Source organism: Amblyomma mixtum, chromosome 10 (genome assembly GCF_055824585.1).
Source record: "Amblyomma mixtum isolate Tamu chromosome 10, ASM5582458v1, whole genome shotgun sequence".
NCBI lineage: Eukaryota > Metazoa > Arthropoda > Arachnida > Ixodida > Ixodidae > Amblyomma > Amblyomma mixtum.
Window position 1 is genome coordinate 116833076 of NC_143021.1, and position 144179 is coordinate 116977254.

Sequence of the window (144179 nt, forward strand, 5' to 3'; positions counted from 1 at the left end):
TCCCATGGCTCCAGCTGATCGCCCAAAGACCGCTTTCATCACTCCAGATGGGCTTTACGAATTCAACGTAATGCCATTCGGCCTTTGTAACGCCCCAGCAACATTTGAGCGAATGATGGACAACGTGCTGCGTGGCCTCAAATGGAAGACCTGTCTTTGTTATCTGGACGACATCGTGGTTTTCTCTCCTGATTTTCCCACCCATCTCCATCGTCTCCGCCAGGTGCTGACCTGCCTTGCTCGCGCCGGCCTTCAACTGAACCTTAAAAAATGTCACTTCGGCGCCCGCCAACTCACCATCCTCGGCCACGTCGTGTGTAAAGATGGGGTCCTCCCTGATCCTGAGAAGCTACGCGCCGTTGCTGACTTCCCGAAACCGGCCTCTCTCAAAGAGCTGCGCAGCTTCGTAGGCCTATGTTCCTACTTTCGTCGTTTTGTACGTAATTTTGCTACAATCATCGCCCCACTAACAAAGCTCATGAATGGACCCGCTAACTTGTCCTCTTGGACACCAGCCTGCGACGAGGCCTTCGCGAAGCTCCGCAAAGTTTTGACATCACCGCCCATACTTCGTCATTACGATCCCGATGCTCCAACGGAACTCCACACTGATGCCAGTGGTGTCGGCCTCGGTGCGGTACTCGCCCAGCGCAAGCATGGTTTTTCTGAATACGTCGTCGCTTATGCCAGCCGCGCCCTCACGACAGCAGAGTCAAACTACTCCGTTACCGAAAAAGAGTGTTTGGCGATCATCTGGGCGATCACCAAGTTCCGTCCTTACCTGTACGGACGCAGGTTCGACGTTGTAACAGACCACCACGCCCTCTGTTGGCTCGCTACGCTCAAAGATCCGTCGGGCCGTCTCGGACGCTGGGCCTTGCGCCTTCAGGAATATGATATCCGTGTTGTATACCGCTCGGGCCGCAAGCATTCTGACGCCGACGCTCTCTCTCGGTCGCCGGTGTCCCTGCCTGCCGTTCCCACACCAGACCCTCCCCTGACCGCTCTCACAGCCTCAGATATGCCTTCCGAGCAGCGCCGAGATCCTTGGATTTCTGCCCTGTTCAACGTCATCAATGCCCCTACCATGGCTGCATATCCGCGATCTCTCCGCAGCCAAGCTTCTCATTTCTCCGTCCGGGATGGTCTCCTTTATCGCCGAAACTACAACTCTGACGGCAGAAAATGGTTACTGGTTATCCCACGCCATCTCCGCTCCGACGTTTGTGCCCATCATCACACTGACCCGCAAAGTGCTCACGCTGGTGTCCTCAAAACATATCACCGACTTCGTCAGCGCTACTACTGGCGTGGAGTGTACAATTTTGTCCGCCGCTACATTCGATCGTGTGATGCCTGTCAGCAACGAAAGGATTCACCTTGTCGCTCGGCCGGACCCCTGCAGCCTTTACCATGCCCTGCTCGCCCCTTTGACCGCATCGGCATCGACCTTTATGGCCCACTTCCCTGCACTCCGGAAGGTAACCGATGGATAATCGTCGCCGTCGATCACCTGACCCGTTATGCCGAGACAGCCGCCCTTCCCACGGCCACAGCTCGTGACGTCGCTTATTTGATTCTGCACCACTTCGTCCTCCGTCACGGCGCACCTCGGGAGCTGCTCAGTGACAGGGGCCGCGTATTTTTGTCCGAGGTAGTTCAAGAGCTCCTCTCAGCATGTCAAATCATACACCGTGCGACTACTGCCTACCATCCGCAAACAAACGGCCTCACGGAGCGTTTCAATCGCACTCTGGGCGACATGCTCGCAATGTACGTTTCGTCTGACCATTCCAACTGGGATCAGGTACTTCCGTTTGTGACTTTTGCCTATAATACCGCCCATCAAGCGACGACCGGTTTCTCCCCTTTCTTCCTCTTATACGGCCGTGAACCATCCTGTACCATCGACACCATTTTACCCTACCGACCAGATCCGTCTGAATACACAACTATCTCCGACCTTGCTGACAAGGCTGAAGAGTGCCGTCAGCTGGCCCGCACCTTTACTTCCGACACACAAGGATACCGCAAAGACGTGCACGACAATGCCAGGCCTGCTCCGACGTTCTCCACTGACTGTCTCGTTTGGCTTTGGGTTCCTGCCGACACCAAGTTCTCCATCAAGTACCATGGCCCTTATCGCGTCATTCAACGCACGTCTCCTGTCAACTACCTCATTGAGCCAGTTACACCTTCCTCGGACCACCGCCGCCGTGGTCGCGAGGTCGTCCACGTTAGTCGCCTCAAACCATATTACAACCCGCCTGTCGTTTCTTCGCCGTAAGTCGCCAGGATGGCTATTCCTTCTCGCCGGGGCCATTGTAAGAAGAAGAAGAGGACGTCTCCGCGGTGCCGCACTTCGTCGTCATCGCTGGTGGTTCCGGCGCGAGGCTCGTGCTGGAGCTGCTTCCTTCGGCTGGTTCTGCCGTCTTGCTACGACCTGACCGCTGCGTTCGTTGGTCGCCGTGACCTACTAATAAATCCACTGTTCAAACGTCGTGCCGTAGAAAAGCAGTTTCGCTGAAAAGAAAAAAAAATGGTGGTCAAGCGGAATCGAACCGCTTTCCTTTGGGCCTAGAGCCGGGCATGTTGCCTGTCCACACTAGCACTCCGGAACTTGAGTGGGTGGGTGAGACGTCGAGTGTATTTTGTTACCTAATTAACAGGTGTTTTACTTATATAAAAATTTTATACTTCTTGGTTATATTTGTCTTCTTTTCCACAGTTCAAACATGCATTTAGTGTATTATTATGGCATATAAAACTTGAATTGAAATGGGCCGCTTTATAAAGACGTAAAAACGAGAAGTGATCGTTTCTATCTAAAAAAGTTTGCGCGTAGTCTGGTTGAATTCTGCTAATCATGCTCATCAACACGAGTCACGCAATCAACGAGTGCTGATGGGACATGATTGGTTTAGTTTATATCAACGACATGCTTTACGATTGTCTACTCGACTGGCTACTCGCTCACCTCCATTGTGCTTCACATTATTACCGTCCAGAAATCGAAGCGTTGTCAGAAATCTGATCTGAGTGCAACCAGTTCAAGACTGGGGCGCGGTGGGTGACCGCTCCTTTTGCTTTCTTGAGCCGGGGTCTCTGCTCTACACCACTGAGGAGTGCTCGTTCAGTGGAATAAATAAAGACCTTCTGCGAGCACCTCACATCGCAAAGTAAGTGATTCACTGTAGAGGTACACCAAGTTGATTGTGGTCAGTAATTTTGAAAGAAAGAAAGAAAGAAAGAAAGAAAGAAAGTATTTATTTAGCATAAAACATGAAATACAAACACACAATTTCAGGGACCCAACAAAATTTGTTTAAGGGTCCCGACCACTATAAGCTATTACATATGACGTAGACGACAGCAACAAATAACGCAACTATATGACAATAAGCATGTTACAGCAGTAGGCACTGGATTCTAGTGACAATATCAAATAAACATGTTATAATTAGAAAAGAAAAACACAAACCACAGCACTAAAGAATGTAGACTAGGTTGAATTTAGTAGAAAATGTTTTAATTGTTTCTGAAAGGCATGAAGTGTAGGTGAAATTTGAACGTTATATTCAAGACTATTCCACAGATAAGGACCCGTAAATTGCAACGTTTGTCGACCATAATTTGTATGTATTGTAGGAAGCAAGAGCCGATGTCTTGTAGTAGAAGTGTTCGTGCGTAGTGAGTGACGAAGACATACTGTAGTTAAATTGAGTGTGTTGTGAATTATCTGATAAATTAAGGAAGCGGTATTATAAGTTACTAGGTCATATACATTTAGGATACCAAGAACGGCAAATAATTCATCCGGATGAGTATGCTGAATGTTTTGCGCGACAATTCGAAGAGCTCTTTTTTGAAAAGCATATAAGGGGGCGATGTGAGATGAATATGTGCATCCCCAAACAGACACACAGTAATTAATATGTGAATGGACAAAGGCGTAATAAAGGTTAACAAGCACATCAACGGGGAAAAAATTTCGGCATTTGCAAAGTGCATGCAGGCCGTATGAGGCTTTTTAATTACTGAACGGATGTGTAAATCAAACTTGAGATAACTATCTATCACAATATCCAAAAATTTTGTGTTGGTAGCATGCTGAATAGGCCGGTTATTGTAAATTACATCTGTATGCTGAGAAACAATTCTTCTGCCAGAGTGAAAAAGGATAAAAACGGTTTGATTAGGATTAAGGCTGACTGCATTCGCCATGCACCATTTATGTACATTTTGTAATTCTTTATTTACTTTTCTAATCAGGGCACTTTCATCGCGATCTGATAATACTAGAGTCGTATCATCGGCATATAATACAGTTTGGGCATAAGTTAATTGGGAAGGCAAGTCATTGATGATGTGGGGATACACATGAATCCCCTGCCCCATTGTAACGGCCGCGCGTAATTATCACGCGATGCTATGCGCGCGCCGTTCGGAAGGTTTGCGAGGGAGGGCACTCACGCCGCCCCCGCTTCCTTTCTCGCCCCGCCGCGACGTCGCTGCAGGGACTTTCCCTCTTTCCCCTTTCACAACGGAGAGACCTCCTCTCCACAGCCCGGGAAGGAGACGCGTTTCTCCCGAGGCTCGCTTGTCTTCTGGCGGGAGCCGTGCACACGCACGGATCGGAGATCTGCCACGGAGACCGCTGCCCTTATCGCCCGGCCACCGTGTGTGACTTGACCGCCGCGGGCCGTGAGCGAGGAACCACGCGAGGTGAGCGGAACCTACTTCCCCCACATTTTTGCGTGCGTTCTGCCCTTTGTGTTTTCCACCCCCGTACGCGAGCGGAACATCCTCGCTCGTTACGGCGGTTGTATTGTTGCTGCTGCACTGTATTGCTCGGGAGCAATAAACGCTCATCCGAGTAGCATACTCGTGTTTGTCCCCTCTGGCCCGAACCCGCCGTGGTTGCGACTCACCGCACCGCGGGTTGGGGGTCACAGCTCTGACTGCTAGGGCTGGCACGCTGGTGCTAGAGAGCGACAACTGCTTCTAGCCCTTTGAGCGTTACTACAAGAATAGACCCCCATATTCTTGGCGCCCAACGTGGGGCGCCAAGAATATGGGGGTCTATTCTTGTGATAACGCTCAAAGGGCTAGAAGCAGTTGTCGCTCTCTAGCACCAGCGTGCCAGCCCTAGCAGTCAGAGCTGTGACCCCCAACCCGCGGTGCGGTGAGTCGCAACCACGGCGGGTTCGGGCCAGAGGGGACAAACACGAGTATGCTACTCGGAGGAGCGTTTATTGCTCCCGAGCAATACAATGCAGCAGCAACAATACAACCGCCGTAACGAGGGCGAGTGTTCCGCTCGCGTACGGGGGTGGAAAACACAAAGGGCAGAACGCACGCAAAAATGTGGGGGAAGAAGGTTCCGCTCACCTCGCGTGGTTCCTCGCTCACGGCCCGCGGCGGTCAAGTCACACACGGTGGCCGGGCGATAAGGGCAGCGGTCTCCGTGGCAGATCTCTGATCCGTGCGTGTGCACGGCTCCCGCCAGAAGACAAGCGAGCCTCGGGAGAAACGCGTCTCCTCCCGGGCTGTGGAGAGGAGGTCTCTCCGTTGTAAGAGGGGAAAGAGGGAAAGTCTCAGCGGCGGTGTCGCGGCGGGGAGCGAAAGGAAGCGGGGGTGGCGAGAGTGCCCTCCCTCGCAAAACCTCCCGAACGGCGCGCGCATAGCATCGCGTGATAATTACGCGCGGCGTTACAATGGGGCAGGGGATTCATGTGTATCCCCACAATATAAAGCAAAAAAAAAACAAAGGTCCCAACACGGAGCCTTGGGGAACCCCGATATTAATCACCTTTGCAGTCGACTGTGAATATCCGAAGAAAACAACTTGATGGCGGTCCTTTAGGTAACTTTCAATGAGTGTTAGGGGTGTGCCGTTGACGCCGTAACCAATTAACTTTTCTTTAAGAATGCTGTGGTTTAGAGAATCAAAGGCTTTGGCGAAGTCGATAAATATGCCTGCTGCTAGGGAACCCGAATCAATAAACTTCCTAACTATGTCAACAAAGGTCGAAACGGCAGTAGTTGTGGAATATCCTTTTCTGAACCCAAATTGGTAGGGTGACAGAATACTGTGTTTTTCTAGGTAGCTGTTAATTCTTGCTGCTAACAGTTTTTCAGCGACCTTGCTGAAAAACGGTAATATTGATATCGGCCTGTAATTTTGGATGTTATCTTTTTCTTTTGACTTGTATAATGGAAGAACTTTTGCTACTTTCATTTTTGCCGGAAGAACGCCTGTCAAGAAAATTAAATTGACAATATGGGCTAGCACTGGAGATATTATTTCTATCACCAGTTTAGCACTTCGGGCTGAAATGTTATCAATGCCACAAGAAGCATTACGCATGCCGGTTATTGCTGACTTTACCTCATCACCATCTGTAGGAAAAAGATAAAATGAGCCAGTTGGTCGAACGAAGCATGTGGCACAGGGTTCGGTTGGATTTATATTTTCTATTGACGAAAAGTAATCGCTAAAAGCTGCACAGATATCCTCTGGTGACGTATGTGTTGTGCCATTATATGCTACTTTATCAGGCAATTGTTGCTTTCTTTCTCTGCCAAGGTATTTGTTCACGATACTCCAGTTTTTCTTTGAATCCTTTCCATTAAAACGGACCTGATCACTGAAGTAGGCTTTTTTTGCAGCAAAGAGCACATTGTTTAAAATTCTTGAGTACTCTGAATACCGGCGTCTTAATGATGCATTAAAGGGTTGTTTTTTTAGTTTTCTATACATATTGTATTTCTTTTTAATGCAAAGTAAGACCGAGTTCGATACCCAAGGATTTCGTGGGGTTTTGTGCTTAGCAGTAACAGAGTAAGAGGTGGTCGCAGACGTCATTGCTTCTGTGTAAAGTTGAACAAATTGGTTATAGCTGTCATTAGCGCAGCTAGATGAATATACAGACGACCAGTCAATAGCACATACATTATTTACAAACCGCGAGTGATTAAAAAATCTCCGATTATAATGCTTATTAGAAATTTTCAAATAGTTTGACATTGTAAACAGCACAGGATAATGATAAGTAATGTCGGCCTCTATAACGAAAGAACTACAAACACGGACATTAGTTAACAAATGGTCAATAATTGTAGCACTGTGTTCTGTTACTCTCGTGGGTAAGTCAACAAGACACGTATAACCGTAACTAGTATAACAAGAAACACATTCATAACATGACGGGCAATTGTTGTTTGATACATCAATATTAAAATCACCCATAATGATTACAGCAGCATTATCATTTAAAAAAAAAGAACAAAGTATGCGGTCAAAATCAGAACAAAACTCTTGGTATAGTGCTGAAGGCGATCGGTAGACCACTCCAATGATAAGATTCTTAGCCATCTGTAAATGTGATTTTTCTATGCATACCCAAACACTTTCACAATTTTCTGTTAAGAAATCAACATGATTCAGGCGTTTATAGCTTATATTTTCATCGATATACAACGCAACACCACCATGGGGAAAATTTGAATTAAGTTTGTTTTTGCGACATTGTGCTTCTAGGTTGTAACCGGTTTTGTTAAAAAAGTTGCAATTCCTCTGGACTTAGCCAACTTTCAGATATGCCCAAAAAGGCAAAATGAGAATCGAATAAGTTTGTGAAGTTGAATATAGAATCTACATTTTTTCTCAGGCTTCTGCCGCCGCGGTGGCTCAGTGGCTATGGTGCTCGGCTGCTGACCCAAAAGACGCGGGTTCGATCCCGGCCGCGGCGGCTAGATTTTCTTTGGAGGAGAAATTCTTGAGGCCCGTGTACTGTGCGATGTCAGTGCACGTTAAAGAACCCCAGGTGGTCGAAATTTCCGGAGCCCTCCACTACGGCGTCTCTCATAGCCTTAGTCGCTTTGGGACGTTAAACCCCATAAACCAACCAACCATCTCAGGCTTCTGGCATTGAAATGCGCACCCAACAGCACATCTTGCGATGCTATTATCTGATTGATAACGTCAACAGTCGGATAAGTCGCCTGGATGCCCATTGAGATTATCTAGTTGATACTAGCCAGATCATCATCGCAAGTCACACGAACAATGGGGCTGTCTGTTGTCTTTCGCGCCTTTACTTGTCCTTGATCTGTCCATACGAACTTCCACCCTTTTTCCTTTTTCCTTTTGACCACTTCTGCCAAGAGCCTTTTGTTTTCTGGAGTAAGGTGCTCATTCACAAACACCAGTTTGTTATCGCCTGAGAAGCCCAAGCTCTCAGTGTCAAGTCGCGCTTTCTTCCCTTTTTGATAAAATTCGTTACGTAGCTTCCGAGACACAAAGCGTACAATCAGGTTCTTTTCGTCTGAGCTGTGTCTGAGGGAAACTCGGTGGCAGACGTCGATATCATCGGAAGTGACAGAGCATCCAACTTTTTTTCCAATTTCTTGTATAATCAGCTCGCAGTTCTCGTTTGTAGTCACAGGTATGCCTTTCAATTCAACATTATTAGCTCTTGAATACTGTTCCAGTGAATTGACGCGGTTTGTCAACTCTCGGTTTTGTTTCTGAAGAAGTTCATTGCTAGCTCTGAGGGATGCGTTCTCGCAAATTACTTCTTCACATTTAGACAAGAGGGATTCAAACTTAGAGTTCATAAAGTTCATGCTTTCTTCTACAGCGTCTACCTTTTCCGGCAGCCGCCGGAGTGCCTCTAGTTGAAGAACAATGTGGTTTAATTTTGAGTCTACTGAGGGCATATTTTGAAGCCTAGAAGGTGATTCCACTGCAGTATCTTCTTTCTGTAGCAGCTCGTCTACCACCTTGCACGTACTACCTGAACCGCTTCTCAGCCTAGCAGAATAACAAGTAGGGCATTTCCACTTATTCAACTCTTCTTCACTTTTAGTCTTGAAAGCAGCTTCAGAAATGCCGGAACATTTTCCTAAATGATATAAGTATTCACACTCACAGCACTTCATCTTGTTACCAACATCAGGCACAGCCTTCTTGCAAGCAATGCACGTTTCACGGGTCATGGTCCCCTCCCTTTCAATCACAATGCACAAAAGCTGGCAGCAGCAGCGGCGAAAAATGGTAAGTAGAACACAATAGCAAGAACCAACCTGCAAAGATGCGTTGACACAGTTAGGCCTGCGTCCGGTCCCCACCGCTGCTGCCGCCAAAATGGCTCAAACGAAGTGGGCGAGGCAAGGCTTGTAGCTTCCGAAATTGCAGACGGGTGACGCTGCAGTCAGCTCAGCAGGTAATCCAACAAGAGCCACCAGCAGAAGCCTCTCCGAAGAATCCTCAGCGAAGTACTGGGCTGGTAGCCATCCAGGTGTTCTGTGACAAGTTACTGGTTCGTGGAACACAGCGTCCGGGTAGTCGACAACGGTCTCTGCAAATATGCGTTGACACAGTTAGGCCTGCGTCCGGTCCCCACCGCTGCTGCCGCCAACATCAATTAATAGTGACGATGATGCTCAATAAAGCAGTATGTGATGGCAACAAGTGTGCCAGTGTCTGCGAAAGGGTGCCATGGTCGGGATCCCCCCGCGGCCGTCATCATCATCATCGTCATCACCGGACTGACTACGCCCGCTGCAGGGCAAAGGTCTCTCCCATGTCTCTCCAATTATCCCTGTCCTTCGCTAGTTGTGGCCACCGTATTCCCGGAAATTTCTTAATCTCATCCGCCCACCTAACTTTCTGCCGTCCCCTGCTATGCTTGCCTTCTCTTGGAATCCACTCCGTTAACCTTAAGGACCGGCCGTAGGACCAGTTAACTCCATCGCGTCATAATCATACGGTGAATTGTCGCATAAGTTCTTACTCATTCTTCTGAAAAGAAGCGCGTAGGAAAAGAAAGATTCTGACTGTACGATGTCAGCAAGCTTTAAAAAACCTCTGGTGGTCGAAATTATTGCAGAGCCCATCAATGCTGCATCTTTCATAGATCATGGATCGCTTTCGGGCGTTAAACGCGCATCCACATTCCATTCATTCCATCCACATTCCATATCAATGAGAACTTCCAGTCCATCGATATACGACACCAATCAACATGAGGTGATGAGTTCCTCCATTAGCCTTTTCTCATGCGCCCATATGCAAACCACGCAGGTCTGAATCCCACAGTAAGCGACTCATCCCACTGAAGTGACATGACTGCTAGCCTGAAGATAGTCTCGAAGATTTGAAGAATGGCAGTCCGAGACAAATTCACAGCATCAATTTTTATTTTACCATCGTTTGCAACTGCCCTGCATTCTCGTCTGTACACGTCGTGTTCAGCCCATGAACCTCATCATGCGCATCCTCGCTCCCATCAGGCCGAGACCGCCGCCGAAGGGCATCATTCCGGGCATCATCATTCCGGGGAACATGCCTGGTCGGAATCCCATGCCCATGAAGGGCATCTGCGCACCGACCAGGCAGTACAGGGTGGCCAGCATCAGCAGCGTCCTCAGAAGTGCCGCGGTCGTTTTCGTCGTTGCGCCCATGATGCGCTTGTCTGCGGAGAATGTCGAGTATAATAGATCCGGTTGCATCCCCATCATCAGCATTAGTTATCGGACTCTTAACTGCCTTTAACAGGTACACAAGAGGGAGGTCATCATAGCAAAGACATGTCACATGTGGTGAAGCATGTTCTTTGAAGCGTTAAAGGGACACTGAGAACCAATTTGAAGTCGGCCTTTGTAGATAGTTTGTGACGTTCAGACAATGTAACTATAATGACTATGACTGTCTGATGTCATGTCATTGTAGTTACACAGTTACAATGTAGTTATTGTAGATGCAATGGCTATGAAACTACAATGACATCAAGAGCGATGGTAATACGCGAACCCGTGAAGCCAGGCTACGCAGCCATTCACTTTCAAGTAAGGAGCATGGAGTCCTGTTCGGTCTGGACACCACAGGTTTGAAGCACTTGGCGAGCAAATTTTAGAAACAAAATTTCGACAATAAATGCGATTCGTTGTCTGGAGCAAAGAACGTCATAGCTAGATTGCGCCGTAAAATCACCTTTTACTAAAAAGAAAAATTGGCTCTACTCTCTTCAGTGTCACTTCAACGAACTTAAAGGCGCCGCTTTTGCCAAAAAGTTACCTGGAAACGGGGGCAAGTTATGATAGCACTTATCTACAAAGCTGTGTGTGGTAAGGAGAACCCCTGTCGTCACAGTCCGAGATCTTTTGGTCTTCAAGGATGCTGTAAGAGCTCCCTTATACAACAAAGAAAGAAGCCCCTCTGCCTGTTTACTTTTCGCAAAGACGATACGTTTCAGCGATCGCCTGAGAAGCCAGCTGTCGTTTCTGCATTCCAAGTCGTAGGTGAAGCGACATCTGTCACCTAACGGTCGAATGCGCACTCATTTCAATAACTGTACGCGTTGAGTCCAATAACCACATAACATACAAAAACCTGCCCATTCAGGGCAGCTCAAGGAAGATACCTCAAATGAAGGTTTCCTGCCATGCCTCCACATTCAAACCTTCGCGAATGCACAAAATAGTTAGTACTTCAGAAGTTCACCAAATTGTTCTGGATTCATACATGTGCTTCAAACCTCGGAAATTATGCTTTTTGTGCAGTCTGTTTCTTGTTGTTCGGAAACGTAACTGCACTATCAATTTGGCTCTCGCCGCTACAGCATTTATGATAAAACTGGGTAGAATCGAAAGTACTGTCGAGCCGATTTGACGATGAGGAAATAAAAGGAGAGAAGAATGAAAGGCTTTCTCCAGAACACCATTTAAACACTGGCTTCCTGTACCCACGTTCAAACAAATAGAAGTACTAGCTCCGTCTTTCAGGCGTCCAGTTCTCAACCGCCACCTTTTCTGCATTTACATGACGACCAGTGAAGAGCCGGGCTTTTTAGTGGGCGAAAAAGGCTAAAAATTCGTCCGCGCAGAACGACAGTGGGGCGCAGGATATCAATCCAAGCGGACGCCAGGAAACGCACTCAGCGGCCGAGAGAGTAGTGCCAGGGGCTGCAACTGAGACGGTTGGTTCTGAGTCAAACATTTTATAACGGCCGAAAAGAAGACGAGAAGAGAAAAGCGAAGCACAAGGCAGAACTAACAATAGATTCTTTGGCAGAAGAAAAATGTTTAAACCGCCAAGAAAGCCATGGGGACGCTTAGGTCACCATAATAGTGGAATGCTATAGCATCAGATTTCGTATTTGTCGCAGCTTCTGTCGCAACTTCTGTGTGGTTTGCGTCAGTTTATTTGCAGTCCTCCTTTCATAAACCGCCATATTCGAACTGTTAGCTGCAGCAGGTATCGGCTATTGCTGTGGCGGTGCTGACATATGCATATAATACATTTTTATCGTGATTTTTTTTTTAATTTTGAATCTATACCTAGGTTACAGTCTGGAAACTAGGTTGCTGAAAGCCTGGCGGACAGGTTGCGAGGACGTCACAAGATCCCGTGATCTCTCTCGATCATCAGTAATTGCCGCCTCCACGATGGGCACGTTCTGATGACATCGCAAGGTAATGTGACCTCTCCCGACGCCATCGCATTAACAGAGGTGCTTGGTAAAATGAACAGACGAAAAACAAGAGTAGAAAGAAGGCACGTGGTGACGGTGAATATATTAGAGGCCGGGTGGTACACGGGACTTGCTTTTCCTCGTCGGCAAGACTCATAGATGGGACGCTCACGTAGTCGCTACCGTTGTTACGTATAGCTGACGGCACGATGGCTTTGCAAACAAGCTGGCCTTTTTTCCCGCATCATCATCATCAGCCTGACTACTCCCACTGCAGGGCAAAGGCCTCTCCCATGTCTCTCCAGTTAACCCTGTCCTTCGCCAGCTGCGGCCACCGTATCCCCGTTAATTTCTTAATCTCATCCGCCCACCTAACTTTTTGCCACCCCCCGCTATCCTTGCCTTCTCTTGGAATACACTCCGTTACCCTTAAGGACCAGCGGTTATCTTGCCTCCGCATAACGTAAGATGGCCTCATAAGATGGCGATTTTGCGAAGCTGCTCGCTGTACCAGCGTTATTTGCAATGTGGCGAAATTTTTCAAAGACGCTGTGTGTTTCTTTGCACGGTAGCTGACTCATTTTAATTGTTTGTGCATATGTGTTTCGTCTTTAAATACGCTTGCATTCAGTCCATTCTGTGTAGTCGGGCCCTTCCCTATAGTGACTCTGTTAGTTCTTTTACCACCTGGTTTCATTGAGATTTCGCACAAATTAAAACTCAAATACTGCTTTCTTGGACATCACTTTCATTATTGGGGAAACTGTGGAATATTCTAAGATACTGTTATAAACATGATAATGGGAATGGTCTAACGTACCGATGCGTATCGAAAAACATTCAGGGGGGCAGTTTGTTGACCTAAAGTGGGATGAGGCGAAAGCCTCAAGCGCGGTGTTGCTGCTTCTGTCACTGATGTGTGGTTAAGATGTTAATTAGGCACACAATTCTTTTTGAATATTAAATACTGGAGACACTGGAGCGCTTTTGGGAGGCATCCGTCTGATTCGGCGCCCTTCTGCAAACACTCTCCAGCGTCCTAGACAAGGACAACTACATAGGTGTTGGCAGAAAGTAGCGTAGCCATTAGAACGCTCGGCTGCGGAAGGGAAGGATGGTGGTTCGAATCCCATCGTGCACAAAGATTTTTTTCTGGTCTGACTAGAAAAGCGTGACACCTCTGCTGACAACCTTCTGTCGACAACGATGAGGCATTAAAGGCTTTCGCCTTAATATGACTTTCAAAGTTTGTCCAGCGCTCGAACCGAGTAACTAGGCTGCCATAGAAAATCAATAGGGTGCGTTTTTCGCTGTAAATTTGACACATATCTGGAATACTTCGCATACTGTTATGAACATGTTGATGGAATGCTGGATTCTTTAATGCAACAACTTCCCGTTGAAAAAAAAATTACCGACGATTACGTTACTTCCTAATGCGAAATTTGAGCGCAGCAAATAAGCTGTTTCACCTTTTCGATAGTGAGTCAACCCCAGCTGCGGAGTTGGTTTCAGGGACAACGCCGCCGATGCCGACACAAACAATATGATACCCTCGCTTCCGCAGCGCTAAGAACCAGGTCTAGCCGTGGGAAGGTGGTCACGTATTCGTCGACGTGCCGGGGCCTACGTGAAATAACCGGCGCGTCGGCAACTGAAGAGCACCCTATCCACCACACAAGAACAGGGGGGGGGGGGGGGGGACCCTTTCCTTCTCTTTCTGCATGGCGGCGACGGTGTTCTATGCAGTCACGTTATCTGGACTCTCTAGCGGCGTCAGCGGCATCCAGCGGTATCAGTCGGTCGCTGCTAGCGCTGGGGGGATGAAAGGGGGGCGGAGCTGGTTACGAGGCCGACGACGACGCGAAACCCAGGAACGGACGCCAAAGAGCTGCGCTCTAAAAATACCCTTGTGAAGAATATCTGGGCATGGCCTTCCCTTGCTCACCACTATGCTCAACTATGCGAAGAACATGCACCCCCTCCCTTCGGTTCAATGTGGAGCACTTTCGCTGTTTTGTTGTGATGCTTTTGTTTCCATTTTATTATAAGCCTTCTATATCTGCTTCTGGAAATGAACCACAATTTGAATGCAAATGTATTTTCTGTGCCCCTGCCTTACAATACAGTGAAATAGCGTTGTGACCAAAGCAGAATAATCATAAAACAGCCCTACGTAGGCTCTCAATGTATGATACAATGAGCGCAGTCATGTGACCGCCCGATAACTTATCCAACACAGAGGAGGCGGTTGTTTTCACCCATATCCTTGTAATTCAATATAACGGACTCCCCCGCACAACATATTCACTACCTCACAAAAAACTCTGACGAGAGGAGGCGGCCTCCGGGAGCCAAATCCACACTAGCACTTTCCCGACATCTTGCGTTTCGCAGTTCCGAGGACCCCCCATGTAAGCATATGCTAACTGGGTTAGCCCCAAGATCAGAACAGAGTAGTGAACTATATTTAATCTGCAATGCATGCAGACACGTACAAGCGCAAAAAAACACGGACAGAGAAACAGACTTGAACAACACGTGTCAAGTCCGTGTTTTTCTGCGCTTGTACGTGTCTGCTATGAATAAACTAGCCCAAAGGTCTGTGCTTTTGTGAACTGCATGGTCGGCACATGCAAATATCCCGCAAAACAAAAATTCTTAATTTTTAAACATCGACAAAATACTGAATTTTTCGGTGCAAGCAAATTGCAGGCAGCCATTCCAACGCTCTTACCTGAGCACTCACACTCCGTCTATTGGCTGGAGGGCGTGGTAGGTCGACCTTGTTGCCGACGAGGTAAGTGCAGCAGCGGGCAATGCCTGCAGCAAGGAACGAGCGAAACGCAGAGTGAGTGTATAGCGCGTCCACGTCTACTGGCAAGGAGGCGCCACAAACGTACCACAGGAAGCTTGCACCGATCGGCCCACGACCTCGTCGAGGAAGCCACCGGAGCGGCTCGTTTTTAAGCGGCCCAGTGCTCAGATGCGACGCCTCGTAAAACACTACCGGCTGTGTAGACGGAGCTCCTGCGCTCGCCTGACGCGACTCCTTCTGCTGAAATGAAATATTCTCCGCGGTCCGGCTTTCGTGTGTCCTGTCGGAACCGAGCTGGCTGGGCGACCCTAATTAGCCAGACCGAAGCGCCCGTAAATTTCCGACGCCATCGCCGGCGCAAATGCGACGTATAAAGAAGCGCTGCATAGCTTTGAGCCGGGGAAAAGTTTTCTCTCTGCATTCCGCGGTAATCAGCCTCCTTTTTTTTTTTTTTTGGCGTCAGTTGCTCCTTTTTCAGTCTTTTCGATGAGCATGGGTGCCAAGAGGCTGAGAAGAAACTGCACGGCTGCGACTGCTCCCTGAACAGTTCGACTTTCTTGTTGGCAGTCGGAGAAAACGCACAACTCCGCGCTTGCTAGTCTTTGCTCTTGTTACTACAACGACTCGAGCAGCGCGCTTTAACGCTGAATTAGCTTTTTTTTTCATGGCGGGAGTTTAAGGGGAAAACTGCGTATTTTTTGTTTGAAGTTGCAGTGCTTACGTTTTCGGTATATAGTGTTTTCTACACAAAATATTTTCGCAACCACAGCTCTTCATTAAAGCTTTGTAAGGGCATAATTGCTGTTTGAAATCTAAGGTTAAAGGCCCAACTAAAGGGCTTCATGGGAGAAAGTGATTTATGCAATTTGCAGGTTTTTTTTTTCTCTATGGTCTCTGTGAGCCAGTCGCAGCCCTCTCTTTCTCTGGCGGAATGGCAGAAGCCTCCCGCACTGCACTGGCGGACAAGTTTGCTATTCAGTTAGGCTGACGAGCACGCCCTGTGGTTATCGCCGCTGAGGAGACCGCGGCGCCAGAAGCGAAGGCACCGAGGCGTTGAAGTTATCAGAGGAGCGCGAACGTACGCCGCTGGTCGCATTCAGTGATCGCTGCGTCATCTGCTGGAGGCTGCTGCTTCTTCATTTATTTATTTATAGATACTGCTATCTAGTACAGATCATAGCAGGGTGGGACAAGACAAAAAGATACGAGCATATAACACATCATCATCATCATCATCATCATCATCAGCCTGACTACACCCAGTGCAGGGCAAAGGCCTCTCCCATGTCTCTCCCATTAACCCTGTCCTTCTTTGCCAGTTGCCGCCACTGTATCCCCGCAAACTTCTTAATCTCATCCGCCCACCTAACTTTCTGCCGTCCCCTGCAACGTTTGCTTTCTCTTGAAATCCACTCCGTATACCCTTAAGGACCAGTGGTTATCTTGCCTTCGCATTACATGCCCTGCCCAAGCCCATTTCTTCCTCTTGATTTCCATATAACACACAATAACACACATATAACACAATCAAATTCAAAAAATTTGCAGGCACTTTTCAAACCAGTAAAAAATTATGATTAACAGTCTCGCTTTTCATATTGTTTCACTAAGAAACTGTCCTCTGAAAAAAAAAAGAATATTTAACTCAGTCTAGAGCGAGACCAGCGCTGCTTTGTGTTTACTGTGTGAATGAGGCGGTCAATTCCGTGCTGATTAAACGAAGACTTTCTTGATGCTGCTGTCACGGTAGAATGACTATTCGGCGGTATTCGCCACATTTTTCAGAGTGTTTTAAGACGAGAGCTGTTCATAGAACCTGTTAGCACCCGATTACACATCTCCCCATCCAGTTTAGTCTACTTGGTAGTAGAAAGGGCGGAAAGTCTGCTTAAATAAATTGGCAGTTGAACTTAGAGGACGGCCGTCGAAGGAGTAGAGAGCTGCCAAAAGGGCTGCGTTGGGGCAGGAAAAAATGAACCGAAAATGTTATACGTACTGACAACGCACATATTATGTGCAGGTGGAACTCGAAGACGCGAAATTTAAAGCAGTAAGTGATCGTTTCGTGATGGAGGTCGAGAAAAAAATATGGACGGAGCAAGAAAATTTCCATAATTAGGATGAATCGCTTATAGAGGAAGACCGGAAGCATACTTTATTCTAAAGGGCAGCTAAATTGAAAGTTTTATACAGGACGGGGGAGGAAGTAACCTAAAGGGGAATGTGGCGTTTCACTACAGCGCTGTGAAATTTAGCGAGGAGTTCAAAGAAAATAGAGGGGCGGTTTTTAAGCTACTGGTGCCGGAACGTGGCGGATAGTAGGTGAAAAGGTGATGCTTGCGGCACCACATTCCATACTCTTCCAACACTGATACAGCACAATTTACAATTGCAGTTTATTTCATGTTTTTGTTTTACAAAACATGGGGAGGTGAGAGAGAAAAAAGCTGCTGAACAGCAGCTTGACAAGCTCTCACCCCGCGTAGTTACATTGAGAAGAGCAGAGCGCACAGAATGCTTAGCTATACAATTCATCATGTACCACAACTTTCATGAAACGTTGTTACATACAATGTTGCTCAGACAGTTCTGTTCAACATGGCATGAAAGATTGATTATACAGAACATTGACGATGAAAATATAAACGTAGAATGGATGATTTTAAGGAAAAAATTACCTTATTAGAATAAGATGTTTCATAAAAGGTGTTTAACACATTACATCAGTATTAGTGCGAAATCGCTAATACGCTCACCAGTACGGACAAAAACTTGTCGCCGTACGTATACGTACGTACGATATTGTGCCATTGCCTAGCAACCCGAGTTATTACCCGAGCTTAGCTGTGTTACTCTGGTAAGCTTGGGTAGTAACTCGGGTAAGCTCGGGTGAGTTTGAAGGAGCTTCGCGCCAGAGGAGCGCGAGAGGTTGCTCGGGAAGAGAAACAGGGGCTGCACGTTCCCTACCGGTGGCTCTGACAAAGACAGCCAGTGCAGTGGCGCATTTCTTGACCGCTCCGTCACTGCGCTGGTAGTGGTATGCGGAGTCGCAGCCATCTATGAATGTTAAGTATGGAATGACCAATTCTTCATCTGTGTGCATTAACGCACTGAAGATATGACGTCATACCCTCAAGGCGGAACTTAAGTGTCCCCTCCAACTGAACAATGAGCACTCGCTTCCGCACGCCTACTCGGTTCAACTACGTTAAAACCCTGCCATCTTTTCATCACAATCATCATCATCATCATCAGCCTGACTACGCCCACTGCAGGGCAAAGGCCTCCTCCTCCATGTCTCTCCAATTAACCCTGTCCTTCGCCAGTTGCGGCCACCGTATCCGCGCAAACTTCTTAAGCTGCGTTATCCTGCGGAAGTTATCAGTGAATTGTTATGAAGTACTGCGGATGTTGCCATCTTGGTCAAAAATAAGCCGAATAAAAATAAATCCTGCCAAGTCAAAAGCGATCGTATTACGAGCCAGAAATAAAGTCGTGCAAATGACTGCTAGTCTGAGCTTGGGATGCAACCAGACACAAATTGTAAATGAACATAGGATACTTGGGGTGTACTTCTCTTCTCACATAAATTCAGACGCTTATGTTCATTATCTGTGTAAAAAACTTTCATCATTTCTCATCAGCGGCATCAGCGTTTTCTCTCGATGCCGGTTCTTCCTACCCTTGAAAGCTTAAATGCAAATATATTCCGCTCTTTTCATTTCGCAGTTAACATATTTAACTTAGTCTGTACTGCCACCAAGAGCAACGTAAACAGTAATCTTGTCTTACAGAAGAAAATGGTCTCTTACATCGCCAATCTTCAACGTACGTGAATAACACAGGATGAGTTTGTGATGTATGGCTTCATTAGAACAGATCGTCTCTATGAGTTTCGTCTATTGAACACAGTGCATTTTAATCACCTGAAATACATAGACTTTCAAAATCTCTTGCCTCACAGGAATAGAGCATGCAGGAGTAACAATGTTCCTACACGAAACATCGATATATGGGCAGTGCCACGCTTTTGCACAAACTACAAGCTAGTCTTTAGAGCACAACGTCTCCGGCACTTTGAAAAAATATAAAAACACTTTCGTTTATGGTTTAAAACAAGTGCAAAACTATTTTCTAAAATTACACAGACCTTTGATTGACTGTAAAACATTTTATTCGCCGGAAAGAGCTTGGCAAGACGTCGCTTTAAGTGGTCGAGAGTACGCAGCCCTCGACGACTTTGTCAGCCCACTCCACCGCCTTGCGTTCTGGGGTTAGAGCTAGCCAGCACGGTCTCCCACTGCTCGAGAGAAGGAGCAGTAACTAGATCACCCGGAGGTGGCTCTACTTTGCCGTCCCACAGGATGTGATCATAGGTGGGTCGTTGGCCACAGTGTTTACAATTTGGGTTGTAAAGATCTGGATACATGTGCGTGAGGAGTGATGGGGTGCGTATCGATCTCGTCTGTAGACGACGCCACGTAACCTCTTGTTCTTTAGTCAGGCTTTTGTCCGGAGGGGGGAAAATTCTCCTCTCTAGTTTAAAATGATTGGTGAGATCATGATATGTGATCATGGAGTCTTTCGTGAAATTCAGGGAGCCAGACTCATCCACTGCCCGGTCGACGAAACCTCGGGCTTTATTGTGGGCTGCCTCGTTCCCCGGATTCCCCGAATGGGCTGGTACCCATATCAATTCGGAATAATTTGGAGAGAATTTGGTTGCGTTAAGGATTCTAAGGGAGGTGTTTGTAATTCGCACTTTTGCGAAATTATTGATACCTATTTTGGAATCGCTGAGGATGATGCTCTCTTGGGTATGCGCTAGGGCGAGTGCTATAGCCGCCTCTTCTGCCGTTTCAGAGGATTTCGTTTTGATTGTTGCCGAGACGATGTGGTCACCATTCTCGTTCACAGCCACAATTGCAAAGGCATTGGTATGTTTGTATTCTGCCGCATCTACATAAAGTGTTCCAGCGCACTGTCTGTATTTATTATGTAAGGCTTTGGCTCGTGCTTGTCTTCTACCCTCATGGTGTAAGGGGTGTATGTTTTTGGGGAGTGGTTTGATTAGTAGGGCCGTCCTATAGTGGCGGGGTAGACTTACCCCGCGACAAGTCTACTTTAGCATCTTTATTCGTAGGTTAAAAGTTAATTCTGAGCCTGGTAAGAATACTCCTGCCAGTTCTGGAATTGGCTAATCGCGCTGTTTGAGCCATTAAATGGGCTTCTTCCAGTTGATTGTAGGTGTTATGTATTCCTAACCTCATAAGCCTTCCGGTTGAAGCATTTAGTGGGAGTCCTAACGCATCCTGATAGGCCTGCAGTATCATGCTATCCAATTTGTGCCTTTCTGCTTTCGAAAATTTGAGATAAGGGGTGGCATAGAGTATCCTGCTTAGCGCAAAGGCCTGCACTAGTCGGCATAAATCTCTTTCTCTCACCCCTTGTCTGCGGTTAGCTATGCGGCAGATTAATCGCGCCGTCGCTTCTACCGCGCGTTTTAGCTTAGTGAGTGTGTCAGTATTCTTTCCATTTGTTTGTAAATACAACCCCAGTATTCTCATGGTTTGTACCTCTTTGACAGGTCGTCCATTAACATAGACGTTTATTTGCGGGGGGAAGTCGTGGTACGCCTACCTCTTTGTTTACGACGGATCACGAAGAGTTCAGATTTTTGCTCAGAACAAGTGAGGCCGGATTCCCATGCGCATGACTCAATGATCTCCACTGCTGCTTAGAGTGTGTCTTCTATGTAGCCTTCGCATCCTTTGGTTACCCAAAGTGTGATGTCATCTGCATAGAACGTCTGATGTAGGTCTGGTATTTGTGCTAGTTTGGAGGGAATTTTGATGAGGGAGAGATTAAAAAGGAAAGGGGACAAGACGGAGCCCTGTGGTTCCTTTAGTTCCTAGTGTGATTGGGGCAGACTCTATTGTTCCGACTGTTATCACTGCTGTTCTGTTAGTGAGGAAGGATTGGATGTAGTTGTACGTCCTTTCGCCGGGGTTGATTTCTGACAAGTTTGTCAAAATGGTTTTGTGGGTGACGTTGTCGAAAGCTTTAACAAGGTCTAAACCGAATATTGCTTTCGTTCCTGTTCCCTCGTCAGCTTCAATTACGTCCTTGTTAAGCTGCAAGAGTATGTCCTGGGTAGATAGTTAGGCCCTGAATCCTAACATTGTTTCAGGTAGGAGGTTCATGTCCTCCGCATAGTTTTGGAGCCGACTGAGGATGACATGCTCCATGAGTTTGCCTAGGCATGATGTTAATGAAATCGGGCGTAGATTCTCAGTGCTGAGTTTCTTACCCGCTTTAGGAATAAAAGTGATTTGCTTTGGTGTATATAAATTCAATTCAAACTGCCGCAGCCTTAAAGATTATCGGATGTTTGCTTTGTACTTTTTATTTACAATATCTGTTGCGAATGTTTTTGTATGCAAATATGTGCTTTGTGTATTGTTTTCGCTAAGAAATATTTGCTCTATTTTCTTTTTCTTTATTTTCTTTTGTTTAGGTGCAACCAGTTCTGTCTGCTACCATGTAAATGGTTCCTGGGCCTTTATGAAGCCACATATCCTGCTGTTAGACCAGGTCTCCATGCAGTGATTGATTACTAGAAAGTCAAACCTCATTCTGATTCTAACCAGCCACGTTATAACAGCGATACACAGTGACAGAATAGGCTTGGGCAGGTTGGTAATTCATTGCAACAGCGTAATCATAGCGCGGGAAACAACAGAGGACAAAGTCGAGACGGGACAAGCGCTTGCCCCGTCTCGTCTAATTTCCCGTCTTGTCCCGTCTCGTCCAATCAACCAATTTCCTTACGTACATACTTTTAACTGCGCAGAAAAACCCGGACACAAAGGTAGAAGGCACGACACTAAATTTTTATTTCAGGAAACAGGTGCTTATGAAAGCTCGAAAAAACCAAGGGCACAGACGCATAGAAACAAACGCAACACAATCACAAACTTTGGCGCGTGCACTGTCCATTCATTCATACAAAACAAAACTCAGTTGCGCAGTTAAAAGTATGAATCCCCACCAACTCGCCCACTTTTCCGTCTTCATTTCTTTACGTACTTAAGCCCGAACGGTTGCGAACTCTTGAAAACTAATGCAGACACGACGCCATCTCAACGTCTTCCACACATCAACCTCTCCTCTCACGCACTATATGTGCGAATGCAACCGCGGTCGGCAGTGTTTCGATGAAGGCGAAACGCATTGGTGCCCGTTTGTTGTGCGACATCAGTAGACGTTAAAGATCCCTACTTGGTCGGCACCTCTTTCTCTCTTTCTTCTGTGATTCCCACTTTCCGTTCTTCCCTCACGGAGCGGTTAAGGTGTCCACCGAGGAGTGAGATATATACATAATGCCCTTTTGTAGTCTTAAAATCGTTTATTTGGCGCAGTGCGAACGAATCAAAGATAACAAAGCAAAGAGAAAATAATCAGCGAGAGCTGGTTGGGTCCCCAAATGTAGGGTGTCATTTTAAAACTCTAATTTTACTATACGTATACTTTGCCGCGCACGAACTTACAGCCAGTTCGGAATCTCGCCGTTGTTATCACACTTACTGCAAGGTAACTATTGCATCTACACCTACACCTGCACATCTGTACCCACTACATCTACATGTGAGGCGGGTGTTTTACCTTTTATCAACAAACGCAACGGATTAAGCGAGCACCAATACGGATTTGTTCTGAAGTCAGGAACCCAGGTGCTATTGGAAAACCTGTCGGCTGCTCTTAATTTCAGCACGGAGAACAACGAGGTGACCATGTGCGACACAGAAGTGCGCAGCCAACCTTGGTTCAGACGTCAACGGGGCCGACGGCGCTGATGGGAGCAGCGAGGACAAGGCAAATTCTTCCAAAAATTTGAGGACACGCAGACGGGGCCCAGGTGTGCGATGATGTCACCAGAGCGATCTTCTTCATCACAGAACGCAGCCAGGAGATGGATTCATGTTTACAAACCCTGGCCTTATTAAGAGCTCTCGGTAAAATAAATTAGTAGTATTGGCTGTGCCATTCTAGACTGACCATGCCATGACCTGATTTATCCATTCTTTCCCCAATGTTGGGCCCATGTTAGCTCTGACGTCCGCTAAACGTTGGATCGGGTGCTGGTTCTGTCAATTCACGGTTGACGTATAGCACTATAGATTATTCCAGCGTTAGGGGTGAATGGTAAGAGTTTTGGCGTGCTGCTCGGGAAGGATTCATCGCTATTAGTGAAGAACGGCCGTCAGTGTTACGCGTAGGCATACTAGACATAATTCTTAAAATCTTATCGCATCAAAGGCAGTTGCTGCTCCCTTTTTTTTTCCAGGCTTCAAAAACGTTGACGGATATGTATTGTTGCTCCCCTCGTTCCATCAAATTGATATGTGGAGCTCGCGATTGAGTGCAATTTCCGTTCTTCCTTTCAAAACTTTTCGTGTGTGCAATGGTGGTTCGCGGTCATCTCTGAAGGAAAGAAGGAACCAGGGGGTCGGGCGGTACCACCCCGGGGCTGAACTCCGGACCGATTGGTGTTGTTTGTTTTGTAACGCTATTTAATCATGTGTTTTCGGGAACCTGGGGATTTTACTTTTGATTGAGATGACGTGGACGAATAAATTTTTAACCTGTGACCCCTATACTCGTCTGGGCAGCTTCTTCCACGTTCCGGCAGATAGGTAGATCCTTGGGGAATTATAGCTCGTACGATTCTGCGTGATAAATTGTACTCATGCGGACTTGGTGACGTTTCTCGCCGTTAAACCAAAACTACATTTGTAATCGCTCCCAAGTGGTAGTGTTCGGATTTCTCTGCAGTGCAGCTGCAAGTCTTTTCTGCGGCGTCCCTTAAGGGCCAATATGTAGTTATATAGGTCTTCAAATGTAGTTCACTGTGCGCAAACCTCTCGTGAGGCTTATGAAGTTTCTGAAGAAAAAGAAAAATTTGCAGACAGCAAGGTTTACTGGGATATGTTTACTAATGCTCTTTGCGTTCGTTTCATTCTCTGTCCGTCGCAACCGAATGCAGACAATTTTGAAATAGGTGTTGACCAGTTTATCTTCCTATGTTGACAATTTACTTTCCTTAAAACAAAATAGTTGAAGGTGAAACATGAAAAATTCAATCCTATCACAGCAGACACCTTTTTGTTTGGTTTGGTTTATAGGGGTTTAATGTCCCAAAGCGACTCAGGCTGTACCGTAGTGAAGGAATCCGGAAATTTCGACCACCTGGGGATCTGAGTCTTTGTAAAGGGGCTCTGGGGTTTCTGTTACAGCTAGCGTCTTCGCTTCGGCGGATTCGGCTGTTGCGACGCGCGGCTGTTTTTACACCATTTCCTCTCATATCTTCCAACCCTCCTCTATCTGCACGTGGCCGCGGTTGTGGCTCAGCTCGAGCCAGTCGGCAGGCCCATCCAATTTCCTTTTCATCCTTCTTTCAGCCGCAACAACAACAACAACAACAACCTTGGGATCTTTAATGTGCATTTACATCGCCCAGTACACGGGCCTCTAGAATTATGGAAATTAAATTGGTTTTTGAGGGAAGGATATTGCGCAGTATCTATCTCACATATCTCGGTGGACAACTGAACCGTGCCGTAGGGAAAGGGAGGAATGTGGGAGTGAAAGAAGAAAGAGAGGAAGAGGTGCCATAGTGGAGGCCTCCGGTGTAATTTCGGCCACCTGACATCGCACAGCACACGGGCGCCTTTTGCGTTCCGCCTGCATCGAAACGCGGCCGCCGCGGTCGGGTTTGAACCTGGGTACTCCGGCTCGGTAGACGAACGCTTTAACCACTCAGCCACCGCGGCGGGTAAACCTCAAGAATTTCGCCTTCATCGAAATTCGACTGTCGCGGCCGGGATCGAACCCGCGTCTTTCGAGTCAGCAGCCGAGCGCCATAACCACTGAGCCAGGGCGGCGGCGGTACATCCTTTTGTGTTGGTGTTTGAAGGCTGGCCCTATTTCGTAGGTTAGTAACGCTAGATTATAGTCAGTAAGATGAGATTATGAAACTTAGAACTGAATTCCGAATAGGCTCTATCATGTTAGCAAGATATTTCTGATGATGACTACAGATGAAGTCAGCATATTCTAATGTTGGCCTAAAACTTGTTAGGCCAACATTAGAATATGCTTGTCCATTTTTTGTAAGATTACCTATACCAAAAACGGGACTTCTCCCATTTAAGTGCTTAAGCAGCAGCCCTCAGCGGCGCTAGCTAGAAACTAGGAGAAATTTCTGATAATGTGAATGCTATATGTTTCCCCTTCCTTCATGCAATGCTCTATGGAGTCCTTAAAATAAAAAACCAACAAGGAACAAATAAATACAAAGACCTGTATTAGCTCTTAGCGGTTATCAAATACGCACATCTGAGCTCCGTTAGGCAAGAGCAACATAGTGCATCTAGCGTTCACGTCAAAAGTTCATATCAGAGCTTATATCGCCCACCTTATCAGCTGGTCCCAAAGCAATCTCAATTGGTACACCGGAACAATGGAGACGGATATATCGACGCTACGGACGTATCAAGATTCTAATGCTGCAGGAGGACACATGCCACAGCCCGGCGAACCTGCCTGACTACAGTCTCGGTGAGCATTCACTTCGACTTTTTTTTATTCTCATATTTCACAGAAAAGATGCAGTTTCTCAACGTCGCCCGAGAATGGTTGAATTGGAATTAGCGCTAACAGAAGTAACGAATATTCTGTAAAAATGAAAGCGATCAAAGCGAAGGCCAAAAGGCCAAGAAAAAAAGAAAAAAGCTGGGGACGCTTAAGTCCCGTTAAGTGTGGAACGCGACGGCATTAGGTTATAGATTTGACGTAGCTTCTGCAGGAACTTCTGTGTCCCGTTGGCCTGGGTTTCGTTACAAATGTCGGTCCATCCACCACGTTCGGGCTGCTAGCAGCACTAGCAGGTATCCGGTATGCTTTGACAGTGGCAACAATTTGCATTTATATGTAATTTATATGTAATTTTTGATTTCGATTACCTATGTAGGTTGCTGTCAAAAAACTAGGTTGCTTATAACCCGATGAACAGGTTGTGATGACGTCAAAAGGTCACGTAAACTCTTTCGAGCGATCAGCGAATTTCGTCTGAGATATCGGATAGGTTTTGGCGTGAGGGCAGCTTAAATGCTATGGCAGAAAAAATAAATAAGATCACCTTTAACTTCGGTGAAAGTTCTAGACCGCGACAATTATTGGGTAATCAGAGAGTTCGCTTTCCACGCGATTCTCACGTCTTTGCTCAATTTTAGAATAATTCCCTGATCGAAATTATTACCTAATAAATACACTCAACCCTTTATGCCCTAAAACGAGGAGTGCTTTTCATTTAGCGCCTGCTGGGCACAAGGCAGGTATTTTGTCGTTTCCGCAAAGAGATCATGAATGAAAGATTAACAGGTCCGAGATGCAAGGTAGGCATGAGGAAAAACTGCGAAGAGGTCATAAATAACTTGCCACCGGATGAGGAAAAAGATCAAGGTGCCGAGAAAAACGCATTGCACAACACAAGCTCTTGCTTGCCCTGTGTATGCTTCCTTTGATGATCTGTCCAGTGCTTTCTTTAGGAAAGCTGGCACCTGTGTAAGCTCCTTAGGAGAAGTAGCTCACCTGAGTCAAAGTGAGCTGTCAGTCTCTAGTCTTTTTTTTAATCCTCGGTCGCCGCCTTTTCGGCTCCTTTTACACATTTTTCCATTAACGTGTGTAGCTAACGACAAACAACAATGTGATTAAAGTATTTCCCTGAATTGTGTTGCAGGAACGGTATTCTCCAATACTGATTTCATGATTCATTATTTGTTGGTTCCTTCCGTTAGTCAGCTCTGCATAAGAGTTCAGAGGCAGGGAGTGACAATGCTATCAATGGCAGGAGAGCAGAAGAATCAAAATAATTTATTTATTTATTTATTTATTTATAGATACTGCGATCTTGTACAGATCATAGCAGGATGGGACAAAACAAAATACAAGCATATAAACACACACAAATTCACAACATTTACAGGCACTTTTCAAACAGAAGTAAAGAATTTTGATTAACAGTCTCGCTATTAAGTTTGTTCCAATCAGTAATTGTCCTCGGAAAAAAAGAATATTTAAAGCAGTTATTTCACGCGTTCAAAGGGGTGATTGTTAGTGCATGCCTTTGTCTCGTGTTATAACCTGAGGAGTAAGAAAAATAATTAGAGGTATCAACTTTATAATGTCCTTTTATAAGCTGGAAAAAAAAACTTTAATCGACAAACACGATTGCTCTCAGTGACGGGGGGTAACCCACTTCGCCTCACGAGCTCACTTACAGATGCACGGCCATATGAGTTAAAAACAAATCTAGCTACTTTATGCTGTATTCGCTATAATTTCTGAATGTTTGTTAACGTGAAAGGGTCCCAAATGATTACGGCATATTCTAGTAACGGACGGATGAGGGAATTGTACGCCAATAGACGAACACTAGGTGGGGATGACTTTAGGGAGCGCCTGAAGAAAAATAGTTTCCGCATTGAGTTTGCTACTACAGCGTCTATGTGTTTTGACCACGAAAGGTTGTTAGTAATCCATAGGCCCTAATATTTATACTCTGTCACTTCTAATAATGATATGCTGTTAGTACCGTACACAAAATGAAGACGCATTTTCTTGTTTGTAATTTTCATGAACACGGTTTTTTCAAAATTAATGCACATCTGCCATTTGTTGCACCACGCAACCACCTTCGCTAGGTCATTATTTAGACGCACCTGGTCGTCAACTGAAGACACCATTTGATACAGGATACAGTCATCCGCGTACAGCCTCACGCGAACTGAAAGATCTGCCACAATGTCATTAATAAACAAAAGAAATAAGAGTGGTCCCAAAACAGATCCCTGGGGGACGCCAGACATAACCCGGACACTGCTAGAAGAAATATTGTTCAGAGTGACGAACTGACATCTGTTCGAGAGGTAAGCTTTAATCCATGCAAGTATCCTGTCGTTTTTAATGTAATAACTTAATTTATGAATTAGTTTGTTATGTGACACCTTATCGAATGCTTTACAGAAATCCATGAATATTGCGTCTGTTTGTTTTCCCTGGTTAATCGACTGAGCAAAGTCATGCACAGTTTCAACTAACTGTGTACTTGTGGAAAACCCACGCCTGAAACCATGCTGAAAATCGGTAAGTACTTTGTGCTGTTCCAAGAAACCTAATATATGTTTATGAATTATATGTTCTAAAATTTTACATGATGTGGAAGTTAGAGATATGGGTCGGTAATTCTCGATGTGTGCTTTTTTTCCGGTTTTGTGCAGAGGTTTAATCGCGGCTGTCCTCCAGTCATCCGGTAAAGATCCGTCATGTAAAGATCTGGTGAATATTACTGTCATGTATTTTGCGCACCACTCCGCATAGCGCTTCAAAAAAGTGTTTGGTATGTTATCGGGACCTGCTGATTTTTTGACATCAAGGTTCAAAAGCAAGTTACAAACACCAGTCTCTGAAATTACAACATCAGATATGGCAGGGAGTGCTGCAGAAAAGTTGGGCAGGCATCCATTATCCTCTGTGAATACTGACTGAAAAAATTTGTTGAACGCAGAACAAACAACAGCCTCATCACGCACACATTTGCCGTCCACTATGAATTCGTTCGTGGAAGAAGATTTGGGCGTGATTTGGCGCCAGAATCTCTCGGGAGATGTTTTAATGAACGAGGGCAGGAGCGTTCCGTAATACTTTTCTTTGTCGCAAATTATTTTCTGCTTAAGTTCCTCTGAAATTGCTTCCACAATTGGTTTTAATGATGAATTCCTGCTTGATTTCTTTTTTAACCTTTTAAGCCTTCGCTGCAAGCGTAATGTCTCCCGAGAAATCCAAGGATTGCGGTACACAGACTTTTTTGCAATTTTGGGAACAAAACGGGCAATACAATGGGAAACGATCATTTTAAAAGTAAGCCATAGGTCATTCGCACTATCAGTGCTATTCCTAAAATTCTCATAACATGAATCAAGCATGTCCAGAATAGATTCGTCTTCCGCACGAGAAAAATTGGGAAAAAATTGCACGCTAGTTTGACGATCTGGGTACACATTTGACAAGCTCAGCAGCACAGCTTTGTGATCGGATATTCCGTTTGTGACTTCACAGGCTACGAAATTGCGGATGGCACCGCTGACAAAAAATAGATCTAGAATTGATCCCGCGGCTCCTTGCATTCTCGTAAAATTATTTACTACTTGCAGCAGGTCAAATGTGAACACAATGTCGAGCATTACAGTATCAGCATTATGGGCAGAGAATGATGAAAAGGTGTGCCAGTCAATATTAGGCCAGTTGAAATCACCAGCCAGTATTAGTCTATCGTCTCTTTTTACATGGCATTGTAAATATGCTCTTAAGTTGTCCAAGACCGCAACAGAAGAGTTAGGAGGCCTGTAAAAAAACACCAAGAACAAAGCGAACCCTGTTGATGTATGTTTTGCAAAATATGGCTTCAATGCCTTGGGCATCAGGCATCCTGAAAAGTTGCAATGATGATTTCATTAAAATTGCCACTCCTCCACCTCTTCTGTCACGGTCACTACGAAAAACCTTATAATCTTTAGGTACAAATTCACTGTCAAATATTTCATTGCTTAGCCAGGTCTCGGTAAGCATGGCAACGTCCGCGTCATGTGAGAACAGCATGCCTTCGAGTTCTGCAGCTTTGTTTACGACGCTGCGACAGTTTATGTTAAGAATTTTGAAAACCAGACTGTTCCATGTTGGTGTCACTTTTGGTTCCTCGGGATTTTATACCGAGTGTTTCTTGCATTATCCCATCCGAACATGTTACCGTCGATGTTAAGCTTGTGAAACACCAGCTTAACCTTGGCACCATTGCTCTTTTCCCGAGATGCGCTTTCCCATAACTTTTTTCTGACGTCACGAATTCTTTTTGAGAAGTCTTCACTAACCGAAAAATCTGTGCCTTTCAACTTCGGGCATGCCTTCATTATTGAAGCCTTTTCTCGGTAGTCACTCAATTTTATGATGACAGGGCGATTTTTTGTTGATTTCATACCTATTCTGTGGCACCTTTCTATACTGTTTATTGCCACTCCTAACTTCTCGTCAAAAATTTCCCTTGTTATTTTTTCCCTAAGCTCTGCTTCTGATTCTTCATTCTCTTCTTTTATTCCGAAAATAAGTAGGTTGTTCCTACGGCTCCTGTTTTTCAGGTCGTCTGTTTTATTTAACAGGTATGTAATGGTGCCTTGCATTTTAGTTACAGTCGACTTCAGGTCCTGCAATTCCGTTTTTAAAGTATTGATCGTTGCTACCTCATTTTCAAGACTTTTAATCCTATCTGTCAAGCCATCTATCTTTTCTTCAAAAGAACCCTGTTTTGCCAGAACGTCGTTCAAAGACGACGCCAGGGTGATTTGGCCCAAGAGTAGCTGCTGCAGCATTTCCTTTTCTGTCATATCTGGGCCTGGATTTGATTCTATGTCACCACATTTTAACAGATCGTCTTGGAAAGAATAAACGTACGACAAAGCATTTTTTATACACAGTGGGCAGGGCAGCAGCAACAGAAAGCGGTTATCGCTACGATAGCAACTGGCAGATAAATAGTTACCAACCTGCGCAATGAAGCAAAATGGGTTCCTGAGCATTGTGCTCGATGTGCTGCTGCCGAGCCCACTGGATGCCGGCGGCGATGAGGAGCTTCTTATATAGGCGTCGATACCCTCGTGATGTGACGTTCCCAGTGATGGCGCAGTCGCAGAAACGGTGGTGATAGGCACGCTGGGGTGGTTAATCAAGCAAAGGGTGGCACGTGCTGGAGTCTCGAAGCAAACGACACTTGCTTGATATGAAGGCACTTCGAAGAAATAACCGAGGCATGATGGTTGTACGGGCAGCAAGACGGCCAAAACCTGCGCAATGAAGCAAAATGGGTTCCTGAGCATTGTGCTCGATGTGCTGCTGCCGAGCCCACACTGAAAATCATTTCAAGATAATTCTTGACATGTAGTAGTGTTGTGTCCAGTTATTTATTTCACTGGGAGCGTTCTCAGTCAGCATCATAATTATCATCATCATTAACACCCGAAGCCTGACTCTACCGACTGGAGGGCAAAAGCCTCTCCCATGTCTCTCCAATTAACCCTGTCCTTCGCCAGTTGCGGCCACCCTATCCCCGCAGACTTGTTAATCTCATCCGCCCACCTAACTTTCTCCCACCCCTTGCTACGCTTGCCTTTCTCTTGGGATCCACTCCGTTGCCCTTAAGGACCAGCGGTAATCTTGCCTTCATATTACATGCCCTGCCCAAGCCCCCACTTCTTCCTCTTGATTTCGACAAGGATGTCATTAACTCGCATTTGTTCCCTCACCCACTCTGCCCTCTTCCGATCTCTTAACGTTACACCTATCATTTTTCTTTCCATAGCGCGCTGCGTTGTCCTTAACTTAATCTGAACGTTTCCGCCCCATAGGTGAGCACCGGTAAGATACAGCTGTTGTCTATTTTTCTCTACGGGGATATTGATTAACTGCATTTCATGATCTTAGAAAACCTGCCATACGCACCCCATTCTTATTCTTCTAGTTATTTCCCTCTCATGATCCGGACCAGCGGTCACCACATGCCCTAAGTAGACGTATTCCTTTGTCATTTCCGGCACTTCTCTACTAATTGTGAACTGCTGTTCCCTTGGGAGACTGTTGCACAAAATACCACGCAGTTCGCCTTTTACTTCTGTTCATTAGTGAGTGGGTGATATTAATTACCGCACTATATTTGCACGAAGGAAGGTACTTTTTTATTCTAAAAAATTATGAGCGCTTGCGCAAACCTGACGACACAAGAAAGAATACGAGACGAGCGCCGTCGTTCTCCTAATTTAATCGAAAACCGCAATCCATCCGAACGACGTGTTATTCTAAAATTCACCGTAGTGATCGGCTTCTGCAACACTTCTGCCAGAATGAGAAGGGCCAATGCGGAAGAAAAACCTAGGTATTCCGGCCACTTCGTGACTTCAGAAAACAAAAATCAGAAAGCATTGAAGATCCTCAACTTTCTTACGTCGCGATATTTTGACCTATTTCCAGTTAATAGGGTCACTTCGTTCCCAACCTATTTTCGCTTCATACACTCGAGAATAATGTAACTGCACACAGCAATGCGGACGCAGCAACGGCGTTTGCAAAAAGAGTGTTTACTACGCGAAGCGTAAGAGTATTTTAAGTAGACAGTGTGGCTTTCAACGAGAGGGCTGAGTCGTGCTGGTTGGTTCATGTTGAATGGTACGGCAAAACAGCGCTGACGGACGGGACATGTCATGTGCGCATAAAACCCAAGCCAGCTTTGACGCGCAGGTTACTAGGCTTACCGCTGCTGGCTACCCGACGAAGGTCTTATCTAGCATAGCAGAGTCGATATTAAAAGAATGCAGAATTCAGAAGGAGACGCGCAAACTGGACAATAAGAACATAACATGTATTCCGTATGTTCATCAAGTATCGCACAACCTGAAAAAGATTGTGAACAAAGCCGGCGTGAAGCTCCTTTTCTCTGCCAGGAACAAGTTGGGAGGCCTGTGCAAGAGAGTGAATCAGGAAAGTGGAAAGAAGGCATGTCAGAAGAAACACAGAAACAAATTTGTCAGCTGTTGCTGTGGTGTGATCTACAAGGTTCCACTGTCACGCGGCCGATTTTACATCGGAGAGACCGGACGGTGCGTCAATGATCGGCTACGCGAACACGCGAAAGGCATAGAAAACAAGTCACACCGAAATAACATGGTCATTCATTTCGCAGATTGCGACAAATGTGAGGCGTTCTTAGACCAAACCACTATCATCGCCAAGTATAGAGATCACACCTCACGCCTGATATCGGAGGCCTTTCACATTCACACATTAGGCAACTCATGTGTAAGCCAACCATCGGTGGCTCTATTCCCACAGGAGATCGCTTTTCTTAATCATTGATGATATCCGGAATGTATGCCTTGTCATGTTTACACCCCAGTTTTTTCCCTTCTATGCTTTATATTGCACCCCTCTTTCGCATTAAACCATTTGGTTGTTAGTTCAGCGCATGTGTTTGTCTCATCTTCTTCCGTCCCGTCCGTCAGCGCTGTTTTGCCGTACCATTCAGTGTGGCTTTGCCTGCCGGCTCACGCGATGAGCAGCGAAAAATTCAGGGGGCACTTTGACCGTCTAAAGTGCGTAGAGGCGAAAGCGTTTTCCGCATCACTTTCGCTGCTTCTGTGGCACTGGTGGCGTCACATATTTATTTATTTATTTATTTATTTATTTATTTATTTATTTATTTATTTATTTATTTATTTATTTATTTATTTATTTATTTATTTACCATCAGGGCCGTTAGGCGTTACAGAGGGGAGTGGGAATAACATGCAAGTGCAAAAAACAAAACAGCAGCTAGAAAAATTGAATATAGTTACAGCACACACTGGTATAAAATCAATAACAGAATTAACAAAAGGCAGCATTACACAAAACAAAACACAAAAGAAAGCAGCAGCTAATAAATTAACAAAGTTATAGACACATACTTATATAAAATTAATAACAGCGTTACGAAATGCAGCAGTATCCGTAATTGCAGCAATATTGTGGGGAAGGTGATTCCAGCTGACACAAGTTCTGGGTATGAATGAATCATGAAAACATCTTGTACGACAAGGAGGGATCCAAACTTTGTGACGGTGATCAATGCGTGCGGAAATATAGGGTGGTCTTTTTAGTAGTTTCTCTTTAAGATAAAGATTATGATAAATTTTGTGAAAAGTACATAATGAAGCTATTGACCTGCGATGGGAAAGAAGCTGTAGGGAAAGGTTAGTTTTCATGGCAGTTACACTACTAGTACGATGATAGTTGGAAAGAATGAAGCGACAACCGTGGTTTTGAATTGATTCTAAGTCAGAAATGAGAGATTCGACCCCAGGGTTCCGCACCGATGAAGCGTATTCCAATTTAGAGCGGATCAATGTTTTGTAAAGTAATAGTTTTAATGAACTCGGTGCACATGAAAAATTTCTGCGAAGGTATCCAAGCATGCGATTGGCGTTATTTGTAATGTAGTCAACATGAGTTTTCCAAGACAGGTTAGAAGAGACGTGAACACCCAGATATTTATAAGACGACACAGTCTCAAGAGTGATGCCATTGATGCAGTAGGTAGAGGGTGTATTAGATAGACGAGAAATGGGCAAATGCTTGCATTTAGTAATGTTTAGCTTCATATTCCACAGGTTACACCAATCCAGTACCTTGTTAATATCTGACTGAAGAACACATACATCATTATCATCATTAATTTCGCGGTAAATAACACAGTCATCGGCAAAAAGACAAATGGAAGACGATATAGTCGATCCCGGATATATCGAACTCGAAGGGGATCGCGAAAAAGTTCGATATATCAATAATTCGAAATATAAAATATGCCTATTAGACGCTTATTTTAAAACTGCGCAAATCACGGACAATTTCCCGGGATCGTAGCAAGTGGGAACTTACCGATTTACTCCTCTCAAGTCCACAAAAACGAAAGCACAACTCCACGATCAGCGCGCTTTATTTCGCAAGAAAAAAGTCAGTGAGCTTTGCTTGCCTCTTCCTCTGCACCATGCAGTTCATTAAGCTGTCCTCAAGCTTGTTGATAGTATCCAAATGAGAAAGTCCAGTGCCCTCCATTGCGCCACAACAGCGACGAATGACGCTGAATGCGGATGCAAGTTCAGCCGCAGTGCATGGCGGCTGGGCCTCTTCGCACAATCTTCGTCACTGCTCGGGTCCGCTTCCTCGGTATCGATGATGTCAGCCACGATGTGAGCATCAGAAATTAGGTGTCTGCGGGCATGCGGCCAGCAGGGTTTCCCTCTTCCCAGCTCCTTATGGCCATTCCCATTTCCTTTCACACCCCCCACAAAGTTCCCATCAGTGACTAAGAGCGCAGCTGTCCAAGGCCAGCGCCGCGTGAATTCTTATTAGGAGAAGCCCATTTGCAGGAGCGCGCGCTAGTGAAAGAAGCCCACTTCCAGGGTGACGCATACTGGGAGAAGCGCACTTGCGGGGGCTCGGCATGGCACGGAGTTCGATATATCAAATATAGGGTGCACAGGAGTTCGATAAACGTAAACAAATTTCCTATACTTTTGCATGAGATTCCCAAGGGGATTCTACATCTGTTCGATATAGGCAATAATTCGATATATCCGGGTTCTATATATCCGGGATTGACTATTAGTTGGTAAGTCGTTTATATAAATGAGAAAGAGGAGGGGCCCAAGAACGGACCCCTGAGGCACGCCAGAGCAAACAGGAGAGGAATCTGAATTGACGTTATTTGCTGTTACGAACTGACTTCGGTTTGAAAGAAAACAATGCAACCATGCAAGCAATGTGGAATCAATGTTAAGGCTGTTTAGTTTAAGAAAAAGAAGCTCATGTGAAACCTTGTCAAATGCTTTAGAAAAATCCATAAATACAGAATCAGCATGGGACCCACGATCCAGAATGCAATGCAGGTCATTTGTGAAACATATGAGTTGCGTTTCGCATGAAAATGATTTACGGAAGCCGTGTTGGGCATTAGTGAAAAAGCAATTGGATTCTAAAAAGTTGACAAGATGAGTGTAGATGACATGTTCCATGATTTTACATGGAATGCTGGTGAGCGACACAGGGCGAAAGTTATCAGGGCAATGTTTATCGCCAGACTTATGCAGCGGAATCACCCTCCCAACCTTCCAGTCATTGGGAATACAGCCTGTTTCCAGAGACTGGTCAAGCAGTTTGGTGAGGATCATGGAACTGTACATCTTTGTGTTAACCAGAAATTTCGAATTAATGTTATCGACGCCACAGGAGGAAGAAATCTTAAGGTTTTCAATTATCCTCAGGATGCCAGTTGTGTCAAAAAGAATTGGATCCATGGGAAAAGCATCCAAGACCGGACACTCCTGATTGGTAAGGGAAACATTGCCAGAAAAAGCAGCAACAAAAACACTGTTAAGAACACTAGCGCATTCATGAGGTGAAAATGCAACGCCGTCAGAAGATGGTAAGTAGTAGTGACGAACTATCTTTCTTGTTCACAGTGTTCCAAAACTGTCTAGGGTTATTAATCAGCAAGCTGGCAAAGTACTGTTAAAGAAGGTGTCCTTAGCATTTTTCAGAGCTAATTTGTACTCAGCGGCCGCAGAAAGGTAACAGTCCCATCGTTGTTGCGAATTCGACGATTTCGCCGAGCGAAACATACAAACAAAAAAAATAATTGAGTACTAATCACTAAGTGATGACAAATCACTAATTAAAGGTTAATTACTGATTAACTGCTAATTAATGACGCTTAAGCTTCGCCTTTAGGAGTGGAACGCGACAGCGTGTTGTAGCGCTGCCAGGGAGTCCACGGAACGCCACTACCTGTTCGGCGCAATGCCTTGCCCTTTGAACGTAACGCGTTTTGAGGAAAGAAAATGGCGCAGTAATTCTGTGTCATCTCGGTCTACACCGGAACCGCACCGTAGGGGAAGGGAGGTAGTGGTAGTGAAAGAAGACAAAGAGGGCCCGTAATGAAGGAAATGAAAATTGTATTTGAGGAAAGGAAATCACGCAGTAACTGTCTCACATATCTCGGTGGACACCCTTCAAAATTCAGGGGGGCACCTTTTTGACCTAAAGTGTGGTCAATGATGTGTGGTTAAGATGTTAAGCTTCGCCTCTAAGAGTGGCGACAGCGTCTTGCAACGCTGCCAGGGAGTCCATAGAACGCCATCGCCCATTCGGTTCTACGCCTCGCTCGTCGGTAAATTGGTCTTTGAGGAAAGGAAATGTATCTGTCTCTCATATCTCTGTGGACACCTAAGCCTCGCCGGAAGGGAAGGGAGGAGGATGAGAGTGAGCGAAGACACCGTATTCACTAGACGCGCCTTTGTTTATTCCAAACCATCGAGCTGGCATGGCGGAGTGCTGGCCTATGCAGATGACGTTGCAGTAATTACGGTTGATCAGGGGAGCATAAGTGAAGCTGTCAGGTGTGTACGCACGTTCAGCGAAGTCACAGGTAGCGGGGTTAACTGGTCCAAGTGCCTTGGGCTCTGGCATGGATGGTGGCCATCCCACCCGGACCATTTCGCTAACGTACCGTGGGCGACGACCCCGGGCAAGTATTTGGGCGTTCCGCTCGATGCTTATCGCGATAGCGAGGAGTATTGGAAAGAGCAAACTAAAGACGCACGTGACCGAGCTGGGAAATGGAAAGGCACCAGCCTTTCAATTTTCGCCAGAGCTAATGTCTGCAATCTTTGTTTTATTAGCAAACTCTGGTATGTGATGCAGGTTTTGCATTGCTCGCGTGTGAACGTTCAGAAGCTACACAGGATTTTTGCAGTTTTCATATGGGCGTCCGAATGGGAACGTTGTAGCAGAACGAACCTGTTCCGGCGAGTAAAAGACGGGGGGCTAGGGCTAGGGCACCTCTTTTTAAGGCAGCTGGTGAACCGTTTTTTGTTTTTTCGCGACGTCACAGACCCGTTCTTGCGCACCGTGTGCCAAGTGAAGCTGCGACGATTGCTGCCGGAGTTTGTAGTATCCACAGACGAGCTCTCTGGTGGAACTTTTGGTTACTACAAAGAGATTGTAGCAAGCGTTCGGTTTCTTTCGGCACGTTTTTCCACCGATTATTTGTGGAAAAGTAAAAGGAAAAAGTTGTACAATGATCTTTGTGATATTGTTTTCCCAGAGCCCATGTACAGGGCCTTGTACAGTGGAAGCCCGGGAGGGGATGTTTTAAAAAAGGTGAAGAAAATGCAGGTGCCACCAGGAGTAAAGACTTTCTTTATTAAGTTACAAACCGGGACGTTACCAGTGAAAAAGTTTCTAGAGGGAAAGGATTTCTTTTTACCGTGGGGATCGAACTGCTTAATTTGTAAACAGCGTGAAACAATAGACCATGTTTTTTTGCATTGCTGGGAAGGGGTTTATTTGTGGAACGTGTTACAAATGACTATAAAGAAAGAGCTACCACTTGACGCGCACGGAATTCGCTATTTAAGCACTGATAATGAGGATGGGGCACCTTTTGATCTCATAATGCTCTTGGGCCTCTACTGTATATGGCGCTCCAGAATGGCAGGCTACCATTGTGACAAAGACGCACGACCGGCCCGAATTTATTTTCGGGAAAGCATGGACTGGTTTCTTGCAATCCAAAAAGCAGCTGCGGAGCCTCCCGAGTGGCTCTCAAGACTAGAGCCGTTGTGTATGTTGCGGGAATTTTAAGCTGACGAAGCCAGTCTCGTGCTGGCTGACCACGACAGTGTCGTATGTATATAACGTTATGTGTATTTTTGTTGTGCAATGTCATGAGCCAAAGGCAGGCAATAAAGAAAAAAAAAAGCTGGCATGGCGGAGTGGATAGCATGCTCGTCTCGCACGCCGGAGACCGGGGTTCGATTCCCGAGCTGGACCAATTTACTACTCGGTTTTATTTCTGTATACGGCCTGACTAGAAAAGTTAATTAGGGTAATTGGGCAATGAAGCAATTAACTAAGCTCAGCCCCACTTACTTGGAGCATCACTATACCTTCAATTGGTTGCATGGTACAATTGTCAAAGTACAATTGGCCCCGTTTGATATTCGCGCACTGTGACGTCAGGACCGTTTCGACCAATTGAAAAGCGTGACATTTCTGTTGACAACTGCTGCTTACAGCGATGAGACATTAAAGGCTTCCGCCTTAATATAGTCGAGATAGTAATGTGTCCCCGCTGCATATACCAGCGTGGTGGCGCTACGATCACTGGACGGGCAGAGAGAGAATTGGCTGCTGTGCTAACTCGTATTGCTACTTACCGCGCCCTATTTTTCCCTCATGATCTTGTACCGTTGTCACCAGTGAACAGTGCCATGCGATCAAGTCACCACCACCGATCGGTCTGTAATTATTCAAGTCCTTGACGTCCCCTTTGTTATGAATTAAGATAATGTTAGCGTTCTTCCAAGCTTCCGGTACGCTCGAGGTCACAAGGCATTGCGTACACAGGGTGACTAGTTTTTCGGGCACTATCTCTCCTTCCGCCTTAATTTGTAAACAAATTTGCTGTTATTTGATCCTCACCAGCTGCTTTCCTCCTTTGCATTGCTCCTAAGGCTTTCTTTACTTCCTCCTTCGTTACTGGTGGGATGTCCCATTGCTGTGCTCTACTGCCTCTCTCAGTAACATTCTGATTGCAATCACTACTGGTTTGGTTTATGGGGTTTAACGTCCCAATGCGACTAAGGCTATGAGAGACGCCGTAGTGGAGGGCTCCGGAAATTTCGACCACCTGGGGTTCTTTAACGTGCACTGACATCGCACAGTACACGGGCCTCTAGAATTTCTCCTCCAAAGAAATTCTAGCCGCCGCGGCCGGGATCGAAGCCGCGTCTTTTGGGTCAGCAGCCGAGCACCATAATCACTGAGCCACCGCGGCGGCTTCTGCAATCACTACTGTATAGATTTGTGTAAAACTCTCCGGCTACTTTAAATATCTTACCCATATTGCTAATGACATTGCCATCTTTGTCTCTTATCGACAAGGATGTCATTAACCTGCGTTTGTTCCCTCACCCACTCCGCCCGCTTCCGACCTCTTAACGTTACACCTATCATTTTTCTTTCCATAGCTTGCTGCGTTGTCCTTAACTTAAGCTTACATTGAGGCGAACTGTTGACGAGGTGAAGTGGCGGTTCCTGCCTAGCGTGAGGTCTGTAGGTTTCGGGATGTGGCGAAGGGGACGTTTGAACAAGAAACGAAAGTTCACGTGCGACAGTGTCCTGGCTTTGTATCTGCAGTGCCCACCACAACTCGCGAACTATGCGCTACGTTCTTCCTCTCCTTGGGAGGGGCGCAGTTAAACATAAAACTGATGTCATTTAATTTTAATAGCGGTCGCATTTCTCTCCCTGCAGAAACAGCGATTGACGTCAAATGTGGGAGTTTGTGTGACTTCGATATTTTGCGATGCTTATCAACAACCACGTACGACTGAAGGGATGGGTCAAATTCAAGTTCAGCTCAGTTCTGTCGCACAGTAAGGATGGCAGCAAAATAGACGCCTTATACTAAAACACGAATAGGTTGTGCGCAAAAATTACATTATTTTTGAAAAAGGATGGATAACTTGGAGAGTTGGTAAAAGTCCATTGTGAACGGCACAGCTCGAAACAGACGAAAACACAAAAGAAAGCAACACCACAGACGAGCGCCGATTTCCTACTAAAGTTTTTGTCGGAAAGATTACAGAATTGATGCTTGAAAGTCATGTGACATTACAGAGCCGAGAGGACTTGCACAAGCACTTCCAAGGGGTGATCATTAGCTAATCATTGACACGCGGTAAAGTAAAATCAAAACAAAATTTCCCCCTGCTTAGTTTACCGCAAGTTGAGGCCATAAATTATTTAGAAACAACCTCCTTGTCAACCAGCTACAAGGACGGCTGGCTTATACATTGTGGATGATTTTTTGCGGATAGAATATGCTTGCTTGGGTTCTCGGATTGCCTTATAACACTGGCGCAACAAAATCTTTGTGTCAGTGACTAGAGCGTGCCATTTTTAAGCATGAAATGCTTTTAGCCCCCGTTGTCGGCAGTGTGGTGACGTCACGCCGAGACCGAGAGCCATCATGCGGGCACTGAAATCCACTCATCCGGGCACTAAAATCCACTCATCCCGGCATTGAAACCCACTCATCCGGGCACTGAATTCCAGTCATCCGGGCTCTGAAACGAGAACATCCGGGCACCGAACGAGACTTAACGAGATTTAACGAGACTCTGTAAGCCCTCCTACGCGACCGGCATGCAAGCGCCGGTTGGTCTCCAAAGGAGTCACAAAAAATAAATGCTGCCAGTGCCTTCTCAATGTTTATCAAGATATCAGTCGCTGTGCGTTTGATAATGCACGGAATTATAATTTCCGATTTCTAATAACGCGTGCAAAAAGCACATAAATGCCACGATACACTTCGTTGTCATACGTGATCTCTTAGGGGCTTCGCGCATCGAAACAAATCCGCGCAGGCGCACAGGGGCCCGGGGGAGAAGCGCTGCGTTCAAAGGGCAAGGCATCGCGCCGAACAGGTGGTGGTGTTCCACCGAGATGGCAGAGAATTACTGCGCCATTTCCTTTCCTCAAAAAACCTTGCGTTCAAATGGCAAGGCATCGCGCTGAACGGGTGGTGGCGTTCCTCCCTTCCTGTACGGGGCGGTTCGGGTGTCCACCGAGATGACATTAGGCCCGTAAACATTTCATGCTTACTCTACTCTCGGTTGATGATGATGATGATGACCTCGTACTCTCGGTTACAGGAGAGGCAGAGATTTTTATTACCTCTTCTTCTTTGCCTCAATCGCGGCAGTGGTCTCTTATTTTCTTGTTTAACATTTTGTACACCTATCAGTTGCCGCCTGTGTCTTGGCCAATCATCCGCAGTGGGTATGCGCCATTTTCTAGAGGACAACAACAACAACAACAAATGGGGATACCTAGAATCTCGCTGTGAATTGAGATGCTCTCCTAAACGAATGTTAAAACAGCGACTGGTCTGACCTGTATGAACTTCCTTGCAACACATAGGGAGCACAACCTACTGCGCAGACGCGGTCTACTAACCTTGACCTATGTGAAACCTGGCATTTAAACGGGCTGGTGTTAATCACCTTCTCATGGCGATCCCTAATGGCATGGCAGAGCCCGCTCACCTAATACGGAGCCGAAAAAGCGATGTCCACCTAAAAACCGTCCAGCCACATTCTTCGAATTGTGTGCAATCTTATGTATTTATGAAATTATAGCCACTTTTCGATGTGCTTTTTCACACTATGGCACACTATGGATTGACAAACCCGGCCCTCACCACTCACAAGAGCTTTCCACAAGCTGCCGAGATAACATAAGCTTGAAATCCTGCGGTTTCGAGCCTAAAAATCTCTAGTCGCACACTATCACGAATACAGTAATGGTAAGAGTTCATTAGGCTCGAGCGTATGCAAGACAAAGCAAATTCGTTTTAAGCATGAAATGCTTTTAGCCCCCGTTGTCGGCAGTGTGGTGACGTCACGCCGAGACCGAGAGCCATCATCCGGGCACTGAAATCCACTCATCCGGGCACTGAATTCCAGTCATCCGGGCTCTGAAACGAGAACATCCGGGCACCGTACGAGACTTGACGAGATTTCACGAGACTCTTTAAGCCCTCCTACGCGACCGGCATGCAAGCGCCGGTTGGTCTCCAAAGGAGTCACAAAAAATAACTGCTGCCAGTGCCTTCTCAATGTTTATCAAGATATCAGTCGCTGTGCGTTTGATAATGCACGGAATTATAATTTCCGATTTCAATAACGCGTGCAAAAAGCACATAAATGTCACGATACACTTCGTTGTCATACATGAACTCTTAGGGGCTTCGCGCATCGAAGCAAAGCTGCGCAGGCGCACAGGGGCCCGGGGGAGAAGCGCTGCGTTCAAAGGGCAAGGCATCGCGCCGAACGGGTGGTGGCGTTCCTCCCTTCCATTACGGTGTGGTTCGGGTGTCCACCGAGATGGCAGAGAATTACTGCGCCATTTCCTTTCCTCAAAAAACCTTGCGTTCAAATGGCAAGGCATCGCGCTGAACGGGTGGTGACGTTCCTCCCTTCCTGTACGGTGCGGTTCGGGTGTCCACCGAGATGACATTAGGCCCGTAAACATTTCATGCTTACTCTACTCTCGGTTACGGGAGAGGCAGAGATTTTTTTACAATCTTCGATTGCCCAGATGAATAGTTTAGCACCGGTTTCTGGCACCTTGGTAAATACATTCAGCATACGTGGTCGCTTTTGAAAAACCGCTTCAGACCTAAAAACTGGAGACCATCATACAATGGCGCCTCAAAAATGAAGGACAGTCCCCTTGCACACTCGCGGAAGGCTCTTTGCCTACGGGTGTTCAACTTCACTGCGGGCCTTTGCAACCTTCAACGGACCTTCTAGAAGGATCTGCCTCATTACGGGTTCCGAGTTTTGGCGACACGCTCGTTACTTCAAGAAACGCTTGTGAGTGGTGTGTGTATGGTATGGCAATGAATGTCAACTAGTCAAGATGTATAAATATTGGTTCATCACCTCACAGCGCACTACGGAATTTTTGTGGGCATTCGCCCTTCCACATCTTCATAGGAAGGAGACAGAAGTACCAGCTGGCAAAGTGTAGCTGCTTGCCGATGCGCACCTACCACCGCAACATCGAAAGACGTCTGAACAGGAACCAAAATGCTCTCACGAGCCTCTTCTCTAGCCAGTGGAAATATTGGCCTTGTGGAGGAACATCTGCAGGAAGGTCGTTGAGGCAGTACTCCCGAGGTTCTTACAAGAGAGGGTCAACGCCCTGTTTGCTTCACCAGGGGTCCACGACGAATTAATGACTTGGGTTCCGTGCTAGACTATTTCGAATCTAACAAATTGTGACTTCTTGTATCAGATAAAGAAGGTCATTTTGTTGCAACTCTCGAAGGTGTTTTTGCTGAAAAGGCTTTAGATGCCGTCAGAAAATGCATTTAACAAGTCGGCGTGGATTGCACGGTAGTAAAACAGCAGGCCATTTCGATATTGAACGATTGTAATCTTGTGCCGATGGCGAAGGTGTTTCTGAAGGCATAAGGCGATGAGTTGGATTTATTTTCCTCCGCAAAGACACATAAAGTGAACATACCCTTCAGATCCATCAGTTTGGAAGCCGGCACTTCGAGGTGCGCAATATCTAGTTACCTGCAGAAGCATCTTTCAACGTTGGTTGAAAGATGCTTCATAAAGATACTTCAAAGATGCTTCACTCGGCACAAAATAAAACACAACAATATTGAATAATGTGCTCACCGAACGTAGGAACAATGAGTAAAATAGCGCGATTAAGGCAAACACGGAAACATGGCAGGCAAACATAACTAAGAAAACATCCAAATGGCACGACAGTAGCAACAAAGTAAAGAACAAGAAATTAGAAATACCAAAAGACTTGAACGGAGGTGTGCTAAATGACGGTTTAAGAAATTAAGAATTAAGAAACTCTATGCCGGATGACGACCACGAGATCTCATGTAGATGATACTTGTCGATGCAGTGTTATACACTAAGGTACGCCAAAATGGAACGGCCTGAAGCTACGGCTACTTCAGCTGGTGTTGTTTCGCATTGCACTTTGCAGGAACGCAGCGTATGCCATTTTCCGGTTGGCCAGATGAAGAGGGACTTGTGTCTTCTGCTCGGCTGCGCACTGGCTTTGACGCATGCGGCATGGGCGGCCAGCAAGCAACGCCTCGTTGCCGTCTCGTGGGACGCACGAGGAAAACGACTCACAGCTCACAACAACACGCGCGTCGGGGACATCATCGCCGTATGCGTGTTGGGTGATAGCCGCTTGGACTATGGGTGAGTGCGGCGAGCAGTTTTATCTTTGCTATAAACACCGCAGTCAGGCCTTGCTTCTAACCCATAACATCTCATGTTCTTCCTGAGCACCTAAACCGTTGTTGTCAAATCCCCATCAACGTCACTTTCTGTGTTTGTGAGATCGCAACTTTGTGAACTTTGGCACGTTCAAAGTGCCTCTCCAGATCATTGAGGGTAGCTGCCAATGTACCGCTTATGACTGGCACCACAGCTGCTGGCTTGCGTCAAACTGCGTACAGCTCAATTTTTAGATCCTTGCAGCTTTTGACCTTCTGAAGTTTCTTTTTTAAGGCAAAAACCTTTAATGCCTCATCGTTGTCGACAGAAGGTTGTCAGCAGAGGTGTCACGTTTTTCGTTTGGTCGAAATGGTTATGACGTCAGAGTGCGCGGATTCGAAGTAATGAGGTCACCCACGGATGCCTGACGCCCCCATTTGTAGCACACGGCAAGTAATAAAATAGTTGTCGTCCGCCCCGACAGGGCGAGTAAGGCGTTCGTGGGTGACTACATTACATACCTCATTACTGCGAACAGAGCCATGGATACAACTGAACTCATCGAAGCAGAGTTAGAGAGTCGCATAGAGAAGCACTCAGAGTCGGCAGTCAAAGTGTGTAGTTGTAATTGAGGTCAAATGAAGCACTAGTACAGCACAAACAGTGCGCCAGGAAAGGCTTTCTTCGCCTTGCAGCACTTCAGAGAGCCAAAGTGGCCCCATAAATTTTTGTTGTTCGCAACCCGGTTTACACCAGGCATGGCGATGCCTGCAACTCCCATCCGCTTTTTGTCTACCACGGTTAAGTAAGTATGAAGGGAGCCAAGAGTCACTGCAACCAAGAAAAACAGGAGAGCGATTGTTTTAATTTGTGGTGTTGATTAAATGGGAGATTAACAGTGTAATTATTTTGTGCCTTAAAGGTAACTGATTATAAAGCAGAAGAAAAAAACAGACACAAGCAGCAGGTGAGATCTGAACTCACGACCTCCGAATGTCGCTGACTGTTTTGTTGAGCACTTTCCCTCCGTGTACGGATCTCCTCGTTGCGATTCCGTATGCCTTCCAGCTGGTGCACCCAATTCCGTTCTTTGTGACGACGAGTTGACGAGTGAGAGTCGCAAACGTTTGAAACCATCTTTGTCCCCTGTATCTGACGGCATTCCAGCCGCCATAATAAAGCCTTCAGTAGAATCTTCGTCCTTGTTTTAAGCGCGATATTTAATAGCTGATTGAACAATTCTGCACATGTTTTTCGGAACATGTTTTTCTTCTCTTCAAATACGGAAAGAAATCTGATGCCTCGAACTACCACCCCATTTCATTTCTGTGTGCAGCCTTCAAGGTTTTCTAATTAGCTTTCCATAAAGTAGTGTCATTCCACCTCAAACATGCAATCATACCTAATCAGAATGGTTTCATGACGGGTCATTGTACTACAACTAACCTTGTCACATTTATGACGTATGCCTCAGCTGAAGTCCTTCCGAGAGGTCAGGTCGAAGCTGTTTACAGTGATTTGATTAAAGCTTTCGATGTTGCCACTCCTTCACTACTTCTCCGTTCGGCTGCTGACCCGAAAGACGCGTGGTCGCTCCAGGCCACGGCGGTGGAATTTCGATGGAGGCGAAATTCTAGAGGCCCGTGTACTGTGCGATGTCTGTGCACGTTAAAGAACCCCCGGTGGCTGAAATTTCCGAAGTCCTCCACTACGGCGTCTCTCATAGGCTGAGTCGCTTTGGGACGTTAAACCCCATAAACTAACAAACTCATTATTTCTCCAAAAGCTTTTGCTGAAGTTTCAGTTAAGCCCTCCTACGCATCTGTCTTGATCGGTTCTGCTTTGTCAGTTTCAATGGAGAAACTTCATTTGTTTAAACTACAACCAGCGGAGTTACTCAAGGCTTTGTATTATGACCGCTTCTCTTCTACGTTTTTATTAATGAAGTTTTCTCCGTTGTCAAAAACTCCTCGTTTCTCCTCTATGCTGACGATATAAAAATATTCAAGGCAACACATTCTTTTGAAGATTTTCCGTCATTGCAATCGGACATATCTGACTTCTTTAATTGGTGCTCGAAGAATGGTCTCACTCTCAATTCTTCCAAAACCAAGGTTGTCTCATTTGCGCGTAAAACACACAGCCTTCTCTACTCTTATTCTTTGAATTGTATGCCATTATCCAGGGTTGATGAAATCAATGACCTCGTGTACTTTTCTACTGTGACTCATACTAAACGCATTGCTCTACGCGCTATGCGCACACTCGGTTACATCTGCTGGCTTTCCAGAGAGTTCCGAGCCCCACTTCTTTTCTTAAAGGTTAGCATATCCATATGCTTGTCGCTTATGGAGCACGCGTCTGTTCTTTGGAATCACAGTTGCAAGTTGAAATGTGGTAAAACAGACGGAACTCAGCTAAAGTTTTTACGCATATTTCAAAATCGGTTTTCTGGCTCCACTTCCAGCTCTCGTTTAAGACGGAGTAACTTATCGCAGCTTCCCTCTCTTAACTGTCTTAGTGTGAGGGCAGATATAATTTTCTTGCATAACCTTCTTTACGGTCACATTCTATGCCCTCAGCTCCTGGCGCGTATCCTTTTGCGGGTACCGCGAAAGAGCAGAAGAGAATTCAGGCCATAACTAGTTTCTACGTTTCTACGCCTATGGACAGAATGCAAAATCTGCCCAATTCTCTTTGTCCTCACCTTGATATTTTCGAAAACTCTCTCTCTCTCTTCGTTGATATTTGATGTCCGTAACGTCCCACTTTGAGCATGTCCTTATTTCTAATGTAACTTCCCTTTTCAAGCATTTTTGTTTTTAGCTTTCCTGTGCATTTCCACCAGTATAATTATTGTTTGTTTTTCATCATTAATTGTTCGTCATTTCTACTTGTTTTCATTATTATTTTGTATTTCAAGCCAGGTACTCACGTCTGATTTTAACACGCTCACTAATTACATTTATTTATTATGTTTGATTGTATTCCTAGCTTTTTATTTAGAGGTTTTATATTCGTCCATATTTGGATTGGTTTATTTTTATTGTATTTTGCTGCATGCCGTATTTTGCTTTGAATGGGCATTCATTGTTTTCAATCCAGTTGTTTGTTTTTTATTTGTTATTTATATGTCTCTTGCCTGTTGTAGCTGTTTTCATTTTGCGCTGCTCTCGCTTTCTTCATACTTCGGTTTTTTGTTATGCTCTCTGTTCGCTGCCGCGCCTTTGTCTAAAGCAGAGGCCTAGTTGATTCTTTTTTTTTATCGCCTTGACTGCTGCCATACTTTACTTGTTTTTATCTTTTGTGGGGAAACGAATGCACATTTTTCTTTGTGTGTGTATGGTGTACAAGCAGAAAGACCTTAGGGTTGTTCCTGGGCACTGAAAATAAGGATTGATAGATAGATTGATGGATTAATTGATTGATTGATTGATTTTTATTGTTGCCGTTGTGTGCCATCTTCTTAAAATTGCTATTATTACATTTATAATCAATTCATCCTGCATTCTTTGATTGGATGGTTTGCCAATGACATTCATCAATGTTCTTATTCTTTTCTGTAACTGTAAAGCGAGTTTTCGTTGCCATTCTGTGTGCTAGAGGTAACACTACAGGATCAGTCTCAAGTGACTTCCTGCGCGCAGTTTGAGCAGCTAGGGCGTACATCGACTGAGCTTTCATTAGCGGGTCACATCATGGCTAACGCAACCACACATTTATGTCAATGTCACCTGCGTGCTTTACTCGGTTGCACTCTTCTAAGCACGGCAGTACCCGCGACCGTCGACCATTTTGGGTTCTGTGTTTCTTCTAAGTGGGCGTTCCACGTACGTTTAACTCGGAAGTGCATAAAGCTTTAACTGAGCGTTTCACATTTTCAATGTTAATCCCACTTCCAGCGCGTGTGTGTGCTCTGCCGTGTCAGCCATGTTGTTTACACGTTTATAGAATACTTGGTTGATTTTATACTTGGCTTAGCTTTTGAAGGCGAACGGGCTGCATCATGACAGAAAATAATATTTGAAGCGTACAATATTGAAAAGAAATATTTTTACCCGCGTTAAAAATACAACACAACCATTTCAAACTCGTTTAGTGCGCACTGATGTCCCTTAATTGTAGTAGTCTCTTTTCACTCATCATCACTGCTATCGTTTACGAATTACGTTATATTTTACTATGTAGCACCGAAAGAGACCGAATGACATCCTATGCATCCAATGCGATTATATTCGAATGAGTCTAAATCTTTCAGTTTCACATGGGCAAGTCAGAAATTAGGAACTGTGAATGTCGTTTCCTGCTCTGTTGCCAAGTGAGGACACGGTGCGGATCTATGGGAAGCAGCTAGAAAGTTGAATATTTCTCTTTCAAAAATTGTTGTTATGCTATGATATGGTGTGCTATGGGGGTTTTAGCGTCCATTGATTGCACATGAGCTCTGATAGACGCCGTAGTGGAGGGCTTCGGATTAAGTTCGATCAGCTATGGTTCATTAATGGGCACTGATTTTGCACAGCAAACGGACGTTTGCGCATTTCGCTTTCATGGTAATGTGGATGCCACAGCCACGAATTTACCCCGTATTAGTTCGATGTAGGGCTGGAAACCCCCAGAGGTCGCTTGAATTTTAAGCAAAGGATAAGAATCAGACCTATCTAATAAATAAAGTGGAATCTTCAAAACAAAGCTGCCCGGTTCATCGTAAAGAACTACTCACGCACAGCAAGCGTATCTGAAATAAAAAGGTCTCTTAACTTATCACTGCTCGAGAAACGCAGGTTGCTTCAACTCATGTCTTTCTTTCACAAACTTTACCATAGTCGTTCACCCTTTTCTGCGCTACACGTAGTACCAGCTAATCAAGTATTTCTGCTACTGGATCACCAACACAAAGTACAGCCCATTTTCGCCCGCACATATCAGTTTTTTTCAGTTTCCGCTTCTTCTTGCCATTCGCGACTGGAATCTGCTCCCGGAAAACGTGGCGTCCATCATTGACCACGTCACATTTGTCGACAGTCTGAAGTGCTTCCTGAGGCTGTGAATGTTGTATGAGCCGCATATATCTAACCTCAATGACATATTTGCTTCATGTTCCAATTTTGCGTGCACTCGCCTGTTTGTGTATTTTCTCCGCGTTAGAAACTTTCATTGTAACCCCCCCCCCCCCCCCCCCCCCTATGTAATGCCCACACGGGCCTTTAGGGTAACTGAATAAATAAGTAAATAAATAAATAAATACTGTTGACCAGATGTTCAGGGGAATCCCCCTTTGGTCACCACATTTGGTCAACACTGTTCCCACTTCGAGTTATGATCAATTCGCTCTCGCCCTACCATAAGCTTGCCGTCCCGGTTAGCTCAGTTGGTAGAGCGACTGCTCCGGGGAAGCGGTGGTTCCGGCTTCGAACCCCTGACCAGGACGAATTTTCTTTAACTACGAAGTTTCTGAGAAAGCTGTTTAGCTTTCCTTTGTAGCCATATGGCTGCGCTCGGGTGGAAGACAAAGAGTAATTACTCCCTTTTATGAATAAATAAATAAATTCCAGACCGCTTTAGCGGATTTCCAACATACGTGCTGCCCATGCGAATTCGTCGTTCCCCATCCACCCCGTCGCCAGGTGGGCCTCGCTGTACGTGAGGACGGACGGCCGCTTCAGGGACTCGCAGCAGGCGTACGCTGCGGGCTTCGCCGAGGGCGTCGCCACCCGGGGCATGACAGACCAGCACTACGCGAACGTGTACGCCCGCTACTGCGACCCCGACCCGGAGTACTGCGCGAGGCTCTTCGCCTTCTACAGGGCCAACCTGCGCTGGCTGCTCGAGATGGGGGTTGCGCACGGAGACCAGGACCCCTTCTGGCACCAGGCGAGCACCGCGCCAGATGGCGTTTGGTTTGATTTGGTTTATCATTTATTGACCCTTAAAGACCCCTGGTTTGATTTGGTTTATGGGGTTTAATGTCCCAAAGCGACTCAGGCCATGAGAGACGCCGTAGTGAAGGGCTCCGGAAATTTCCACCACATGGGGTTCTTTTAAAGTGCACTGACATCGCAGAGTACACTGGCTTCTAGAATTTCGCCTCCATCGAAATTTGACCGCTGAGGCTGGGATCGAACCCGCGTCTTTCGGCTTAATATGTCGGCTCCGTTCGAGAGTAGGGAGGGCACAGGGCAAAGCAGAACCTTCGCAGCGGGGCGCACTGCTTTATGCACTGCGCTGAATGCACGAGTCGCGCGACACTTCGGCGCCACTTTGTTTACCGAGAAGCCTGAGCGGGAGTGATACGCCGAGGCTGAGCACGGTTCCTGATCTATATCCAGAAATTTTGAGTATCAGTGAGCGCTGATATCTAACAGCGTTACGTTTGTCTTCGCCTGCCTCCAGGCGCATTACTGCTTTCTTTCCTGAGTGGCAAACATGCGCTCGCTAAAGAAAGCCTCACTTTGCCATTGAGCGGTGCCTCGGAATGCCAACAAAAATTATTTGTATCCTTTACGCATTTAATTAAACTTTCGTGGATGGGCGAATAATTCTTCTGACCCTCACCCCTTTCACGGCCAAAAGCAATGTTTGCAAAGAGGAAAGAAGGGAGAAAGCTACCATTTGAGTCCAATACATATACCCACCATTCAGTCGGTGCTAGGTAACGCTGATAAATATAAAAAAAAATGAAAGCGAGCCACGTCTTCATGCGGAACCGTTGTACGCATAGACATAAGTTTTACAGCCGCTGTCGATCGGTTGCATTTGTATCAGACACGTACAAGCGCAAAAAAAACGTGGACGGAGAAAGAGACTTGGACAACACGAGCGCTTTGTGTCGTCCAAGTCTCTTTCTCTGTCCGTGTTTTTTTGCGCTTGTACGTGTCTGCTATGAACCAACTAGCCGAAAGGTCTGTGCTCTTGAGCTGCATTTGTATCTCTGGCGCGATAGCATTTATGCTGTCGTCGCACAGAGAATTTCTGGCTTCTCTCACGACATTCTCTCTTTATTAAAGAGTGTCGTGACGTCATGAACACTACGTCACCACCAGTGGACCAATATAGAGCACCGCCAAATTTTAAATTCTGAGGACCCCCAAAACTTTGACCTCGGTATACTTCAAAACATTCAAAGGACTCCGAAAATTTTAGATGTAGGCTCATGCAGGAAAGTAGAATGAAGTGGAATAGTACGGATTGGTTGATTGGTTTAGTATAACACCACATTCTAATCTAAAGGAAGGTACTCGAACATTCTAGTAAAACGGCGAGTTTGACGAGTCGGTACATTCTTATAGAAAACAGCGCAGCAACAGGGACAAGAGAAGAAGACGACGAGACAGGCGCAGGCGCTAGAAACGGATCGCCTATTGCCAAATAACACAGGTTTCTTTGCAAAAAGCTTGACACCTCATATTGGCAGGTATCGCGCTCCGTGACAATACAGCGGAATGGAATGTTGGGTTTGTGAGTTTTCGCTGAAAAAAATAGTTCCAGAGAGTCCTTTTCGGCATTCTTAACCAAGGAGTGAAGGCGCTCTAAATTCATTTCCTCCAGTAGGCGCAATGCTTCGCGCATTTGCCTTTTCACACCAGTGCGCACAGGTTTAAAGTTTTTTGTGCCAGACTTCCAGGCTTTTTCATTATATAGCTTTTCCGGGAGTACAACAACATAGCCTTCTTTATCGGAAACCATCACACGCAGCTTTCCAGACTTCATAAAATTAACCAACGGCGAAAGGCTCCACTTCTTCACTGACCCACCTTCACTTATTTTCATAGCCTCGACACATTCGACAACGCACCCAGGCCTGTTGTCCCTGTGGCTGCGCTGTTTTCTTCTCGAACATTCTAAAACGCGACGACTCAGACTTACCATGCTAGGGCAATGGAATCGGTTCCAACCGAAGTTTGGCGCGGAAATCGCAAGATGAATAGACAGTCGTTGTAGACACCGTAGCAGGCGATGTGAAAGCTATCACATTTTCATCTTTAGGAGTGCAGTAAAGAAGGCCCCGAAGCTCAGTGCTGGATTATAGCGCGCTTTCATTTGAGCCGAAGCGTGCAAAAAAAGATATTCCTTTCTTGCACAAAGACGATATCAATAAATTATGAATATGTAAACAGGCATGCCGTTTTCAACCTCGGTCCTTTGGCATCAGATTATGTAAAACGTTCTCTTCCAGTAACTGCTATCAATGTGCACAAGTAAAACACTTGCTCGGGCTAGTTTGTTCATGCTTGAAAATGTAATGAAAACGGCGCTACGAACGAGGACAAGAGTATAGAACACACGGGACAGGACCAGCGCCACTCACAGCTGGTTTTATTTTCGCACCAAATATGCCTTTTGTAGGACGGCGAAGGCGCTTCACAAAAGGAGCAGAAGTAAAATACTACAATCTATCGCCAACTCATGGAATCACTCAGGGAATCAGGCAATGAGCGCTATCAATTGGTAACAGGCCTTTCAAGGGACACTCATTGTACATCCAACATATGCGCCTTCCCTTTATTCAAGAACAGGAGTTCGGCAATAGTAGGAATTTGCTTAAACTTAAGCATCCTCCAACTTTTTTTACATCTCTGTACCTTCAATCCCCAAAGGCATTTTCAGGTAGCAGTGGTCACAGGAAGAAACGCAGAGATATTCAGATACAGACAGTTACAGATTACACGCAGCGAGCTTGTTTTTCTGCGGTGGACCTGAAAGCAGCTGCGGCTGTGGTGCTGGCGATAGAGGTGGGCCAGTGGTTTATAAAATGGCGTCTTTCGCACTTGTTATGCATTATACTCTGGCGCAGTTGGTGTAATCGATGATGTGGAAGAGATTGCCTTCAGTATGACGAAGATTCCTGGCCCAGCGATACAATATTATAGTTCGGTAATGCGAGGAAGTCAACTCAACTCAAAAGGCTTTAAAATGACAACAAAGTGAACGAGGGAGAGGAGGAAAGACTCAGGTTGCTGGCCAACGTTTCGACCAAGGCAAGTCCTTTTGCCGAAACCTTGGCAAACAGCTTGAGGATTTTTCTTCCTTTCTTCGCTTTGAGTTTGTCAAGAAACCATCTGCCGTCCCCCTCTGCCAATCTTCAAAATGGCAAGCGTAGCAGCGGGCGGCGAGTTAAGTAAACGGACAGGATAACGCGGCCGCGGCTGGCACAGGACTTTATTAATAGGAGAGGCATAATCATCATCATCAGCCCGACTACGCCCACTGCAGGGCGTAGTCCCATGTTCACCATGTCCTTCTTTGCCAGTTGCGGCCACTGTATCCCCGCAAACTCCTTAATCTCATCCACCCACCTAACTCTCTGCCGCCCCCTGCTACGCTTGCCTTCTCTTGGAATCCACTCCGTTACCTTTAAGGACCAGCGGTTATCTTGCCTTCGCATGAGATGTACGGGAGAGGCCTTTTCCCATGCTCTCGATGGAGTCAGTCTGATGGTGATGACGATTTCAAAGCAGAATGCCGTTTAGAAAAATATAAAAACCGACCTCACCTTCAATGTTGACGGCCGTAATTTTTCCAATGTATCCTTGCCCCAGAAGGTCAAGAATAGAAAAGTTCAGTAGTTAATTTATGTTAATTAACAACCTAATAATTGACCCACATGAGGTACATAATGCCCTCCTTGCTTTATAGTCCAGTTAACAGACCGCATCGACGTGTCTCTTACAGTTTTTAAAGTAATAACCTGTAAAGGGTAAACAAATATCATCTTGTATGTATATTGTTAATTATTGTGGAATGGTTTGGGAGAGACAAGTCACTTTTACCAAGTGTGAGCACAACGGCTCTATGTTCCTTAGAAATGCATTCCATTTTTATTTCTGCCTTTGTCTGGGGTACAGCAACACTGAGAGCGCGTCGTTCTATACCAAGTCTCGTCGCTTCGTGCGGGCGTATACCAGTGGCAGTGGTTACGGGATGGCCGTCGACATCGTACGTCATGTCTCCAGGAACGTCGTTTCATACGGTTGGCGCTTAACTTGAGGCATGATGAGCCATAAAAACGATACTAATTACTAAATCTTTAAAGCCAAATGTCGTGAATTGGTTAAATATTGTTCGGATGGCGTGTACTCGTTACAACGCAGAGCTTGGCCAAATGTTTACCCCGGACCCCGGATGTGACCCCGGACCAGGGCGAATTTTTCTTTAACTACGAAGTTTCTGAGAAAGCTGTATAGCTTTCTTTTGTAGCCGTATGGCTGCGCTCGGGTGGATGTCAATGAGTAATTACTCCCTTAATAACTTAGAGCTTGCATAGAAAATTTAATGTCAAGTTCTCAGCAGCAACCCTTCTTTCATCAAAGCATTTCGTGTGCTGTGAAGAAGATTTATGAACAAAAAAGTACCACGAGTGTGTGGCTTCCAGCCAGCGTGGAACAATTGTACGGGTTCCGTATTGTAACACTATCTTTTAACAGGTTTCAGTGCGAACACACTCGCGCGCACGCGCATGCACGCACAAACGCTAGTGTGTGTGTCGTCTTTCTCGTGCCCTGTGTCTGTTTGCGCTAAGGCTTTTTGCAAGATCAATATGCCCCAACTTGCCAAAAAGAAGTTTAAATGAAGTTCATGTTGTGACAACTTCGCAGGAAAAATAGGAAAACACCTGTTAGGTAAAAGTTGTATCCATCAAGTTGTATCCTAGGCCTTGGAGCAGGTTCATGGCCTTCTATTTGTTCTTCAACTGGACTTAGACTAGCTGCACAAAATGAAACAAGTGGCCATTGTTTCGATATCGCGGCATACCGACGGCTCAAATTTTACTCGTGGTAACAAATTCTTTATAGATTTTTAACGTTGATACGATCGCTAGTATAGTACACATGTAATGATTTTTTCTGAATCCCTCATAATTTCGCCAATAAAGCCAATAAGAAAAAGCATACCCTAAAATTTTGTACTGCGTCTGATCGGCGAATGAGGGAGCTTATCAAAAAAATCATAACTAAAAGCCGAAATAGTGCTTAAAGGGCAACTGCAGCACCTTTTGAGAAATTCGCCATATTAAAGAATTCAAATATATATAGGCTGTAGCTAAAGCCTGCCAAGTGTTTTTGCACTAGCATTTAAAATAGTGATGTAATCGACGATTGAATCTTGCGCTTCTCCTCAATGCACCGGAGGAGTGCAGGGAAATTCAGTGTGACGTCACGGAAGGTATGATTTCAAATTACCGCTGTCGTCCGCCACGCCCTGCCCTGACTCGTTAGACGCTGCCAAACAACTCTCGGCAGGGATCGCCTTCGGTGGCGTTCGTTTTTTTCCTCCAAAGCAGGCGTTTGTGCGTTGGAAATGTACCGATACCTTCGATGACGTCATCATGCGCTTCCCACTTGGCGTTGTGCGCAGCGGAGAAGCTTGAAGGGCGTCCGGATTTTAATCGGCGATTACTTCACTATTTCAACTGCTACCCCAAGAGGACTTCGCATGCTTTACCTGCAAGTTTCACACATTCGACCCTCTTAAGCTCGTTGAGTTCTAAAACCTATGCAGTTTCACTTTAAGGTAAGGCCATCCTGATGTCGCAGGTCGAATTGGCAGTGCTGCAGATATCAGGCTTGCAGCGTGGACTGACTGGAGCGACGGATATTCTTTACGAGCCGCACGAGTTGCCAGCGGACTTTGAGAGACTTGTGTGAGTACAGGGACGAGCCCGCTTCATCTCCCGGGTGAACAGTTCGGCTGGTTGGTGCATGACGTTCCGCCTTTGCCATAGGTTTTTGCATCTCAACCGTACAGTGGAGCCTTTACGGCGCACCTGAAGACCGAAATGTGTCAGAACGTCAGGACGAGACTCGCCTTACTTTGCACAGGTTCAGAGTTTAAGGGCTACCGTAAGGGCTCCACCACGTGGCAAAGAAAAAAACCAGTGTTGCCCGATTACTTTTGGCAAAGACGGTACAGGTGACAACAACGCTTCCACATGAAGTAGAACGAGGGGGCACAACACGACGCTGACAAAACAACCCCGTTTTGTTGGTTGGTCGCGACTTGAATGAACGGCATTTGCGGAAGAAAACTGCTGAAAAAAAAAGAAAAATACGGAAAGCAGAGCTCTGAAGCCATCATCCAAAATTACATAATTTCTTTGTCAAGAAGACCGATGGACGAATTGAACAATGACGCATGAGCTGTACTTGTGCTTAATGTTGATGACTTCAGGTGTGCTGCCAAACTCTACGCCAGCGTCGATTTTGGTCTGTAGTAGCTCACTCAACGCAACAGAAAAATCAGCGAAGCCATCAGTATTATGCCATGCCTCGATGTTCCCATCCATCGATCGCTCTTAGTGACAGATAAATTGAATATCTATCTAGTGTGGGATGGTCACTTACGAACTCGCTTTATTTTTTCTATATTTGGGCATTTTTTTTCTTGCAGAACCAATATGAATTAAGACACGACCCGCATAAAACACGGTTGTTGATCCTTGTAACATCCGGTCTTGGGTGCCCTCGTGCCTGAACGCTGTTTTCACTTGTATATAGCATTTGTATTTGCATATTTTTAATTCGCGAGCACTAGCATCACTCTTGCCCACTTCACCCCACGGAGTGATTTTCATTGCGAACAAGTTGAATGACTTGGAAAAGAAAGCGGCGGCGAGGCGTTCTTTAAACTTTCGCTGATGTGAAGTTTTTGCTAATTCAAAAGACTAACGCAATAAAACTAGGACAAAGACAGAGAAGGAGACAGGACGAGCGCTAAACATCAACTGAAGGTTTACTAGAACAAACAGGTACTTAAAAACACTTCAGTGGCACATGCGCACACTGGGTTACAAAGAGCTCAAACTAATCAAGAAGTGGCAAACTGTTTCGAAGATACATGGTTTCTTTCCTAGTCAGGGCAAGTGACGTCGTGCTGACACACTTGTCACCTTCCCTGTTAATGTGATAAGCCTCACAAATCTCACGACCTAACCTTGTGCCTCCCCTACCAAGCACACACATGGCATCAAACGCCGGCACGCATCCGCACCGCTTACAATGCGTAGCCAAATGGCTGCCCCCCGCCAATGAATCCACCAGCGTGCGATTCTCTCGTAGCCGTTCATTTAGGCAGCGTCCAGACTGTCCCACGTAGCATCTACCGCAGGAGAGGGGTATGCGGTATACAATGCCATGCAAGTTGCCGTGCAACTTCGTTCCGTGCACTGCTGGCATTGTATACCGCATACCCCTCTCCTGCGGTAGATGTTAGGTGGGAAAGTCTGGACGCTGCCTAAATGAACGGCTACGAGAGAATCGCACGCTGGTGGATTCATTGGCGGGGGGCAGCCATTTGGCTACGCATTGTAAGCGGTGCGGATGCGTGCCGGCGTTTGATGCCACGTGTGTGCTTGGTAGGGGAGGCACAAGGTTAGGTCGTGAGATTTGTGAGGCTTATCACATTAACAGGGAAGGTGACAAGTGTGTCAGCACGACGTCACTTGCCCTGACTAGGAAAGAAACCATGTATCTTCGAAACTGTTTGCCACTTCTTGATTAGTTCGAGCTCTTTGTAACCCAGTGTGCGCATGTGCCACTGAAGTGTTTTAGAGCGCAGCTCTTTGGCGTCCGTTCCTGGGTTTCGCGTCGTCGTCGGCCTCGTAACCAGCTCCGCCCCCAGCTTTTCAATTGGTCGAAATGCTCGTGACGTCACAGTGCGCGAATTTCAAATGGGGCCAATTGTACTTTGGCTAGTAACCATGCAACCAATCAAAGGGATCGTATAGTGATGCTGCAACTAAGTTGGACTGAGTTTAGTTAATTGCTTAATTAATCAATTAGTCTAATTAATATAGAGGAGAATGAAGAGGTCAGAAAAAAAGAAAGACGCGCGCCGCAGCGACAACAGCGTCCGCGGAAGGAGACGCTGCTGAAAAAAAACCAGATAAGAACGAAGCCGCGTTCCCTCCACCACAACGCACTTCCCCACTCAGTAAGACGTTGCTCGTTTCATATACGTTGTGTCGAACATCCCAGACAGTTCCAACAATTGACAGGTTAATGACAGAACACGATGGATAGAAATACAATAATATAAATATGAAATAGCCTAATTAACCTTTCTAGTTAGACCGCATAAATCAATAAAACCGAGAGCGAAATTGGTCGAGTTGGGGAATCGAACCAGGGTCTCCGGAGTGCGATACGAGCACGCTAGCCACTCCGTAATGCCAGCTGAATGGTTTGGAATGAACAAAGGCGCGTCTAGCTAATACGGCGTCTTCGTTCACTCCCATCTTCCCCCTTTCCCTTACGGCGAGGTGCAGGTGTCCACCCAGATATGCGAGACAGATACATTTCCTTTCCTCAAAAAATAAATTTACTGTCCAGCAAGGCGTACAGCCGAATTGGCGATGGCGTTCTGTGGACTCCCTGGCAGCGTTGCAAGACGCTGTCGCGTTCCACTCTTACAGGCGAAGCTTAACATGTTAACCACACATCAGTAACACACGCAGACAGCCAATTGACGCGTCATTCGCTGGCAGCACTTCATTCATCATTCACAACCACATTCTTAACGTACGCTCCCTTGCCGCACATGCCAAGGACGTACACCACGATCACATTCTGCGCCATTCCTCTGTACTTTGCTTTGCTGAAACCTGGATGGATCCCGAAGAGCCTCTCGAAATCATAGATTTCCTATACTGCTGTGGTGCTCGCAGAGACCACAACAGAGCGGCGGGAGTCGCTATCTACTTGCGCACAGGTCTCTCTGCAATACCAGTCGAAATGTTTGGCACGTCACATGAAGTTGGCGAACTGTTCGCCGCAAAGTTGCCCAACGGCTTGCTGGTAGTAGCTGCCTACTTCGCCCCTACCGCACTCACGAAAGACGTCGTGCACTTCCTGCAACTCGCATTAACCGTCCATCGATCCACACCGGTGTCAGTAGTGGGGGACTTTAATGTTGACATAAAGACAAACAGCAATTTCCTAACACTTATGCGGGAGAACATCCCGTTCCTCTCGCTCGTAACGCGTCCCACGGCTGTGACAACCTCGCGAGGCACTTGTATAGATCTCGTCTTTGAGAATAAAGCATTGGTGTACCAAGTCGAACATATATCAGTCTATTTCTCCGACCACAAAGCTTCCTTCATGACTGTCAAGAACTGTTAGTGGAGTCTTTGTTAAAGGAATACGTGTGAAAAATAAAAAAAAAATTCTGTGATAGCGCATACATGTGTTGCTCGATTTCTTTGCCTCAATCTATCGAAAAGGTGAAACAGCTTATTTGCTGCGCTCAAATTTCGCATTACGAAGTAACGTAATCGTCTGTAATTTTTTAAGTACCTGTTTGTTCTAGTAAACCTTCAGTTGATGTTTAGCGCTCGTCCTGTCTCCTTCTCTGTCTTTGTCCTAGTTTTATTGCGCTAGTCTTTTGAATTAACTGTCACACACCAACTAGCCCAGCTTTCCGCCTTGATTGGTTGTTTTTGTTTATGCCTCTCTTTTACTAAGAGCGTCTCGAAGGATCAGGGTGAAACAGGAAGCGAGCGTGAAGAAAAAATTTAACCCAGGTAAACAGGGATTAACCAGAAGAGCGTGTGTCCTGTCTAAGTTGTTGCGCATTTCACTTATATACTAGGGATTAACCAGCATAGGAAAAACTACGCAAGACACGAGCTTCCTGTCGCCCTATTTCCTCCAGTAAACTTGTTGGCAAAAGAAACCATCAGCCGAGCATCAACGCAAGCTGTGAGTAGAATATACCTAACGCAGCGAATTAAATCACTTTCTTGAGAAAGCCAGTCGCTAGGAGCGTAGAGGTAGGGAGGCTCAGGAGAAGCCCTCGCTATCCGAGACGCTCTTTAGAGCTGCAAGCAAAAAAGTGTGCCGCAAGTCACATGTTTTAAGGCGGAATCCTTTTATGCCTCATCGTTGTAAGCAGGAGCTGTCGACAGAAATGTCACGCTTTTCAATTGGTCGAAATGGCCGTGACGTCACAGTGCGCGAATTTCAAACGGGGCCAATGGTACTTTGGCTAGTAACCGTGCAACCAATTAAATGGATGGTGTAGTGATGCTCCAAGTAAGTGGGACTGAGTTTAGTTGATTGCTTAATTAACCTTTCTGGTCAGACCTGAAAAATAAACAAAACCGAGTAGGAAATTGGTCGAGTTGGGAAATCGAACTAGGGTCTCTGGAGTGCGAGACCAGCACGCTAACCACTCGGCCATACCAGCTTTTTTTCTTTATTTTCGGGATTGACATGAAAACAATAACAACACTTCAGCTACACTTGAGCTGATACGGGTGAAGTTAAAATTTCTTAACTTTCACTAGATCATCTAGTGGGAATGAACAAAGGCGCGTCTAGTGAATAGGGTGTCTTCGTTCACTCCCGTCGTCCTCCATTCCCTTATGGGGACGAGCAAAGCCTGTGGACTCCCTGGCAGCGTTGCAAGACGCTGTCGCGTTCTGCTCTTAGCGGCGAAGCTTAACATCTTAACCACACATCAGTGAGACAAGCAGCGACACCGCGCTTAAGGCTTTCTTCTCACCGCACTTTAGGTCAGCAAAGTGCCCCCCTGATTTTTACCAGCATGACCTTTCTCCAATTCGTACCACATGTTCCATGGAAGCCTTGCTAGAGGACCTTACCATCAGTAAACTTTCGTGGCCAGCAAAAGTAGCAGACACAAATCGAGTTGAAAATGTCTGGAGATTTTCGCAGGGTCTACGGGGAGTCTTTGGCCGACGGCGTAGTCCATAGTAATGTTGGGTGCAGCGGCGTCGTCTGCTTTATTGCCTCGTGCACACGCGCAAGCGCTGTGAGACGGCGGCCAACCATGGTGGGGCCTCACGTCTGGTTTCGAAAAATGTGACCTAAGGCCCTCTCCTGGAGGCCTTCCTTCCTCCATGGCTAAGATCGTTGGGTGTCGCTGTTCTTGCATGCTCCGAGAAGCCTGGGATAGGGTGGCGCGGAGCCAGGGAAGTCTATCGGCGGCCAGAGGGTGCAGAGCTTCACTGCACGAAGTATGGTGACGTCGTACAATGTGAAAACCTGCAAAAACAAATGTTCGAGAAACTTGGCACGTCATGTTAAAAAACACGGCTCCTAAGCGGCACAGTGGATTGAAAGAAACCCAGGTGAAAATCTTTCCCAGCTCAACTGGTTTATGGAACAATTCCCAGCTGGTTCCAGTTGGTTCCAACTGGAACCAGCTGGGAATTGTTCCGTAAACCAGTTGAGCTGGGAAAGATTTTCACCTGGGAATCCAGCGAAAACCCACATTTTATCTCTATTTGTTCTCATAATACACTCAGACAGTTACAGATATGCACGAGAGGTCGTTACGAGGGTGTTAGATGCGAGCTGGTAGTGTCATTAAAGGCTGTATCTGCGCGAGTCACCTATGCTTGTTTTGCTTGCAGATTCAAATATATCCCAATTATTTGTACTGCGTTCAACTCACGCACCTGTCATTGAAAACCACCGCTTCCGCATAATGTTCTTTCTTCGAACATTGTATGTTTATTTGCGCTACGGCAAAATGCGGGCGGAATGAAAAGAATTACTAAGAACGGCGCGAACACAAGTTAACAAATATGCTTACTGCTGGTTTTTGCAAGTCATGCACCTTTTAACGCGCAGCCCTCTACGCCTCTGCTTGCGCTTCGCAACGCACACCAAGTACCAAACACGTAACCACAGGGTTCGGAACGGGTGTGAGGGGCACCCTAGGCCAGCAGGCCAAACAGTTAGACCGATTGCAGTCCATGTGCCCCGCACGCAGGCTTCTGAACCTCTACAAAGACGTGGGCGACCTGGAGTGGGCTTTCTCGAAGCGCGGTCCGAGGGCGCCGCGAGACACCGGCGTTGCCTTCTTCAAGATGACGGGCGGCAACACTGACGCCATTGCGTCGCACGCCACCTGGGGCTACTACGGGGCCATGAACAAGGTGCTCAAGAAGTACGTCTTCCGCTACAGCCTGCTCGCGGGATCAGGTTAGCGACTGCTTTGGCCTTCCACTTTTCTTAGTGATATACAGAAGAAGAACAACAAGAAGAATAAGAAGGGGGTGGAGCGCATATGGCAGGCTCTCTGATCATGAATGGCAGTTTACCAATACCCCGCAAGAGAAAAGTATACAACAGCTGTGTCTTACTGGTACTCACCTATGGGGCAGAAATGGGGAGGCTAACAAAGATGGTTCAGCTTAAGTTAAGGACAACGCAGCGAGCTATGGAAAGAAAAATGATAGTGTAACGTTAGGAGATCGGAAGCAGACGGAGTGGGTGAGGGAACAAACGCGGGTTAATGACACCCTAACTGAAATCAAGAGGAAGAAGTTGGCTTGGGCAGGGCATGTAACGCGAAGCCAAGATAACCGGTGGTCCTTAACGGTAACAGAGTGTATTCCACCAGAAGGCAAGCGTAGCAGGGGGCGGCAGAAAGTTAGGTGGTCGGATGAGATTAAGAAATTTGCGGGGATACGGTGGCCGCAATTGGCGAAGGACAGTGTGAACTGGAGAGACATGGGAGAGGCCTTTGCTCTGCAGTGGGCGTAGCCAGGCTCATGATGATGATGATGAGAGATTTGGAGTTTGTGACACAAGGTTGGACAAGCGGATGGTATGTATTACCAAACGCGACAACTATGCTGCACTGTGTATTTGCAATTCTGGTCTGCTTGCCTTTTTTGCGTTTTTTAGTCCCCCGCGGACTGGAAAATTTTCGAGTCAAGCGCGTTTTGGGGAAACCCTAAAGTTCTGCGTATTGGAAATTGGGTACAGTGTTAACCCCTTTTCCCCAAAACACATTTGGCCTAGTCCTATTTCACTCTAGTTCTTTTCTTTCTTTCTTTCCAACTATTCTTTTTTGCTTACTTTGAACAAGCCATAAACCAGAGTTTATTGCATGATAAAGATGCTAAAATGGATTACTCAACTTTGACTTACTGGTTAAGAAGGTTTCTGTAGAGGGTCACGCGTGCCATGCAAATAAAAAAAATTGCTGTAAGAAAGCATACAGGTCCGAATCCCGCTGGACCCTCGTTATGGTCATCCCGAGATGCGGAGGGCAGGTCAAAAGACGAGGCCCAAACCCTCGATGTCATCGCGGTTGCGGGTTCCGCGTACCTGCTCAGCCGAAGTTGTTTGGTTCGCTGACGGGAAGGCTCACTGTTTTCGGGATCTGCTTCAAAAATGCCCCGATGACAACGTGATAGCTCTTTGGAGGTTAATAAGCAGCGAGTGTACGGACACTCGGGGACTGATCCTACTTTTTTTTTCTTTCTTGGGGTTGAGGGGGGGGGGGGGGGGGGCGTAAGGTTCTATCCAGAGCGCGCATGTGGTGTTTTTCGTTCTCTTCGTCGTAATTCTGTGCAACATGCCCGAGCCTAAAAAAAAGGCGACAGAATCCATTTCGATTGACAAAATAGGTGGGCGCGAAAGAGAACTCGGGACCTTCGTTTGTAGCATTCGGGAAGGTCGGTCATGTGTGGCTGGCGGTGGTTTGGAGCAGCAGCTTTGAAGGAGAGGGAAACGTCTCTTTTTTTTTTTAGAAATTATAGAAGTGGTAGGAGAAAGAAGGTAGGAAGTTTACAAGCCAGTGTGAAGAAAAGCTTATGCACACCAGTTTTGGATTTATCATTGGAAACTTCCTGTCTGACAAGGCCTCTCCGAGTGCTTGGCCACTGGAAGCACTGCGCGACCTGCTTAAGTCCTACGGAGCAAAGCACGTCTCCATGCTCATCACGAGACCCCCCCCCCCTTTACTTCAGCAGCTCATTCCCCATATATGGATTGATAATATCGCAAGGGAGAGGAAAGCAATTATCATTGACTATCAATGTCAGGAAGTGAATATCATAACTCTTGCCATTCTTGAGCCTTTACCGTGTAACAAGGTTCATTTAGCGTAAGCGATTTTGAGAACACCATGCAGCAGTTCTTCCTGGTGTTATTATATGAAATGCGCTGCAGTAGTAAAACCACGCATTAAGTTAGCTGCACTGAGTGCAGGAGCACGGAAACTGTTACTACATCTCTGACGCAGCAGCGATGAAAACCAGGGAATATAGTCTCCAGTGCGAGAAATAATTCTCATTGGTACTGCTTGACAACTTGAATGCGACTAGTCACGACAGAATGAAGGCGGGTGGACGTGAAGACCGAACCGGATGTAAGACTAGGTTCTGCTCTCTTCAGCTTCTGCTAAGCGCATTCAAGTTGCCGCGAGGAATAGTCTCGTAACGCAATGGTTGTGCACTCCGCTTGATGCAGGTCAACCGGTACCAGCGACCACAGTGACGTTCTCTGGGTATCCGGGCAGCGTATCTTCGGGTGACGACTTCTACCTGACCAACATGAACCTGGCAAGTACTCTCGGGAGATCGTGTCCCGGTGCATGCTTCTTTGAGTGCAGCTACTTGGGGGGGGGGGGGGGGGGGGGGCATATGATTTCACTCAGAAGCCAGCACATCTTTGGAGCTCGAAAAAGGAAAAAAATTTGATCCCTAATAATTTGCACATAGGTGATTCAGCGAAAAGGCAGGAGAAAAAAAATGGCTGTGGTTTGCCCAATGGCCATCCCGAGTAAAATTGCGGAAGCAACGGCGCGGAAATCACAGCGGCGGCGGCATTTCAGGGGACACTGACTGTCTCAAGTGCGCACAGGCGAAAGCGTTTTCCGCATCGACGTCATACATAACTAAGTACTAATTACTAAGTAATGCCAAACTACTAATCAATGACTAATTACTAATTAACTGCTGATTAAGGACGTTTAAGCTTCGCCTTTAGGAGTGGAACATGTAGCGAGTTGTAGCGCTGCCAAGGAGTTCACGGAACGCCACCACCTGTTCGGCGCGATGCCTTTGCCCTTTGAACGCAACACTTTTTGAGGAAAGGAATTGGCGCAGTAATTCTCTGTCATATCGGCGGATAGCTGAACCGCACTGTACAGGAAGGGAGGAAGTCGGACTGAAAGAACAAAGAGAAAGAGGGGCCGTAATGAAGAAAATGAAAATTGCATTTGAGGAAAGGAAATTACGCTGTAACTTTCTCACATATCTCGGTGGACACCCGTCACCCGTTTGTGGAGGAAGGGAGGAAGTGGGAATGAAAAAAGAAAGAGAAAGAAGGGCTGTAATGAAGAAAATAAAAATAGTATTTCAGAAAAGGGAATTACGCGGTTACTGTCTCACACTCGCTCCTCGCGCGTGCGCAGCTGGGGCTCTCTGGGGCTCCTGCCCGCACTGTAATGCGGTGTCTTCTGACAGCTATCACATGGTGTGGGCCTGCTCCTCCAACCCGGCTATTCCCCCATCCCTAACCCAAACCGGGAGGACTGGGAGGCGACCCTGCTCGGCTGCCACGACTTACAGGCCCAACAAGACTTAGTCGGGCGCGCCCGGGCGGCGGCCACCGCCACTGGGGTCCCATACTAGGGACCTCCACCTAGTGTTTGTAAGGATCAGTCCCTCAAGGGCGGATCCAAACATCCTCCTGTCCCTTTTAATAAATGTTTTCACCACCACCACCACCCGCGAAATCGCTCACACCTGTCGTAGTGTTGCTTCCGGAACAAAATTAAGGTCCCAATTTATGACAGCAGGTCTAATGGGCGTGCCTTGCAACGCAGGACGTTCTGGGCACCGGGGTACGCAACCAGAACGACGACCTGTGGGTGCGTGTCTCGCCTAACAACAGTGTGCCCTCAGCCTTCCGCAGCCTGGCGGCATCGCGACTCGCCCGCGACGCCAAGGAGTGGGTCCACGTCTACTCCAAGGGCGGAGGAGGAACGTGAGTATCCGCCACCCACGGAGGAGCCCCTTACCTGATTTCCACACATGCTACCCTTACTTCCTGAGTAACCACTAGTGGAATGATTTTTATTGCTGACGAACGGGCGTTCACGTAGTGCAATGTATGCGGATGTGCATCCAGGAAACGAATTATGCAAATGCAGCAAACTGCGTTCCAATCTACTATGAAGACTGAAACGCATTACCTGGGACCAATCGCTAATTTTCATCTGGGACATTTGCATCCGACATTGGAGGCATAATTATGTATTCCCCAGTGTGCAGACCTATTGTAGTATTTTGGGTTTTCTCACTTTTTTTGTGCGTTGTTATCTAGCATAAAAGGTGTGTCTTTATGTCAATATGCACATTTTATGCTCCCAAGAGTATGTTTCTATATACACTATATAACCCACTCTTGCCATAGCGCACCTTTGCACTGCATTGTGCACAAAAAAAAGAAAATATATGAGCTCTGGTAGGGAAGGATGGCACACTTATTCTCGCAAAGGAAAACAGAAGGAGTTGCAACGTTTTATATTGTGGCCACGCTGCAATGGCGCTTTTGCAAGCAGCAAAAAAGGCTGCCTGCCAGAGCAGCACTCGGTACGTTTCATATGGATTTGACAAATACCCGTTCTGCCTGAGTTTTCACAGCAGAGGGGAAATTCTTGAAGTCTACCCAGCTGAGTATAGACCAGGTGACAGGTGCACTTGTCTCTTGGAATCGGAGCAACTGAAACTCTCACTCATTCACCCACACACTCACTCACTTACTCACACACTTACTCTCTAACACACTCACTCACTTACTCACTCACCCATTCACTCACCCACTCACTCTCACTCACTCACTTACGCACTAACACACTCACTCACTCACTCACTAACACACTTACCCACTTACTCACTAACACGCTCACCCACTCACTCACCCACTCACACACCCACTCACTCATTCACTAACACACTTTTACTCATCTACTCACTCACTTACTAACACACTAACTCACTTACTCACCCGTTCACTCACCCACTCACTCTCACTCACTCACTCACTCACTCACTAACACACTGACCCACTTACTAACACGCTCACTCATCCACTCACTCATCCACTCACACACCCACTCACTCACCAACACACTTTTACTCATCCACTCACTCACTTACTAACACACCCACTCACTTACTCACTCACCCATTCACTCACCCACTCACTCTCACCCACTCACTCACTAACACAATGACCCACTTACTCACTAACACACTTTTACTCATCCACTCACTCACTCACTTACCAACACACTCACTCACTTACTCACCCATTCACTCACCCACTCACTCTCTCTCATTCACTCTCACTCACTCGCTAACACACTGACCCACTCACTAACACGCTCACCCACTCACTCATCCACTCACTCACCCACTCACTCACTCACCAACTCACTCACTCACTCACTAACACAGTTTTACTCATCCACTCGCTCACTTACTCACTAACACACTCACTCACTTGCTCACTCACCCATTCACTCACCCACTCACTCTCTCAGTCACTCACTAACTCACTTTTACTCATCCACTCGCTCACTTACTCACTAACACACTCACTCACTCACTCACTCACCCACTCACTCATCCACTCACTCACCCACTCACTAACTCACTCACTCACTCACTCACTCACTAACACAGTTTTGCTCATCCACTCGCTCACTTACTCACTAACACACTCACTCACTTGCTCACTCACCCATTCACTCACCCACTCACTCTCTCACTCACTCACTAACTCACTTTTACTCATCCACTCGCTCACTTACTCACTAACACACTCACTCACTCACTCACCCACTCACTCACCCTCTCACTCTCTCACTCACTCACTAACTCACTCGCTCACTCACTAACACACTTTTACTCATCCACTAGCTCACATACTCACTAACACACTCACTCACTCATTCACCCACTCACTCACCCTCTCACTCTCTCACTCACTCACTAACTCACTCGCTCACTCACTAACTCACTTTTACTCATCCACTCGCTCACTTACTCACTAACACACTCACTCACTCACTCACTCACCCACTCACTCACCCTCTCACTCTCTCACTCACTCACTAACTCACTCGCTCACTCACTAACACACTTTTACTCATCCACTCGCTCACATACTCACTAACACACTCACTCACTTACTCACTCACCCATTCACTCAACCACTCACTCTCTCACTCACTCACTAACTCACTTTTACTCATCCACTCGCTCACTTACTCACTAACACACTCACTCACTCACTCACCCACTCACTCACCCTCTCACTCTCACTCACTCACTAACTCACTCGCTCACTCACTAACACACTTTTACTCATCCACTCGCTCACTTACTCACTAACACACTCACTCACTCACCCACTCACTCACCCTCTCACTCTCTCACTCACTCACTAACTCACTCGCTCAGTCACTAACACACTTTTACTCATCCACTCGCTCACTTACTCACTAACACACTCACTCACTCACTCACCCACTCACTCACCCTCTCACTCTCTCACTCACTCACTAACTCACTCGCTCACTCACTAACACACTTTTACTCATCCACTCGCTCACTTACTCACTAACACACTCACTCACTCACTCACCCACTCACTCACCCTCTCACTCTCTCACTCACTCACTAACTCACTCGCTCACTCACTAACACACTTTTACTCATCCACTCGCTCACTTACTCACTAACACACTCACTCACTCACTCACCCACTCACTCACCCTCTCACTCTCTCACTCACTCACTAACTCACTCGCTCACTCACTAACACACTTTTACTCATCCACTCGCTCACTTACTCACTAACACACTCACTCAATCACCCACTCACTCACCCTCTCACTCTCTCACTCACTCACTAACTCACTCGCTCACTCACTAACACACTTTTACTCATCCACTCGCTCACTTACTCACTAACACACTCACTCACTCACTCACCCACTCACTCACCCTCTCACTCTCTCACTCACTCACTAACTCACTCGCTCACTCACTAACTCACTTTTACTCATCCACTCGCTCACTTACTCACTAACACACTCACTCACTCACTCACCCACTCACTCACCCTCTCACTCTCTCACTCACTCACTAACTCACTCGCTCACTCACTAACTCACTTTTACTCATCCACTCGCTCACTTACTCACTAACACACTCACTCACTCACTCACTCACCCACTCACTCACCCTCTCACTCTCTCACTCACTCACTAACTCACTCGCTCACTCACTAACACACTTTTACTCTTCCACTCGCTCACTTACTCACTAACACACTCACTCACTCACTCACCCACTCACTCACCCTCTCACTCTCTCACTCACTCACTAACTCACTCGCTCACTCACTAACACACTTTTACTCATCCACTCGCTCACTTACTCACTAACACACTCACTCACTCACTCACCCTCTCACTCTCTCACTCACTCACTAACTCACTCGCTCACTCACTAACACACTTTTACTCATCCACTCGCTCACTTACTCACTAACACACTCACTCACTCACTCACCCACTCACTCACCCTCTCACTCTCTCACTCACTCACTAACTCACTCGCTCACTCACTAACTCACTTTTACTCATCCACTCGCTCACTTACTCACTAACACACTCACTCACTCACCCTCTCACTCTCTCACTCACCCACTCACTCTCTCAGTCACTCACTAACTCACTTTTACTCATCCACTCGCTCACTTACTCACTAACACACTCACTCACTCACTCACCCACTCACTCACCCTCTCACTCTCTCACTCACTCACTAACTCACTCGCTCACTCACTAACACACTTTTACTCATCCACTCGCTCACATACTCACTAACACACTCACTCACTCACTCACCCACTCACTCACCCTCTCACTCTCTCACTCACTCACTAACTCACTCGCTCACTCACTAACTCACTTTTACTCATCCACTCGCTCACTTACTCACTAACACACTCACTCACTCACTCACCCACTCACTCACCCTCTCACTCTCTCACTAACTCACTCGCTCACTCACTAACACACTTTTACTCATCCACTCGCTCACATACTCACTAACACACTCACTCACTTACTCACTCACCCATTCACTCTCTCACTCACTCACTCACTTACGCACTAACACACTCTCTCACTCGCTAAAACACTCACCCTCTTACTCACTAACACACTCACCCACTCACTCATCCCCTCGCTCACTCACTCACTCACTCACTCACTAACACACTTTTACTCATCCACTCGCTCACTTACTCACTAACACACTCGCTCACTTACTCACCCATTCACTCACCCACTCACTCTCTCACTCACTCACTCACTTACGCACTAACACACTCACTCACTCGCTAAAACACTCACCCTCTTACTCACTAACACACTCACCCACTCACTCATTCCCTCACTCACTAACACACTCTTACTCACCCACTCCCTCACTAACACACTCACTCACCCACTCACTCACTCACCCACTCACTCACTCACTAACACAATCACTCATTCACACAATAACTCACTCACTAACACACTCACTCACCTAGTCACTCACTCACTCATCACCCACTCACTCACCTAGTCACTCACTCACTCATCACCCACTCACTCACTCACTCACTAACACACTCACTCACTCACTCACAATCAATCAATCGATCAATCAATCAATCAATCAATAATTTATTCGTCGAAGGAAAATGTAGTAATAAAACAGGTCTCAGAGTTCAACTCTGTATTGAGACTCCTTGTAAGTAACTGAATGAAGAATAAATTACTATATATAGCAAAGACAGCGACATCAAAATAATTAGTTCCAACATTTATATTGATAAAATTACCTATAGATCCGAGAAAATCGACGAGTTGAGTGAGTTAGTACATACTTGAAGGAAACAGCGCAGCAACAAGAACAAGAGAGAAGACCGGAGAGTCGCTGACTATCAACAGAAGGTTTATTGAAACGGAAAGAAGGAAGGTTCCCAAAGGAAGATACCTTCGTACCTTCCTTTGGGGCCCCTTGCGCGCTTTGCCTTTTATTTTTTGCTTGAGTGTTTCAGAATGGATGAGAGTTTCATAAAACAAGTGTATGGGTTGGAGAATGTGGGCTACCGCTACACGATACTGACAGCGGTGAGTGAAACACTCATGCAAAAATTGGCATTATATGGCATTTCATGGCATTACAAGTCCTATCATCAATATGAGTAGTTGTGAAAATGTCATCGCAAGCGGCCGGAACGCAAGAAAACTGCATGATGTTAAAAACTTCAAACTGTCGCATTTCGCTCCACTGCGCGAAGCAAAATTACAATCACCCTTTTACAATCCCCCTGGGGATTGACAGTATATTAAAAAAAAAATATGACGGCATTTGAAAATTAAGATATTACTGGTTTTGTAACTAATTCACGTGACGCTGACTCCATGGACATAGACAGTCTCTGTGGGCCTAACCGCATGACAAATGCTGCTTGTAAAGAGAATCCGGCCGTGCTTTGTTTCATGGCATGCTAGAAACGAGGCATTCCTACAACTGGCCTTTGAGTGTGCGATAGCTGCGCATTTTTACTTCAGGCTTTTACTTTTTACTTTTACTTTTACTACAGTCTGTCAAAAATATACGGCCCAAGGAGCTTGCTTCGAAGCTGTGTAACGCGACTCTTAAGCACATTGGACAGTCCTAAGCTTGAGAAGGTTAAGGACATAAGTTCCTCCCGTCTTCGTGAGATTAGTGTTCCGGAGTATGTAGGAGGAGCCGCGCTGCACGGCTCAGAAACAGACACATCGGGCTGTATACTTCTGACAAAGACTGTACGTCCCTGAAGCCTGCTTCGTGGCAGGCTTCCCACCTGCCCACTGGGTTGTGAGCGACCTGGCAGGCCTTCACCTGGGCGCAGATGTACAAGGTAAATGTCGTGTCCGGTCGCTGTGTTGAATGCAGCGAAAGACGCACACGGTACTTTAAGACTTCGTTTATTTAAAGCCGATGAGGGTGCGACCAGCGTCGACCGAGGCAGGAGCCGAACTGGCCGCCCGAAGAAAGGAGGGAGCGGAGAAGCGTCCACGGGAGGGAGTGGCTTCCCAAAACAGGAGGAGGATGCGGGGGCGCACGCGGGGGCGCACCATGGGGGGGCATCTGGCGACAGCGTGCGACGAAGGGCAAGTGGTCGTTAGGAGGAGGATGCGAGTGGTCGTTAGGAGGAGGATGCGAGTGGTCGTTAGGAGGAGGGTGCGGGGGCGCACACACACAAAAGCAATAAGGGGACACAACAGTAAATAAATGCCTTCAGGGTAAAAGCCTTTAGGTGAAAGGACTTTGCGGTAAAGGCCTTCAGGGCCTTTGCCTTCAGGACAAAGGTATTATGGTAAACGCCTTTAGGGTGAAGGCCTTCATGGTAAACGCCTGCTGGGTAAAGACTTTTAGGTGAAATGCCATTAGCTCGTGAGGACCTTAAGTGCCCACCGTTACTGGTGCTAATGCACGATATTCCGCGCTTAGCCACTCTGAACCTTCTGCTAATTTTTGAAATTACTGCTTTTTCCTCAACTTTCCCCGGTTCTATAGTGTCAAAACTGTTGCTCTTTCACCCAGTCCTTGCAATACTGACGCGATTTCTGTTGTCTCTTCTGTGGTCTCATTTTTTTGCGCGAACTTCTGTAACATTGCCAAATTGGTTCGACTCGCAGCGCATTAACAAGACGCTTTCAATGCGATTGTAGGGCAGGCCGAAGAGAGTCTGCTTTGTCTGAATACGCTCTACAGCTAGCTGCTCTCAACCGCCGGAAAGTGCGTGCCACTCAGGTGGCGAAAAAAGAACTTATGCAGTTCCTGCCTCTCTTTTGCTTACTGGTCTATGGTGATTGCCTTTGGGATCGCCAAAACTTCAAATTGCACCAGCGCTGCTTGCTGCCCCCGGAGCTTTCTTAACGATGATGATGATGAAAGCACTTTATTCAATAAACAACTTTCCACCCCTCGACCAGGGAGGGGCCCTTAATACAGAGCTTCTACGGCCTTAGTTGCTTGCTGGAACCGGTGAGCCAGCTGTCTTCGTTCGCTAGGCTTGAGCTGGGCAGCGTGGCCTCTCACTGCTCAGATTTTGGGTGTGGGATTTTCGAGGCTGCCTGCATGCCTTTGCAAGCGCATATAGTGTGATACAGTCTGGACTTCTCTTTGGGTTTTCTGCGCGCTTGTAAGCAATCAGCGTTTTCCTTTTTTAAAACGTCAGCACTATCATCGATATTTATAAAACAGGGGTATCACTTTGAAGCCAGCATTAAAACCATTATCTTCACTTTAGGCCCTCAAGAACGCCACAATGTCACGTTTTGCCACTCACAGTAAGGACGCGAAGCGTTAGCTTTCGAAAACATCGCGAAAGCCCTATAAAGTTACAATTGCATTAACTAAGCACTTAACGTTGATACAGGAAGTTTGCCCGGCTGAGATGCAGAGTACCAAAAAATGTGGTCTGCATAAATTCACGGCTTTTTCATCTGCTTCCGCGTTCGCAAAGCCCCATTTTGCCATTTTCTTGCTCTAACTAAGGCATAAAAAATTACTGACGAATACTACAGTGGGTAATGCGAAATTTGAGCGCACCTCTTTACACGCCACCTTCCACCTCTGGCAGGTGGCGTGTTACGCTGCTAGCCACCCTCCGGAATCTTTCCCTGGCGGCCGCATTCCGGTTTTCCATTCCTCTGCTCTCGCCGTGGCAGGTGGCATTTCGCTCTGACACTACCTGCCAGCACGTCACCTGTCACCCACCGTAACACGGCACCTGTCATACACCGTAACACGCCACCTGTCACCCACCGTAACACGGCACCTGTCACACACCGTAACACGGCATCTGTCACGCAGTGTAACACGGCACCTTCCAGGTGCCATGTTATGCGGACTATACCAACGCAGACTACAACACACAACACAGGAACGGGCGCCTAAGAACTGCGCTCTAGAGTAAATAATGCAAGCTTTATGCTACGTTACCGTAGACACGTGATAGGTGATGCCAGATGAATCTCAATTTAATTTCATTGAACTTTTAAAAGGTATGGAGCGTTAATTACCAGAACATCTCATTCTAGCCGACTCTTCTCTAAATGGAATTCATATTTGAAAGGCTGTGCGCTAAAAAGGCGTTCACAGGAAAAAGGATAGAGACGACCGGAAAGAAGCGACAGGAAGAACTAGCCCGTCAAAAAGCCTTACTTCTAAATGGCCACAGGTGAAAAAAGGTAAATTAATCTGAGTCCTTGCAGATGGTGCCGCCACTGCCGGCTTTTTTTGGTCTTCACTGTCAATGCATAAACACCGCATCCTAACGAAAATTAGGAAAGCTACACCCGTCGTCTCACAGAGGACCTACGATGCTGTCAAGTTGGTTTATTGGGGTTTAAAGTTCCAAAGCGACTCAGGCTCTGAGGGAAGCCGTAGTGGAGGGCTCCGGAAATGTCGACCACCTGGAAATTTCGACGTGCACCGACATCGCAAAGTACACGGGCCTCCCGAATATCGCCTCCGTCGAAAGTAGTCCGCCGCGGCCGGGGTTCGAACTCGCGTCTTTCGGGTCATCAGCCGAGCGCCGTAACCACTGAGCCACCGCGGCGGGTTTACGATGTTGTCAGGAATGAACTCTTGTCAGAGGGCGTCACTGTGCTCTTAACAATGCTTGGATGCAATGCTTGGATGAACGATACAGGAACACATCACGGCCGCAACGCCCGTGCAGCGACGAGCGGTTTTCCGACTAATGCAGGTGTCTCTGTACACACTGCTCGGACCTACACTTTGTTTCAGGCATACTCAAAACACGCGTTATCTGTCCTTTGTTGCGCTTCCACTTCTCAAGCAGAGTGGCAAAACAAAGGCAGTATTACAACCTGCGCGCCTGGCAAAGACTTAGTGGTTTGAGGAAATGCAAGTACCAGAATAGGCCGCCACCTACCTGGTCATGGAGAGCAGTTTTTTTTAACATTACGGCGTATGATGTTCTGAGTGCATTGTTTTCTCAGGCCATGATTTCTTATTTTCTTTGGAATGGCGTTGCTCGCTCGAAAAAACGCACACAGGAGAGAGCAGAAGATGACAGAAAGTCCGCAAAGAGCATCTCCTGCTCTTTCTTGTGTGGGTTGTTTCGTGTGTGCTACGCCATCCCAAGAAAGCTATGCACCAACTCGCCCAGCAAGAAGTTTTTCTACATTACTTGATTTCTTATTATTTAAGGGTTATGTTGCTGTAGATTGGATCTGTTTTAATGCTTCATAATTTGTAGTACTACTATGTAGACATTTAATTTTTGTGAACGGGGACCAATGTTGCAGCCTGCTATTTTAAACATCAGAATACTGCCTTTTTCGGTGGGACTTGGTGGACCATTTGCCGATAAAAGTTTTATTCTCCGGAATGTAAAATTATTAACACTTAGAAATAAACCCATCTCGTCCACATTATTTCATATTCGATTTGAAGCAATTATCTGTTTTTGAGGCTTATTAAAAAATAATATTCGCGCAACCACAGTTTTTGCTGCCTAAGTCGATCACTGACGATATTCGTCGTGGACAAGAAATTCCCCTCACACGGTTACATTGTACCTTCTTTGGTCTACTTTTCAGTGGCAACAGCCAATGGACCGTAATTAACTACAACCTATTCAAGCGCGGAATGAACAAATTGCCCCCAGATTTTGTGTGGTACCACGAAGAGCTACCGTGAGTATACTGATTTTTCCTGCGTAATATCGGAGTCTGCTTAAACATCATCATCATCATCCTAAATATATCGGCTGGAGGACAAAGGCCCCTCCCCTATGTCTTCAAGTAACCCTCTCCTGTGTTAGCTGCGGCGCCCTTATCTCCCCATTGACAGCAGACAATTCCGTACAAAAGCATTTCCGAACGAAAAAGAGTTTATGAACGCAATTTTTTCATGTATTATAAGATTTCACTATGACTGTATGACAGTCATCCCTCTATCTGCACACCACCCATCGGCAGGCTTCCATTTTTTCGCTATTAACGTGTTTTCTATCGTCAAAAGCGTTCCCCATTGATTTTCTACGGCAGTCTTGCTGCTCGATGCGAGCAATGGAAAAGCTTCAAAAGAAAGATTTTGCGTCACATCGGAATAATAGACCATTGCCTTCAATATTTCCATAAGAACACATTACAATTTTCTAATGTTCAAAATTTTGCTCTTAGGATGTTGGCATGGTTCCCAATCTCTTCCGCCCGCCAGATTTTCTGCCACCCCCTGCTGCGCTTTTTTTTCTCTTGGTACCTTCTCGTCACTTTAGTAGACTAACGCTTTTCTCTTCATCCGATTGCATGTGCCATCCGAGTCTATTATTTTGCTCTGAAATAGACACATTGTAATCACAAAAGCCTTACTTGCACTTAAAATTGAGATGCGGTGGCCAGAACCGGCGAAGGACAGGGTTAATTGGAGAGACGTGGGAGAGGCCTTTGCCCTGAAGTGGTGCGTAGTCAGGCTGGTGATGATGATGATGAAGCTAAGAAAGGCCAAGAAATTAAATGCTGGTGTCGCCATCACCGGCCGACCTCGCAAGTACATTGCAGAGGCGCTTTTTTCCTGCCGATCTATGTGTCCAGGGTGGACTGCCATCCACTCCAAGTCGGCGATGACGGAGACCTCTCCGTTTTGACGTTACGAGATTTAATATAGTGGCAAGCAAAATGCGTTGTAGTTTTATTCTAATGCTTTCAGTAATAAATTTGTAGCCAAACGAACGTCAACGCAGTCACAAAGACCCATGTATTCCAGTTTGCTGAAAGCCAATACTCTATAGAGCCATCTTCAGTGTCAGTGTAATTTCCGCTAGGTATACCACAGACCTGAGTCTCTCTTCAAACGCACTTTGATCACTTTCTTCCTTTAATGCTTTCTTTTCGATAGCTTTCTTTAAAGCTTTCTTTTCGATAGTGCGCTATGCGTTTCTAACTTTCATAGCGCTCAGTGTTTTCTGTAGCTTTCATTCTTGACTAAGGCAGAGCCCAAAAGCCCCGCAGAGCCCAAAAGCGTACAGAGGGATTACAGCACAGAAAAAATACATATTGAGTAACACAGCACACCTGCGTTCCAGTGCGCCGATTACACTCTGAAATCGATTTGAAGAATGAGTTCTCGTTGTCGTTTCGCAAAATTAGCGAATTTTAAAACTGTGGTCTATGCGCAGGGAAACATAGAGGCTATTCGAGATAGCTGTTTACCTTAGTACGAGTTCAGCAGAGCAGCGCAGTATAGGAACGGAGATTTCATGTTTCAGTTTATTTTCACCACACATGCACAGAATATCGAGAAACGAGACGTGGGGAAGAGAGTGTGCAATGCATTGGTAGCACCGATCAGTTCTTGCCTCTGATTGAGCACTTCATTTCTGCTGCGCTTCTTTGAAAGGTACTTGATCCACAACTGAAAGGTGGTTAACACACAACTGACCCACAACGGCAGTGCCCGCTGCGGGGCTTTCTGATAAAGCTGTGGTGCAAAAAAAAATTACTGCTCTCCTTCTGTGAATCTTAAGCTTCGCCTCCATTACAGTGCTACCTTCGTAGACAACGTGGGAAGACGCTTCATCTTTCTCTCAGCTGATTACATTTTGGTGAAAATGTACAATTTGTCATGTAGCAGCATTGATTAGTGTATAAAACTGCACGGATTCCTTTTAATTTATTTTTTTTTGCGTTATTGACACCCTTGAGTTAGTACTTTACAAGATGGAAAACTGTCATGCCACTTGCAAGGCTACGCAGAGATTACGTGGTCAGTCGCTTTCTTTTTCTTTTCTCTGAACAGGGGATATTCCTTGTCCGCTGATGTCACCACCGTATTGGAGAAACAAGGTTACTGGGCCTCTTACAATATTCCGTAAGTAGTCGACTGTTCAACGTCATGCGGCCAGATGCAAGAACTCGTGAAAATCTGCGTACGTTTTAAAGCGGAGCGGTTAAAGGGAAGCTGAAACGGTTTTTTGAGAACTCCAGGTTATTCAAGAATTCGAATCTATCAAGCATCTAGATAAACGATGAAAAGTGTTTTTGCACTAGCTTTTAAACTGGTGTCATAATCATCGATTAAAACCGCGACTATGTTTAGGCTTCTTCTCCCTACGTTGAAGGAGTGCGGGGAAAGTCGGCAGTGACGTCATTGTCGCCGAAGTTTCAGATGTCCGCTGCTTACAGCTGCATGCTGCTGTGTGTCGTCAGATGGCGCCAAACAATGCATCGGGAGCTTCACCTTCGATGGCGTCGCTTTTCTTTCATGGAATAACCGTTTCTTCGCTGGAAACGTACTGCCGTCATACGTGACGTCATTGTCGGGGCCTGAGCTCGTCGCTGTGCACTTTAGTGAAGCCTGAACGCCGACGACGACTTCATTATCATCATCATCATCATTTATTGGAAAGACCCCTGGAGGGATATTGCATAATGGGGGGGGGGGGGGGCGAACATCGAAACAAGTAATGACATCATTAGGTCAAAAAAAATATACCCGCCGAATAAAATATATTCGCCGAATAATCGCCGAATAAAATATATTCGGCGATTACGCCACCATTTCAAATGCTAGAGCAAAACGATTTCGCAGGCTTTACCAGCACATTTCGCACATTCGCGAATCTTAAAATCATCGAATTCTAGAACCGCTTCAGTTGCCCTTTAAGAGCCGGTTCCTTGGATTGTGCGTCGCTTCGTCATCGTAGGCCGACCGCTCAGTCGGCCGAACGAGCGCGAGCGGCTGGTTATGGTTGAGGAATGTGGCACGCTTCGTCCACGGCGGTTGCTACCAAACGCGGCGCCCGAGGATGGACTCTGCGGTGAAGGCGCCGCGCATCTGGAGCGGAAGACCAGAGAAAAGGACTAGTCATAGATGGAGTATGAGTGAGGTACTGGAAGTGCGGTTATAACTGATCATTTATATGCATGCCTCTGTCAGAACGTTTAGCGTAATATGTCACCAAATGAAAATAATCTCAACAGCAGCTCTGAAAATTTCCATTAGGGAGTGCCTTAAGCGTCCAGTGAGTTTTATCTTTCTTCTGTTACCACTATATGAGCCACAATAAAAAGCCACCTCAAAAATTTGACGAGGAGTACAGGGCATTAAATAAGCTAGTGCGCATTTTTAAAGTGAACACATGCTTTTTCCTCACGTGCACCACCGTCTCTGAGATGCCTTCCGCCGCCTTTAATTTCCAGAAATATTCAATCTCCCTTCAAATTCCATTGCTACACAGAACAGCGACCTCGGGATGCTAACAAGAATTGCTTTCGGGATAACTTCACTGGCTTCATTTCCACCAGGTGCCCAGAACTGAAATTTACCCCTAAAATGAGAGGGAAGCAGTACTCACGTTTTGGAACTCACATCTTCTGCACTCGAAATATTTGCTTGGACTACGTTTCAGGGACGTCAGATGACCTGATACGTTTCACCTCCGGTCACTATAACCCGGCGATAAAGGATATACATCTTTGATGCCTCGGGATCCGTTGCTCCATGAACATTCAATCGGTGATACGGTCCTACGCCAGGGGTTGACGGGTGTGAAGGGGCAGTGGGCGCAGAGGAGATTAAATTTCGGGAGACACCAAAGCTCCACCTTAAAGGGAGACTGAAGCACTTTTTCTGAAAATTGGGCTGGCAGCGGCATCCTATAGTTTTTCATGCTGTATACTGGAATATCGCATCCAAATAAGGCAAAAACAAGCGCGAATTGCCTTTTTTTAGCCGAAATATGCGGCCTGTGCCGCGGGGCACGTCACGCGGCGCGCCGCCGCCCGTGATTGGTCAAGAGAGGTCGTGACGTCACTTTGAGGACTGGAGAAGCTGCCGATGCGGATCCGGCGCTGCGTTGAGGGCAGATCGCAGCTTTCCGCGTCGTTGTAAAAGCGAATACGGCGACTATTTTTTTTTTACTGACCACCGAAGAAAAGGATACTACAGTTTGCTCATTCCACGTATCCCCTGAAACCAAAAAAGACACAAGCAAAAAATTCTATGCCTAGCACAAGCATACGCCAGCGTCAAAGACGCGATACAGACCATGCGTAAAAGGTGCCAGCACAACCTCGGCTCGTATTCTCGGAAAGGAAGGGGTGCGAACAATACTCAAGTCAATTACCACCACCGGACGCCTCCTGGCTCGCCCGGAAGAGCGTCATCCTAAAGAAAAGGCCCAAAGCACTGTGTCCAAAAATCCCGTTCTCAGTACCCGGCGTTGCAGGTTGGGGCAAGAAAGTATTTCAAGGAAACGATGAAGGAGCACAAAGTTGGTGTCAAAATTAGCGAAGCGCAGTGGCCAAGCACTGCGAGGCATGTGACCACAAGATAGTGACGCAATCATGGTGCGCTGGAAAACCAAGCCAAATACGCGCACAAATACGCTTCACTCCTGGCGCGTTCAGCAGATGCCAGAAAATATTAATCGCTGCCTCGGAAACGTTCGCCCTTCCTAGATTTGCAGTTTAGGTTCAGTGAAGTAGTTGCCAACTATATGTGTGTTTAAAAGCCAAGCTAGCTGCAACTCGCCCGCTGCCATAACTTGATGAAGAAACCGAGTAAGGTTGCGGTGTTTTTTTGCAAAAACTCGGTTGGCATTCATTTCTGTCATAAATTTGCATCCGAAATCAACGTCGAACGCTTTCATTTTAATTGCTTAGCTGGGGTTAAACGAGATGCCGCATATGAAGAGCTTCGATGCTTGCTTGCTATGCTTTGCTTTATGGTGCTTTGCTCTGCTTGCTTGCTTGCTTGCTTGCTTGCTTGCTTGCTTGCTTGCTTGCTTGCTTGCTTGCTTGTTTGCTTGGACACGTCGAACCGAGTATAAAATCACTAACCGAGCCTTACTGAGCACGTCTCAGGCGGTCTGGCCGCACCTAAGCTGAGGAGAGCGACGCATGCTTAAGCCTCTATAAGGTTTCTTCAGGGGCTAAGTGAGCATGTTTCTACTTTTAAAAGAGGCGCTTCTTCGGAATGGTGACACGCCTCTTATGCGCGAGGAAATCAATGGAACTGTGTCATGGTTCAGTCGCGTCTTTTCGACAGAAATCTCCAGAGATCACACTAGGACAAGCTCTGCCTGTAGCCGCTCTTACGAAAGTGTTTCGAGCAGAGTAAGATTGCTTTAGTCGACTTGAATTCTTCGTCACAGCAGCGAGCGGTTGCGCTGCGAGCTTGTGATCTTGAGGAAAACAGTGGAAGACGACACAGTCGCGGCCGTAGTTGTTCGTGGACACGAACGCAGAGTAGTACCTGTTTAATCTGATTCTCAAGGTCGGCTGACACACTTCGTACGTCACAACGCACGCAGTACGAGGAACAACGCATGCAGCACGAGAAACAACGCGCGCTGAAAGCGCGCTCGGGTGCGCCGAAGCATCCCCGGCTCCTCAACATGACGTCACGCTGGCCGACATGGACGAGGTTTCCTTCTCCGCTGTTCCCCTCTCCGGCGCTCGCGCGGGGCGCGGGAAATTTAAACATCGCATTTTTAATTGGTGATTGCGCCACTGTTTTAGCCAAAATCGAAAAAATAATTTCACAGACGTGATCAGCAATGACACTACTTCAAAACCCTAGAAGGTTAGCTGATTCGAAAACCGCCTCAGTATCCCTTTAAGGGAACGATGCGATAGCGTTGACGGGATCCCTTCAGCGGCTTGGTGTCCCCTTTGCGTATGGCTTCGCATACTTGGGCGCTGTTCTTTATTTTATTTTCTTTCTTCATTTATTCAATTATTTTGTTTTATTGCTTATTTTCTCTCGTTACAATTGCTTTTTTCGTTTATTTTTTAATTATTTTTGTTTGTTTTTATTTACCACAAGACACACAATGAAGTCGGAGACGTTCTTAGTGTTCGGGGGGTAGCGATTGTAGTCCTGGCTCGACCATTCTTTTTCTCAGCACAATTGCTTTTTTTTCTTTAGATGCACTACGCAACGGCTCCACGACACTGTAGACCAATAAGGAATTGTGTAGTGACGTCATCAGCACTGTACTGTGTAATCACTGTGGGGTGTTTGAAGTATACCCGCGCGAGGTCATGTGGATATGACGTCACACCCTCTAGATCAGCCAAAATTTTCTCTAGATAACAACGCCAAAGCCAAAAGATACCCCAGCTAGGGCGGTTTCTCTGCTGAATAAGGCCCTTAACCTCTTACTGCATGAATTTTAATTTTTGGCTAAAAAAATTAGTGATATCCATTTGGAGCGAAATGTACCATACCAACGTTAGTTTTCAGAAACGCTATCTGGTTGCTCCATTCTACCTAAATAATATTGCGTGTCATATATGACACATCATGCACTTACGTGTACTTTTTGTGGAAATTTAACACTGAATTTAAAAAGCCATAACTAAGAAAGAATTATAATACTAAATCAAAGAATGGCCATATATGGAATGGATACCATGGACTAAGGGGTACTGTTTGTGAAAACATAACACTGCATTTAAAAAGCCATAACTAAGTAGCAATTAAAATACTGAGTCAAGGAATGGCAATTTCTTGAAAGGAAAGTATTTCTTAAGGTGCCGGGACAGACCAGCCCCTTAAAACGCATGACGGGCCAGTCAAGCTGCTCTGACGCAGCTCTGTCGCCTTCACCCCACATTATGCATGCCCTGTGCTTGCTCTGGGAAATAAACTGAAGCTCATCTCAACTTGTGGTTCCTCTACACCTCGGTAATTTGTTGCAATGCGCTTTCAATGAGACACCTAGAGTCTGAGGGGCTGCCTTGGAGCATAGTATCGTTGCTCCTCCAAGTCAAACCTAATCAATAGACTACTGAAGTGCGGCGCACAGTTCGTTTCACTATGCACAACGCCTGTGGCACAAATACGTGCGTGCCGCCGCGGTGGCTCAGTGGCTATGGTGCTCGGCTGCTGACCCGAAAGACGCGTGTTCGATCCCGGCCGCGGCGGCTGGAATTTCTTTGGAGGAGAAATTCTAGAGGCCCGTGTACTGTGCGATGTCAGTGCACGTTAAAGAACCCCAGGTGGTCGAAATTTCCGGAGCCCTTCACTACGGCGTCTCTCATAGCATCAGTCGCTTTGGGACGTTAAACCCCATAAAACCAAAACCAAACAAATACGTGCACAAAGTATCCCATGGCTTGAAAAACGTGGCAAACCGCACAAACGGGCCGTTGGTCTTCTCAGCCCTCGGAAGCTTGGCCAGTTGGCCCTATGCATCACAGGTGAAAACAAAAAACCTGTTTGTAAAAGAGGCACGGGAACCGCTTTGCGGAATGCGCCACAGGCGTTGTGTACGAGATCCCCTTGACGTGTCGCAGGTCGTACATCGGCGAACTGGGCGCTGCGTCAACGACCGGCTCAGGGAGCACGCAAGAGACCTAAGGAATGGGGAAGGTGCTAACCTTGTCGAGCACTGCGCTACTCGCAAGGACTGTACGCTGGTGTTTTCGGGAGTGAGGATTCTGAGCAGAAGCAAATAAAAAATAACCCGTGACACGATAGAGGCATATTATATTCAGAGAGCAGGGTCAGAATGTGTGAGCGATACTTTAGTTCTTTTGTATACCATAGAAAAGATGTTCCTTTCGAAGTTGTATGCGACAAAGATATGATGCAGGCTTTTTTCTTCTTTTTCCTATTTACCTTGCATGATGTGCGCCTGCGCTGGTCTGAGTGCATTTAAGCTGTGTGTGCGCCCCTAAATAAACAGTTGACAGTCAGCGCTGTGTTCGTCCTTCTTCTCTTCCTGCTTCTTTTCTTTGGCCGTGTGCCGTTGCGCTGAAAAACTATGAGTTTAACTCTTGCTTCTGCTTGAATTTTTCTGCTCATTTGTAGGCGAGTGCTTCCTGGCCGTTAGTACATTGCACAGCTTGATTATAGTTTTGTTTCGTCGGTTATGCATCATTTCTAGCTTCGTCTCCGTTGTCTGCTGCGCTCTTTCCCTGCCTCCAATAGTCGGTGATCGCCTTCTCCATAGCCCTCACAAAGTGTACTAGCGGCGGCTCTGAAACCACAGCTGCCGAATGGACTAGGACCTCACTCTCCTTTCAGCAATAAAATGTGTTTTTGAGCTTGGACGCCCAGAAGTACCATTTCAGGGGGGGGGGGGGGGGGGGGGGGTGGGGGGGGCTAGACAAAATTCTTTTTACTTTTTTTGTCTATGTACTTAGGTTTTTCAGATATTACAATCCAAGTTTGCCTGATTGAGAACAATTAACTGCCTCAAAAAATTGCTTTTCCTACGCAGTGTTTCATTGATCGCTAGATGGTGCATATTTATACAAGCATTAACAAGAAAAAATACAAAATGAATTTTTTTCAGTGGGCACGTATTTATTGATATTTAATAAATTTACGTATTTCGGCATTTGCGCGTGAACAAAACCATAACATAAAGCAACAGTTTAAGTACCACAATACAAGCACACGCGCCTACAGTAAATGAGTTACCAATAATGAACCGCAAGCAGCAGACATTTCGTACAGTGCTGCTCTTTCTAGGTGCTTACGCGGGGACCAGTGGTTGCCGCTCGCTTCGTTGTTCTACTCACAAACTCCCTGATGACGTCGTCTATACTTAGGAGCGCCGTTCTTCTTTGTGTATATGCAAAATCAAAAGATGCGATAACCTCTTTTGAGTCGTTCGGTTCCGCAAATACGTTTTATTATGCGCAGAGCATTAAAGAGCGTTCCTGGAAGCGACAGACGCATGGAGTGGAAAACAGAAGCTGAACATACCTCGCGCCCTAATCCATCAACTCGCGCATGTTTTGCGATTCCTTTTGTAGGATCTCCGAAATTCCCAGAGTTGTGGTAGAATCAGCACCGTTTAGAAGAGTTGGTAATAGCATAAACTGCGCCGAGAGTCTGCACAAGTCAAAATCAACTGCATACACTCCCAAAGCCGCCTGTAGTTCATCTGCTGTACAGTGACTACCTCCAGCGGAGCTGGTTATGATGTCTTCTACGAGCTGTTCCACGCCCGGCTGCTCATAACGCTGATTTGTTTCACTATGATTCGGTCGGCAGCAGCGAATACTCCTTGCGCAGCGCGCCCTTAACGTCAAGTGCAAATGGCTGGACAGGTCCATCAGTCGTTTCATACCTCGCAGGAGGAATTTTTCGGCCTTGACATACGAGGTTCCTTCAAGCCTAGGCGCGCTGCTGCTCTGCTCGTGTGCTGCCACAGCTTCTCAAACGCAGTTTCAGAGTGCGACTGGGAGATCGCCTCGCAGAGAGCCTCTGCTGCCTTTTTTGCACCAGCGGCGCAATATGTTGAGCTCTGGAGAGCCCTTGCTAGTTCGTCACAAGTCCAAAAGAAGGCTACGGAAATGTGCACGATACCTAACAAGTTCAGATTTTTCCAAAACCCGATCGTAAGCTCTAGCCTTGCTGCTCTCGCTCACTGAATCTGGTGTCTGCAAGAGCTCCTTGGGTGTCTCTTGAACTCTGGCGTAATTCTCAACGAATCTTTCGATCGACTGAATCTAACGGTCCATCGCGTCGGGCCAGCTCTCTGCTTCTGCTGCTACTGAAAATTCCGGTCACTCCTGAAGAAGGGACGGAGTTGCTTCCAGAATCTTCGATTGAAAATAAAGGGTTTTCTACATGAAGGCCATGAGATACGCTTGCTTCGGTCATTCTACTACCGTATTTGCATTTCAGCGCAGATGAAACAGCGAACAAGTGGCGCTCGGCGTGGTACCTGCGCCAGAATGTTTTTATTGTTAAAATTGCCGTTCTATGAAAACCAAAATGAGAGCTAGCACTCTAATTCATGTCTGTTGCAGAGAATTGGGGGTGTCTTAACGTGTAGTTTCCTACTGGGACGTCATGGGAACGCGGAGGTCGTAAGTTAGATTACAGCAAAAAATAAAATGTAAACAAGGCAGGAATTCAGGTGGAGGACGGGCAAAGCCCCCTCATGAGAATACTTGGGGAGGCTCTGCCCCCCCCCCCCCCCCCCTGTTCCGGCGTCCCTGCTCTTGTGCGGTCACCGCTTTGATTAGAAGGAGTAACTAATTAAAAAAGGCACGTAATCTTCTCAATGCGAAAAAGTATATAAGATCACTCGACTGCACGGAATTTATTTTCTCAAAATAAAACTTTTAAACTTCGTAGAGACAAAAATTATCAATAAGTGCGCGCTGTATCATGTGCGATACGCAAATAAACAGCGCTCTCACAACGCAGTCTGACAGATTATCGCACTGCAGGGGCTGTAGGAGAACTACAAAGAGCTCTTTTATGAGCTAATAATTTTTCAAAACGCTACCTTCAGTCAGAATGCAGAAAATCTTTTTTCTGCCTATCGAATTTTCTCAAGAAACGAACAACACTATGTTCACGCTTATTTGAAAGTGAAACACTAAAGAAATCTTTCGGAAGGTTAAGTTACTGCGGGATTGGCTTCTAGACAGTGTACTTTGTGATAGCAAAACAAGCAGGACTACCGTTCTTACCGTCCACGATTGCATGGTACAGGGAAAACGTATTGCTTTTATATTATACTCTTACGATCTGCGTTATTGTGTTAACGCTATCTAGTTAATATGAAGAAGGCGGTACTAGGAAGTCACATTTGAAAGTTGTTTAAACGCTTGTCAGAAAAATAAGGGGCTGGAGTCGCAGTTGTGCAGCGGCTGTATCGTACGTTCTACTCTCATGTGTAATCAATTGAAGGGTGCCGTTAGCTATGGACCATGCGTATTTTTGTATGCATGTCATACTTTCCGATACTATACTCCATTTCAAAGACAACAACGGAGAATCAGAGAAACACGAAATACGAAAAAATTCAAAGGGACTCTAAATTACTTCGTGTGTTGGAAATGAGATAGCATAAGAAGCTGTTGGTACCTTAACTGGAAGCGAGGTTAATTCTGGTTTGGTGACATCATTTACCTCCATCCAATGGGCAAATTTTATAACCGACGACACTTTTTTTTTATGAATAGGCTTTTAATGGTATCGCATTGAAAATGCAGGTGATTTTAACAGCAGACATCTTGCCAATTTCGAGAATTGCATTTGTTTGCTATTGAATGGCCCGCTGACGCATCCACCACACACGCGAGCAATTCTGGAAGCGACCACCGCTTCTTTTCTGAGCTGATTGCGGTTGATACAAGAAATTCACGCTTCATTTAAAAAGGCCCATACTACCACACTTTTGGCGGTGGTCCAAATTTCCATCTCTACCACAGGTGGCTATGATGTCGTGTTGCGTTGCTATCAACGTTTCTTATGTTTCTTTTTTCCTGTGCCGCCCAAGCATCGATAAGAGGTCTAGATATGATCCAGTTATGGCAATAAAATTTTAGTTGAAATTTGGCGCTTGTCCATATTGGGAAAAAAAGACAGCGGACAAAACACAGGGGACCAGAAGAAAGACACAAGACGAGAACTTACTCACAGTTTAGGCTTTATTCATTAAACCTGGGGTATATAAGGATGAAGGAAAGGCTTGACACACGAACTGAAGGCAAAACGTGAAAACGAAAAGAAGCGCGCGCGCGCCGCTCAGACATGAACCTAAAGAACTTTCCAATATGAACGTATACCAACTCGCCCAACTGAACGCACCACTTTGGCACTTGTCCTTCGTCCCCTCGTCTGTCGTCAGGAGCTTCAAGCAATGCAGAAAGTTGGGCGAGTTGGTAATACATGTTGAACTTAGCAAAGCGCAATTAAAATACAGGGAGAAGAAGGAGAAGCACACAGGACAAACGCTTGACATCAACTAGTTCTTTACTCGGGAAAAGCACATATATACAGATACATAGACGGCGGAAACAAATTACAAACCAAGCAATGAATCGGCTTTAACACAAGTGTGTTAAGCGTGAACAGGCATCAAGGTAAGCAATTTCCTTGCGTTCTTCTTCTTGTCCCTGCCTTTTAATTGCGCTTTGCTATGTTCAACGCCGTGTGATTTCTTTCTGACGCTGGTGGGCGCAGGTTTTTTCCGGCCATCTTTAACGCGAGTGGGCTGCCCCTTCTCGTGGAGCAGTACGGCGACTGGTTCACCTACGACAAGTGCCCGCGGGCACTTATGCTCAGGAGGGGCTACAAGGAGCCACAGGACGTCGATGGAGTCCTCAGCCTTATGAGGTTTGCAGAGTGTTATTGCCTTGCCCAGTGAATTTACCAACATGAACTGTTTGCCGTCGCGCTTTTGCAGCATCACCAGTGAATATGCTCACGCGTATCCATGTAATGCATCTAAGAGATTTTTCGTGCCCATAAATTTCACTTCGTCGAGCTTATTTCGCGCACTGAAAAAAAAAACACTGTAAGCAGCAATTGCCAGTTCACAGATTCTTAGAGAAGCCTGAAAGAAAAATTGCCGCCGATTTCCTGGCTGTAAAAATAACCTCGCCCAGCAATTCGCCCAGCAACTTACCTTGTCAAAAATAACCTAGCGGCAGCAAAATTCGCTGCTATTGCGCTCTGTCTGTCTCCTTGGCTTTTTCCTGTGGCTGTCTTTTTTTAGCGCAACTTGGTTCCTTCAAAGCAATGCACCAACTTGCCCAACAAGAAGTTCTTCTAAACTACCTATTAACTATAAACGCAGCGTGTTGAAAATTTTGATGTAGTCAACGCGTTACCAGCGTCGAAGAAAACTTTATGGCTATCGAGTGAGATCATGGAAACAGAATGCATGCACGTGATTTTAAAAGCATACAGACCAAGACGCCAAAAGTGCGGTGCCTCTGATTCCGCCTTTCTGGGTACTGGCGGGTATCGGCGCCCCATAGAAACAGAAGTAAACAAAATTTTAGATTGAAATGTACCTGCGCTTAAAAGACACGGACTGAAAGATAGAGACACACACACACAGCGCTGTGTGTGTGTCTCTCTATCTTTCAGTCCGTGTCTTTTAAGCGCAGGTATATTTCAATATGGTAAACCAACTCGCCCAACAAACCACTCTGCTAAAATTTTAAAAACTATTTTTTATTTTGCACGGAACTTACAAGGTCAACCCTTCGTTGAAAGCTTACAGGTACATCTAAGATGAAAGCGTGAAAGTATAAAACGACATGTCGAAGCAGATATATTCTTAAACGCTATCGCATATGCGTGTTTACATGCGGGCGCAAGCGATATTTACCCCCGGTTAGGGGTAACAGGCAAGCGCGATCCATAAAAAGGGTTGTAAACAAAACTCTTCACTATAATCATTTAATTTCACGCTGAACCTCTCAAGTCGATTCAGCAGTCACAGCAGGCGAATGCATCTAAAAGCATAAAGCAACTCGTTTCTAAGCCAATTTATTTCCGACAAATTCGTGCTGCGACAGCGGACTCACCGTCAACTATGTCTAGGCGTTCAATGATCTCGAAATCTCTTGGAGAGCTGTTAGAAGATTAGCACTAGGTGCCCACGGTAAAACCACAAACGAGGCAGTACAAGGAGATATGGGCTGAGCATCGTTCGAAGCACGGGAAGCTAAGAGTAAAATACTATATGAAGAACGCCTGTGGAGATTGGACGATAACAGGTGGGCAGCTAGGGCACTTAAATACTTATACAGAAAGAGCGTTGACTCAAAATTGCGGAAAAGAACTAGGAAACTAACTAGTAAGTATGCCGGACACGAAGACGGAGAAAGAAAGAGCATTAATCAACAGGTTAAAAACGCGGAAGTTAAAAATTGGATTAATTCAATGGAAAAGAAGCATAGTGTAGAACTATATCGATACTGACAAAAGGCAGATCCGGCAGGAATTTTATGATAACCCAAGAGGCAGTACTTTACTCTTTGAAGCTAGGTCAGGGTGTCTTAGAACGCGCAGCTACAAAAAAAATAAATAAAGATGATGATGACACATGTGCTGTGTGCGGTAGATCCGTAGACACAATTGCACAGCTCATACTCAAATGTGATGGTGTCCATCCGGATGTCGGTACAGGCGCAGTCACTCTTCCTGAGGCCCTAGGGTTTAGAGATAACAATGGTCACGTAAATAATTTTGCAATGGAAGTTAGCAAAAAGCGATTGGAAGACTGGTGGCTGAAAAGCAGAGAGGTTACATAAGGCTAAAGGTGTAGGAAACCGTAGCGAAAGAAAATGGCGAACTTTAATGACAATTTAAAACGCAGTTAAACAAAAAAATGAAAAAAAAGCTTAGCATGATGGCCATTGCCGCCACCTCGTTTCAAAGGGGACGCCCCTATTTTCCATCATTCCATCATCTTCTGTCGACGTATCCAGCTGTGATGCTTCTTACATTGTTTCAGTGCATCATCATCCGCCTGACTACGACCATGAACTGCAAGACAAAGTCCTTCCCATATATCTCCAATTAGCCCTATCCTGTGCGAGCCGCGGCCACTTTTTGTCTTCAGTGCATTTCCGATTGAATGACAACAATATGCAGCGCCAGTGGACAACTGATGAAAAAAAAAATGTTGCAGGAGATCACGCTGTATACTACAATAACTGGACTGAGCTGCAGTAGTCAAATGCTCGGTTTGAAAAGCTCGCACTGAAATACATTGTAGTTCACCAGCGGCGAAGGCAGAACCAAAATATGCCAGACGTGCCATTCTCAGGTTCAAAGGCTCTCGTATGAAAAGTTGGGCAAGGAAATGAAACACGGGGAGTACGTGCAGCGGCACTGCTCGGTAATCCATTGAAGAACTCCTTTTGAATGACAATGACAATTTAAAACGCAGTTAAACAAAAAAATGAAAAAAAGCTTAGCATGATGGCCATTGCCGCCACCTCGTTTCAAAGGGGACGCCCCTATTTTCCATCATTCCATCATCTTCTGTCGACGTATCCAGCTGTGATGCTTCTTACATTGTTTCAGTGCATCATCATCCGCCTGACTAAGCCCATGAACTGCAAGACAAAGTCCTTCCCATATATCTCCAATTAGCCCTATCCTGTGCGAGCCGCGGCCACTTTTTGTCTTCAGTGCATTTCCGATTTAATGGCAACAATATGCAGCGCCAGTGGACAGCTGATGAAAAAAAAATGTTGCAGGAGATCACGCTGTATACTACAATAACTGGACTGAGCTGCAGTAGTGAAATGCTCGGTCTGAAAAGCTCGCACTGAAGTACATTGTAGTTCACCAGCGGCGAAGGCAGAACCAAAATATGCCAGACGTGCCATTCAAAGGCTCTCGTATGAAAAGTTGGGCAAGGAAATGAAAGACGGGGAGTACGTGCAGCGGCACTGCTCGGTAATCCATTGAAGAACTCCTTTTGAATTTGATCTGCTGAACGAGCTGCAGTGAAATACAATGCCCAAGCACTCTGCACTTTGCGGCCCATACCTATACGGTGCTACACTGCATAAGACTTGACGTGCGTAAAGAAAACATGGCGAGAAACTGAAAAAGAAACGGAATGGCAGGTAATTATTTTAACGGCGTTGATTGAAATGCACAATTAAGAAATGCACAATGACCTGAAAGTTGCATCAAATGATCTCTATATAACAATGTAATTTTTTGCCACAATAAGTAATCTGTTCTGTTCTTCAATTGAGTACATTGGTTCCAGATAACATGCACCAAAGGCTTGCTAGTCGACCTCTAAAATTTACTGGATATTTTTATATGCCGTTGCCTGATGACTAGAATGAAGAGTTCTGCAATTGGTTTTGCCCCCCAAAATATTATCGAACCACAAACAATGCTTGATCCCCAAGAGTTTGAGCGCCACGCTTACGCACTGTGCTGTTTTGGCCAGCTTTGGTACTTTATTCGGAATAAATAGAAATATAATAACAACAGGTATCTTAAAGTTTAGAGTGAAAATAGGAATATGTTAGTATGCGCATTGTTATTATTTTCTGTTTTAAAAGTGGCGCTATTTATTATTTTTATAAATTTAGCCAAACTTGGCGCAGGTGACTTTTTTTTCTCTCTCGGCTTTGGTGACCTGTGTCTCAAGAAAGTAGTGTGCCAGAGCTGCCGTAATCATACATCGTGTTCTACGCACGCATGCCTATGCAGGTAAGGAAGGTCATGTGTATATGATTTCCTAATAAGGAGATATGGTCGCGGAGAGTTATAAAAGTACAGAAGAAACATTTCTGAGGCAAATTAAAAAATCCCATTTTTAATCATCGAAAACATGTTGACACTGCAGCGATTCTAGACCCCCGAATGAGACCCTTGCTCAAGGCTAGTCCCTGTGTTGTTCTAAGTCTTTTTCAAAAGCGCAATGTTAATCACCATGGTAACTACCAACCATGTTAACTACCAACTAGCCAATTTAAAACTCTCTTAATGTTATAAACAGCTGACAGTCTGCGCTTATCGACCGCTGTTTTGCTTAGTGGAATCCTTTATTCAGTCCCCACTTCCTCTCCCATCACACACACAAAAAAGAGACATAGATGGCGGCGTTCACGGCTACTGCATTGCTTCTGCGAAATCTTTGCCCCTCGCAGGTACAACAACTACGAGCACGACCCACTGGCCGTGTGTGACGCGTGTGATCCCAAGTACAACGCCGAGAACGCCCTGTCTGCCAGGAGCGACCTGAACCCTTCGGTGGGCCGATACCCGTTCCTCGAGATGGGACAGCGCCCGCACGGAGGCACCGACGCAAAGGTATTATACACCGAAGCCCATTTCCGGTCTCTCAATGATGCAGTGCCCAAACTTCCGGGCTTATCTCACTGCCCATGCAAAAGGTTTCAAAATTTTCATTTTCGAAATGCTTACGAAAACGATACCCCAAACCCAGGGCAGACGGTAAATGAGTTGCTCGTTGTTATTTCTGAGGGTAAAAAAAAGAAAAGATTGGAAACCGTGTTTTCTTCACACGGATTGAGGTTGCTATCTTACGGATTAAAAGAAGCGCCAGTTTTCTTGGCGCCATAGAACGAATGGAAGCGAACGCTTTAAATTGTAACCTTATTGATACTCATAGGAGACCTATTTATCAGTAGGTGGCCCAGCTAAACCTTGATCATCATCATCTGTGGTGCAGTGCCTTAAACAGAACGCGATCATGGTACAGTGAAGCATGAGCTTCGTTGTTTTCCTTGTTTTTCTTGCTATAGCCAGTATCAGCGTTGATTTGCTCATCGTCCATCCGCGCCGCGCGTGGCGATGATAATTAAGATGAAAGATTTTCAATTTTACCTAAAATTGCAGGTCGGTCCCTCTATTCCTGGGTTCCGCAGAATCTTGTAGCAGCTGCTGCCCTTTCAATCAGCTCCTGCTGAAATTTCAAGTTTCAGCTGGATAGCATTTCCTTCCCCCGCTCAATCGTCGGTTCCTCTTTCCCTTCTATTTCCGAGTTGCCTTGGATTAGGTTAGGTCCACCTCTACGCCACAGTGCACGATTTGTGGCTCATAGTCTTCTGTGTAGATTCCATGACGTGCATGGTTGTATTCCTGTCAGTGTTGAAGTTTCTCGTCTAGTACTTCATCCGGCGGCGCATATTCTCTTCAGCCTAGACCATAGTGCTGCAGGAACTGTGAACCTGTGGTCAGCATGTTTGTGTTCGTCCGTGTGTTGCAGTGCCCCGGGTAGAAGTGCTCAGTCTGCGCCGCGGGTGCACATTCGTTCCCCTGTGTGATCCGATGCTCTGGTGTGCATATAAGCTTTGCATGCTTTTGGGCTTCCTTTATGTCCGTCAGGATCCTTATGGCAGCCTCTCTTCTCCCGCCCCTGTAGTTCCTGCACACGTCTTGCGAATCTGTTATTATCTTCGTGTCTTTCAGTTTCCGGCTGTGGCCAGAGTGAGGCGTGAGCATCGGGAGCGCACGTCTCTCCCCTTGTGGGAATTTTGAAGACGCTGCTTGTTGCCTCCGCTCGTCAGGGCGACAGGAAAAAAAAATCTACAAAACACAGAGAGACGTAATTACATATATACGTAATATGTGGTGTAATATATTTACTTTTAATTTGAAAGCATTTCTAGGCAATGTCAGAGGGGTCGTGTCACCAAAACATGACCGCAAAACGTGTCCAGTTGTGACGTTCTCAGAAGACGTAGCATGAAACGAGTGGTTATAATCAAAAGAGGATGATGTGATGATCCTGCGCAAAACAAAAATTATGTGTATAGGATGATTGCTTAATCAATTAGAGCCAAAAATGTCGAAGAGCATCGAAATGGCGAAAATGTGGGTAAATTGAGTGCGCGGCAGAACAGCGGTGGACGGAAAAATAGTAAAAAAAATAGGCAAAAGAGTGAAAATAAGGTTTGAAATGAAGTTAAATGTATTTATTGAGTGACAATTAATTGAGCAAAAACTTTAATTGATATAGAATAAGTCGTTAATTAATTATCAGCAATAAACAGTGGGCGGTTGAATAGGCTGCACGGGGATATAAAAGGACAGGGAAGCAACCTTGGCGCCAAACAGGAAAAATCAAAATGGTTGATTGAGGTAAAAGAAGGTATAATCAGAGTAAATAAAAGGATCTTTAATTAAAGCATAAGATAATTATGCCAATTGAGTAATTATGCCAAGTTAATTAACAACCAAAAAGAAACAGGCGGCTAGTACCCAGGAGGCGTCAATTCTTTCGCATTATCCTAATGCGGGTCACGGAAGTTATCTCTATATCTATTTATTTATTTATTCAACATATCCCTAAAAGCCCTCCTTCGAGGATATTACATAGAGGAGGAAGGGAGGGGGGTTCAGTGTAAAAAGAAATACATGCTTAAGGAACATTAGTAACAAGCAAGAGGACCTAGAATCCGGCTGATGTACGCGGATGATCCAAACAGATACACGCATTGAGAGACAAATAGGGCAATGTCATTGTCATTAGGTGTAAGGCAGTTAAAGAAGACCAGGAGCTGTACGCAAGATTATACGATAGCCGAAGCAATCTGGACGATAATAACGAAGGCAGCCGTGCAAAGGGATTGGACATTTCTGAGGAAGTGGAGAAAGTTTTAGAAGCAATGCACGGAGGGCAAACATAGGAGAGGATCAGGTAACTGCAGCTGTGCTGATGGACGTTGGGTAGATGATGCTAGAAAACTGTCCACCCTGTATACGCAATGCCTCACGACGTCGAGTGTGCCCGAATCTTGGAAGAGCGCTGTTATCTTAATCCTTACGAATTCAAGGACTTCAAAAATTACAGACCGATCAACTTACTGACCGTTGCCTACAGGTTAGTTACTAAAGAAATGACTAATAGGATTTGGGCAATCTCACACTTAAAAGAAAACATTCGACAGAAGTCTGTCTGGTTGGGAAATTTAATGTTAGGAGAAGGTAAGTGACGCCAACCAAGTAAAATACAGGAAAAACACGACGTTTCGGGACCGGCTCGGCCCCTTCTTCACGGTGTGACTACGGGCGAGCGCAGCTTGGCTTTTTTAAGCTTCTGCGTGGTGGACCTCCGGGTTAATGGCCGCAACCCATGGACGTAGGATGAGGGGAGAGTCCCCAGGGAACGATTAACATTCTCTCGTGTTTGCTGAATGTGCCACGACTCGAGTAGAAGCCTCCTGCATAGGGGAAAAGAAGAACTTCGCGGAAAGGACGAGCCAACACAGAGCGGTCGTCCGTCACATGAATCCTCAACGCAGCGCCACGGCCGAACACTGCGAAGGGTGTGACCACCCAATTGACTTCGACAGCACCATTGTATTGGAAACGGAAGCTAACCCACGCAGGAGGCTTCTACTCGAGTCGTGGCACATTCAGAAAACACGAGAGAATGTTAATCGTTCTCTGGGCACACTCCCCTCATCCTACGTCCATGGGCTGCGGCCATTGACCCGGAGGTCCACCACGCAGGGGCCTAAAAAGCCAAGCTGCGCTCGCCCGTAGTCACACCGTGAAGAAGGGGCCGAGCCGGTCCCGAAACGTCGTGTTTTTCCTGTATTTTACTTGGTTGGCGTCAATTACCTTCTCATAACAATCTCACACTTCAACGAACCCAACTACAAGGCTGGCTTTCGTCAAGGCTACTCGGAAATAGACGATGTCCATACTATGAATCCCGTGGTAGAGAAATGCGCAGGATGCAGCCAACAGCTATACAGGGCGTTTCATGTAAGACTGCGCAATGTTCACAAATGCGTTTTTTGAGTTAGAATAGCACCTTTTCGGCATAGCATTGTCAGCTGTGTAGTGCATCAGACCACTGCTAAGACTTGCTAACTAGCAGGCTGGTTAATAATTGATACATAACTTTTAACTTGTATCCTCAGGCTCCTTAATTATTCAGAGGTGTGATATGATGATGTATATTCCACCGCCAGTAGTATCCATATTAGTTTTTTTAGAATTTTGAAAACACGGTTACCCTTGGCGCTGTCGCTCAAGAAATTTCGGCTTTATGGCGCCAAAATACATGCACTTTCGATAAGCTTGCAGGTAAAACGACCTCTCTGTACTGCACGTAACTCGTCCGAATAGCCAAAATTTGGTGGGCCACAGCGCCGAGGGTAATCGCAATTTCGGATTATAAACACTGATATTGATGTCACTTACGGTCACTTATTAGCCTAAAGGTAATAGTTAAAAAGTTAGCCATTAAATATTAATTAACGAGACTGCTAGTTAGCACGTCTTAGTATTCTGATGTACTACATTGCTGACGATGCTATGGCAAAAAAAGCGCTTTCATAACTCAAAAAGCCTCTCTTTAAAAGTTATGTAAAGTCTTCGGTGGTACGCCCTGTATACGAGGTCTGTTAGAAAAGTATCCGACCTTTGGCCGTAGAAAAAAAAATGGCATAACTGGAGCGTTTGAAACCTAATTACCTTCAAACTAGTCTCCTTGGGACTTCACACACTTCTCCCAGATGTGCTGCCACTGTTGGAAGTATTCCGAAAAGGCCTTTTTCGGAATAGAGTTTAGCTCAGCTGTCGTTGCAGCCATAATGTCCTCTCTTGTCTGAAATCGCGCTCCTTTCCATGGCCTTTTGATTTTGGGAAACAGCCAGAAGTCGCAGGGGGCCTTACCAGTAGAGTAAGGAGTGAGTTGAATACAGCAGTCTGGTTTTTTGCCAAAAAAGTCTGAATCGGGTGCGAAGAATGTGCAGGAGCATTGTCGTGGTGGATGCGCCAATTTCCTGTTGACCGCAACTCCGGTCTCTTCCGCCGCACAGCATCACGTAGGCGACGGAGGACATCCCTGTTGTATTCTTTAATCATTGTTTGACGCTGGGGCGTGCGTACTCGTGGTGTGCCACACAGCAAGAGTCCAAGAAAGCAGTCAGCATCACTTTGACGTTGCTGACCATTTGGCAGGCCTTCATTGGTCGTGGGGACGTGGAATGCTTCTACTGTGACGGCTGGGATTTGGTTTCCGGGTCGTACCCGTACACCCAAGACTCATCACCAGTGATTATGGTGTTGATGAAGTCGGGGTCATTGTTTGTGGAATCCAGCGTGTCCTGTGAGACTTCAACACGAAGCTGCTTTTGCTCCACCGTGAGCAGCTTCGGCGCGAATTTCGCCGCAACTCTCTTCATGGCCAAATCTTCGGTGATAATGGAATGTGCAGAAAAACTACTGATGTCCACCTCTTCCGCAATTTCTCGGATAGTCACACGACGGTCCCGTATCACTAGAGCGTTCACTTCAGTAATGATTTGGCCATTTCGGCATGTTGATGGCCGACCGGAGCGTGGCTCGCTCCCCACCGATGTGCGGCCATCTTTAAACCAGTTGTACTATTGCTTAATTTGTGTGCTGCTCTAAGCATCGTCACCGAAACCCGTCTGAATATTTCGAATGGTTTCCACTTGGCTGCCGCCCCGTTTCTGGCCAAAATTTGATCCATTAGCGCTGCTCCTGTCGCACCGCCATTTTGCTTGCACTAAAAATCCGACGAGAGCACTGCGCACTACCTCACTCAAACGCTGCCTCCCAGCGACTGACTCTATCGGCAGGCGGGAAAAAATTCGTGCATGCGCACGACACTTCAAGGTCTGCTGGTGCAAGCGCGCTTGTTTCATATCCATCAGGTGTTCGCAAAAAAAAATAAGGTCGGATACTTTTCTAACAGACCTCGTATAACCTTAGTAGAGTACTATAAAGCATTTGCCTCAATCAGAATCTCTGCAGTCATGCAGGCATTACAGAACCAGGATGTGGAAAAGGTACACGTGAGTGTACTGGAAATTACCTATTGCAGCTGTGCAGAAATTAATAAAATCCCAATAAGCAAGGGTGCCAGGCAAGAAGACACGATCTCTTTAATACAATTCATCGCGTCTACAGAAGAGGAGTTCAGAGATCTCGACTGAGAAGAACTGGAGATAAGAGTTGACCATTTGCCGCACAGCGGTGCTAATTGGAATCATTAGGTTTAAAAGCTAGCAGACAAGACATGACGAAGATGTTTTCTTTTCTTGAAATTTAAACAGCGCTACATTTTTAGACGAATACACAGAAAAACGTGACAGGACGGGTGCTGACTCCAACTGTGTTTATTCATACGTATTTTCTTTGAACACATAAGACGACAGTGAGCGCATGTGCATCTATGACTGACCACAGAGGGAAAGGTCCAGAAGATGAAGGGGGGGGGGGGGGGGGAAGAAAAGTGAGGTCACATTTTTTTGATCCAATATTATAGCAAAAAAAGCATTGTAGATTAATGAGAGCGGACTGAATTTCGGCCCCTGCTTTCAAGCATTGTGAATTCGCTGGTATGCAGGGAGACAGACGTGGTGCTGGCACATGTCGCCTCTCGCCTTGATAAAAAAGATTTCCGATACTTTCCTATCTAATCTATTTTGTTCCTCGTCAAAAGTTAGATTTTGTCAAGCCGTGGTTTACAGTTTTGATTGTTTTCACCGTTTCGAAAACGGCAATGGGCGCATAAATTCACGCATTAGTCTGATGCGTTTTCCAACGTTCTTTAGAGAATTATCGGAAGCGTTGGAGTGATCACGGCGAGAGGCGACATGTGTGTCAGCACCACTTCTGCGAATTAACATTGCTTGAAAATAGGGGACGAAATGCAGTCTGCTCTCCTTAATCTACAGACTGCATTTCGTCCCCTATTTTCAAGCAATGCTAATTCGCAGAAATGGTGCTGACACACTTGTCGCCTCTCGCCGTGATCACTCCAACGCTTCTGATATTTCCCTAAAGAACGTTGGAAAATGCATCAGACTATAGCACGAAAATAGGGGACGAAATGCAGTCTGCTCTCCTTAATCTACATTGAAGTCCCAAAGGGCTCTATTAAAAGGGGCTCGAGACGGGGCCTCGTCGTGCGGTGTCCCGCACTAAGGATACCGACCATGTAGCGGGGTATCCTGACCCCCTAACTTTCTTTGAGTATTAAAAAAAAGGTTTTTCACCACTACTACCTTAATCTACAATGTTTTTTTTTTTTGCTGCCATCTTGAGAGAGAAAAAAATGCGACCTCACTTTCCGCGCACCGCTTAACCGCTGCACCCCTGCGCGAGGAGTCGTATAAGGACTATCTATGAATGTCAAGTATAGAGAAAGAGTGGTTCTGCATTCAAAGAATTCAATTTTTATCTGCGGGAATTTAAAAAATTCCTGTGAGCAAACTACTGGCCTAATCGAGAGCAAACATCGCTCACGGGGTAGCGTATTATGGTCTACGTTATTTGAGATGTAATTAAACGTCGGTACTTGCCTGCATTTCCTGAAATTAAGAAGAAACTGCTGTCAACTGCGAGTAAAGCTGTCGCAGACGAGAGCTATACGCGAGCCGAGCAGCTGGTTTGACAGGGCGCGCCATCTACCGGAAGGAGAGATTCGACGAGCAGACGAGCCGGAACGTCGTTTGCCTCGCCTTCCGGCAGATGGCGCGCCCTGTCATATGGCGCGCCCTGTCATACAGTGTCGTGCAAGAGTGACACTGATTCCCAAGAGGGGTGGGGACAGCGGCCTTCTGCGCGACTACCGGCCTCTGACAGTGACAAGTGTAATGTACAGAGTGTTTACGCAGGTGTTAAAAGTGCGGATGAGTGGCTGGGCGGAGCAAAATGGGCATCTGACGGAGCTCCAAAATGGTTTTCGTCGAGACCGGCGGCTGGAGGATAATATTTTTGTCCTCACCCAGTGTATTGAGGTTGCAAGAAGGGAAGCTCGTGGGCTGACCTGCTGTTTTATGGACGTCGCGAATTCGTATGACAGCGTACCACATGAGCCTCTAATGCAACGCCTAGAGTCATTGGAAATGCCCTCCGCCTGGATCGACGTGCTTCGTCGCCTCTATGCACGCTGCACAGTGGTGGCCACAGTGTGCGGCGTCAGCTCGGAGCCAGTGGCCGTACAGAAAGGGTTGAGGCAGGGCTGCCCGTTGTCCCCTCTTTTGTATATGTTGTACGCTGCAGGGGTGGAGCGCAAGCTGTTGGAAGCGCAGTTTGAGTTCACGCTAAGCTACATCAGCGGTGGTGTAAAGGACCGATGGATATTACCGGGCCTAGTCTTTGCCGATGATGTAGTATTAATGGCAGAGACCAATGCGGACCTCCAGGCTCTCATCAACATATGCGCTGAGACCATGGCGCCACTTGGCCTGAGCTTCAACTCAAAGAAGTCGGCGGTGCTGTGTTTTTCAGCGCCGCTGGACGCCGAGCAGCCGGTCCACCTACCAAACGGGGACGTCCTCGAGATGGCAACTGAATACCGATACCTAGGCATTAGGTTCAGCACGCAGCCAGAATATGCTGCAAAACATGAGGAACATTTGAAACAAGCTTCGCAGCGACCGGGAAACATATTGAGAAGGCGGTGCATATGGGGCTGCAATCGATTTGTTATGGTCCGCGAGCTGTGGAAGGCAGTTCATGTGCCCGCATTGTCATTTGCAAACTCAGTTATCTGCGTGACAGCGCCCACAAGGGAATGGCTCGAGCGTGGTCAGCGAGCGGCGGGACGTCTGGGAGCCGGGGTGTCATGGGCGGGTGGCTAACGAGGCAGTGCAGGGAGACCTCGGTTGGTCTACCTTCGAGGCTCGCGAGGCAAGAAGCAAAATAGCCTACGACGGCCGGCTGCGCCTGATGCACAAAAATCGATGGGCGCGCAGACTCTTTGACTATGTAAGTCAATACTGCCTGCGGACTACATGGGTGAAGCGGCTCCAACACCTTCGTCGCAAGTTCGGCTTCTTCAGAAATGAAGTACAAGCCGACAACGCGAGGAAATGGGCCAAGGCAGTTAATACCCAAGTGCATGCGCAGCAGCGAGAGGCGTGGAGGGCTGCCATGGAGGGGAAGTCGACACTGGAAGTGTACCGGGCAGCCAAGCAGGACATCTGCGTTGACAGCTTCTACGACAACAGTGTAGGCAGCCGCCTGTTGTTTGAGGCACGCGCGGGTGCCATGCCAACGCTTGTGTACCGCAAGCGCTTCGACACTACAGTAGAATGCACCCAGTGCAGAGCCTGCGGAGAGCACGACGAAACAACGGAGCACATCGTCCTACTCTTCGAGAAGCTGCCAACGCCACCGCACGAGGGCGCTACGTTTCCGCAGGCGCTGGGTTTCCGTTCTTCGAACGAGGGCTGCACAGCGGATGCGGCAAACCATGCGGCAGTTGCAGCGACGAAGCGCCGATTGACAGAGTGGTGGACGCTGGTGCGACATTAGACTAGTACTGTTTCGTCGGTATTCGCGTGTGTGTTTGACGCTTCGCGTTTGATAGTGGTGTTTTTATGTGTGTATCTATCCAGCCAGGGCACGTTTGGTAGGCGCCCGCCCGTTACAAAGGGAAGGCTACATCATCATCATCATCAGCAGCAGCAGCTCGGCTCGCGTATAGCTCTCGTCTGCGACAGCTTTACTCGCAGTTGACAGCGTTTCTTCTTAATTTCAGGAAATGCAGGCAAGTACCGACGTTTAATTACATCTCAAATAACGTAGACCATAATACGCTACTCCGTGAGCGAAGTTTACTCTCGATTAGGCCAGTTGTTTGCTCACAGGAATTTTTTAAATTCCCGCAGATAAAAATGGAATTCTCTGTATATGGGCATTAACCCATTAGCACGGTGTAAGAGTGTCTTACACCGTGCCCATTAGCTATGGCGTCATAGCTGATCAGAAGGGGTGAGGCGGCGCCGTGCCGGTGGTTACGCAGAGCCATGCAGAGGTAGAATTGCCATCTGCGTGGCATCGTGTTACATCACGCCACGCGGCGACTGCGTTCACAAAGGTAGGCTTACGCCTTCTCACACGAAAGCAGTCTGAAGTGTATCTGCCGACTTTCATTTTTTTTACTGGAATAATCTGATTACGCATTTCACCCCCACTAAGTACCACTGATTCCATTTGGAATCAGGTAAAAATATTGGTTAAAGAAAAGGATGATCAAGAATTTTCGCGTTTTTGTGAATTATCTTCTACCTAAACTATCTTCTACGTAAGTCTCTGAGCCAATTTTTTTATTGCAGAGTCTCAATTTGAGGGTGAAAGGGTTGAAGGAGAATACCTTACTAATCTGCGATGAGCTGATGACATTGCCTTGCTAAGTCACTCAGGGAGGAACTGCAAGTACGATCAATGACCTAGACAGCCAAAGGAAAACGGTGGGTGAAAAAAAATTATCACGCAGAGAGCTAAAGTAATGTTCAACGGCATCGGAAGGGAACAACAGTGTACGATGGACAGCGAAGCGTTGCAAGCGGTAAAGGAATACATCTGCATCTGGAATATTCGGACTACGAGGCTTAAATAACCAGAAAAACAAGAATAGGGTAGAGCGCATGTGATAGGTTATCTCAGATCTTGAATATCAGTTTACCAACATCCCTCAAGAGAAAAGTATACGGCAGCTGTATCTTGTCGGTATTCATCTAAGAGACATCAACAAAGCGGCTAAAGAAAATGGTTGTCTTTAAATAGTGGCCAACACAGCGAGCTAAGGGAAGGAAAATGATAGGTCTAACAGAGAAAAATGGGTCAGGGAACAAATGCGAGTTAATTGCATCCTAGTCAAAATCGTCGGCCGTTAAGAGCAACAGGCTGAATTCCAAGAGAAGGCAAGCATAGCAAGGGGCGGAAGAAATGCAGGTGAGCAATTGATGATGGAAAGTTTATTGGCATAAGGTGGCCGCATTTGGCACACGACAGTGCTTACCGGAGAGACATGAGAGAGGTCTCCGTGCTGCAGTGAGCGTAGTTGGTGAGATGAAGATGATGATGAATGCATGCAACGGAGGACCGATCGCCAAAACGTGGGAGAGCGGCGAGTAAAAAAAGATTAGCGCTAATGGCTGGTCACCAGAGTGGCGGAATGGCAATGAGCAGCGCTGGGGTCCGCGAAGACACCAACAACGAGAGTCGATCCCATTCCCCAATCTTAGTTGCGATTCAGCATACAGTCGTCACCTGCAAAGAATTATGCAATGCATAGATGCATTCAGATTCCGTGGTCACTGCGCACGTCTTAAATTTATTAATATATTTTTTAATCATTTTCTTGAAACCGAAGGAGCATGAGGAAGAAAATCAATTACAAATTATTCTGGCCGATTGAAAGGCAACCCCACGTGGTTTTTTAAAAAGTCAAGTCAAGTTTATTGACCAACAATAATACAAGCACAATTTTTGTTTGAAGTTAGTACTCTAGGAGGTCCCATGGTTAAAAAACCGTCAGGGGGAACTCCTAACACAAAAAAGGTAGTTTAAACAAATACTAATCAAGTGAGTGGTTGCTAGTTGCAAACAACGATAAAAGACAATCATAAAATCGCGTACAAACGAAGGCAAGAAGCATTAAACCACAAAAGTGAATCAAGACAGGGAAAAAAAAACATTGCCTACACATTGTCCATAACTTGCAGTTCTAAAAAGTTTTTAATACCATCTAAAAAAATAAAAATGTTGCATGATAATTTAACTTCGTGCGGTAAAGCGTTCCGTATTCTAATACCAGGGAATATTGCAGAGAATTTTCCATAATTAGTTCGAACTTTCGGTAGGAGAAGGTTAATTTTATTTATTTATTTATTTATTTATTAGTTACCTGCATCGCCCCGCAGGGCATTACAGCAGTGGGGTACAGACTTCATTATAGGTATAAAACAATTATTGCAGTGCATGGAAAAATGCTTCATTAGATGTAATACATACAATGCTCGATGGCAAACTGTTCCAGTCCCGAACAGTTGTAACAAAAAAAGAATAACGCAAGACGTCACCCTTGCAAGAAAATTCCCTGACCTTCAAGCAGTGGTCCAGTCGCTTTGATATATAATGAGGTGCCTGGATATATTGTTCGCGGTTTATGCCACTTTTTGAATAATAAATCTCATGGAAAAATTTCAACCTGATGTACCTTCTACGGTCCTTCAACTCTTGCCACTTAAGTTTTTGTTTGCTTTCCGTCATACTAACTTGCCTATTATAATTACCACGAACAAATTTAACTGCCCTATTCTGAATTTTCTATAATTTTCCTACACACTCAGATGTGTGTTGGTCCCAGCAAGCACATGCATATTCAAGTATGGAGCGTACTTGACTGAAATACAGCTGTGTTTTTAAGTTACTTGGTAAATGGCTAAAATTCCGCCGTAGAAAACCCAAACGTGATGCTGCCTTATTCGCAATATAATTAATGTGCTTATTCCATCGTAAGTCCGATGTAAAAAAGACGCCTAGATATTTAAATGACTTGCTTATGTTTAGAGTAAAATCATTAATTCTATACCTATACGGATGATTAGCACGTTTTCTTGTGAAGGTGACGTGAACAGTTTTGTTTATATTTAAGGACATGTCCCAACGTACACACCAGTCTGCCACAGTATCTAAATCAGTTTGCAGGATTTGCGAATCTGAAGTGGAATTTACTACTCTGTAAACAACACAATAATCGGCAAACATCCTGAATGAAGACTGTATGCCAACTGAAATATCATTAATATACAGCAAAAACAAAAGTGGTCCCAATACTGAGCCTTGGGGAACTCCCGACGTAACTGGTGCATACTGTGAAGAAATACCGTTCAGAACAACAGCCTGTCCTCGTAACGACAGATATTCTGCAATCCACGCAATTACTTTACAATCCAGGTTATACGCTTTCAATTTGGAGAGAAGAAGACTGTGCGCGACAACATCAAATGCTTTGCGGAAATCCAAGAAAACGCAGTCCACAACTTGTTGCTTATCGATTGCCGATGCCAAATCATGAACGAACTCTACCAGCTGCGTACTGCAGGAAAATCCACGCCTGAAACCTTGTTGACTAGTGCATAGGAGATTGTGTTTGGTGAGATGGGCCATAACGCAACTATATATTACATAATTAAATTCAAAGGCGCCAAACCATACGCACACACACACACACAGGAGAAGAAAGAAAGCTCTGTCTCGTCTTTCTTTCTCCTCCTGTGTGTGTGTGTGTGTATGGTTTGGCGCCTTTGAATTTAATTATGAATAACTACCAACTAGCCCAACAACAAGTTCTTCTAATATATATTACATGCTCCATAATTTTACAGGTTATGCTGGTTAAGGAAACGGGTCTGTAGTTCTGAACGGAGTTTCGCATACCACTCTTATGTATGGGCACGATACGCGCTACCTTCCAATCAGCAGGCAAGTCGGTTTCATTAAGAGACTTCTGGAACAGCCGGGTGAAATACGGACATAATGTATCCGCACAATTCCTTAAAATTGCGGCAGGAATGTCATCAGGGCCACAAGCCTTAGCCTGATTCAAATCCTTCAATAATTTACGCACACCGTCAGCACAAAAAGTAACTTCCGGCATGCAATCTATTACAAAAGGTAATGCAAAATAGACAGAACGTGAACTAGGTGGCAAAAACACAGATGAAAAATAACGGCTAAACATTTAAACTTTAGACTCATCATCATGGATGATTACCTCATCATTTTTCAGAGCAAGTACTGAGCTGTCATCCTTACCATTACGCTTCACATATCTCAAAAGACGCTCAAAAAACCTAATTTCATTAGCATCGAAAAAATAGTTGTTGGGGAGGACTTCGCAGGGAATGCATACTTGAGTTTTACGCATCAATGGAAACAAAAGAAACATTCGCATGAAATTTAGAGTCTGCCCTCCTTAGCGACAACGAATAGAAACAGTTTTTATTTCTCGCTCGTATTAGCTAGGGCCTCCGTCCGCTATGCTCCTCAAGATGGCCACAAGGAAAATACGGGTTTCGAAGGTTTCGAAGCGGAGTTGCGCAGCTGTAAAGCCCGAGTCACACTGCGGGAACACAACAACGACATGAACCAAACATGTTCGCAAACGAGCCGTCAACAAGTCGCCCAACCAACTCGTCCCACAACTTCTTGTCACACTGCACGAACGGCAGGGAAACGAGACAGGTTGCTGGGATGTTCCCTCGGTATGACAGCTTCCGGGAACCGGAACAACAAACAAACAGCGTTCGTGGACCCTGTTGGCGCTGTTCGCCGACCGGGCGAATTTCCTGGCGACACCGCACGAACAAACCAAGCACTTTGCGGTGATTCACCGCTTTTGTGCCTTTCGTGCTTGGAAACGTCGTTTTCGAAGTGCAAACATGGGCATTTTTTTCAGAAGGTCGTGGTTTTTTTTCGTCGCAATGGTATCTGCCGCGTACGGCGTCTTGCAGGCGGACGCATGCAGACGGGGAGGCTGCCGTGGCAACCACCGGCTGGCGGATGCCACCGCCGTGGAGAAGCACATTTCCCCGTCGCATTCTTGTGAGCAGTGACGAATGCGGCTTTGTAGGGAGCCAAAAGGAATGTCTTGTGCCGTGTGTAGAGCCTACCTCGGCCGCGAGCACTAGCAGTTTCTTGACGGGGTTGCGCGCGAGATAGCACCACTCGAGCAGCTAGCAGCCGCGACAGCAGACGAGTGTGCCACTTGCTCCCGCAAACATGCTGCCGTCGTTCTCCAGCCGCCAGGAAACTGACTTGATCGGGATGGTTGAAGAGAGGAGATATTTATGGGATATCACGGACCCAAAATACCATCGGCGTGATTGGAAAGAGTCTGCTTATCAAGAGATCGCTACCAAATTGGGACCGGACTTCACAGGTGAGCGCGAGTTACCTGTCCTGCTACTTTTGAACGTGAGATGAACAAGAAAGCAGCGCTGTAACCCCCCCCCCCCCCCCCCTATGAAATAGCAATCAGAATAATTTAACTGAGTTCCAGTTTCATTGCAAGAATGATATGTATAATTATGCATTTTTTCACTCTGACAGGGTGGAACAAAGTTAATGAATCTGTCAAGATTGTGGCGTGATTTGTACTGATGTGTACTTAAGGTGACACGTCTCCAATTATTCTTCAATTGCGCAAAAAGCCGGCCGGGGTGGCAATGCATCGTGGAACAGCAGCGCAAAATACGGAATGAATGCATTGAAGTAGACACAGGACGCAAAAAGCAAACGCATGTAGCCCCTGTTTAATTCTGTGTGTTGCGTTTTTTGCGCTGGTCTTGCACATTTATCAAGCTGGTTACAATTGTAATTGTTCGGTTTTGCCTTGTATCGTACCATTTCTGATTCGTATTTTTGGCATGATACGATTTTTTTTAGCCCTCTTATTTTTTTTTCTAATGTAAATGTGCAGACCCCACTCTGCTACAACTGGAACCTGTAGTTAGCAGTACTGTAGATAAACAAAATTAGGTGTGGTGTCGGCTGGCCATCATTGTGTCTATTGTTCTTCAAGATTTCTAAAGAGGTGATGCCTTATTTTTTGCAGCCGCAGCAGTCAAGGCGAGGTTTTCAAACCTGCGCTCGCAGTTCCAGCGCGAAAACCGCAAAGTTAAAGCGAGCGAAAAATCAGGAGCCGGACAGGAGGATATCTATGTGCCACGATGGGTCCACTACGCGGAACTCCTATTTCTGCTGAGTGGATGCCCGAAGCGTGACAGTCGGTCAAATATGGCATCGGTAAATGTAAGTCATAACTTTGCGCTTCAGTGAAGCCAGTTTTCTTGGGCACTGCACTCTGCCTGGGAAATAAACACTTTCCATATTTGTGCATGGATGTCTAGGCGTGCCTCTTCCACTCAGTCCCTTTATTTGGTAATGTTATTCCTCTTCAGCGACATTCTGTGAATAGCGTACCTACTATATTGTAGCTTATTTTCGCTTAATAAAAGAGCCCTACATTCATTGTGTACAGGCCCAGCTGTAGAAATATTTCGAAACTTTTTATGTTGGCAATCTTTTTCATTGCGACAACTTAAGTTTGATGGCCCATATTTCCTACAAAATCAAGCATGATTTCATTTATTTCTGCATTACTTACCTTTCTAGGAATATAGCATATTATTTACATGTGGTTTCCCTATCCACTACAAGATCTAGAGCTAACTATTTAATAAAGGTCAGGTAGCCACATATTGCAACCCTGTGTAAGGTGTACCAATCTCTTGTAGCAACTGCACAACAAAGTACCAGTTTGTTTGTCTTTAGTAAAACTGAAGATTTTTTTATCCTCTCTATAATCTTAATCAATGCCAGAAATTGTTGACATTGTGCGGATTAATTTGCGTTATTCTGTTATACTGTTTATTTTAATAATGCTGTATTTTCAGAGCCTCTTTCATTTTCCTATTCTGCTGTATTTATTTTGAAAATTGTTTTGCTTGCTACTGAATAATATGGTAACACCTTAAATTTTTTTTTCACTGCACTGTGCAAACATTCTAAAAGTGTTTTGTCATGTGTTTTTCCCGCTCTGCCTCTGGTGTCACAATATGTAATCCGGGTTGTAGGTCTCATCAAGAGGCATACTTCGTCTCCGTTCTTTAGCCCATCCTCTTGGCCGTATTGTATAATATGGTGATATAAAATAAATACTTCCACTACTAGCCCAAACAAAAATAAACAATTCAGCAAGCTGGAAGGAATAGAATGGAAGTGAAACTCTGCGCTATTTCTGCTTTATTTCACAGTCGCAGGTTGAAAAAGAGAATGAAGAGGCCGGATCAACAGAGAGTGCTCAGTTGTGCTTCGATGAGACGCAGCAGCCTGTTGACAACATAGAAGATGAGACAGCAGGCACTGCGGTCATGGTGAACGATGGGCCTGCAGACAACGGCTGCACTTCGAGGGGCGCTTCAGCCACTCCACCCATTGTTCATCGGAGAGAGCCTGCCAAAAGAAAGCAGGAGGAAAGTTGTGGCAGCGAAAAGAAGCTACTTCTAGAAGCAGCAGTGCATGCTTTAAATAAGTCTGCGAGTGCCGCTCGGCAAAAAGATGAGTGCGACGATTTTGCCGCAACTATGGCCAATGCACTGCGGCAGGTGCCTGAAGGGCCGCACAGACAAATGGCCTACTTAGCAGGATATAAGTATAGCATGGCACTTCATAACACACAAGTAGAAGTTATACAGGAAGCAGATGAATGATCAGGGACGTAGGCTGAGTGCAGACTCAAACAAAATTCACATGTGCCTAATTTAATACGGTGTTGTGTGTTATAATTGTTCTGCAACCAAAATTAAAATTGAAGTAATGTCATCAGATGTTATGGTATGTCATTTTGTTGTGTGAAGTGAGTCATTTTTATGTCAGTGCATGTCGTATGTGTGTAATTTATGTAAATTCAACAGAGGTGTGGAAGAAGCATGCAGTGCTTTGGGACAATGTGTATTATTTTACCCATCTTTGATTTCCTTTTGTGATGTTAGTATAGAGATAGTGATTTTGTAAGTCTCTTTTCATGAAATGCAAAGCAGAAACTTAGTTTACATAGCCTTGTACCAAAAGATTATTCTTGGAGATGATTAATTTTTGTCCATCTTGTTGTGCTACTGTTGCAGCCAGGGCAACGCAGCTTACTCAACCAACTTTCCTGCCATAAGCATGCCTCCCTAAGCTGCGCTCTGTTTTCTGAATAAACCAATAGTTAAAAAAACATACTTTGAGCATTGCATAAAGCTACATTTCCACTACACTGCATGGTGAATGAAGAGCGAAAAAGTGGAGCAAACGCATCATAGTCAGGCTGTCAAGGCACAACAAGAACGTGCAACTTACGCCTTCATTGTGGCAGAAGCTCCTGATTAGGCAACGAGGCGCCACTGCCAGCTGACCTGTCCTTCGTTCACAAAGTACTCCGTGTACGTATCCCGGACAGCCTTGGCATTGACGGAGTGGTTGCTTCCAACTCTTGGGAGCTGGCTCATGGCTCCAGATGGGCTCACACCATCCCTCCAAGAGCCATTGCGTACGTGCCCTATGTATCAGATAGCAGCACCATACATGCGAAAAATTAACTCTTGGTTATAATAATAGATTTGTATCAGTCAAGAGAGAGGCCCATAGGCTTGAACGTTTCATGAAAAGCCTTGCAGAAATTTTCTCTGAGCCTGTGATCGTCAAGCCATAAGTGCTCTTGTAATCATTTTAGTGTGTGCCACATGCACTGCATTAGATAGCTCTGTGTTTCAGGCTTTCACATCATGTACAGCAGTTTCAAAACACACATACCTGTCAAAACGTCCTCTACATCCACACTGTCTTGAGGGGTGTAAAGTTGCCGAGTTGTTTTCTTCGAGCGTAAGTAATTGTGCAGTGCTAGTGTAGCAAACACAATGTCTTCCGCTCGCTCAGGAGAGTGTCGAAGTGGGGCGCGGAAAATTTGCCAGCGGTTTGCAAGCACTCCAAAAGCATTTTCCGCTGTCCGTCGAGCGCGGGAAAGTCTGAAAGGGATCGCAAAAATAGAAATAAGGCAACGCTGACTGGTGGTCTGCTACCAAGTTCTGAAGTTGTTTGCAAGCATTCATGGGTACTTATTCATGTTAAATAAAAGTTTTGTTATTAATCTACTCCTTTTGTTATTTTCATGTCATCCAAAATAGTATTTGAAGCAAGGCAAGCAGACATTCATGACAAGTCACACAACTGCATAAAACTTAGTGCTGGGTGAATGAATCGCTACGTGACTTTTTTTGCGCTGAGCGTGTGCATTAGTTGTGATATTAGTAGCATTGGTTAAATGGCAAGCTAAACTTCAGTACTGTGCTTACCTGTAATTAAAAATTCTTTTCTCCTTGGTCAGCTCACCAGCAGGATATGGCCTCATTAAGTAGTGTTTTAGGCCAAAACCCTCATCACCAACGATGACATATGGTGCTGTCCTTTTGGAGAGCGGCAGGACTTCAGCACAGGGCAGCGGTGATGGCTGCACCTCCAAGGCCTTTTTCATCTCGCATTCGCTCCAGACTCCGCTGTCATTTAGTCGGCCATTACGGCCAACATCAGCAAACACAAAATTTAGCTCCGCATCCACCAGTGCCATAAGCACAATGCTAAAGAATCCCTTGTAGTTTCGGTATTGCGCACCGGAGTTGGCTGGTGGATTTATAGCTATGTGCTTCCCATCCAGAGCTCCGATGCAGTGTGGAAATTGCCATAAGTCTTGAAAGCCCTGTGCTATGGCTTTCCACTCCTCGGGGCGGCTAGGAACCTGTAAGAGACATTTTGCTGGTCGTTCATATTCCACAGCAGAATTCTCAGCTGTGGGACACAGTGAATAAGTCTAGCGGTTCAGTTTTTCTGCCTGCCACCTGGAAGGTCGGTGGAGATTGGTTGCTTTATTAAAGCCAAGTGAGGTCCCATCCTACAAGTGATCAAGTTGAACCTTTTTGAGCTAACAAACCACAGAGGATGCCGCTACACTTTTATGATTTCTTATTACCTCTACTAATAAGTGTATTGAAGTGTAAGGTTAGATAATTATTTGGAATGGCAGGATTTTAACTTTGCAATAAATTATCACAAAAATATATCAATACACTAACAAATTGCTCCATATAAAATTTTGATCAAATTATTCTGTATAACCAAAACATCTCATGTAGATTAATTTCAAAACAATACCAGATGATCTTTTTAACGTTTACAGATTTTTATTTTCAGAAACTGTGACAGCTACGTCAGTGCTGTTTGTTTAAGTGGACTGTACAGCAAGGCAGGCATGTACGTGATAGACCCCAATAATTATTTGCCTAAAAACAGTAAAATTCTTAATTTTTACTTTATGAGAAGAGATTATGTTGCAGAATTGAAGGCCGTCAACATGTATAGTGAGCCCAGTATATTTTCTTTATCGGCAATGTGGTTCAAAATATGAAACGCCAAAAAATACGCACCTCAGAGCTATTGAATTGGCTTTCCCACGTTGCACATTTATAAAATGGGGGCGATAGCATTTTGAATGCTGCAAATAGAGACGCACTTTGTGTATCTTACAGCGTAGAACCAGTTAACAGGATTTCAGTGGCAGTACTACGCACAGTGACTTAGTATAGGCAACTGACACAGCTTTGAAATGCACAATTTTGACTTTCTAAGCTCTCCTGTCTTCTCCCTGTCCTTTTATTCCCGCTAGCACTAATAAAACCACTAATAATATTAATTCTGAAACTTTGAAGCACATTTCCGATAAAACTGCAAAAACTGCACATCTTCGACGTTGACGGCCTTGACTCTTGCCCCCCAAAAATCTCTTGCCCCCCAAAAATCAAAACTAGAAAGTTGATGAGTTCATTTTAGCTACAGAATTAATCTCCAAAGAACGCACCGACGTGTCACTCAGTTCTTAAAACAAAAAATTGTTTAGAAGTCACACTGTATAGTCTCACTTCAGTCGCAGAGCCGACAAATTGCACCATTTACATACCTTCAAGAAATCCTCCTTGAGTTCGGCATATATGGCCTTGCACACATCTTGCACAATCCCAGAGACTGTGTTGTGTTTCCTTCTGAACTGCCACTGTATGGACATTTGACTGTCTCCTGAAAACGAGGTCAAAGATCAACAAATTAGCTGAGATGTATTCATAGAACAGATAGATAAGGACAGAACACACGCAAAATTAGTTTTGCGCTCATGCCTACTCATGCCACAAGCGGGCACATCGCTTTGGGAGTGTGCACTTCACGTACATACGGCAGCGAACGAGGCTACCTCAGAGAAGAAGCTTTCGTAGCGATCTCCTGAGCATAAGAAACTGCGGCGGACAAAAAATTTTAAGCTAGGAGCTCACCTGTGGCGATGTAGCGCAGTCCAATGGCCAGTCGTTCTGCAGCAGGAATGGCAAGGCGGAAATTCGTGTCCTTTTTTTCGATTGCTGGTCTCACTCGGGCTAAAAGTTCTTCGAACGAGCTGGTGTCCATACGTATCCAGCGGCGGTACCCCTCCGCATCTTCTAGGGCCAACTCTCGCATCAAGTTTTCGAAAGTGCCCTGCTCAGGCGCCCTTCGCAGCCAGCCCATCATCCATTTGGAGCGCGGTTTCTTCTGGAGTGGCGGCTCGTCGTCCGAGTCAGAATCGACGGCGCAGTATAGCAGCAAGGATGCTGCTGCAGCAGCCGCGCACGGCGATACTTCCTCCGATATTCTGCAAAACCACAAGCAGCTACGGCAGCGCAAGGTATCGAAAATTTCCGCGGCTGTACACACGCAGCGATCGCGCACGGAAGAGAGCGCGCGAGCAAAGGCAGAGAGGTGGCGGGGAGTGCGCCGGAACTGGTTTTTCTGGTGTGACAGGGAGTTGCTGAACAAGTGGCGCACATGTGGCCGACACATGTCGGCGGGAGACGGCGACACGTTTCCCCACTGTTCGTGTTGACGCGGTGTGACAGGATCGCCAACCCGACGAAAACACTGTTTTGTCGGGCGGGTTGGCGGACTGTTTCCTCAGTGTGACTCGGCCTTTACGGCTAAAAGCATCATCATCATCAGCCTGACTACGCCCACTGCAGGGCAAAGGTCTCTCCCATGTCTCTCCAATTAACCCTGTCCTTGGCCAGCTGTGGGCATCGTATTCCCGCAAATTTCTTAATCTCATCTGCCCACCTAGCCTTCTGCCACCCCCTGCTACGCTTGTCTTCTCTTGGAACCCTCTCCGTTAGCCTTAAGGACCAGCGGTTATCTTGCCTTCGCAAACGTTGCAAGGTTCAGTTTCCAATGGCGGCCTGTCCGGAACCAATGATTCTTATCACCCTCCGCTGCGTCACAGGTCTGACCGCCGCCCCGGCCAGCTGCTCCGCAGCCGCTGGGGACTGAGGGCCGAGGGTTAATTGGGTTGTTCATAGAAGGTTGCGGCCAAGTACAACACCAGGGTGGCCAAATCCTGCCAAATCCAGGGTGGCTAAAAGCTCTATGGTCCGAACGCAGGTGACAAACTCCACCATGATGGCCCACCACGAGCTGTGGACCCAGTGCGGACCCGCCCGGTACCAGCGCCAGTTCTTCTCCTGGAGCGCGTCGCCCTTTGCAGCTGTGCCGCACTCCGGCCAGCCGGACTCCTGGAGCTTCCCGCCCGCCCTCATGGAGTGGGCAGGAGCAGAGCGCTGTTTCAACGCCTCATGGGTTCCTGCTCACTGAGTCCACAACAACACTCTGAACAACACCGCGGGGCTTGACAGGGAACTGCCAATTCTGTTCAAAAAGCAAGCAAGTTTAGAGTGTCGTTTTCTGTTTGGAATTCAGAAAATAAACAGAATATTCTCTTGAAACGCGTGATGAAACAGTAATCTCTTAACTAATATGGGAGTAATTACTCACTGACATCCACCCGAGCGCAGCCATACGGCTACAAAGGAAAGCTATGCAGCTTTCTCAGAAACTTCTCAGAAAAATTCGTCCTGGTCCGGGGCTCGAACCCGGGACCACCGCTTCACCGGAGCAGTCGCTCTACACACTGAGGGCGACAGCGAATTGATCAATAACTTGAAGTGGGAACAGTGTTGGTCAAATGTTTAGGGGAATCCAACAAGGTGGAGTAGATTTATAATAAGAGAGTAATTACTCATTGACTTCCACCGAAGCGCTTGGGTGGTTGTCAGTGGGTAAATACTCGCTTACTACAAATCTACTCCACCTTGGGCTACTCCCCTAAACAATAGACCAGTAATCTCTTAAGCCAGCTACTACTGATACAATGGGAAATATAGTATTCCAGCGCCGAAGAAAACGGTGTTTGGTTAAGATGGAGGGTGGTGGTGGTGGTGGTGTAACACGTTTTATTAAGAGCCTTTATGTTAGGCGTTCAATAGGTCCTGAGCCAAGGTGACGAGGGCGCGTTGCAGGTTCAGGTTCCGGGAGGCAAGCCAGTTGAGCCACGGTGATGTAGGGGTAAAGGATAGGCGGGGAACTGGAAGGCTGCGTGGCGCTGTGTAAGGCAGTGTTCTATGTCTGCATATGTGTGAGGACAGTTTGGGCACTGAGGTGTGGAAGAATACCGGTACAGATAAAGTTTGGCTGGCGTACGTAGGAGTTTAAACTGTATTCGGCGAAGAATGCGAGCTTCACGGATCGATAAGGATGGGTGTGGAGGGGGGTTGCAAGGAAAAGTTACCAACAGTCACTACCCAAGCCAAAGAAGAAATTTAGGGCGATGAATGGGATCGATGCGGGAGTAATGCCATACCATTCTAGTTTCACGCGCCAATCCATTTCCATTTTAGTCCAATTTTGATCCCATTTCCTTTCACTGACTAATCTATGAAAATTCTGGTTTTATTCTCAGTCAGTCAACTAGTTTATTTTCGATATCAAGGTTGTTAAGGGGCCGCAGATAAAAAGCCCCAACATGGGTTTGACAGGGTGCGCGGCACGTGTGCACAGCGACATACAGCAAGCATAGCTTCATGATAGTAATACATGATCATGGCGTTCAACAAATCACACAAATTAAACTACAATTAGGCAATTCAAGAAAAAAAAGAAAAAGGGGACAAGGTACTTCAGCATTTGTCACTCATCAGTGCGCAGCCGCGGAATTTCCCACTGTTGAAGCTGGCTAGTGTCGCGCGCGCATGATTCAGGAGTTAGGTTTGGGATACTGGAAGAAGCATTGTAATTAATTTTATTACCTGCCTTATAGGGCTTGACTAACACTGTTCTATGATTTTCACTCATATTTGTAATGATCAGTACTGTGAAGATTAGGTCTGTGTGGCTGTCTAAGGAACATTCATGATTATTATTCAGCCGCTGCGGTGGCTCAGTGGTTATGGCGCTCGGCTGCTGACCCGAAAGTCCGGGTTCGATCCCGGCCGCGGCGGTCCAATTTAAATGAAGGCGAAATTCCAAAGGCTCGCGTACGCTCGATGTCAGTGCATTTTGAAGAACCCCAGGAGGTCGAAATTTCCGGAGCCCTTCACTACGGCGTCCCTCATAGCCTGGGTCGCTTTGTGTGTTGAACCCCCCAAATCAAACCAAACCATACTTTTAAACTGCCGTTTTCTGTAATCTGTACATTTTAGTAATGTTCGCGTCATTGGTAGTACCCCGCAGGAAATGACAGAAGTTTAGAGATGACAGCAATAAAGATTACATGACGGAACCTAACACTTACACTAAACGTACAACAGTAACAGTGATGGGATTTTTTTTTTGTGCGTTAGCACTTATAGTGACCATTCCCCGCTCTGTTTGTCTGAAGCCAGTTTTGTGGCAGGCTGCAGTCCATGTAATCGTGACAGGCTGCTAAGGAAGGGCAAAATGGGTCGCAACCCAGCTCAAGAAACACAAGTCCCACCGATGACAACACCTACCATAGCCCTTTCCTTGTGCCACTGAGACACTGCTCGTTTTTTTCTTTATTACTGAGCCACTTCTCACCCGCCCATCGGGTGGCTTACTTGCCGAGTAGCTGCCGGTTGTAACCAGGCGAGAACCTGGGGGCGCTTGTTTGGCGGCACCACCTAGCTAAGCCTACCTAGCTAAGCGGAATGAGCCGAATGAGGGGAACGTGTGTCGAATGATGCTTGCACAGTAGCTAAACGGAAAAAGTGGGGCGGCAGTTAGGTGGTAGCACGGTACCCGGTACTCGGTAGTAAGTCGTAGCTTCCACTGACAAATGATGTCAGGCTAGCGCACATATCCACATTTGGCCTAATCACCCAAATCGACTGACATTTTTTAATGTGTTATGTTCATCGATGAGAGATTAATACGGCAATTGATTTAAATACATTTCTTTAGAAAGACGAAAGAAAAACCACATGTCGCCGGTAGGATTCGAACCTATGACCTCTGAATTCCGCTTTGAGTGCTAACCAGCTGAGCAACGGCGACGTCTGTGCAATCTTCTGCTTTCGGGGGTAGTTGCATGTAGTGCAACTGGGCCTTGAGAATGTTCACCAGCGCCGCCCTGTTCCATAGCGGCGGACGTAGTACGACATGCGTTATCGCGAGGGCCATGTAGGAACGTATTCGAACAGTGAGAGTGGAAGCTGTGTGAGAACGCTTTCGCCTGTTTACAGGGCGTTTCACCCAAGACTCTGCACAAGTTTTAAAAATGGGCTTTTTGAGTTAGAAGGCCGTTTTTTTTTTCGGCAGAGCGGTGCAGTAGAATGGAATACAGCTGAGATGTGCTAATTATCAGGTTAGTTAATGATATTGAATAGTTAACTTTTTTCATTAACACTTCTTTTTGGGCAAGTTGGTTCATATTTGAAAACTTTAAAAGGGCGCAAACACACACGACCACAAAGTACAAGAGACGAGCGCTTGCGTCTCGTCTCTTGTACTTTGTGGTCGTGTGTGTTTGCGCCCTTTTAAAGTTAACTTTTTTAACTAGAGCTGTTAAGCTCTCTAGCTCTAAGAGACGTGTAGCCCACCGTAAGTAATATCCATATCAGTCTGCAGAATTTCGAAAACGCGGTTACCCTCGGCGCTGTGGTTCAACAAATTTCGGCGAGACCGCGTAAATATACATGCGCTTTCGAAAAGCTTGCAGGCAAAGCAGCATCTCCGGTGCACGTAAATCGTTGAAATAGCCAAAATTAGTCGGGCGATGGCGTGCGTGTGGCAAGTGTAACCAGTAGCCCATCTAGTGACAAGACGTCAAAGCACACCAACGCTCCGTTGAAGAAATTTTAATCCGCAATTAACGATAATGAGGGTTGGTGCATTGCAAGCCTTTATTTTTTTCCACGAGGAAAATCTAAGCACATTGAAAAAAATGTAACAACTGACTTAAGGCAGACAACTGCTTCGCCAGGTGTCATTGCTACTAGGAAAACATAAATAACCAAAGCCTCTGATTGCTGGCTGGATGAACTTCGCGATGCAACTAAAGGGGGGCCAAGAAAATTCCGGAACCATATAAGCTGGAACTAATCAAGGAAAAGAAAACAGGAACAGATTCAAGATGCTGAGAGAAAATGTTTAGAGGGAGACTATGTTGTTGTAACGACCAAGTCAAGCAAGAACAGAATGAACCTTTATCGATAGCAGCTGCTCGGTTTTATAGGGGCAGGTCGATGTAGGCACGTGTGTAGGCGACAACGGCAACGGTCGGTTCGGGATGCGCTGGCACTCACAGCGCATGCGTATCATGTACGATACATCTTCCCTTGTTTATTGAATCTTGGGAATGCGTCACGAATTCACTTGGTTGAAGTTGTGATCGTAGTAAAGCCTGTTTGGCGGCCTCATGTTTCTGGTGGACCGCCTCACCGCTGGCGTAGAGTGTCCGTCCGTAGATGGCGCAGCAGCTACTCTTCTTGGACTGGGCCCTGCTCGACGACGAGCTCGCACTCACTCTCGGACTCGTCACTTCCGAGTGCGTTGCTCTCGAAGGGTTCCAACGTCGCATTTAGATGCTTGCGGTTGCGGCGAAGCAGCTTGTTATCTTCGGTAAGCACCCGGTATGACCGCGGCGCTACCGGCCCCAGTACTTGCGCTTTGCGAGTCCACTGTTTGTGACGGATCCTAACCACTTCTCCTTTCCGGAGGGCGGGTAGGGATTTTGCGCTGGTGTCGAGCGGCTTGCGTTTGAAGACTTGTTTTTGGCTGTTGGCTGAAGTCGGGAAGTGGCGTGCGCAGTCTTCTGCCTTGCAGGAGCTCACCCGGCGAACGACCGTCCTCCAACGGAGTCGAACGGTAGGAAAGCAGCCCAAGCCAGAAGTCTTCCCGTGTCTCTTGCGTTTTTTTCAGGATTTTCTTTACGATTTGAACACCCTTCTCGGCAAGTCCATTAGACTGCGGAAATGCAGGGCTCGACGTAATGTGCTTGAACTCGTACCTGGATGCAAAAACAGCAAATTCGTGAGAGGAGAACTGGGGACCGTTGTCGCTGTAAACTTCCACAGGGATCCCGTAACGGGCGAAGATCCCACTCAATTTGTCAATGACAGTGCGGGCTGTTGTGTCGCTTAGTCGTTCAACCTCTGGGAAGTTCGATAGGGCATCATACACGCACAAGTAGGAACTACCGCCGTGCTGGAAGATGTCGACGCCGACTCTGTACCACGCGTAATGTGGTGTTGGGCGCATCAGAAATGGCTCGCGTTGAAGTTGGTACGCATATTTCCGGCAGACAGTACAACCTCTTAACATCGGTTCGATATCGAAGTTGAGTCCGGGCCAGAACACTAGCTGTCGAGCTCTTGCTTTACACTTATTCAGGCCCAAATGTCCCTCATGTATTCGTTGAAGCATTTCCGCCCTCATACACATTGGGATGACTACTTTAGTGCATTTATGCCTTCAATCAGGGACAATTCCGCCGCAAATGCTTTCATGCTGCCATCCAGGTTACCGCCGGCTGTTATGTACCGTATAACTGACTGTATATCAGGATCGTTTGCCGTGGCCTCCACAAGTTAAGTGTTTTTCTGCTCACCATGTCCGTGACCGCTCCAACCGCATGAACTTCTACTTCGTCTTCGGAGGCTGTGATGTCCAGTGGTTTCTTGGGTGACGCCCTTGACAGCATATCGGCCAGCAGCAGCTCTTTCCCTGGTACGAATTGAAGGGAATAATCGTACTTGCACAAGCGCAAGAAAAGCCGCTGAAGCCGTGGTGGCATATCGCCGATTCCTTTCGACGCAATTGCTAGGAGTGGGCGGTGGTCCGTCTCGATAACAGTTCTTCGGCCGTAAACAAAATAGTGAAATTTTTCACACCCAAAAGTTATTCCCATTGTTTCTTTCTCTATTTGTGAGTACCTTTGCTCAGTCTCACTCATGACGAGTGATGCGTAGGCGACAGGTCGCCAGCTATCTCCGTGTCGCTGCAACAGTGCCGCTCCTAGCCCATTTTTTGATGTATCAGAGCCAATTTTTGTCTCTCTTGCTGGATCAAAAATTGCCAGCACCGGTACGCTGCTTAGAAGTGCGCAAATAGCTGCCCACTCAGCGGCATGCTTGTCTGTCCACTCGAAGACTGTTTCTTTTTTGATAAGACCTCGTAACAACTTGGTCTTTTCAGCAATATGCGGGATATACTTCCCAAAGTAATTGACCGCACCAAGCATTCGCTGAACCGCCGTCTTATCAGCCGGTTGCGGCATTTCAGCAATCGATGCACTGAATGAAAGATTCGGCTTTATCCCGTCTTGGCTGATGAGGTCGCCCAAGAACTCAACCTCGGTGCACGCGAACTTGCATTTGGCTGCATTGAACGTCAAGCCTGCTTGCTTTGCTAGTTCCAGCGTTCTACGAAGGCGCTTGTCGCGTTCTTCCCGGGTAGCACCCCATATCAGGACGTCATCGACATACACGCGCACGCCTGGTGCTCGATCAAAAATTGAGCTCAACGTTTTTTGAAACACTTCAGGCGATGACGCAATCCCAAACGGCAGTCTCAAAAAACGATAACGCCCAAAAGGTGTCGCGAACGTGCAAATGGTTGATGTGGCCTGATCCAATGGAATCTGATGGAACCCGGAGTTTGCATCTAGGCGCGAGAAGTATTTAGCGCCTGCCAGCTCTGCCTCAATATCGTCACGTTTAGGCATCTGATAGTGCTTCCGTTTCAGGCATTCGTTGATGTTTCTAGGATCCATGCAGACCTGTAGTTTGCCATCCTTTTTCCTGACACTGACCAGCGGACTCACCCATTCTGTTGGTTCATTGACCCTTTCAATGATATGGGCCTCTTCCATGCGCTGCAGCTCCTCTCGCAGTGGTTCTCGCAGTGCCAAGGGGACGCGTCGCGCCGGCTGTATCACTGGTATGGCGTCTTCGCGCAGGACCATCCGGTACGGGCGGGCTACACAGCCGGTACCTTGAAAAAGCGGCGAGAATTCTTGCAGTATTTTGTCAGACTCTGCTGTATCCACTGCGTTGACTGAACGAACTACGAGTCCCAGCTGTAGTCCAAGTATCACCTGTTTGCTTTTCTTTGCTATGAAGAAGGTGAAGGTGCTGAACTTGTCGTTAATGACCACTGGTAGGGTCGCCACGCCGAAGTGCTTAATTACGTCACCACTGTAAGACCGAAGAACGGAGCTGCTTGGAGTCAGGCATGGCGTAGCTTTGAACTTGTGAAAGACTGAATAAGGCAGCAAGTTTGCCTGGGACCCAGTGTCAACTTTAAAAACAACATTCTGGTTCGACACCTTAACTTCAACTGTCCAGTCAGCTGTCCTATCGACTGTGCATACCCTTACATTGAGGATGTCGAAGTTGTCCTCGTCGTGAACGACTGCACTGACTGCAGGCTCTTTCTGGCAGAAGGCCGCGAAATGATTGGCCCCTTTGCACGCAAAACATGTCTTCCCGAACGCCGGACACTTGTTCCGCTCGTGCAATCGGTTTCAGCGGCTGCATCTGAACCGTTCACGCCATTTTACCGACGCCACTTGCCTTTCCATTTGGCCCCAGGTCTCATTTTGGTGAGCCGACACTTCGGCAGCTTTGCAGCTCTGTTCTGCTTTAAGCGCGTTAGGTCTTTAACTTTGAGCAGTTTCTCCCGTAGCTTCGGATTATTTGTGCCGAACACAATCTGGTCACGGATCATTCCGTCGCTCAGTGTTGAGAAGTTGCAACTCTGGGCTAGCTTTCGCAGGTCGCGTAGAAATTGTTCAAAAGGTTCGCCTTCCGCTTCAAACCTTGAGCGAAACACGTACCTCTCGTAGACCTCATTCTGCTGCTCCTGACAGTACGCTTCAAACTTGCTCACAACCGTTGCACAGTCATTCTTGCTTTCTTCCGCCGAAAAAGTGAAGTTATTAAATACCTCAAGAGCGTCATCGCCGGCAACACTTAGCAGCAGCGCAGTCTTAGCAGCTTCCGTCCTTGGCTCCTTGGTCGATGCTGTTGCTTCCAAAAAGAGCTCGAACTTCTGCTTAAACAACGCCCACTTCTTTGCGATGTTCCCGGTCAGAAGTAGCTGGTCGGGCGGCTTGAGTAGCTCCATTTTTCCTGGCTTGTAGGCGACGCCTTTGCCTCTCAAGCAGTGGCTTGAACAAGAAACGCAGACAGTCGGCCCACTTCTGACACCATGTAACGACCAAGTCAAGCAAGAACAGAATGAACCTTTATTGATAGCAGCTGATCGGTTTTATAGGGGCAGGTCGATGTAGGCACGTGTGTAGGCGACAGCGGCAGCGGTCGGTTCGGGATGGGCTGGCACGCACAGCGCATGCGTATCATGTACGATACAGTTGTGAACTATTATAGCGGAGTCATTCAGGAAGCATGATAGGGCAATCTCTCCTAATGAGGGAGCCACGCAGCACAGCACAATAGAGAACAGCTGAGAACTGACTAGTCTTAACTAGAAAAAGGTGGAAGCAGATAGTACCAAATCTGCATCCGCAGAGATAGACGAAATTCCAATCAAGTAAATTTCACAGGTACTTTATCTTCTTGCACCAGAGGTGCCCCGCCAGAGACGGTTTGTTCACTTGAAAACTGAAGCGTTCCTTCGCACCAGGGGTGCCCCGTCAGAGACGGTCTTGTGATGAGTTGAGATGAGGGGTAAGGCGAATACTTGTAGTTTATGTACAGCTATTTACATTGCATATACAAGTTTAGGCACTCGAGACGGCAAAGAGATACACAACAACAAAAAGGTGGAACTGGCTAATACTAGAGGAGGGCCCTACTCGGCGTAGCCGAAGATGCATAGCATCTCACCTTAGCGCAGAACCACGCTTCCGGCTCCGGGACCCGGTTTTAAAGCCCTAAAGGCCCGGCCCACATTTGGTAGCACCCAATCATGTTACACTGCTCACATGATTGGTTTACCGAGAGCATGGCCAGCCACCCAGCTTCCGCAGGGCAAAACGCCCTTTCCATTCCAAAATTAAAGTAAAAACAAACAGAAATACACATTCGTGCCAGCACGTGCGCGAATCGGTTCCGCGGGGCGAGGGGACACCCGTACTTCCCGCCGTGTTCGCGAGCGGCCGTGTTCCAAGAATGGAGACGCTTCGCTTAAAGCGCCCCCAGCCGCGTTCCTATGACCCCGCGTACACTACTGATCCCTTACACTCTCCTAATGAGGGAGCCACGCAGCACAGCACAATAGAGAACAGCTGAGAACTGACTAGTCTTAAATAGAAAAAGGTGGATGCAGATAGTCCCAAATCTACATCCGCAGAGATAGACGAAATTCCAATCAAGCTGATTAGTGAACTTGGCCCAAGAAGTAAGGAAACGCTTATAAAAGCATTGGAGGCGGTTATAACAAATATGCAAATTCGGCACAGCTCGAGACAGAGCAGAATAAATTGAATTTGTAAGAGGAAAGAAAATAAGATTAAAATAAAATCCTTCTGACCGATTACGATAACATCCGTTGTATACGGGCTGGCAATTCAGCGGTGAAATTAAAAAATTGCGAGGACACTTTGGCAACTAAAGTGTTCAGAGGCGAAAGCCGAGGACACTATGCCATGACGACTTCCGGTGAATGTGACGTCACACCGTTCCCGTGGCTATATCGACACTCAAATTATACATCCTTTGGGGATCGTAAGCGTTCATTACACTTAATTACACATTTTCCATCTAATTTGACACAAACCCGAAGTTTTTCCGACCACTCTGTGGCAATTTTCACTATGCCGTGACGACTTCCGGTGTATCTGACGTCCCACCGTTCCCGTGGCTATATCGACGTCCGCGCTATTTCGACGCAATTTCAACATTTTTGCCTGTATTAATTAACTGGTCCTCCAGACGAATCAGCTGCCAAGGAGTCAGTTTTGATATATATCACTGCGAAATCACTGCGATTGCTCCTGGACGACCTTCGTACTTCACTCCACGTCGGCGAAACCCTAACGATTGGCGGACAACCGACGACAGGCCCATTTGTTTCCATTGCCACCGCATTGGCCACATCTCCCGCCACTGTCGAAATTATTGGTCCCGTCGCAGCACATACCGTCCTCTCAGCTCCCACCGCGACGACGAACAGCCCAGCCACTACACGCCCCCTCCAGCCCAGCACAGTGCTACAGTCGACGGCCAGATTCCCCGCTCCAGCCGCTCCCCGTCCCCCCTGCATCGACAGTCTCGTTCGCCCCAACGCCGTCGCTCCTCTCCTGGCCCCTACGGACGCTCGCAAGCGGAAAACTAGACGCTGCAGTGTCTGGAGGTGATGCTGCAGTACAGCCCCAGTCCCAAAATCCTCGATTAGCCCTTCGCGCACACCATAATTTGCTCGCCATTCATGTCGATGGAGTGCCTGTGCGAGCCCTGATCGATACAGGCGCGCACGTATCCGTCATGAGTTCAGCCCTACGACGCCGCCTCCGAAAAGTACTGACCCCTGCACCCAAAGCCGTTCTCCGCGTTGCCGACGGCGGAACGCCTCATGTTGTTGGACTATGCACAGCCCGTGTGACCATATCCGGCCGCCATACATCCGTTCTGTTCTCTGTTCTGGACCAGTGCCCTCATGAAGTCATTCTTGGCCTCGACTTCCTGTCTGAGCATTCAGCCCTCATTGACTGCGCCACTAATGTTGTTCAGCTTGACCTTCCTCTTTCTGCTGAGTCGCCGTCCCCAGTTATACACCGTCTTTGTGCTGTCGACTTTGTCCGTCTACCGCCTCAAGCCGCAACTTACATTTCTTTCTCATCTGTTCCCCCTGTACCTGATGGTCACTACGTAGTCACTCCGGAACTTGACGTCGCCCTGACGCGCAGCATTGCGCTTCCACACATTGTATTTACAATGTCGGCCAACCGAGCGTACCTTCCGGTCCTGAACTTTGGTTCATCCATCCAACCGCTCCCGCAAGGCATCTCACTCGCCACGCTGTGCCCTGCTGCCGAATGTGTGATATCAGTGGTGGACACCTGCTTACCTTCCACTCAGCAATGCCGGCTTCCTGCGGCCCCATCAACTGAGAACCCAACGGACGACTACGCCGACATGATCGCTTCTGACCTACCGCCAATGCAAGCTCGCGATCTTAGGTGTCTCTTATCATCTTTCCGCGACATCTTCGACTTTGATAGCCGTGTTTTGGCTCGGACCTCTGTGGTGACGCATCACATAAACACCGGTGATTCCGCTCCTCTCCGCAGACGTCCGTACCGAGTGTCCAGCGCCGAACGCACCGTCATAAATCAAGAGGTGGACAAGATGCTCGCAAAAGACATCATCGAGCCCTCGTCAAGTCCTTGGGCTTCACCAGTCGTCCTGGTGAAAAAGAAGGACGGCAGCTGGCGCTTCTGCGTTGATTATCGGCACCTCAACCGCATCACAAAAAAAGACGTATATCCACTCCCAAGGATCGATGATGCATTAGACTGCCTCCACGGCGCCAAATATTTCTCTTCAATTGATCTTCGATCGGGGTACTGGCAAATTGCCGTTGATGAAAAGGACCGCGAGAAGACCGCCTTCGTGACGCCTGATGGCTTATACCAGTTTAAAGTCATGCCGTTCGGCCTCTGTAACGCCCCGGCTACCTTCGAACGAATGATGGACTCCCTTCTTCGTGGCTTTCAATGGTCCACTTGCCTCTGTTACCTAGACGATGTTGTGGTTTTCTCGCCTACGTTTGCCACGCACCTCGAGCGCCTCTCCAATATTCTGACAGTGTTTCGTAACGCCGGCCTTCAGCTGAACTCATCGAAATGCAAGTTCGGTCGTCGCCAACTCACTATTCTCGGACACCTCGTTGACGCTTCTGGTGTACGCCCAGATCCCATCAAAATTCAAGCTGTGAAGGACTTTCCTCTTCCAAGGTCGTCGAAAGATGTGCGCAGCTTTGTCGGCTTGTGCTCGTATTTTCGCCGTTTTATCAAAGATTTCGCCGGCATCGCTCGTCCCCTCACCGATCTTCTGAAGAACGACACCCCCTTTACCTGGGGCCCTGCTCAAGAGAACTCATTTTCATCCCTCGTTCATTTGCTGACCACTCCGCCCATCTTAGCACATTTTGACCCGTCGTCTCCCACAGAGGTTCGCACGGACGCCTCCGGATATGGCATCGGCGCCGTACTTGCCCAACGTCAACAGGGTCAAGATCGAGTCATCGCTTATGCCAGCCGCCTACTTTCAGCCGCAGAGCAAAATTACACCATTACTGAGCGCGAGTGTCTTGCCCTTGTCTGGGCAGTGGCTAAATTCAGACCCTACCTGTTCGGCCGTTCATTCGCTGTTGTCACTGATCACCACGCTCTCTGTTGGCTGTCTTCACTAAAAGATCCCACCGGTCGCCTTGGTCGCTGGGCATTGCGCCTCCAAGAATACTCATACTCCGTCGTGTACAAGTCAGGGCGCCATCGCCAGGACGTTGACTGTTTATCCCGATACCCTGTGGAACCACCTGACCTAGAGGACGCTGAGACCCTGCCCTGCCTCTTAGCTATCTCCGATCTTGCCGATATTGCCAACGAACAGCGCCACGACTCATCTTTATGTCCTATCTTTGATGGCATCCGTTCTGCAAACCGATCTCCGTCTCTGAACCTTTATGTGCTCCAGAACGGCATTTTGTATCGCCGAAACCTACGCTCCGATGGCCCTCCGCTCCTGCTCGTGATACCCCAACATCTACGCTCTTCTGTCCTTGAAGAACTGCACGACCTGCCGACAGCCGGTCACCTTGGCGTGTCCCGCACGTACGCTCGGGTGCGGCATCGCTTCTTTTGGCCTGGTCTCTATCGTTCCGTCAAGCGTTACGTGGCCGCTTGCGACCTGTGTCAACGTCGGAAAAGGCCCTCCACTTTGCCTGCCGGTCTTCTGCAACCCATCGACATACCTCCGGAACCTTTTCACCGTGTTGGCCTCGACCTTCTTGGCCCTTTTCCGACGTCCCTCTCCGGCAACAAGTGGATCGCTGTCGCAACTGATTATACGACTCGGTACGCCATCACGCGTGCTTTGCCGTCCAGCTGCGCTACCGATGTTGCCGATTTTCTTCTGCAAGACGTCATCCTTCACCACGGCGCCCCTCGTCGACTGCTCACCGACCGCGGTCGTTATTTTCTATCCAGAGTAGTTCACGACATTCTTCGTTCGTGTGACACGCAGCACCAGCTCGCGACAGCTTACCACCCACAAACCAATGGGCTTACGGAAAGGTTCAACCGCACGCTCACCGACATGTTAGCCATGTACGTATCGCCAGACCACCGAGATTGGGACGCAGCCTTGCCTTATGTGACATTTGCATATAACTCTTCCCTTCATGACAGAACAGGCTATTCTCCTTTCTACCTTTTGTTTGGTAGGCATCCCACCTTGCCTTTGGACACACTCTTGCCCCCGTCTTCAGCCCCCACCACTGCTTACGCTCGGGACGCCATCTCCCAGGCCACGCTGGCGCGCCAAATAGCACGTAGTAGGCTCCAAGCCTCTCAAGTTTCCCAGAAGTCAGCCTACGACCACCGTCACCAGGCCGTCGAATTTACCCCGGGATCACTCGTCCTTCTCTGGACGCCCTCTCGCAGCGTCGGTCTCTCCGAGAAGCTCCTTTCGCACTACCGTGGCCCTTACCGTGTCGTGCGCCGTGTTACCGACGTGAACTATGAAATTGCTCCCCTTGAAACCTCGCCATCGTCCTCTGGCGCCACCACCGACATCGTCCACGTCTGTCGCCTTAACCCTTATCACGACGCCCATACGTCGCCGCCCTAATGCCGAGACGGCGTTTCAGCAGCCGGGGGTCCTGATGCGGGTAGACGACGACGACAAAGAGCGATGGCACGAGTGGGAAGAGTAGAAGAGGACAACGAAGTTCAGACTGTGTTCTCGGTGCCGCTCGCTGCTGTTCTTGTCTATTTGTAAATATCTGTAAATATATTCTTTCCCGCAACAATATATATATATATATATGAAAGAAGCCAACAGCCACAGAAACCAAGGGGCACAGGGGATGTTTAATTTATTTTTTTTATTTTGTGGTGTTGATCAATTTAGATATCACTGAACATGTTATCGCTTAAAGCTAATTGATTAGAAAAGCAGAAGAAAAAAAAGCAGAAGAAAAAACAACCACTGCCGCCGGTGGGATCCGAACCCACGACCTCCGAATTACGCGTCCGGTGCTCTACCTCTGAGCTACGGCGACGGCTGTCAAATCTTCTGCTTTCGGGGGTATTTATGTTTTTTTTTTTTTTTTTTTTACAAGTAACCTAACCTTGAGAGTGTTCACCAGCGCCACCCACGTTCATAGGCGGCGGACGTAGAACGTCCTGAGTTACCGCAGGTGTGACGTAGAACGTCATCGAACGGAGAGGGTGGAAGCTGCGTGAGAACCCTCTTATGCTTCCTATGGTGTCAAGGCTGCCAGAACCGAGGCCCTCGCTAAGCAATTAAGCAAACAAGGGAAGGGGATGAGGGGCTCGTTATAAATATGAAAGAAGCCAACAGCCACAGAAACCAAGGGGCACAGGGGATGTTTAATTTATTTTTTTTATTTTGTGGTGTTGATCAATTTAGATATCACTGAACATGTTATCGCTTAAAGCTAATTGATTAGAAAAGCAGAAGAAAAAACAACCACTGCCGCCGGTGGGATCCGAACCCACGACCTCCGAATTACGCGTCCGGTGCTCTACCTCTGAGCTACGGCGACGGCTGTCAAATCTTCTGCTTTCGGGGGTATTTATGTTTTTTTTTTTTTTTTTTTTTTTTTTTTTTACAAGTAACCTAACCTTGAGAGTGTTCACCAGCGCCACCCACGTTCATAGGCGGCGGACGTAGAACGTCCTGAGTTACCGCAGGTGTGACGTAGAACGTCATCGAACGGAGAGGGTGGAAGCTGCGTGAGAACCCTCTTATGCTTCCTATGGTGTCAAGGCTGCCAGAACCGAGGCCCTCGCTAAGCAATTAAGCAAACAAGGGAAGGGGATGAGGGGCTCGTTATAAATATGAAAGAAGCCAACAGCCACAGAAACCAAGGGGCACAGGGGATGTTTAATTTATTTTTTTTATTTTGTGGTGTTGATCAATTTAGATATCACTGAACATGTTATCGCTTAAAGCTAATTGATTAGAAAAGCAGAAGAAAAAACAACCACTGCCGCCGGTGGGATCCGAACCCACGACCTCCGAATTACGCGTCCGGTGCTCTACCTCTGAGCTACGGCGACGGCTGTCAAATCTTCTGCTTTCGGGGGTATTTATGTTTTTTTTTTTTTTTTTTTTTTTTTTTACAAGTAACCTAACCTTGAGAGTGTTCACCAGCGCCACCCACGTTCATAGGCGGCGGACGTAGAACGTCCTGAGTTACCGCAGGTGTGACGTAGAACGTCATCGAACGGAGAGGGTGGAAGCTGCGTGAGAACCCTCTTATGCTTCCTATGGTGTCAAGGCTGCCAGAACCGAGGCCCTCGCTAAGCAATTAAGCAAACAAGGGAAGGGGATGAGGGGCTCGTTATAAATATGAAAGAAGCCAACAGCCACAGAAACCAAGGGGCACAGGGGATGTTTAATTTATTTTTTTTATTTTGTGGTGTTGATCAATTTAGATATCACTGAACATGTTATCGCTTAAAGCTAATTGATTAGAAAAGCAGAAGAAAAAACAACCACTGCCGCCGGTGGGATCCGAACCCACGACCTCCGAATTACGCGTCCGGTGCTCTACCTCTGAGCTACGGCGACGGCTGTCAAATCTTCTGCTTTCGGGGGTATTTATGTTTTTTTTTTTTTTTTTACAAGTAACCTAACCTTGAGAGTGTTCACCAGCGCCACCCACGTTCATAGGCGGCGGACGTAGAACGTCCTGAGTTACCGCAGGTGTGACGTAGAACGTCATCGAACGGAGAGGGTGGAAGCTGCGTGAGAACCCTCTTATGCTTCCTATGGTGTCAAGGCTGCCAGAACCGAGGCCCTCGCTAAGCAATTAAGCAAACAAGGGAAGGGGATGAGGGGCTCGTTATAAATATGAAAGAAGCCAACAGCCACAGAAACCAAGGGGCACAGGGGATGTTTAATTTATTTTTTTTTATTTTGTGGTGTTGATCAATTTAGATATCACTGAACATGTTATCGCTTAAAGCTAATTGATTAGAAAAGCAGAAGAAAAAACAACCACTGCCGCCGGTGGGATCCGAACCCACGACCTCCGAATTACGCGTCCGGTGCTCTACCTCTGAGCTACGGCGACGGCTGTCAAATCTTCTGCTTTCGGGGGTATTTATGTTTTTTTTTTTTTTTTTTTTTTACAAGTAACCTAACCTTGAGAGTGTTCACCAGCGCCACCCACGTTCATAGGCGGCGGACGTAGAACGTCCTGAGTTACCGCAGGTGTGACGTAGAACGTCATCGAACGGAGAGGGTGGAAGCTGCGTGAGAACCCTCTTATGCTTCCTATGGTGTCAAGGCTGCCAGAACCGAGGCCCTCGCTAAGCAATTAAGCAAACAAGGGAAGGGGATGAGGGGCTCGTTATAAATATGAAAGAAGCCAACAGCCACAGAAACCAAGGGGCACAGGGGATGTTTAATTTATTTTTTTTATTTTGTGGTGTTGATCAATTTAGATATCACTGAACATGTTATCGCTTAAAGCTAATTGATTAGAAAAGCAGAAGAAAAAACAACCACTGCCGCCGGTGGGATCCGAACCCACGACCTCCGAATTACGCGTCCGGTGCTCTACCTCTGAGCTACGGCGACGGCTGTCAAATCTTCTGCTTTCGGGGGTATTTATGTTTTTTTTTTTTTTTTTTACAAGTAACCTAACCTTGAGAGTGTTCACCAGCGCCACCCACGTTCATAGGCGGCGGACGTAGAACGTCCTGAGTTACCGCAGGTGTGACGTAGAACGTCATCGAACGGAGAGGGTGGAAGCTGCGTGAGAACCCTCTTATGCTTCCTATGGTGTCAAGGCTGCCAGAACCGAGGCCCTCGCTAAGCAATTAAGCAAACAAGGGAAGGGGATGAGGGGCTCGTTATAAATATGAAAGAAGCCAACAGCCACAGAAACCAAGGGGCACAGGGGATGTTTAATTTATTTTTTTTTTTTTTTTTTTTTATTTTGTGGTGTTGATCAATTTAGATATCACTGAACATGTTATCGCTTAAAGCTAATTGATTAGAAAAGCAGAAGAAAAAACAACCACTGCCGCCGGTGGGATCCGAACCCACGACCTCCGAATTACGCGTCCGGTGCTCTACCTCTGAGCTACGGCGACGGCTGTCAAATCTTCTGCTTTCGGGGGTATTTATGTTTTTTTTTTTTTTTTTTTTTTACAAGTAACCTAACCTTGAGAGTGTTCACCAGCGCCACCCACGTTCATAGGCGGCGGACGTAGAACGTCCTGAGTTACCGCAGGTGTGACGTAGAACGTCATCGAACGGAGAGGGTGGAAGCTGCGTGAGAACCCTCTTATGCTTCCTATGGTGTCAAGGCTGCCAGAACCGAGGCCCTCGCTAAGCAATTAAGCAAACAAGGGAAGGGGATGAGGGGCTCGTTATAAATATGAAAGAAGCCAACAGCCACAGAAACCAAGGGGCACAGGGGATGTTTAATTTATTTTTTTTATTTTGTGGTGTTGATCAATTTAGATATCACTGAACATGTTATCGCTTAAAGCTAATTGATTAGAAAAGCAGAAGAAAAAACAACCACTGCCGCCGGTGGGATCCGAACCCACGACCTCCGAATTACGCGTCCGGTGCTCTACCTCTGAGCTACGGCGACGGCTGTCAAATCTTCTGCTTTCGGGGGTATTTATGTTTTTTTTTTTTTTTTTACAAGTAACCTAACCTTGAGAGTGTTCACCAGCGCCACCCACGTTCATAGGCGGCGGACGTAGAACGTCCTGAGTTACCGCAGGTGTGACGTAGAACGTCATCGAACGGAGAGGGTGGAAGCTGCGTGAGAACCCTCTTATGCTTCCTATGGTGTCAAGGCTGCCAGAACCGAGGCCCTCGCTAAGCAATTAAGCAAACAAGGGAAGGGGATGAGGGGCTCGTTATAAATATGAAAGAAGCCAACAGCCACAGAAACCAAGGGGCACAGGGGATGTTTAATTTATTTTTTTTTATTTTGTGGTGTTGATCAATTTAGATATCACTGAACATGTTATCGCTTAAAGCTAATTGATTAGAAAAGCAGAAGAAAAAACAACCACTGCCGCCGGTGGGATCCGAACCCACGACCTCCGAATTACGCGTCCGGTGCTCTACCTCTGAGCTACGGCGACGGCTGTCAAATCTTCTGCTTTCGGGGGTATTTATGTTTTTTTTTTTTTTACAAGTAACCTAACCTTGAGAGTGTTCACCAGCGCCACCCACGTTCATAGGCGGCGGACGTAGAACGTCCTGAGTTACCGCAGGTGTGACGTAGAACGTCATCGAACGGAGAGGGTGGAAGCTGCGTGAGAACCCTCTTATGCTTCCTATGGTGTCAAGGCTGCCAGAACCGAGGCCCTCGCTAAGCAATTAAGCAAACAAGGGAAGGGGATGAGGGGCTCGTTATAAATATGAAAGAAGCCAACAGCCACAGAAACCAAGGGGCACAGGGGATGTTTAATTTATTTTTTTTATTTTGTGGTGTTGATCAATTTAGATATCACTGAACATGTTATCGCTTAAAGCTAATTGATTAGAAAAGCAGAAGAAAAAACAACCACTGCCGCCGGTGGGATCCGAACCCACGACCTCCGAATTACGCGTCCGGTGCTCTACCTCTGAGCTACGGCGACGGCTGTCAAATCTTCTGCTTTCGGGGGTATTTATGTTTTTTTTTTTTTACAAGTAACCTAACCTTGAGAGTGTTCACCAGCGCCACCCACGTTCATAGGCGGCGGACGTAGAACGTCCTGAGTTACCGCAGGTGTGACGTAGAACGTCATCGAACGGAGAGGGTGGAAGCTGCGTGAGAACCCTCTTATGCTTCCTATGGTGTCAAGGCTGCCAGAACCGAGGCCCTCGCTAAGCAATTAAGCAAACAAGGGAAGGGGATGAGGGGCTCGTTATAAATATGAAAGAAGCCAACAGCCACAGAAACCAAGGGGCACAGGGGATGTTTAATTTATTTTTTTTTATTTTGTGGTGTTGATCAATTTAGATATCACTGAACATGTTATCGCTTAAAGCTAATTGATTAGAAAAGCAGAAGAAAAAACAACCACTGCCGCCGGTGGGATCCGAACCCACGACCTCCGAATTACGCGTCCGGTGCTCTACCTCTGAGCTACGGCGACGGCTGTCAAATCTTCTGCTTTCGGGGGTATTTATGTTTTTTTTTTTTACAAGTAACCTAACCTTGAGAGTGTTCACCAGCGCCACCCACGTTCATAGGCGGCGGACGTAGAACGTCCTGAGTTACCGCAGGTGTGACGTAGAACGTCATCGAACGGAGAGGGTGGAAGCTGCGTGAGAACCCTCTTATGCTTCCTATGGTGTCAAGGCTGCCAGAACCGAGGCCCTCGCTAAGCAATTAAGCAAACAAGGGAAGGGGATGAGGGGCTCGTTATAAATATGAAAGAAGCCAACAGCCACAGAAACCAAGGGGCACAGGGGATGTTTAATTTATTTTTTTTTATTTTGTGGTGTTGATCAATTTAGATATCACTGAACATGTTATCGCTTAAAGCTAATTGATTAGAAAAGCAGAAGAAAAAACAACCACTGCCGCCGGTGGGATCCGAACCCACGACCTCCGAATTACGCGTCCGGTGCTCTACCTCTGAGCTACGGCGACGGCTGTCAAATCTTCTGCTTTCGGGGGTATTTATGTTTTTTTTTTTTTTTTTTTACAAGTAACCTAACCTTGAGAGTGTTCACCAGCGCCACCCACGTTCATAGGCGGCGGACGTAGAACGTCCTGAGTTACCGCAGGTGTGACGTAGAACGTCATCGAACGGAGAGGGTGGAAGCTGCGTGAGAACCCTCTTATGCTTCCTATGGTGTCAAGGCTGCCAGAACCGAGGCCCTCGCTAAGCAATTAAGCAAACAAGGGAAGGGGATGAGGGGCTCGTTATAAATATGAAAGAAGCCAACAGCCACAGAAACCAAGGGGCACAGGGGATGTTTAATTTATTTTTTTTATTTTGTGGTGTTGATCAATTTAGATATCACTGAACATGTTATCGCTTAAAGCTAATTGATTAGAAAAGCAGAAGAAAAAACAACCACTGCCGCCGGTGGGATCCGAACCCACGACCTCCGAATTACGCGTCCGGTGCTCTACCTCTGAGCTACGGCGACGGCTGTCAAATCTTCTGCTTTCGGGGGTATTTATGTTTTTTTTTTTTTACAAGTAACCTAACCTTGAGAGTGTTCACCAGCGCCACCCACGTTCATAGGCGGCGGACGTAGAACGTCCTGAGTTACCGCAGGTGTGACGTAGAACGTCATCGAACGGAGAGGGTGGAAGCTGCGTGAGAACCCTCTTATGCTTCCTATGGTGTCAAGGCTGCCAGAACCGAGGCCCTCGCTAAGCAATTAAGCAAACAAGGGAAGGGGATGAGGGGCTCGTTATAAATATGAAAGAAGCCAACAGCCACAGAAACCAAGGGGCACAGGGGATGTTTAATTTATTTTTTTTATTTTGTGGTGTTGATCAATTTAGATATCACTGAACATGTTATCGCTTAAAGCTAATTGATTAGAAAAGCAGAAGAAAAAACAACCACTGCCGCCGGTGGGATCCGAACCCACGACCTCCGAATTACGCGTCCGGTGCTCTACCTCTGAGCTACGGCGACGGCTGTCAAATCTTCTGCTTTCGGGGGTATTTATGTTTTTTTTTTTTTACAAGTAACCTAACCTTGAGAGTGTTCACCAGCGCCACCCACGTTCATAGGCGGCGGACGTAGCGGACGATATATATATATATATATATATATATATATATATATATATATATATATATATATATATATATATATATATATATATATATATATATATATATATATATATATATATATATGTATAGATAGATAGATAGAAAGAGAGAGAGACAGAGGTAGGATGAGGTCCATAACTTGTTTACCACCGAGCTCTCGGTCGGGCCGAGAAAGACAGGCAGTTTAAATTTGCATCACTTTATATGCAGAACAATGGACCTTGCTTGAAATAAGAAATAAGCTGTGATGCCTCTCCATTGATGTATGGACGTGGCGTGAGGCGAATGAAGAAGGATGGAGGGGTGCTGTTGCTAGTGGCTATTTATCAATAACAGTAAAAATGGTAGAAACAGATTTTGCTAGCCGCGGCATCTGCCATCGAAACCTGAAGCACCAGAGCGGCGGTTAGCCGGAATAAAAAGACATGGAGAGGGAAAGAAAGGGGTTAGAATTAGTAAAAATTGATAGTGGTAGGGCGGCAATATACACTGTGTACAAATACAGGATATGGCAGCAGTGCGCACATCGTACGCATCGCTCTAAATTCTACTGCCTTTGCAGGATCAACTACGGCGCCGTTCATCTGCCGAGAAGCTTGACCTTGGCGGCATATCGTCTTCGCACGGGCACCACCGCATCACTGTAGTGATAGGCGTACCGCAGCTTTGCGTGCTGGGATCTGTCTACGTGGGATTACCGCCAACGACCGCCTTTAAAAGAGAAGCCACATCGATCTGCTCTTCAGTTTGGCAGCAGTGCGCACATCGTACGCATCGCTCTAAATTCTACTGCCTTTGCAGGATCAACTACGGCGCCGTTCATCTGCCGAGAAGCTTGACCTTGGCGGCATATCGTCTTCGCACGGGCACCACCGCATCACTGTAGTGATAGGCGTACCGCAGCTTTGCGTGCTGGGATCTGTCTACGTGGGATTACCGCCAACGACCGCCTTTAAAAGAGAAGCCACATCGATCTGCTCTTCAGTTTGGCAGCAGTGCGCACATCGTACGCATCGCTCTAAATTCTACTGCCTTTGCAGGATCAACTACGGCGCCGTTCATCTGCCGAGAAGCTTGACCTTGGCGGCATATCGTCTTCGCACGGGCACCACCGCATCACTGTAGTGATAGGCGTACCGCAGCTTTGCGTGCTGGGATCTGTCTACGTGGGATTACCGCCAACGACCGCCTTTAAAAGAGAAGCCACATCGATCTGCTCTTCAGTTTGGCAGCAGTGCGCACATCGTACGCATCGCTCTAAATTCTACTGCCTTTGCAGGATCAACTACGGCGCCGTTCATCTGCCGAGAAGCTTGACCTTGGCGGCATATCGTCTTCGCACGGGCACCACCGTATCACTGTAGTGATAGGCGTACCGCAGCTTTCCCTGCTGGGATCTGTCTACGTGGGATTACCGCCAACGACCGCCTTTAAAAGAGAAGCCACATCGATCTGCTCTTCAGTTTGGCAGCAGTGCGCACATCGTACGCATCGCTCTAATTTCTACTGCCTTTGCAGGTAAGCGATTTACTTCTATAGGTCGTCTTTTGACGCTGCTCTGCGTACTGCTGCCAAACTTGAACCTGATTTCACCTTTGTTCGTTAAAACTGTAACCTTGTAATCCTCAAGCATGACGAAGGAAGTCATGAAAGCACTTGAGGATTTTAAACGAGAAATGAGGCACGAACTGCGCTCCGTGAAGGATAGCGTCAAATTCTGTAGTGACACGTGTGACGAAACAAAAGTGATTAGCTCCGAAGTTAAAGCACTCAGACAAGAGGTCAGCGAACTCTTGAAATGCAATGAAAGTCTGCGAAAGGAAAACCGGCGACTGACGCAAGGAGTTGAGGAACTTGAGCAGTACAGTCGTCTGAATAATTTAGAGATAAAAGGTGTCAATTCAACAGAAAGCCCCCAGGACATAGTGATGAAAATTGGTGAGCTAATCGAAGAGCCTGTCTCTGAGGGCGATATTGATACCTGTCACAGGGTTCCCACTCAGAAGTCTGATGAGACCAATATCGTAGTTCGATTTGTGAGAAGGGAGAAGCGACATGCTTTTCTTTCGAAGGCTAGGAAACACAGGATTACAAACGACAAACTCGGTTCCGATGAAAAAGATCCTGTGTTTGTTAACGAGCACCTCACGCAGACTAACAAGAAGTTGCTCGGGGCGGCTGCTGCACGCAAAAAGCAGGTTGGTTGGAAATTTGTTTGGACCTCCGGATGCAAAGTGCTTGCGCGCAAGAATGAGACGGGTGATGTGCTAAAGATCCGAGATCTCTCTGATTTAGACAAGATGACTGCTTAAGGTGTGTTTTGCTGATGAGAAAACTGTTGCTGTTTTTTTTTCCTCATGTATTCCTCACCAACATGTCGTTATTATGGCAATCATAGCTTTAACTTAACCTATTGCTCAGAGAGAACTAGATTTTCTGCAGTTCATTTAAATGTTCGTAGCATGAAAAATAAGGGCGACTGTATCAACTTGTTCTTTGAATCTTTAAAAGTAAAATTTGATGCAATCTTGTTTACAGAGACTTGGTTGACCACTAACAACGATCACGTTTTATTTCCTGGTTACAATTATAATGGTCTTGTTAGGTCGAGTGGCAGGGGCGGTGGTGTTGCAATTTATGTCAAAACCTGCTATCCACAAAGGGTCATAGAAGAGTTTTCGATCATGTCTGCAGACGTTGAATCTTTGGTCATAGCTTTGCCCCATACTATAGTTGCTACAGTATACAGGCCACCTGCTGGTAACCGACTACAATTTTTCCGGTTCTTTGAAAATATTTTGGAACACCTAACGTCTGCCAATCTTCCGTTTGTTCTTATGGGCGATGTCAACATAAACCTTATGTCTGATGACAATATCACACGTGAACTAAATAGTATTATTCATACATACGCATGCTCTAACATTATCACTTTACCCACACGAGTAACTCCATCTACTGCTACTTTGCTAGACATTTGCGTCACAAATGTATTACTTCCTGAAACTGTGTCTGGTGTGCTGATCAATGACATTAGTGATCATTTGCCAGTTTTCTATTTTCTTCCTGATAGATTATATAAACCTAAATTTTCTGTGATAACATATAAGACTAGAGATATTAATGAAGAATCTTTAGATAGATTCAAGTCACTGGTTGACGATGTTTCCTGGGACACCATATACGAGATGACCGATGTAAATTATGCCTATGAAGCTTTTCTTCATAAATTTTTGGCATCCTATGATGAAGCTTTTCCGCTGAAGGAGAGGAAGGTTAAAAGTAAGAAGTTTAGAAAACCATGGATAAATAAAGCATTGTATGATAAAATTAAAACCAGGAATAAAATGTACAATAAATTTATTGAAACTAGAAATACTGATCTTTTTGCTGAATACAAAAAATATAGGAACAAACTAAATAAAGAACTGAAGACAGCCCAATCCGATTACTATGTTCAGCGCTTTTCGGCAATACGCAGTGACTCTAAGAAAGTGTGGTGAATAAAAAAACTCAGTCTGAATTATCAGAAATAGTTACAGCAAACGGAGTATTGACTGACTCTGATTTAGCAACAGCAATGAATCAGTTTTTTGTTAATGTGGGCAACGCTGATTGCACTGACCCAATCTCGTGTGAAACGTACTCAAACCTAATAACACCATTATCAAACTCTATCACCTTCTATTCTGTAACTCCCACTGAAGTAGCTGGTTTATCAGAAACTTAAAAGACAGCACATCGGCAGGGCATGACGATATTAAGGCTTCTCCCGTGAAACACGTGGCAACGTCCATATGTGGTGTCTTAACGTACATTGCTAACCTTATGCTTACAACCGGCACGTTCCCAAATTACTTAAAGATAGCTCGTGTGTGTCCCCTACATAAGGGCGGAAACAGAAATGAAATATCAAACTATCGGCCGATCTCTATATTGCCAGTGTTATCTAAAGTGTTTGAGGGAGTAATAAACGTTAGGCTCGAAAGCTTTTTTCATAAATACAATATTATCACTAGCTCGCAATATGGATTCAGGAAGAAAAAGTCTACAGAACAAGCATTGTTAACCATTAAAGAGAAAATAATTGATAATGTTGAATGTCGGAAATACACACTTGGTTTATTTCTTGACTTTCGAAAGGCCTTCGACTGCGTTCAACATGACATTTTATTACAAAAACTGGCGGATTATGGAGTGCGTGGTATACCTCTTGACTTATTGAGAAGTTATTTGTATAACAGGCTACAGTATGTGCAAGTTCATTGCTCTTCCACTAGTATGATTATAAAACAAGGTGTTCCCCAAGGATCAATTCTTGGACCATTATTATTCATAATATATATTAATGCCATAACTAATATTCCTGATTCACCCGATCTAATAATGTATGCTGATGACACAAATGCCTTTTTTACAGAATGTTCTTTGCCTAGATTAGCAATAAGGGTCAATGATTATTTAAATAGGTTAGAGAATTGGTTAATGGCAAATAAACTTGGCCTGAATCTCACGAAAACCACATACATAATATTTAGACCCATCAACTCTACTGTACAATGTGCTGTAGTTATAAAATACAAAAACAATATCATAGCACAAGTGTCCAACCACAAATTTCTAGGTGTTTGGTTCAATGAAAACCTTTCATGGAATGTGCAAGTTTCAAATTTAGTGAAAGATCTCAGTAAAACTGTAGGGTGTCTTTACAAAATTACTAACTTAATACCAACTTGGCTCAAGATTTCATTGTATTATGCTCTTTTTTATTCCAAAATATCATACTGTATTCTTGTTTGGGGAACCACTGGATCCGGTAACTTTAATAGGTTGCTTGTTCTCCAGAAAAAAGCTCTAAGAGCCATTGAAGGCTATTATGGGAGACCGCGAGATTTACCTACAGAACCATTATACAAAAAACATGCTATTCTACCAGTACAACAAATTTATTATTTTAGTTTACTGCAGTATATTCACCATAACAGATTGTATGCCACTCTACCTGACAGACCTGCCATAATCTACCATCTGAGAACACGAAAGAAACATGTGCCCATCACTCGGACTAACTACGGGAAACAGCAATTAACTTTCCAGGTACCATTTGTCATCAACCAAACTTCACTAGAACGGGAATTCTCGTCATCAACTAAGGTATTTAAAAAATGTATAAAAAAATATTTGGAAGAGAATCCTGTTTAGTTTTTTGGCCTATACTTGCTATAATATATGTTTTTGACTAGTCTTTGCTTACATGAAAACGTCCTGCGGCATAAAATTTATCAATTCATGCTTGTTTATGTCATATTGTTGTTATATTATTTGTTGTCATTGATGTATTTAATTCATGCTTGTTTATTCATATTATTTTATTTGGTGTGATTGATGTATTCAATTCATGCTTGTTTGTGTCATATTGTTGTTGTATTATTTAGTTTCTTTGTTTGTCCTGCATAGGCGCTAAAGGTGTGTGCTGCCGCCTGTATCGGGGAGCCAAGGCCTAGTCAGGCCTACCGCCTTTTGCTTTGGCTTCCCCTTTCATTTTTGAAAGAAAATAAACACCAAACCAAACCAAACCAAACCAAACCAAATACATGTGGTGTGCTGCGTCGCGCATGGTTATCAGGACTACTCGGTGCGCAGGCGTGCGAACTGTTTGGTGTGGGGAGCAGCTGGTCGTGGCCTACTCGATATCTTTCACGCCGGCAGAGATGGGTTGCCCTGCGGCAATGAGAGCATCGGGTGGGGTCATTGTCTTCGTGCGCATATTTATTCCCAGCCTGGTCCACTGATCTGTAATTAAACTGATGCGAATTTAATCTGTCTGTCTCGGCCTGGCCGAGAGCACGGTGGTAAACAAGTTGTCAAATTCTCGACCGGTCATTGGCAGCATTTCCCGTGGTGGGGCGCACAGATGGTTCGATTACAACAGGATACATTCGCTTTACGGGCAATTTGCGGGAGACACACATGGCTATAGACGTCAGAAGCGCTCCGTAAACACTCACTTCAAGTCTACACTACACGGGGTGGCGAGGTAAACAAGTGTAGTGCTAAGAGACAACGGCAAAATAACAAAATGCGCACGCGACGAATACCACTCATAAACTGATGTTTATTATCGTTGCGACCACGAACAATACACAAGGTTCTGTCTAAATCGACCAAAACAGTGAAAGATAGGGAGGGAATCGCGCCCATAATGTAGACAAATAAGGTAAACGGCCAATCAAATTTCGGTCTCAGGTGAGCTCCATTGTCCTGCTCCCAAGGTATCGTTTGGTTAAAGGGAGAGTTGGGAGTAGACAGAAATGGCCTCATATCAAAAACGTACCACGCTGTAATCACAAAAAGACCATTCTCACCAAAAACAGAGTTTATATAATGTAGGCTTATCCATCCCGCTGGAGCAAGAAGACGAGACAGCTGACTCGGTTCTAGGCCAGAACAGGACTGCCAGCCGATGCTTCACCTGCTACAGCCAATCGCCGACTTTATTTCTTCCTCTTGCGTGCGCGCGTTGGCCGTGGTCGAGGCGCAGCCAAAGGAGGGCGCTATAGGGCCGCCAGCCAAAAAGCCCATTTTCATTGAGGGCATTTACCTCGCCTAAACTTGAAGTCGAAACCGAACTGAGGATCGGCAGCGCGGGAGGGGGGGAAACGGGGAGTCAGAGAACAGCGTACGGGCGGCTGCCGATGTCAGAAGGCACTGCGAGGCAGTCAATCGTCGTCTCCTTTTGTCGGCTGGCAGGGGAAACACGTGCGCGTCCACGCGTGCACATTATCGGTAACAGCGGGCCAGATTTCTATATAGACATCAAGTGTCACGCGTCCCTAAGTGCAAGCAAGGACGTTTGCGACGTTTGGTTTCCATTACGTCTGCATACTTGCGCCGTCAGTGGCTTGAACTTTCACCGACTAAAGGCATACTCTTAGCTTTCACACTAAAGTTAACGGCGTGGTATTCAGTCACAATCGGCGGACAAATTGTTCCATACGGAACACTACACAAATTCTTAAGTGTTACGATAGATGAAGCATATTTCCTGGATGAAGCATATTTCTTTGCTCAGGAAAAACCTCGACAGCTTTGCAAGCATTGTGCTGTGCATAGCAGGGAAATCCTGGTGTCCCTCTGAGCGATCTTTACTTCAGGTGCACCAGGCGCTGGTAGTCGGTCTTCTCAGATACAGTGCACCCGTTCTCTCCGGGGTCACTCAGGCCTGCGTGCGCTTGAAAACGCTCAGGCTCGTGTTTTTAAGAGTATGTTTGGGTTTGCCACGCAAAGCTTCTACACGGGGTACATTTTACGAGGTCCGCGCCTGTCCAGCACGAAGTTATTTTCAACAGGAGCCTCTTCGTAAGCATTTACGCCATCGGACAAGGCATCATCATCGCCCCCTGATGAATATTAGTGCTGTGCGTCCAGATTCAGCCTTTTCGAAAGCCCTTTGGATGCAGTGCAATGGGGTGCCTTCGAACTGCATGCCACACCAGATTGTGGAGGGACCACTTTGGGCAGTACCGAAACCGTATATACGTACAACCATTCCAGGGATAACTAAGAAGACGCACATCCCAACAGTCGGTCTGAAACAGCTGGCGCTGTCATACACTGTCATGGCGGACGGATCCGTGACGACCACCTCTTCAGCTGCAGTGTCTTAGTGCAGGAAATGTCTGTCACCGTTTCAGGCTAATACATAAAACGTCATCTACAACGAGCGAATTGGCAGCCATACGAGAAGCGGTCCGTTAGATTGGTCACCAGACAGCGCACCAATGGACTATATTCTGCCACTCGAGATCGGCATTGCAGGTCGTACAAACTTATGTAAAACCAAGGACATGCGAGCAGCGGGTTCAACAGATTGTGCTTTTGTTAGCCAAGGCTTTCCACCGCGGCCGTATCATAAAAAAAAGTGTTCCATAAAGCATGAAAATCAGTTTGTTGCATGCCAAGAAGGTGTCATTTACTCTATTCCACTTTCGTGCGGGAAACAGTATGTTGGCCAGACGGGCAGATGCCTGAACGAGCGCCTGAGAGAACATAATATCACTGTTTATAATACTGTTAAAGGGCACCTCGGCATCCACTGCCGAGATTGCGAAAGCAAAACGTGCCAACCATTCTTCCAACAAACAAAAGTGTTAAGTAGACACTTCAATACGCTGACTCGAGAAATCATTGAAGCTGCTGAAATCGCCCGGCTAAATGACGCATGTATCAGTAGTCCCTCCTTATCGTTGTCAAAGAAAGAATTAGAATTTCTATCTGCAAGGAAGTAATGCTGCTGTATCTGTTTGGTATTTTTTGTGTGCGTGGACAAGTGTGTATCAACCCTATGTGCTCTTTTTGTTGCTTAGAGCCTGATGTATTTATTTCCACGTTCCGAGCAATAAATCTTTAGTTGAAAGTCAGCGCTTGTCTTTGTGTATCTTCCTGTGGTCCTTGTCTTTTCGCGCTGTTCTTCTTGAACGTATCATAAAGCTTCAGTGGATACCGAGCCATTGCGGCATAGCGGGAAACTAGCGTACTGATGCCGAGGCACGGCTGGGACATGATAATGGTGCTGTCATTGAGATAGCCTTTTCCAG

At 46.4% G+C, this 144179-nt stretch overlaps 2 protein-coding genes across 2 annotated transcripts; both read left to right on the forward strand.

The window, feature by feature from the left end:
• Window positions 1–44592: 44592 nt before the first annotated feature.
• On the forward strand, window positions 44593–115012 carry LOC149326751 (putative aminopeptidase PLBD2). The gene is made up of 11 exons (XM_089563101.1): window positions 44593–44810; window positions 50456–50702; window positions 56363–56469; window positions 62568–62779; window positions 65060–65151; window positions 66420–66580; window positions 76290–76385; window positions 78490–78561; window positions 88639–88791; window positions 93096–93258; window positions 114745–115012. The coding sequence occupies exons 1-11, from the start codon at window positions 44620–44622 to the stop codon at window positions 114952–114954; spliced, it is 1704 nt and encodes a 567-aa protein (XP_089419227.1). The 5' UTR covers window positions 44593–44619; the 3' UTR covers window positions 114955–115012.
• Window positions 107442–110360, forward strand: LOC149326752 (uncharacterized). The gene is made up of 3 exons (XM_089564078.1): window positions 107442–107635; window positions 108311–108507; window positions 109512–110360. Exons 1-3 carry the CDS (start codon window positions 107476–107478, stop codon window positions 109965–109967), a joined length of 813 nt encoding a protein of 270 aa, XP_089420204.1. The 5' UTR covers window positions 107442–107475; the 3' UTR covers window positions 109968–110360.
• Window positions 115013–144179: the final 29167 nt, after the last annotated feature.

What these genes read in the sequence shown, in the direction of transcription:
- LOC149326752 (XM_089564078.1), top strand. Translation starts at nt 107,476, where the DNA reads ATGCTGCCGTCGTTCTCCAGCCGCCAGGAAACTGACTTGATCGGGATG. An exon ending in ATTGGGACCGGACTTCACAG is followed by an intron (nt 107,636 to 108,310) that starts GTGAGCGCGAGT and finishes TATTTTTTGCAG; the next exon opens with CCGCAGCAGTCAAGGCGAGG. An exon ending in CAAATATGGCATCGGTAAAT is followed by an intron (nt 108,508 to 109,511) that starts GTAAGTCATAAC and finishes TTTATTTCACAG; the next exon opens with TCGCAGGTTGAAAAAGAGAA.
- LOC149326751 (XM_089563101.1), top strand. Translation starts at nt 44,620, where the DNA reads ATGAAGAGGGACTTGTGTCTTCTGCTCGGCTGCGCACTGGCTTTGACG. An exon ending in GCGGACTTTGAGAGACTTGT is followed by an intron (nt 56,470 to 62,567) that starts GTGAGTACAGGG and finishes CCCCGCACGCAG; the next exon opens with GCTTCTGAACCTCTACAAAG. An exon ending in TGGGCCTCTTACAATATTCC is followed by an intron (nt 78,562 to 88,638) that starts GTAAGTAGTCGA and finishes TGGTGGGCGCAG; the next exon opens with GTTTTTTCCGGCCATCTTTA.